Raw genomic sequence first — 126,602 nt, 5'->3', positions numbered from 1 at the left:
CGAATTATACTCGTGTCGAGAGCCGAGGAGTCGGACGAGTTCGTATAACCCGCATTTTTCGTACCTCCGATGAACTTCGAATCGAATTATTGTTACGGTCCACCCGGAAATCTCGCTGCGAACGACGCTCACCAGCGCGCTACACTGTGGTCGGGCGTTCAGGAGGAAAGAGAAACGAAAAGAGGGAGGAAAATCGCTATAGATTGAAAGCGCTCGATAACGTCGAAAAGGCGATGCGAAGATCCGACGTTGGGACTTCTTCTTTGTGCCCGAGGAAATGTACGTACAAGGGTATCCCTCGGCCGGGAGATCTGATATCGACGGGGTTCCGACGAATCGAGGGAAATAAGAATCCTTGTCGCGATTATCGTTGTACGCCGTGTACGTACGTATGTAGTACTACATATGTCGCGGCTCGGCGCAGGGTCACCGTTACAAAGACACGTCGCGTTGCACCGGCGAGCGCTAACTTTTCATTATTCGCCATTACCGATTTTAATGCACAAAGAATTTTTTTTTAATCTCCGTTTCTTTTTTTTTTTTTTCCTCTCTTTCTCGTTACATTTATGCGCGAGGTGCTAACAATCGACGTGTACCCACGTTGCAAAATGCTTTGTACGAAGTTTTATCGTTCTCTATCGCGTTAAACTATACATACCCGTGCATCAGCGTATACGCTCATAAGGTATATAGTAATATAAATTGCAAACTAATTTTCCACCTGCGGCGTTCGATTATATTACGTTGTCTAATATACGCGCAGAGTCGGAGTGCATAATTTGCTCATTAAGTTTACGCGTGAACGATGAATAACCGTAAATGGATTTAAGTGTCATGTCCATATACGACGTTTTACTATGCTTCACTTTTCCGCCTAAATCAACGATTCAAATGATCCGCTTCGGAAAAAGGTAGAAGAAAGAAAAAAAAAAAACAACGATCAAGCCGGTTTGTAAAATCCGCATCGCGGATCCGATTCGCGGTCGGAGTTGCGAAAAAAGTTTCACTCGAAAAACTCGCGGATTTTAGAACGTAAGAAAGAAATTTTATTATCTTGTTTTTTGCGCGCGTTAAACTGCACGCTGCAACCGCTTGATTTCGTGGCGTTAGATTTTTCCTTTGTGTACGGCGACGAAACGAAAACGGTAGCTATACTGCAGAAACGCGGTTCATTAAGTGAAAAATTTGAATAGCATTTGAATACCGGTTCACAGTCCTTTTTTATACGTTCCTATACTTCGTCGTCCATGTGGTACGTACATAACGTATGTAACAAGACGCATCTTACGTAAGTATATATATATATATATCTGTACAGACTCGCTAAACTCCAAGACGAACCGCGGGCGCGAGAAATTTGCTGCACGAATAATTAGAGATTCCCAAATCGAAGCTCGCGTCCGATGATATTGAACGTATATCGCGTTTCCGGACGTTGCGAGGAACCAGATGAACGAGGGTTAATAAAAGTGCCGCGAAAAAAATCGACCCGTATATTACAGTAAACTTGGACGGAAGCTAGAGAAAAGAGAATGAATGAATAGAGTAAATAAAAAATGTAAAAGAAAAAAGACGAGTCGCGGGGGTGATGCGGACGAGAGGAGGACGCGGAAAAAGAAAGTGATGAAAAAAAAACAAAAAACAAAAAAAAAGAAGCAGACAAAACGGAATAGGAGGAGAAAACTTTTCGCAAATTAGCGACGAGGGTGAAAAAAGTGAAAGGAATACAAGGACGCTGCGAGGGATATTCCGTGCGAACTGTATAAATTTTTCATAGCCGCATGCACACATACTCGCAATCGGAGAGGAGAAAAAAAAAAAATGGAAAAAAAAAATAAATAGGAACAAAAAAACTTTTTCTATATTGCGCAGCGAGGAGATAATTTGCTTTTACCCGTCACATTTCACTCGGGTGTTATTAGTGTCAGGATTATTATTGTTATTTATTTATTTTTTTCTTTTTCGCTCCGCTTCGAGTCGATAGTAAGATGTCCGAGTTTATGTAAATTATTCAACGAAAATGATTTATACGCGGATAAAAAGTTAATGGACGTTGTAATCGAATGATTTCAATTGTAATAACGTATGATAATCGTCAAAGCGGTATGATTAGTCATTTAATTTTTCTAATTACTTATTCATTCATTCATTCATTCATTTATTTATTTATTAATTTATGTATCCGTTCGCGAGTGCATCGCGACGCGAGGGTATATATGTATAAATAAACTCGCGATATTCCCATCCATTCGAAGTTCACCGCTAACTCAATGCCAAAAAGTCATGGTAACACGATGTCATTCTAACGAAAATATACAAGCGTGTTCTGCCATTTGGACGACGACCAATCGCTTGACATTTAAATTTCTAGGCGAAACGAACGACCGAAAACAGAAAAAAAAAAACAAAAAAAAAAAAAGTATCATAAATCGAAACCCTCGCACAGGAAAGACCGCGGGGTTCGGCTCATCGTGCGTGCAAAAACTGTCCGATCGTCCGCCGAAATCAATCATTTACCCTGGTAAAATGCAGCCATTTTTTCCGAGACGATCGAATTCCTCGTGGCGCACAGGCGGGCCCTGTAAAAATCCTTGAAGAATTTTCGGGATCGCGCCCGCCGCTTTATCCGTACCTTTCGAAAAACCGTCGCCAACCCACCGGTCGCGGGGGCGAACCGGTATCGGAACTGATAAAATACTCGCGGCGCGGTGCGCATCGAACGTCGGAGTAAATTTCTACCCTACAGAGAGGATGGAGATCCGCCGTCGCCGCCGCCGCCGCGCGCGTGTTCGTAACCAAAAATAACTTCGATAACGGCGCATCGACTGCAGCGGCTCCATAACCGCCGAAAAATCGAGAGACGGTGCCAAACATTCCTCTCGACTATGAAACACGCGGTGCACATGCTGATCCAGAATTCATCGTTCGTTTCTCAACGTTTCTCCGTCGATTATCTTTGTCTCATCGAAGGATACGATGATGTTCGTCTCTCGAGTGTTTCGTGCAATTTATGTACATATATGTGTGTATGTATCGTAAAATTTCCCGTTCACGAGAAATAGAAATATCGAGAGAAAAACGTGCGCCGTTCGAACAGCTGTTTGCAGCCGGTGCAGACCGAATGATTATCATCCGCGCGATATAATATACGGATAGGAGATGGAATAATTTCTGTAGCTCCGTACGGAGACAAGAAATTAACAATTTCAATTCTCTTAGTCCGATCCATTTGTTCTAATAATACATTTATGCCGTCACACCAACGCGGAAATTTATCCGATCGGATTAATTTGCCGGTATAATAATGAGCCGCCGTCTGCGTACACACACACATTCGGATCACGAACGCCGCGGTGATGTGTTTATCTTGCTTTCGATAGCCAAAACAAATTATAAGACGAATCTCCCCCTCCCCTCTTCGCCCCGCGAACGGTGTAGACGAGAAAATAAAAGCTCGAAACTCGGGCGTGCAAATCGCGTAACTTTGAGAACTTGAAAATCGATGCAACTCCATCGAAACACGCTTCGTTTGAACTCGTCATCGCGGAAAATCTACTCCAACGTCCGCCCGAAGAAATCGGTTGACTGTATTTTATTCGGGGTAGCGTTTTCGTTCCATTTTTTACGACGGATGTGTAAGAGGTGCACGAAGAAATTTGATTTCGGTCAAACTTCGTCGAGAAGTCATGCGACGTACGATGATTTGAATTTTTTTTTTTTTTTTTTTTTCTTTTTCTTTCTCTTCAGACAAATGTCGTTGACACTATATGACCGTTGATTCGTTTCGCGGTTCGAATGGGTATATATTATTCGGTAAGTTTATATCACGCGACATTGAGAACGTCCAGTTTCGGCATCAATAAAGCCACGTGAGGTAGATACAAGGAGCGTGTACACTGGACAAATATTGTACAATCGCGGTGTAATAAAAATTATCTCACGGAATCGCGGCGCAAGATTCCGCGTATCCTCAGGTTATATATATATATATATATATGCGTACGTAGGGGTATAATGTACCTGTGCAACTGTGATCGTTGCACTTGTAACTTGAGTAAAGTTCAAGTGTTGACGTTCGCGTTTCTCAATAATACCTCTCCTCTCTCTGTACGCGAGCGCGGACAGAGCGTTGATTTCAAAGAATTCTCAATGATGATGGTCGGTTATAAGCGTACGTCCGTTGCCCCTAATTACACCTGTATCCATATACGAAATAACAATTAACTCCCAAGGACCTTCTGGAAATCACTGGAAGATGAAAATTATGGAAAATAAAAAGAGGACTGGCGAATAAAGAAAAGTGACGGTAGTAACAATGGCATGAAATTACGTATCCAGTAAGAAGATTATACGTGTAGAGAGAGAGAGATAGAGAGAGATAGATATACTGTAATTGACTCACCAGAGTTCCGAGCAATTGAAAAATTGAATATACAATCTTCTCCGCGGGAGAACTCTCCGTAGTTTCGCAAAGTTTCGGAAGGACGTCCCGAACCGTTTGGTCGTCCAGTCAACGTTGTTGGGTCAGGTGGTTTTCCGTGTCGGTAGTTTGACCAAGTAGATAAGAACGCCCGTCGGTGGTGGTGTGGTCGTACTTCACCTTGTTCAAAGTAGAAGTTCGTCCGGTTCGTCAGATAGTCACTTGTCTAGTTTTGTTTAAATTTACGCTCCCGCTTCTCCTACTCCCTCCGCTTCTGCATTCGCTTATTCGCTACGATCGTTTCAAACATCAACAGGGGGAAGAATATCTTTCCGCGCACAAATGCACCTGTGTCCACACGAATTTCAACCAAAAAAACAAAAAAAGAAAATTTTTTCTCCGATTTTCTCATCCGCGCGACGGAGTTCGACGAAAAAGGAAAAGTATCTAATCGGCGACCGATCGGCGTCTCGGCATCCTCCTCCTCCTCTTCCTCCTCCTCGTTGGAAAATGACGACCGGTTTTTCGCTCGCTTCTCCTCTTCGATGAAGAAAATCTTCAACTCTCGTGAACCCGCGAGCGCTACTCACCGCGAACGATTATCTTGGTACGCGTCTCCTCCGAATGAAGCGAGAGGATTAACACCGGTCTAAAGATCGACTCGCACTAACCAATATCGTGCGGTATTCCCGTGTTATACGGTTATACCGGACGATCTAGTATCTGGCAGTGGACAACGTCGCGCGCCGCTGCCGATTTATTTAAAAACGACCATCAACCGACCGACCGACCGACCGACCGACCGACCGACTCAACGCGGCACGTTTGACCAGCCGGATAGTAGGTAACATGCGAAACATGTGACCGTTGCAAGGCCTCTTCCTCTCCGTTGCACACGTGTTTCGAACAATGATTAATACCATTCGTTCGTTTATTCGCTTGTATGAGCCGATTTAAATGCCAATCGCGTAAATTCCGACTCGACCGTCTCCTTTCTAACCGCGATTTTCAACGCACGCATTTCTTCTCCGTTTCATTTCTCATATAATAGTCGCCGGTTAATTTCCACGCGGGGGGTTTATTTATACGCCGATCGTTAGACCGGAGAGTGCAGGTACTCGAATCGGGTGGTGGGTTCACACGGGTCACTCCGCCACGTGCCCGGTGTTTTTCCATAACTCGAAATGTACCGACCCGAGCTATTTCGGTACTTGTATCGTAGATAGTGTGCGGTTTCGAGTAAATATTCCATTGATGTGAAGCGAAAGGTGACGCGTTTCTTGTTGTTTCGAATGTAATTATAATCAACTTAAGAAAAACAGATCGTATTCGCGGAATTCGAATTATTCAAGTGTAACGCACTGCGAGAACACAGGAATCTTTGTTATTTCATTAACGGAGATTATACGAATCGCGAACTCGTCAAATATCAATGTACAATGAATCCGAATCCGATGTCTGGGGATCGGGAGAAGGAGACGCTCCGCGTCGCGCGATTCTATTCGGCACCCGAGGTGACCCGGTCGATCGGAAATCCCTCGATTTCCAAAATCTCACACGTTTCGCCGTATTTCAGCCGTACAGTTCAACGACTGTGATCACGTATGTAACTACGCAGAGGAATTTGAATTATGTCGAGTACGATTTACCTAATGATTCGACATTCTTTGGGTTCGCCGATTGTGAGTGAAAACGAAAAATATTTGCACTCGACGTACGGGTAACCGGGAGCTGTAGCCGCGTCATGCGCGCACAAAAAAAAAAAGGATGAAAAAAAAAAAATCATTCAGAAGCGCGTATATACATATACGTAAACAAACAAATTTGTACGTATATATTTCAGTTGGCGCGTTGCAGCTTCCCGGGTGAAAAACAAATTTCATGGCCAAACGGGTATTTTAATTTGAAATCACGAGACTCGAGAGCAAACAATAGTTCGTGTAGAATTCTTCTTCCTTTTTTTTTTTCTTCCCCCGTATTAATTTTTCCCTTTTCTGTCTTCTTTCTATTTTCGTTTTCAAAATATGTTGATACAGAACGTAATTCGCCCTAATCTTTCTCGTCTCTCGTTTCCCCCTGTTATTCGCATCTCGAATTCGGTCCCGTACAAAGAAGAGAGAAAAAAAAAGAAGAAAAATAGGCGTTTTTGTCTTCTTTTTATATCTCGCAGAATCTATAGCAAGATCGATAACGAGCGTGACGCACGCCTCGGGTGAGGTGACTCGTGAAAAATTAACACATCATAAATCAGCTTTGTTACGAGAATACACTAGTCCGCCTTGCGGTGCAAATGCATCCCGCAATTGCGTATTTAGAATTAGCGAAAAGATCCGCAGCATTTGCACACGCAATTCGCGTTTGCACGCAGGCGGTCGACGAATCATTCAGACATCGATGTACAATGTACCCCGAGACTCGCGGTGCGCAAAAATTTCCTCGCAATAATCAAAACGGCTTTTTTTCTCATCGATCGAATACGACATCGCTCGTACGATCGTGGGAAGATTTTTTTTAACCCCTCGATTTTGAAACAAATAATTCACCGCGGGATGCACCAATTTCAGTTGGTGAATTTTGTACTAGCGCCGCGGGAGGAAATACGAGATCGAAGGGAGAGAAAAATTGCTACCTCGTTTCAATGCGGTTACGGTACAATTAGATGTAGAGTATACACGTTAACAATGCGGATCCCGCGAATTTAATCCGCGAATATCCATTCCGGTTCTCCCAGTTGGCTATAATGATCTATCTTTTATATAAAATGTACCTACATAAACATAATGGATTAAAATTTCTCCTCTTACGACACAGAAGGAATTACAAATCGCCTCTTAACCGTCGAGAGAAGCGCGGGGCGGGCTCCGCGGTTTATATCGTTGTAAGATAGAGCAGCCCCTTAATTTTCTTCATAAAAACCATTCGCGGTTAAAGACAGTCTTATGTCCACGGATGGCGTGCAGAGAGTACCTTAACTACTGTACAGTAATAGAGCTGTATATATAAATAAGGAGTTATAATTCTGATATCTCTTTTATCTGAGCTTTTTATTCATCTTCTTCTTTTTACCGCCTCTCCTTTCTCTCTCTCTTTCTCTCCACTTGAACGGCTAATTTGCGAGTCACTTTCCACGAGTGAAATTCTCTCGGGAAAATTTCATCCCTTGACGACGATAATTTCTTCTTCTTCTTCTTGTTTTTTTTTTTGTTTTTGTTTTCTTTTCTTTCTTCTTTTGCTCACCGAACGATAAATTTCTAGAAAAATTCAATGAAAATTGAGCGGGGGAAAAAAAAAAAAATTGGTAAGAATTATAATTAATGTTTCGTACACCGAGTATACGAGTGGCCTCGCATCGAGTACCTGCACCGTAGGATCCGAGAGCTTTGTATATATATATATATATTTATAAATCGATCGAACGAGAACAGAGACTGGCCAATGGCCAAAACCGCCCTCTGCTTTATTTCCGTACGTACGTTACAGTTTCGAGTCCTCGATTCTTCGTGATCCGTACAATTACACGGTATCCCAGTCGATACGTCGAACGTCTATAACAGACGCCGATGCTTTTGAATTTTTAAGCTATACAAGGTATTTCAAGGGCGCAAGGGATTCGCGATGAGACTTTATGGTTGTACAGAGCTCCGCGCGCGTCTCTACGGTTTCGGAGGGAGAGAAAACGGGTGCGAAGGTCGAACGAAGGGGGTTAAAATTGAGCCGGGCCCGACAGGAAAGAGAATGGGGATGGATGAGCCGCGAACCGGAGGCGTCGAGACCGACGAGAGTTCCGATCAACGTTGACATCGAGCTTCTCTTTCTTCTTTTTTTTTTCACTCTTTTCACTTTTCATTCATTTACTGTCTACTCGTTTATTCGAGTTTGTTTTTTTTTTTCTTTCTTTTGCTTTATTCTTTCTCACACGTCGTACGTGAAACGTTTGCTTTTCACAAGCTGTATATATGTATATATGTATTTAGAATTTTCGTAAGACCATTACCGAGCCAGGTGTAATTGTAACGGTGTCCGAACACCGGTAAACCGACTTCACACGTGCTTCGCTTTTTTTTTCCATTTTTCATTATTTTATTTACTCAATTTCAAATTCGTCTTATTTCTCGTCTCGCTACATTTTTCTCCGCCGACCTTCCGGCCGATGCACTTTGCTTTTTTGATTCACTCGCCGCTCCCAACCGGTTTTTCAGCTGACACAGTACGACGCGTTCGGAAGACCTCAGCTATTACAATACGTGTACGCGTTCGATTTCATACACCGCGTATATTATGTCCAATCGAATTTCAAACATAATTTTTCACCTCTCCCGACGCGACGTGCGAAATTATTTTCCGCTCTTCGATTCGAAGAACCTTCTCCTCCTCCATTTTTTTTTTTTTTTTTTTTTTTTCTCTTATTTTCTTTCTCCTCCAAAGTATAAGTTTCTCCTAATTTTGAAACGCCATTTAATTAATCCGGGAGTATAGTTATCCGCTGTTGAAACTTCTGAATACATAAAATTAAATGTCGTATAGCTAGGGGCTTTGAATCTACGCCACGTTGGTGGGTATCAATTTTTTTTTTCTCTCTTTCTCTCTTTTTCTATCCTTCTCGACGATCACCGCGTTCAACCGCGTCTTCGTCCTGCGCTAACTGCGGCGTACGCGTCGAGTTTCGAGCGGGCGCAGTTTTTTTCACAAGTTCGATTCAAACTTTCCTACCATAGAAATGTACGTACGTTTGCAAAACTTTGTCCGCGAACGACATCGGGAATTTCTACACCTACGCGTCACTTGATTTTTTGTCAGTATTTTTGATATTTTCTGTACAGTTCGGAAATGAAAGGCGATCCTCGAGTTTTTTCGTTTCTTTTTTTTCTTTTTTCGAATTTTCGAATAGAAGAAAGAAACGAAAATCGCATTTTTCTATCGCGATTATATCATCGCGAGATTAGCCACGTCTGACGAAATCGTATACGATCGGGATCGACTGTGGAGCGTGCATAATAATTCGATCGATCGATGATTCCGACGGCTGTAATAAAAATTTTAACGGCGTTCAAAATCTCGTCTGGAATATATGCCGAATATATAATAATGCGTGTGTAACTTCGTCGGCGACACCTTCAGACATTTTCTATATACCTATACACGTAAGTAGATTTCGACGGATTGAGAAAATGTTGAGAGCAATATAGTCTGGATATAAAAATTTCGTTACATTGAGGTGTATATATTTAGTCGCCTCTCATTACCAAGACCGGTTACTCCCAGGGCAGTCCTGACGTCACGGTATTTATGCATATACATATACATATGTATCCGTATACATATACCCACGTATGTACATCGCGTTGATTTATATTATATTCTTATCCTCTAATCGCACCTATCGGGGATCGAGTTACGTACTCGTGTGTACATATAACGAATATAGGTGTGTGTTCACCTGTGTGGAGTTTTTCGAGTTCCGATGCCGGTGCACCTGAGGGGCGTGGTCCTTCAGCAGCCATCTTGATCCGACGTGTGCTCTAAGATATCCTCTAATAAAGATTGATATAAATTGGAATTATAATTATAACAGTTGAGCTACGGGTGTGCAGGAAACGCTGGGAATCCTAATACGCTTCCTGTTTCGTGCACATTATATATGTGAGGAGTGAGGACAGCGACTCCGCTCTTGCGGCATCCGCTATATATATATACACATACATACGTAGACGCGATCGCGAGTATAATTTGCATTTTGAGAATCCACCCGGCATTGTAATATGCATAACTCGATTAAAATTATAAACGGTATACATGTCGCGTTGCGGCTGCACTCTTACACGTTTACGTCGTCGCCGCTACTCCCCCTCCTCCTCCGCCCCGTTTCGGGAGCCATCCTCTAATCACCAGTCATTTCGCAAATGAACCGACGGCTTACAACGTCATTAATACAGGTATATACAACACGAGGAGTCGATGTACCGAACGCCTCGTATTTCGGCCTCGCCTCCCTAACTTCCGACGCCGCGTGCTCGAGGCGTTCCGCGCGAGGACCTCAAGACGTTTTTCCCGTATAAAGGATTCCGATTCCTTCCTTTGTCTTATAGTTCCTTTTTCCTCTTTCCCCGCGAACCCGATTGCAAATCCCTGCAGGGCTAACAACGTCGGCCCGTATATACACCGGCGGCAGAAGCTCTTGAGAAAATCCGTTTCCCTCTCGCCTGAAAACGAAGAACTCGAGGAGAAAACCATCGGCCGCCGCTTTTTCTGCGAAGAAGCTTCCGATCTCACGGACATTTGTTTACCACATAGATTACTTATACGTATATACCTACGTGCTCCCGGCCTATGTAAACCCGCGCACGTCGAACTACTCGGCGAACCGACTGCACCGCGATACACCACGCGTCGACGTATCCATTGTTTCGCGAAGACGCGAGAAACGCTCGTTTCGGAAAAAAAAACCGTTGAAATTTGATCAACCTCTAACGAATGAGGATCAGCGTCGCAATTTGAAAAAAACAGCATAGAAAAACCGGTTTCGAATAATTCCATTTAACGGATCGCAGCGTATCGACGGTGGACGGCAAAAATTGAACGCCTACCAAAATGCTCGCGATATTTTGACCCCTCGACGGTGTGCTTTTAAAAATGTAACGTGTTTTCTCATTTTGCGATCGTTTTTTTTTTTCGTTTTTTTTTTTCGCTCGTCCGTTTTAATACCGAGCGCGGGGTATACGTGGGATAAATATAGGAATATTGAACATTGGCTGATGGCTTAAATCTGCAGCGTTAAATCTCGATTTCAATACAGGAGGAGTAAATTTGATTTCGCGCGTAACTCTGGCGCGCGCGCCTCCGTGGAAAAAATCGTGATTTTTTCAAACTTTCGATCCCGCTGCCCGAAGGAAATAAACCCACACGGTTCGTAAACGCAATTTAAGGTACAATTACCCTCTCCGTTAGAAATTACCATGGCAAAGTCGGTGCACGGCAGCCGTTTAAATATATGTGCGATTGTCATGTCGTTGTGTGAGTACCGTGGCCAACTGTTGAATATTCATCACACAACTTTGAGAGGGTGAAGTAAGTCGATATTGTGAAATTTGGACGCCACCACGTCGAGATGATCGCGCGAGTAGAACTGATATTTTATTACTCGCCGCGCGCTTTTTTTTTCCTTTCTTTTTTCTTCTGCGTGAATTTACGCCTTTCGCCGCCGACGAATTTCTCACATTTTTATTCAAAGGCGTTGCAGTAGCGTTACATTATCACCGTCTAGAATTTCCATACCTGGATCTCGCAGATTATTACCAATTAATTATCCGATCACTCGATTATCTGATTTACTTATTTCTTACTCTTCGTCATGTTATTCCACAATATTTTCGTGAAGGAGATCCAATTTTGAAAGAATCGTGAAAATTATTTTCCTTACCAAAAAGTAGTTTTACACGAAGTCTCAAAATCGCGAGAGCTCATCGGTGTCCCGAGTTGCGCGCTCGCAGGCGTTCGCGTCATCGGATCCTCGCGACGACGCTTCGGATCTCGAATCCTCGAGGCTGAAATTATTCTCGATTCGATTCGCCCCGAAACCGGCGACGAAAAAAAAAAATTCTCCAAAGGATCCCGCTCACGTTGGGCGACCGATCGAAATTTCGAAACGTTCTTCTGGATTAATTTTTGACGGTGGAAAAAAAATGGCTGCCGCGACGAACGATCCATCCCCCTTGGTTCGGGCGAGAAATCTCGCAGATGCTTCGACGCACGACGATTCGAGCTCGGCTGAGAAAACCGCAGCTATAAGCTGCGATACCTGTGTACAGAGGCGCGCGGCGAAGTTGGTATACAACGGGGGTGGTATCTTACGTAGTACGTACTACCAATATATCTATGGTACGTACGTACCCAGAGGTATTGTACGCGACTATAGCGTACGTAAGATAATCGTTTATTGCGGATAGCGAAGTAGATCGCTTCCGTAGGCGCGCTCACGGTGGTGAGAGATTCACCGTAATCGCAAAGCACACGACTAGCTATCGCCGAGGCGTGTATCGGGTCATATTTTATTCCACACGCGATGCACGGTACTCACCTATGCCGCTTTATATTTCAACTAGAATTGTTAACCCCCCGCCTGGGGTTCCCACGGAATTTCAGACGCGGGTATTAATAACGTCCCAGCGATTCAACGTCCGCGTCAATCGATCGTTAATTCACACTCGCGTCAATTGAGCTTTACTCCACTCGGCGGAGTTTACGATCGCGGACCGTGGAAAATTTTTCAAAATTATTTTCTCGCCTATCCTTGCCGGGTCTCGAGGATCGTTTCGGAAAATCATCCCCCGCAGCGTCCCCCGCGATTTTCTAATAAAATATTTATTTCACCGCGCGGCGTGTAAAACTCCGTCAATTTTTCACAGCCGTAAATTATTTTTCGCCCGGTAAAATTTGCCGGTGAGAAAAAAAAAAAAAAATTACGAAAAAGCGGAGAAAAATCGGGGCGCCAAATAACGCCCCCCCCCAAAATTTTCATCGTTCGTTCTTAAAAATTCAAGAAACGAAGACTCGTCATGCATCTCGCGGCGTGGTAAGAACGTATAGAATTAGATATAACGTGTGTAAACTTCTTAATTTTGAACACCGGGGAGAATCCTTTTGGCCGCGCGCGCTTTGTTACACGGGAATGAATTAACCAGCTGTTACCCCGCTAATTGCACCGAAATGGCGCCAAATATATATATCAGATATCGCTCCGGTAGTTACGGTTCACCCCCAGCCCCGTTCTCCCGTGAACAAAAATTTGGGAAAAGGGGGTCAGCCCTCCGCTGCGGTGTTCGCATCTCGATTTTTCCTGTATTTAGAGCGCATTTCTGAAGGGCTGTTTAATTTTCTTTTCTTTCTTTTTTCGTTTGCACGTAATAACGTTAACCACCGCGATGAAGAAAAATTGGCAAAAATTGTGCGCACGTTTGAACACACGTATATAAATATATATATATAGGATTGCTCCGCGCGGTATTTATCGCTAAAAGTTTCGTCGGCAGGTAAGCTGCAGTGGAAAAAGGGTCAGGGGGGGGGGGGGGGGGAAGGTTGCGGAAAATGCAGGGCAGGTGCAGATGTGTTTAGTAAGAATTTAGCCGCGGTCGGAGCCGCGCTGGAACGATCAAGCCGGCGAAGACTTGAAGCTTCGGAACGCGCCGCGTGGAACGTAATTTACAACCCTTCAGATCTGCGAGGGAGAGGGGCAGAGGGGGTAGAAGAGGAACGTCAGTCCCTCGCGATCTTCACCTGTTTCTGCTGCACCTCGGGGAAAAGGGGCGAAAAGGGGTGTCTAGGAAAACCATACTCGTAAATCTCAAATCTCGGCTGCACATAAACCCCTACAAATTGGATTTAATAGCGCACACGTGTACATCTCCTCTTTACCTGTGTGCAGAAATAAAGAAGCAAAAAAAAAAAAAAGGTTCAAACCGAGCCGCTCCGGAGGCCTGGATTTCGAAAGGTCAAACCTAAGCTGCGTTACCACAGGTTTAATCAGCCCTGAATTTTAACGCGCGAAACGAGTAAATCATTTTAATTTTTTTTTTGTCGCATTAATTTTGCTCTTCTTTTCAGTTTTTCTTTTTTTTTGGTTTTTTTTTTTTCTCTCACCGAGGAGTCGTCGCAGATATTTCGATATATCGGCGGTGGGGATACCGTTTTACCTCATTGTTGCCCGCAACGTTAAATGGACGCGTCGTTCTATATTTTGGTCCAAAAATATCCGATCATCAGATGTGAATTATTAATAGCCCGTGCGGGAGGGTCGCGGAGTCAACGAACTCCGCGAAGGAGAGGGTACAACACCTCGGAAACATCTCGAGCGCGTCGAAAGATGCGTTTCTATCGTTGTGAAACTCCGTACATCAGGTTCTGTGGCGGACGTGGTCTCAATTCCAACGACCTTGACGATACGATTAAACGCAGCATTCCACGTATCGAAGTCGTACGAAGTTCGCAAGGAAACGCGATTGACACGGCGGAGCGACGACGGTCATTTTCGAATCTTTCGATCGGGCGAATGAAACAGCGTAAAATTCATCCACACCGTCGCAAAAAATAAAATAGAAAGACACCGGGATTCCTCGAGATACGACGCTTCGAAATTTTGGGGTGGGAAACCGAAGGTCGTACGGAGTGAAACGAGGCGGTTTAGAATTCCGTGTTATCCGGCATCGTACATCTGCTCTTCGCGAAGTACACGGTAATTTGGATGTAGCTGGGTTTTAGACTCGGCGTGGGAAAATCGTGCGCGAAATCACGCCGCATGCACCCGCGACGTTTACGGTAGATATACAGTACAGGTATTAGGTACGCCGAGATCCCAGTTCGAGTCCGGAGACCCGTTGAGCCCGGGGGCAACGACGTCGTTTGAAATCAGGAGCGAATCCGAGCGAGCTGAGGTGCTCGCGGTCGGGGGCAACAACTTCGAACTGGATAGAAATCTTTCGCACAATCGCCCGCCCTCCGCTAACACGTATACTGTACCGAATATCCGTCCATCCGTCCGTCCATCCATCCGACCAACCATCCATCCCCGCACATGTGCCGCCGTTTGATGATTATTACGTCACCGTTGACCTCCGCGTCGCTCGATCGATGGGGTCAGATGCGATAATGCAACCGAGAAGAATGGAGCCTCGCTTTTGACGAACGTTGATTTGATTGCGCCGCGAGGACGGAACGAGCGCGTTCCGTGGGGGAGAGGGGTTGAAAAAAAGAAAAAAAGAAATAAGAAAACGAGGAAAAGAAATTGCGAAGAAAATTGGCGCGGGTTTAAGGGCGTAACCGCGATGTACGCCGGCAGCTGGACACACGTTATAACGGACTTTTAATTAACTCGCTTCGACGCTCCCAAGATAATTGATATCGTTTTCTGGTCTAGATTTTACAGGCGGCGTACACCACCCGAATGGTTAACGAACGGACGTAGAGAAATTACGTGCGTCGAACGCTGAAAACGGAATAAAAAGGGGCGCGTTCATTTTTTTTCGCTCGAGGACCACAAAGAGTTCGTGCTACGATGCAAAATGTGAAACGATATTGTAAACGATGAATTAATTGATTCAATTATTGGTACGAAAAAGAGAGAAAGAAAGAAAGAAAGAAAAAAATAACACCGTTCGGGAAGGGCAAAAGGCATTCGTGAATTCTCGACGACGTTTAAACGCTGATAAAAAAGTGGTAAGCAATCGGCGCGTCTTCGAGAAATTCAATAATTTTTTATCTCCTCATTCGAACTGTTTAAAATTAGGAGGAGGGTCGAGAAAGAGAAGAAAAGAGAAAAAAAAAAAACATTCGCGATAAAATGTCCTTATTTATCAGCATTAGACTCCGCGGGTTACAAGCAATTCGAATCACGTTCTCACTCAACGAAAACTTGACTTCAATTTTCAATGAGACTCCTGATTTTCGGTCACGCCGGGCGGGCAAAAGACCCGCAAAGATTCTTTCGCCAGACGTATCTACTCAACGACACGCGACACGCCATTTTGAATATCTCACATTTTATTTATTTATTTTTTTTTCCCTCCGCTTCTTTTTTCTTCAACGTCAGTCATTTTGCCGCCGGTGTGGTGCGTTTCTATTTTTCCTTCCGATGATCTTTTTATTTTCATTCTCAGCCGATGCCACCCATATATACGAGACGTTGTTTCGAAGCTACGCGCGTGTCCTCCCCCCCACGCGTTGGAAAATCTCCTCGGAGGAAGCGAGGGGTAATCGAAGTTCGCTGCAAGAAAGCGAAGGTGGCTGCAGGTTGATAAAGGAATCAGGGAACAAAACTCCGCGGGAGTTTTATTGAAAGAATCTCTGGCCTTTCCTCGCCACGCTCTCCGCACTTTCGAGTGTTAACCGTCGAGAGGTGCGCGCGGCCCATCCCCCTCATATTATAGTCGAACGCCTTCAGAATTCTCCCGCCGGTAATTTATACCTTGGAAAGGCGTTTGTTCTTGAGTTTAAACTTGCTCAGAATTATACTCCGTAATAAGATCCACGCTCGGTGGTTTTAGCCCCTGCGTATATGGGGTGGTTCGTACGTAGGTATATAAATATATTTTACCCGGCGGAAAGGGGCAGGGGGGTACGGGGCTTGGGAATCCAGTCGCGCACGCACGGCACGCAACTTGAATAAACGACATATTCCGTGACTCGCTCGAATTAACGAATTATATTTGCCTTGACAGATGTAAAAAAATTGATTCGGGACAGAGGACAAAAAAAAGTGAAATAAACCAGAGAGCCGCTATTGCCGACGGATTCTAATCCGAGCGACGTTGGGGTTCGTTGCAGCGAAATGATCCGATGCGATCTCGCCGCGGCGTTAGGAATAAATTTTCCTTCACACCGGTTCGCAAAAGTTGCGAGTAATTCTTCTCCGATTATCACCGCCAATTAACGAGCGTATGAAAAATCTCGCCCCGTTACAAGTGAGACAAATCGCCTCGAAATACCACCTCTCCGTCTCGTCAGCATCCGAGTGCTGGTGGTGACTCGAAAAAACCCCGAAGATCACGGGCGTCTCTATGGCGAGTCTTCCGCCGAATCGTCCGGGTGCAGATCGGTCAGTTACGAAACCCCGGCGATAAAAAGCGCGAATTTCAAAACAGCTCCGCGCCCACCCCTCCGAACGCCGCGACTTTTCGAGCAAATCGGGCGAGCTAACGGTCGCCGTAAAAGCGTTCGACGCGTCGTCCCGCAATTCGAACCCCATCGGGATAATTCGGCGGCGTGTAACAATGAGCGCCCGTGTCTAAGTATTTTATCGGGTGATGAAAACTACCCCCTCACCCCCCCCTCGCCCCCTCCGGTGAAAATCGCGCACGCACGAGCGAACGAAACGCACGTTCGAAGACGACAGCGTCGACACGAATGCAGGTCGCGGTGGCGTGCGGCACGATCAATTACCGCGGTTAAAGCGAAGTCACGGTGATTCCCATCGGCGAAATAGTTCTACGAATGGCCAGGGTAACCCCTATTGTCCTAATAAACGGATAACAGCCCAGGGGAGACACTCGGCCGAGTGTATATATATATATCCGGCGGCGGTATTCGCCGGGGGGGGGGCAACGTGTGAAATAAGGCGAAGCTGAGACGCCCGCGTAAGAGATTCGATATACATATACAGTGGCCATGTTCCGCATCACCGCTCTACCCGGGTTATCCACCCTCAACCGGTCTTAACCGTCGCTTACTCGCCGCCGCCGCCGCCGCTACCTCGGCCTCTCGAAGCTCGTCGATGCTCTTTATAACGGTGATAATCTCGCTTATATACCTCCCCTATTATTACACCAGTTTCCCTCGCGTCGTCCCAGCTCGCTTTCGGCTCAACGAATTTCAAATTCAACCGACGCGACGTTTCGCTGTAAACGGGTGCTGAGGTCACCCGCTTATGGCTACCGTAGATGGAGGATCCCCGGCACATTCTCCCGCTACCTCTGGCACAGGACATTCCGCGGTCGGCATATTTGACCCGGAACTCGAATCGCGCCATTTTAACAAGCTCTCGGATTTTTTTCTCGAAGCTAGCGACTCGCCCGCCCGTAGGTGGTGGGGGGGTGCCGAGGAAAAATAATAACGACGAGGATAATTTGAACGTCGTTTGTTTCCACCCCCCCCCCCCCCCCCCCCCCCGGGGCCGCTTTCGAAACGATAACTCGGTTTCCGGTGCAACTGGTTGCCGCCAACGGCTACGTCACCCGCACTACCGTACCGTACCGTACCGTACCGTACGTTTCGAGGTGGTTACGGCATAGCGGTCCGGAAGATCTTCTTTCAAAAGACCCAATTCCCGGAGCTTCTGCATCGTTGGTAACCGCGCTTCAAAAACTAGGACGCGCCACTGTCTGCCGTAACGTTGTCCGCGCGACGACCCAGTTACCTACCGGGTACTTTGCCCGCCGATGACGACAGCGGCTGAACTTTTGGATTCTCCGAATCCGCCGCAGACGTAACTGCTCTTTTTCTACGTCGCGGTGACGCATCGACGAACTCTCGTTTGCCGCCCTACGCTCCCTGCGCGGTCCGCGACGCCCCACGGTCCGGTTCGCAATTTACCTCGCCGTGGCGGGCGAAAAAAAAAAAAAACAAAAAAAAACGAGGGAATCGGTCGAACGGACGTTCTCCCAAGACAACGTCGACGGAATCGGACGCGAAGGATTTCGAAGACCGCACGCGAGGATCAGGGACGTTACAACGCGTGTTTGTTTTCCCCCTTTCTGTTTTGTTTTTTGTTTTTTCTTTGCGTCCAATTAGAGCGACTGCAACTGAAAAGCGGCGATAAGACTTTTTGCACGGGAGGTGGAAATCGAGACTCCGGAGAGCGGCAATTATCACGGCCGATTCTCTTAAAAGAAAGCTCTTTCCAATAAAGTGACTTTGAGCACTGCCCGACCTTAGAGCTTTGTCAGTGGGGTGCATCGATAACCTTTTTATTGAACTAATGCAGGCCGTGGGTCAATTAGTGTCCCCTATTAGTTTTCCCTTTTTTTTTTTTTTTCCCCACGCCCCTTTTTACCGTCCTCGGTCCTCGCGGCGGCCATAGTGTTTGATTTCCAGGACGACGTGATTTTTTTTTGTTGTGATAAGGATTTGTGGTAATTCCTGTTGACCGTTCTCAGGGCAACCAGCTGACATAAAAGCGTGCCTGCCTACCTATGACGCTTTTTCCCCGAACCTCCAGCCCGGCGAAGCAGACCCAGCATCCGTGACGTCACTCCTGCCTTTTCCCTTCCCCCCTCCCCCCTCCTCCCGCCCCCTCGTTCCTCCCGAAAGCCGATAGCATTGCGCGTCCCGTTAGGGTCGATATATTCCTCCCCCCTCTCCCCCGTTTTTCAGCCACCCCTAACCTCCCTCGTCCTGCTCTCGTCATCCCCCCGTAGCACCCACACCCCCCTTGTGCACACGCGCACTGCAAGAGGTGTATTATAACTGTAGAAGAAGGGGGTAGCGAAGCGAGGGGGTGCTTCGGTCAGTGACGTCACCAGGGCGGGGCCCTCCTCGTCGCTTTTAGAAAGTATTTATACGATGAACCCCAGCAACACGTGGAAAGACCGGAAGGTAAAGTCATCGAGGCCGTATCTCGCCCCGGATTTATGAAAATCAAGCCCTGATAAGGGCTCGGAAAAAAAAAGAGAGCCGTGATCCGAAGGGATGATTTTTAGTTCCCTAAAATTTTCGAAATCCTTGCGGTTCGTCCGATTCTTTTCAATCGTACCTCGTCTCTCAGGTATAACAGGTAGCTTCCGGGGCGCGTTATCTCCCTATTTCCGGTCGTTCGTCAAATTTTCTTCGCAATGGGAAGGAATCGTTGGGCGACTTTTTTCGCGAAATTAAAGCTGCCGCGTTATACGCGCGTTTCTCAAAAAGGCAATGAACTCGCGCGGAGCAAAGCAATTAATAGCGGCCCTCGGGTCCCTCGGACCTATAAAACCCTTAGCCCTTCGCTTTTAGTCCTTTAGCTCGGACCGTTTCCTTCGCACTGAGATTCCCTCAGCCGGCTACTCTCGACAGTTTCACGAGTTTCTAGACCCTCCGGTAAATGTGTGCATGAAAAGCTCGGGAATGTTCCGGGAAAATTTAAAAGTTGTGCGGTTATTTCTGCTTTTTACCTCCCCGCGCCCCTTTCTTTTTTCTTTTTTTTTTTTGCTCCAACGCTGGAAATTAACCGCACACATTCTCGCAGGGTGTGCACGTAAGCAGAGATTTAATGAATACTCGTTTAACGACACCGCTCGCTCACAAATCGACCTGGGTGCGTTTGAGGTAGTGAAAGGCGAATAACTCTCACGTGAACATCCGTGGAGTAGTAGTCGAGGTGGGTGACGGTTTTGTTTTTTTTTTTATTTACATTTATTTCGTCTATTCGAGCGTTTGTTTTCGCAGCGGGGATACGAAGGAGTTGAGTGAAGTGAAAGAAATAAATGTAGGATAGAAAGAAAGGAAGAAAGAAACTCGCGAGCCAACCCCAAGTCTGTTTCGAGTTCCATTAAACTCAGCGTATACCGTACCGGCAGCTGTTTCTAAAGAGCTACAGAAATTTGAGGCTTGTTTCCCCCCCCCCCCCCCTGCCCCCCCCCCCCCCGACGTTTCCCCCGTTGCGGGAAATAAGTCAATGAAAACTACCCGTCCACCTTGCGCTACCTCCACTTTCCGCCCCGCTTACAGTTGCTTCGCTCAGCTAAAGTTTCTCAAGGTATACAAACCGAACGAACTGTGTAACACACCTGTCCATTCCAACGTCACGTGCACCACGCGAATACGAACGTCGCTCTATTCACGTATTGTACACGTAACTCTTTTCACAATTAGTCCACATAGATTTCCGTGCACGCGTAGATAAAAACGAGGGGGGGTCTCGCGCCCTCGAAACCGCCCCTCATATTCCAATTTTTTTTTTTTCACCCTCCGCCGCGCGTTGCAGTGGACGTGTGCGCGCGTCCGGAGAGGGAAGTGATACCTTGTAAAACGTGAGTTGGAAAAGAGCTGGTGGACTTTTATTTCTTATTCTTTTTCCGTTACTTAGTTCTCTTCGTTTTCTTGTGTTCCGTTTCTTTTTTTTCTTCTTATTCTTCTTCTTCTTCTTCTCCTTCTTCGTTTTTTTTTTCGTCAACTTTTTTTTCCTCATACTTCTGCTCACGCTTCTACTTTGCTCCGAAGAAAAGTAACATCAAAGCGTCGGCCAATTATCATGATCCCAGCTCCACCGAGCTCTATACCCGAAATGTTGGATGTATAATGCAAAGACACGAAAGCTGCCATACCCGCCTTTGATGGATTTTAATCTTCTTTATATCGAAGAAATTCTCTCCCTCTCTCTTTTGCTCCTCTCTTTTTTACTTTCAATTTTTATTTTTGTTTCGAAAGCTCTCGACACCCAGCTGCCGCGGGTTTCACTGGATTTTCACGTGTAGCCGCGCCGGGTACTTTTACCCCACCATTAGGCGTGGGTGGGTTAAACGTATGTGTTATAGTCCCGCCTGTCTTCGCAACAATTTTGCACGCGATAAAGCGAATCATAGAGAAAAATTGCTCAGCTTAAGTCACGTCGTGTGTGTGTGTGTGTGTTGTACGTATCACCCCAACCGTATCAGGTGGAAAGCTACAGGCGCAAAAAAGAAAAGCGGGACAAATGGAACGGCGAATTGCTCAACATTTCTCGTAGATCAGAAAAAAATTTACCTGAACCCGCGATGCCGAAAAAAAAAAAACAAATTTACACCCCTTTGCGTTCGTTATCATTTTTCTATTCGGACACGTCTTTCAAATTTTGCAAATGAAATAGTCCGGATCACGCGGATGACCGGGCAGGGTTCGAATATCCTTTTTTTCCATTTTTTGAAAATTCTTCCACCGTCGCATTCCTGAGTATTTTTTTTTTTTTTTTTTTTTGTTTTTTGTGAGTTACAGTTTTTTGGTTCCGAAGACCGACTTGAAAAATCATGGAAAATATCGTAACGTCAACGACGAGCTTTTATGAATCGGCCAGACGTTCGTACGTACCTATTGTACATACACATATACACGCCTCGACCCTTTTCCTTCGTTTTCATGAAAAAAAATGTTGAACAATTTATTATCAGGTGGGAAAGCCTCGAGTTTGAATTACCGCAGTGCGAAATGATGGATCGTTGACAGTTTGAGTTTTGTATGCGAACGACGTATACTATAATCACGAGATCCTTCCCAACGCAACGTCGCGGTGTATAGGGTGATCCAGACAATTTTCTTAAGATGCATTCGCGACTGGACGTTACCGCTAAAAAATTGCGGTATAGACGCTGCCCGCTCCTCGCGCTATTACTAGCCAGAACGATAAATATCGGGCAACCTTTCTCGACGACCTTCAAGAGAATATCGTGCCTAGACAGGGTGCGAAACGTATTTGTCTCGCTCCGTTCATTTCGCTTGTATTCTCCATGTCGTATTAGTTCGTCTATTCGTTCGTTTGTTCATTCGTTTATTTATTCGTTATCGAGTGATCTCGGTGATTTACGCGTGACCGAGGAGATCCTGCGAATCAGATCGCTCTTGTCGCGATTGAAAAGATCTCGCTTTTCAGACGAAACGATTCGAAATATGACAAATTAGACCGCTGTAGATCACACAGTCGCTGCTCACGACGAGCGATCGTATTCGTGGCTTGTGAGACAAGGAGTGAAAAATGTTAACAACAACGATATCACGGATTATTCAAATCGGAGCGATCGGACGTGGAAGGGATGTGTTTCGGGAATGAGATGAACGAATATCGCGAACCGGCGCGTCACTCTTCGCATTGTGTAGGTCGAACGATCGAGTACTCGGAAAAAAAAAAATGTGGCATCGAACGCAAGTGAAAAAGCGCGCAATAATTCACACGTGGCTGCGGTTCATCGGACGCGCAAATATATTCCTTTGTATCGAGGACGAGCGTCGCGGGGGGGGTCGAATTTCACGCGGATTTCTCGAGAGATGAACCTCCTCTAAATACGAAGAGAAACAAAATTGTCGAGGACCGGGAAGAAGCCGTCCGTTCTTATTGAAACGAAAGAGAATTTCTTCCGGTTGTTCTTTTTATTTTTCATTTTTTTACTTTTTTTCATCCGAATTTCGTTTCAGTCGGATTGGAGCGGTTTATGAATTTTGCGGAAAGAAAACGACGTGTGCCGCGCACCAGATTCTGGCTTAGGATGTATAATATATTCGAACTTCCGGTAAAATGAAATTCTCCGTCGGACGGGGAAGGGTAGTGAGGGTGTACGTGTTCCTCGCGCGTATAGGTATACACCTCGGTATGTGGCTGCGGACTGTATTGTGTTTCCCAATACCTTCAGCAAGCCACCGGCACACGTACGAATATACGTCCCGCCGCGTATCCCAACCCCCCCCCCCCCCCCCCCCCGTACATTTATACATCGGAATGTTATGCAGACAAGTGAACACGGTTTTCACGTCAAACTGTGTTGTTTCCTTCTTGTATGCCACTTTTCAATTCAATTTCAGGGAATATCTGAATACGGAATATCGAATGTTAATGCGTGTCGGCTACCCGACCGAAAAGGAGGAGCGATATTCCCGTTCGAAAAAAATCGGAGACCGATCGAAACTCGAAATACCGGATGAAACGCGACGAGCTTCGTGTTTCTGAATTCGTGCTGCGAAATGAACGTATGTCTTGTGGTTTGCCGAGTGAGTGAATGCCGATGACATTTTGTTCGTTCGCTGATCGGCCGAAGGGTCAATATTTCATTTTTAAAATATGTCTACGGTTTTTCGATTGAATCGAAAATTATTGAGCCAAAAAAGCGAAGCTTACGGATCGAGTTGTCGGCAATTTATCGCTCCGAAATGTGAAAAATCAAGAATATCTCGACTGGGGAAAAATTCGTAAATCGACAGAAAAAAAAAAAAAAAAAAAACACTCTCAATATACGCGTGTGAAATATAATGAGAAATAGAAGAAGAAATTACGGGTCGAAAAATTGTAACGACACGAATGAAATGAAATATTTCGTAGAGAAGAAGATAAGAGAGAAAAATAACAATTTAGATATTCTTATCTCTCTACTTAGCGTGAGTAGAAAAAAAGGCAGGATAAAATAAAAGCCATGAGAACGTGTCCTCCGCATTTGCATGTCGGTGCAGAGGGGGTTAGTGTAGGGTATATCGAACGCAGTGTCCGTGATGTACGCCGCAGTAGGTAGGTACTCCGTATAAGTATACTGTATTGAAATGCGATGAGTACTTCTTGCATTCACGGGCACCGACGATAAGAACTTTTCTCTCGCTCTACAAGTTTTCACTCCGAATATGGCCAAGTTGGCTGGCTCGCCAGCTAGCTAGCTTGTGAATCGGAGAATCGCAATAACGTTATAGGTATACCCCCCCACCCAGTCTCTGGGTATATACATATATTTATTCGCCTGAGATATAATACGTTCATCGTTACTAATGTACCCACCGAGGGGTCGCCGATATTTCAACCCCCGAATCTATTTTTCGACTACGAATCGCATGGCCCCAAAAATAAATCCCTAACGAGTGGAAACCGTAAAAAGCACAGAATTTCGATCTCGTTGACATCGTCATTTTTCTCATCGAAAGTCTAACGAAACTCCATTTCGGTGGGTGAAGAACTCCTTTGATTTTTGGTACGGGGTGGGAAAAACCCGTGTTCGAATCGACATCCTCGCTTCCTAGAGCATCGAAACGATTCTCTCTAGCCTCGTCTCATCGCTCAGGCGTTCTCTCGCGAGAATAAGAATAAGTGGAAGTGGAAGAAGAAGAAGAAGAAGAAGAAGTAGGCGAAGTAGGCGAAGTAGTGGAAGCGGTTGCGGTGATGACCCATGGTGCGAAGGGGCGCTCCGCGTGTTCGGGCGTAGAAAGTGTATAGCGGGGGAAACCGTTCCCTGGTGACCCGAAGTGAACGTCGGATAGTTTGACGTTAGCGCGTTTGTTTGGGCCCAGGCACCTCTACCCCTGACCCTGATAGCGAAAGGGGGCGGAAGGCCGTTCGGAGGGGAGCGAGAAGAAAGACCCCCGGGGCGAGAGGGATCTCCGCAATGTTTGGCACGTCGTTTCCCCACCCTCCGCACATCGCCGGTTCGCCACTTGTGCATCACCCCTACGGGATACCCCGCATCCGGGGGCGGCGGGGGGGGGGGAGCCGAGGGGGGAGCCGAGGGGGGGGGGCTGGAAGACCCCGACGCGAAGAAGTTGGTAACTAGTTCTCGGGAGCCGGTGTTGTCCTACGACTATAGATACCCCGTAGTAGAATAGTGCAGGAAGCGACGTCGGAGGTGGTGGTGTAACGGTAACGGGCGTGGAGAGCGAGGCGGCGACGTAGTCGTGGCGCGGGATGGAGGCGCACGCGAATGGCGGTGCCGGTGGCCTGCAGCGAACACCGTTTCTCTACCAAGTATGCGGAGATATCCCGAACTCCGTTCAAACTTCGGGGCCAAAACCTCCGTTCAAAGGACGCGGCGGGGGGCTGGGAGGGGGAGAGGGGGAGAGGGGGAGAGGGGGAGGAATGCGGGCCCAGGGCGTTGACGAAACCGGAGGGTTTATCTGCGTGAAACACGCTCGTGTTTCATACAGAGGCGAAAGAGGTCCGTCCTCACCCCTCGCCTCGCCCTTCTTTGCATCCCCGTACCTTCCACCTTCCGCCTTCCGCTACCCCTTTTCCATAGAGGAGACGAGAAGAGCGCGGAGAAGCGAAGTGAAGAGAAATAGAGGACGGTCGATTCGCCGGAAACCCGGGGCGCCACTTTGACTCTCCTTGATGCGTGTCGTCGTTGTGCCCCGATTAAGACTCTGCCTCAAGGCGGCCTACCTACCACCTTCTACGTCTAGTGGTACCCCGCGTTCGTACGTCGGATCAAAGGAAGAAAAGAAATGGGCGGATAATGCGCCGATGATCTCGCGTCACTTTGAAAAGTTTTTAAAAAATTGACGATCCGGCCGAGAGCTCGTCGACCGTCGTTGCTGGGGGGGGGGGGAAAACCTGCCCGCCTCCTGGTCGCAGGGGTGAGATGAAATACGTGTAATATATTATGCATATTACAGACGCACGAAGAGCGCATCCCCCTGCCGACTTACTTTTATCTTATTTTTTCCGTTTCGCCGTCATTTTTTTTTTCCCTCTTTCTCACTCAAGTTCCTTTTATTTTCATTTATTCGCCGCCTATTACGAGGCAATCGAGCGTAAGAATTACGAGAAGCGACGTTAACTTGAATTTATAATCGCGCACCTGCTTTGTCCGTCTGTTCCTGGGAATGAAGATCTCTTTTTTAGCTCCCCGCCTCCGTATTCCCATCTTCTTGTTCTTATAAACCTCGGCTATGATAAAACCCCCGAGAACAATGAACGAAGAAAAAACATTGAAGCAACCCCCGAAAAATGAGGAGAAACAAAAATAATTCCAATCATCATAATAGTAATAACAATATTCTAATAGACGGGACAGAAACGTCCCTCGGAAGATCCTCGTGATTTTGTAATCTCCGTAGGAGTTGAAAAAAAAAAAATATAATGAAAAATAACAAAAAGAAAATGACGAAAAGATCGCCCGGCGGGAACGGGTTGGACCTACGAAAATATTAAACACGATACAGTGATGTTATTTAATTAAACATGAAGCGGTGTACTTCTCCTTCAAATGCGGAACTTCTCTTTCCGACCGCAGAAGGGGAAAAACAATTTAATCTAAGAATAACATTTTAATATAAAAAAAAAAAAAAAGAAACGCACAGTTTCAGCTGCGATGTCACGACCGCGTCGAAGCTCGAGACTATAATGCGATTCGCGGAGGAGGACAAAAAAAAAAAGGAAAAAATGGAAAGAAGAAAAAATGGAAAAAAAAAGAAGGAAACCGAAGAAACAAATAAAAAGGCAAGGACGTCGCCCGGCGGTCGATAATCTTTCGTTATCTCACCATTTTCATCAGGAGAATTCTTCGAACGAGGAAACTTATCTATATCTTACTTTATACGCCCGTAGAGTAGCGTTAGGAATTAAGTAAAGAGCTGCGCGCTGCACCGGGAAGCGAACTAAGGAAGAAGAAGAGCACGCCGAAGATGAATAGGTAAGGATCAGGTGGACAGCGGGCGTCGAGATCGGTGGGTGAGAAAAACCTTATTCTTCTCTCGGATAGAAAATGGCGAGAGGAAGGAGAATCGCGTCATTGTTGCTCAATGGCGATATTATTCTCGATGAATCCCCGTGCGACGATGGCGTCATATTTCCAGGATTACACTTCGAGAAACCCCTTAAGCCTTTTCATCCCTATCGCTTCCGATGGAAACAAAAATGAACAAAAGTCAATCGAAGTCGCGGGGCATTTCCATCCCTCCGTTAAAATTTACAAAATTAAAAGAAGCACCGAAGGAGCCTTTTTCGGGTGGAAAAAAATCCCGGACTTTCGAATCCGCTGTTCGAAAAATGAAAAAAATCTATCTCAATCGTTGGAATTTTCGCCCAGGGTTGACTCCGCGGACGCGTCCTATTCTCAGGGTTCGTACCGACCCCGTAGCGGTTTCGTCGACCCGCGTTATGCACATAGGACTTTGTCAGCTGTTACACGAAGAGGATGGTGCGGAGCCACGACGCGTGCGCCCGTAGAGTCCGACTCCGTCAGACGGCGCCCCGTTGCTGGTACCGTCAGACGATCTCGCCTGGCAGCCTCTCCAGTAGGCCAATTCACACCTTGCGTGTTTGACCGACGGTTCTAGAGCCCGAAGAGCGGCTTACATGTAGAATAAAGATATAATAGAGAACAAAATTCATACGAGATAACGAACGAAACGAGCTGTAAAAATTTGAACAAAAATATATATATATATTATAATATTTAATCCAACCAGAAACTGCAAACGAACAAAACCAAAGAAAAGCAAAAAAAAAACCGTCTGTCGTGTGTATCGTGTCTTGTACAAAAAAAAAAAAAACACCCCATACACCTACCCCCGCATCGACACACGACGATTTATTGATATAATTGAAACGATTATTATTATTATTATTATTATTATTGTCATTATTATCATTATTACCGTTATTACTGTTATCATCGATACTGTTAATTTTATCATTATTCATGTGATATCGTCATCATTGTAATTATTATTGGTACTCTTAATGTTATTATTATCATCGTCATAATTCACGACACAAGTCACGTAACTAATATTCGTCGTAAGTGCGGCGTGGAAGCGAAGAGAGAATCAGAAATCTGTATTTCCGCACATCTTCATCCCTTATTTTACTGTCCTATCGAATGGAGTAACGTGCAGAAATTATAATGAATAAAATATTGAGAAAATAGAAAAACTGAGTGTCTTCGGAGTTGTTATCTGTATTCGATTCGAGAAAAGTTGTGGTAATCGAGTATCGTTCTAGCCCGGATCTTTTTCTCGTTACTCTATATTTGGAGGGCATCAATTTTTCACTCACGGTAATTTTCGAGCAACGAAATTTCCGTGGCGTTTCAAAGTTACGCCGAAACGATCGTAGAAACTCACCTTTCTTTTCTTGGTTTTTTTCTTCTTCTTTTTTTTTTTTTTTTTTTCAATTTTATATAATCCGTGAGCGGATGTGAAACAACTGCTGCTAACCCACGTGATACGACAGTGACAACACCGTGTGTATAAATATGTATATATATACGGCGCGAGGAGACGAATAAAATAAACGATAATATCGAACGGCGGTGCGACGATTTTTTTCGGATCCTACGTCGCGTCCTGTCTCTCTAAGGGAAATTTCATTCGCTCCCCGAATTCGAGTGGCTCGGAGCTCGGAAAATTGCTACGAGCCGTACGTAAAATAACGATCAAGTGCGGTGTGAAGTAACGAACGTAAGTGATCAGTGCAGGTGAAATAAAGATTGTTCCGGTAACGCGGAGTAGATATCTATAGAGATCCTTTTCAGTTAATCGTACGGTTCACGAAACGCCATGGCGAACGGTGGAACGAAGCCGAATGACGAGTTCAGCGATTATTCGGTGACGATGACGACGACGATGACGACGGTGCCGGTGGTGGAATAGTAAATTTTCCGATCGAGATATACCCCTGTAAATATCCATAGACTAGATCCTTACGGGTGTAGAGTAACCGATGTACCCGAGTGCACGTTGCCGCTGGTTGAAGAGATTCGATATAATCAATCGACGGAGCAATCCCATTCGCTGGCTGCTCGCGCTCTATGGGGATAGTAGGAGGATGTGAATCGAAATTCTCTCGGTGATTCGGATATAAATTGAAACGATCTTCTCCCGGAGGATCATATCATCTCTCGAATAGACGAAAGGGAAGAAAATAAGAGCGAGGTATAGCGATATATCCGACAGACGGAGAAACGGAGCAGCGAATAGAGCGCTACGGTTCTATCTTAAATTTTAACGTGGTACACACCTTGAAAAAGTAGAAAGGAATACGGTGGAAAAATAAATGGACAGTCAAAGGGGGCGATAAACTTTTCAGATAAAAATCACGCAACGTCCCCCGCTGTTGGTTCAGGAAGCACTAACGAATAAAATAGGAAATTACACGTCCTCGCAGCAGGATATAAGGCGCGATCGACGCTCCGAATAAACTAAATTAACGTTTCACATGAAGTGCAACGCGTGTGAAATTTAATGAAACGAACTAAAAAACTGGAAGGCCACTAATTAGATTGAAGCAACGAAAAAATTAAAAAGTGCTAAACGGTACGCGTAGGATGTGGATGTTTTCGGGATATTCTCAGTGTCTTTAAGTCGATAGAAAGTTTTCAAGGACATACGAAGAGAAAATCGAGCTCGCGGTGTTCGTGGATTTTCGTGCGACAAAAGGAAAGAAAAAAAACACACCCCCCCCCACACACACACATCACACACACGTTCGTTCGCAAGCTTGCGGCGTTGCTCTTGGTTTATTTTTTTTTCTTCTCTTCCTACGGGTCGTCGCCGACGAGTATCGGGACCTTGATTTGCGGTGCAGAGGAGGCCACCACTCTACACAATATTCCTCGCATCCGAGAGCAGAGGCGGCAGCAGGGTGAAATCGCGTCAGAGGTGCCTGTCTGTGCCAGGCGAGTCCCGACCGCGTAGATCTTCGCGTGTTTCCTCGGTCAAGGTCTTTCGGGGTGGCGGGAAAGGGGAGGAAAAGGGGCGGGGGGCGGGCGGGCTTAAAATTTTCACCTCAAGTTTTGCATCGCTGAGGAGAGCTTTAGATTCAGCCCAACGTCGCCGGTATCTCGGAATTACCTCGAAATTGTGCGAGAGGAGTGAAAAAATATTGTTCCTTTTTTTTTTTGTCTCTTCAGTTTTCGATTAATCATCGACGAAACGGTCGTCGCAGGCGTATACGGGTGTCCCGTACACCTGGACGTTATCACGTTTTCCGAATAATATGAGCTTTTATTTTGAAATTATAAAAGCCGAGGGCAAAAACTGCGACGAGGTCGTCGCAAGCACTAGGTAGCATGAAGGAGCTTTTGGATTCGTTAACGGAAACGGACCGCGGCCCATAGGTCCCAGCCCTGTAGGTGCTCGAAAAGTACCCCCAGGGAAACCGGATCTCACCTTCGCGGGATTTTGGAAAAATAAGAGGAAAAATTCACCCGGAGCATCGAAGAATCCGTTCGCCATTGGAGAGCTCTTTGCGAGGGGCGAGTGAAACGAGGAGAATAGGATACGGTAGTAAAAGAGAAAAACAACGGTAAAACAAAAAAGGCGCAAAAAAAATCGTTACTCACGTCCAAAAGTTAAAAAGATACAATCGAAGCTGAAGCATACAAATAAGAGAGAGGGACCTTCTTCGGCAAACATCCTGCCCGCCTCCAGAAGGCCTCCTAAGTAAAAATAAAAAGACGCCGCAGGGGCCACTAGAAAAAGAAAGAGGAAATAAAGGAAAAAATAAAGAAGAAGAATAAGAACACGAGAAGTAAAAAGCTGCAGCAATTCAGAAACGACGCGCGCGGGGCGCTCTATTCCGAGCATAGATAAAGGACGAGCAGTGTGGCGTAAATATTTCACTTATATTTTACACGGAAAATTCACGAATCGTCGAAATCATTTTCCAATTTACTCGACATCTGCTCTCCCTTCCCAAAAATATCGTTAAAATAATAACGATAATAATATAGGGATCAAAATATTCCGTACAAATATTAAAAAAAAAAAGGAAAAAAAAAAATTCACTCTCGCATCTCCATTCACGGTATAAATATACCGATCGCCAATTACCAACGGATCAAAAACGAAAGATACCTCTATCTGTTTTTTAAATTCATCGATTTTCGCCGAAGAATACTCCCGTTCGGCGAACGTATAGGTATATATCTATATAATCCGAATCGCGTGGCGTCACCCTCATCGGAGCAGCGTCCCTTTAAGGCGGGAAAAAGAGGACCGACCCAGAACGGGGTTGTTCCCTCAAAATAATATCCGCAGCATATCCCACGAGCGCAAAAAAAAAAAGAAGAAGAAGAAGAAGAAAAAAAAAACTCTAAGAAGAAGAAGCGAAATAAGAATAAGAAGAAGGAATAGAAGACTAAAAATAAAAAAAAAATAAAATAATAAAAAAAGAAAAGAATTAAGAGAAGCGAAAAAAAACAAAACTAAAAAGTAATATCACGGTAGAGAATAAGATACAGCTCCAGATTCCGACGTTACCCTCCACCCCCGTGACTCCTCCCCCTCCCCCTCGCCCCCAGACTTATTATACCCAGGTTCTTCTGTACGACTTGAAGGTATAAACGCGAACGGAAGAAAAAAAAAAAAAAGGAATTTTCAAAGAAACTGAGACGTTTGGCGACTAAAATAGGGAAAAAAGCACAAACCGAAGCCGCGTGAAAAAGATTCAAAAAAAGGAGAGAAAAAATATCAAATCATCCCGATTATGGTGAACTGCGAAATGGACATTAAACGTGCGAACTATCGTCAATTCGATACGCGAGTGTGGTTGAACAGAAAATAATGAAAACGGGTTGAAATCGTAACACTACTACTGCTACTACAGCTACTACAGCTACTACTACTACTACTACTACTACTGCTATTACTACTACTACTATTACTCCTACTACTACCACCACTACTACTACTACTAATAACCATAATAATAACAATAACAATAGTAATAATAACAACAAATCGTACGACTGTGCGATGTCCCTATTATCGTCGTATATCAAATAAGACCCTTCGTACGGTTCAATATATTGAAGTATTTTGAATTTCAAATTTGACAGAATGACGTCCCACCTTAAGATTACCATAGAACGTTATTCTCGTTGTGCAGTGATGGAAAAAATACATCCCATGCTTTAATACATCTCAATCGGGTCACGTGATCACCCTTGTAAAAGAATTATTGATATACATCCGCGGACGTGTATTAGGGCACACGAATAATCTGACTGACGGCGGAAAAATATATTCAAGAACAATAGCAAAAAGTTGTAACCAAAGAGCGATAAAAACAAGTGGACATAAAGTAACGCAACGGTGGCGGTTCCGGAGTAAAAGATAAACCGAGTGATCGAGATGTGAAAAAGCTACGAGTGACGATTCGACTAATTTATGTAAATAGTTGTATATACGATTAAGCTATACATATATACACAAATTAATGGTTAATTATAGGAAAGATATATATAAATAGATTTTGGTAATGGCAACACATAGTTACTCAAATCGTTGAACAAACGATTGACAACTATATAATATATATACGTAGATATATGCCATACATAGATAGACATCTATACGTTATATATATATAACATGACAATTAAATCGATCCGATAATTGGCCTTAGTTAGCAAACAATTACTCGGATTATTGGTATTTTCCCGTTGCAGTTCGCTATATATATATCGGTATACCTATTTCACTTTCCATCTACATATACTGAACACATTATTAAGTATATTAAATAATTAATCAATTATTGGTACAACCTGTATTATATTTTGTACATCGGTATAAATAATAATTCACGTCAGTAATTAAGAATAGAAAAAAAAAAAAAAATTAATAATTCCAAATAAAATACAATAATAGTTTCCGAACAACCGAAGATTACTAACGATATAGTATACAATATTACATTCAACTAATCCTGTACATAAATCAACGTATGTACAGATCTATCCATGTATTTGAATGAACGAAGAAAAGGTGTATTCAATTTCCCCGTAGACACAATACTAATTGGTAGAGTCGTTAGAGATAAAATTGTTTTTAGAAGTCGTCGTGAACTCTTTGAAAATTGAACATATGATAACGATATTATTATTAATAATAATAAAAAAATAATAAAAAAATTTACAACCAATCGAAGGTTACAAAAAAATACTCTATATTTGAAAGAAATAAAGCGCAGGTCGGAACAGTACGGGTATCCAATCAAGGCTTTAGACAATTTTTCCCACCCGCCTGGTCTAGCTGGGCTCATTAGCGAGAGGCGTTGTACGAGACGTGTATACGTGTATATGATGATTTAATTGATCTACCTACTAAAATTAGTTGAGAGTTAAAATTTAAAACTTTCGGGAGTTTCTGTATTACGGTAGCTCTACACCTGCAGAGCGATAAGGAGAGAAAGAGGAAAAGAGTGGGTGGAAAATGGACGTCAACGCCGCGTAGGTTACATTAAATTAGACGTTATATTAAAGAGAAGTTAGAGTAGAGATCGGATTAAATTCAAGTCAAAGTTAATGCGTAATAAACCCTTGTATACACATACCTTATACCCTTATTTAATATTATAACTGTGTGTCTTAAAGTACTTAATCTATACATATAACATATATATATACATATATATATATATATATATTACGATATACCTTATATATACACAATTACGTGTTAAAAACATAAAAGAAAAACATCAAAAATATTATTATTATTACTATTATTATAGTTAGGCTAGAGAACCGGGACCAATTTTTCACTTTCTGTCCAATAAAACTATTATTATATTACCTATCTGATACTGCTTAGAGAGAAAGAGGCAAAAGAGAAAAAAAAAAAACGAAAAAAGAAAGAACAGGAAACAAGAAGAAGGTATTCGCGTATGCTGCAAATTGATAAAACGTACAGCAACAAGAAAAAAAGAAGAAAAAAGAAGAAAAGAAAATACGAGAGACGGAGAAAGGAAAGAACAAACTTTCGTTAATTGTATATCGTATTAGATTTTGTTTTTTTTTCATTCTCTGCGACATTACGACTATAGAATAGTCCGATATCGATGTTAAAATTATAACGAAGACAATTCGAGTAATAATAGTATAAATTATTGTATAGTCAAAAACCGAACGATGACACATGAGCAATAAATAATTCTATATACATATATACATACCTATTATAACTATGTACAGTGAAAAAAGAATAAATATTATCTAAACAGCATTGGAAATTATAAGAACTAAACAAGAGGAAAGAGGGAAAATAAAATAATATAGAAAAACCGAAAAAAGTACGATGATATATAATCAGAGAGAAATAAAGTAATGCAAACCGACACAACAGAGCGTGAACAAACATACAGATTCTAAAATTTTGGTCCAATTCATAAAGCCGTTTTATTAACTGATAATAATAATAATAATAACAAATAATAACAATAACAACAATAATAATTATAATAAAGATAATAATAGTTTTAACAACAAGAGTAAAATAATAAATCTATACACATGCAACAGCGTATATAATACCATTGTGCAGCGAAGCCCAGGAATTTTATTTAAATTAAACGACAAAAAAGTAAGGGATATCGAAACAGAAATGATAAAGGGTTGGTAAATACCATGTGCCCTTGTGCAACGTGCGAATGGAATCTAGATAAAGATTGAAATATTGAAATAAAAGAGAAATATATCGAAAAAGAAGAGCCAGAAAAAAAAAAGAGAAATAAAAAAAAAAAAGATCGAAACCAATATGTCAAGGTGATGAGAGAAGAAAAATAGGAAAAAGAAATAGAAGAAATTTTCTCGGAACATGAGAACACCTTGCAACGAAATCTGACGTAATATACCACGTAGATATATAAAAAATAAGAAAAAGAATAAGAAGAAGAGTATAGGTGGAAAAGGGATCAGCTATCCTCTCCCGATGCACCTCAAAGACTATTTCCCGGATATCGCGAGAGGTATTTTATTTGTAGAGTGAAAGGCGTCGACAGTGATGCGAAGGAATCGTCTTCCCATAGGAGACGGGGGTGCGCGTCGCGTCGATTAAGATTAATAAAACGAGGAGGAACGGATTCTACGTCGTTCGAGTTGTCGTAGACAAAAGGGGTACGGATAATCGTAAAATTCAATTAGGATTTCAAAGACAAAATGTCGACCTCTCGCAACGAGGAGGAGTACAACAGCGGCATGGGTACGGACGCCATAATATCGGAGGAGAACATGACTTGGGGTGGCGGCGGGGTAAGCGGGGGTAGCGGGGGTAGCGGAAGTAGTGCCGATTTACTGTTCGGATTCGAATCGATTCAAGACGCCGCGGGTTCGTTCAACGCTTCTTTAAACGACAGTTACGCCTGGAACGCTAGTCTGTACAACGACACCGTTTTCATATTCAGCGGCATGTATCCGTCGGGATACAGCTTACCCCACATAGTGCTAGCGTCCATAGTGATAACCTTCCTAATGATCGTAATAGTGGTCGGCAATATGCTGGTAATAATAGCGATAGCTACCGAGAAATCGTTGAAAAACATTCAAAATTGGTTCATCGCCAGCCTGGCGGTAGCCGATTTTTTTCTCGGACTCATTATAATGCCCTTCTCCCTGGCCAACGAAATAATGGGATATTGGATATTCGGTTACTGGTGGTGCGACATTTACTCGGCAATGGACGTGCTTCTGTGTACCGCGAGTATTATGAACTTGTGCCTAATCAGTCTCGACCGATTTTGGAGTATCACGCAGGCCGTTGACTACCTCAAAAAAAGAACACCGGCCCGAGCCGCTCTCATGATCGCACTCGTCTGGCTACTCTCGGCTCTGGTTTGCATACCCCCCTTACTCGGATGGAAGAGACCGACGCCGGAAGAAGAATTCCCAAAGTGCAAGGTAAGAGCATTTTTTTCACGATTTGTTTTGCCCTCTCTCTCTTTATTTTCCTACACTAAAAAATCGATGACGCAGCGAGGTGCGTCCTGCAGCGGTCGACCTGCACACACCGAACAGTTCTTTCGGGGTACGGGAATAATAACGAGGGCTACTTACAGTCGGATCACGTTTCGATCGCGACCCTCTTACTTTTAGCGATCGTCAAAGCTTTTCGTTTTAGAGCTTTAATGGATCACATACGTCACCGAAAACTACTTTGCTCTGTACAACGCCGGTTGCGATATACATAGGTATATACCGTTACGACGACATTTTTCAAAGACGTTCTCCGCCATTCCTCGCACGAATCATCATCGCGGTTGATGTCGTCATTGAACTCGCGCTCGAAATATCCTATGGGAATCGGGGTGAATTTCGACAACGTGTTGCTCTCGGAAATATTTTCCGAGCTACCCCAGAGAAGAGACGAGAGACGAAAAAAAATTTGTCTCCCGAAGTCGAACTTTCGCGGATAAGTCTGCACTCTCCTGCGGAGGGGTGTAAGGGCTCGTATAACGCGCGAACGACGATGCATCTTGTCCCGGTGAATCCGAGTTCTTGCGCGAACCGCAACCGCGCACCAATTGTACGACTGTGGAACTCGCGTTCACCCTCAATTTACCCGCGTTGCAGCGTCGCGGCAGAAGTTTAGTCTCCGGACGAGAGAAAGCTTTTGAAAAATTTAAGTCGCGCACAGAGATCGGCTGTGCCTACGTTGCTTTTGAAAAGACCACGTCTTAGCCGTGGCGACGCGACAGCCGACGTTCACCGCGTTAAACTCCTTGCGAGCCGTAAGATGCAACTCGTCTCGTACAGATGTGTGTGTTCGCATTAAAATTATTCCGGTGCTGGTACACCTTCTATTTCGTCTTTGAGAGACGCCCGGACTCGTACGTCTTTCCTCACCGAATCTGATTCTCATTTCAGTTGTTCGGTTATTTTTCTTCTTTTTTTTTTTTTCTATTCCAACAATTTTCACACTACTTTATACCAGAATGCGGTTATTAAGGGTATGAAAATAAAAAACCAGCATGCGGAATATTTTTTCGTACACGTTGTTCGTTACAGCGTGGGAAAATGGATTCATTAGCTCAAAGGATGATAGGACCAACAACAATTTATCGCGATTCGTTTCGTCGGAGAAACAAGATCGCTCGTCGAGTGGGTGTACGTTCGTAATTTTTTTTTTTTTTTTTTTTGCGTTCGCTTATAGATTTCGGTGGGAGAGACGGGTCGAGGGGTTATAGCTTTCATTGATATCGAGTAATCAGTTGTATCATATACTTGACCAATTTGCGAGGAGCAACAAAATATATCAGGATTCCTTTGCCGAACGTGATGCCGAGAGATAGGGGGGGGGTATAATACATACCCATACACCGGGTAGAAAAAAGGAAAAGCTTGAGCACGAAGATCAGATACGTAATATGCCATTCGATCGAATGGATATTAAACCGAAATTCTTTTTTTTTTAAAAAGAGTCTAAATATTGTTTTTTCGTTTTTTTTTTCTCACGCAGAGCTTTCGCGAAAATAGAAAAAGTCCTGTTCTAGAAACTTCGAGAATTCCGGAATAAACGCGGTTCGGCGAGAAAATCCGAAGGAGCACAATTCGTAAGAAGATTTATAAATCAGATCAGAAAATGTTGAGGGTCGATTTGGCGTGGAACGCCTCATATATAATGTAGTATCCGTATTACCGAGTATACCCGCACATCCGTGCGGGGAGAATCGTTCGAATCGCGTTGAGATTGAAGCTCTGAGAATTCCGTTCGTCGGTCGCGGTTGTATACGTACATTCATATGTATATAATATATATTCATGGGCGTGTACACACAACGGCAGATACTCGTACGTACGGTAAGTTTTTTGTTTTTTTTTTTCTAAAAAAGTCGCAAGCTCGCCTAGCGTAGAAACCTCTTTTCCTCTATCGCGGGAACGGATATATGTTATTCGATGTTATTGGAATTGGAACGTGAAACGTCATACGACACGGACGTTGGCAGGTAACAAAGTTTCATCGTGTACGGGTATGGATTACCCTACACGTGTACGTACGTTGCACCGCGGTGGCTTATTTACCTCCCCGTCTATGGCGCATAAATATTTAGATGCACGTACAGCATCCCGCGCGTACCCGCGAAACTATAGGGAGCAAACGGTGATCACGGTCGACGGTTTTGCGGCTCGAAACGCAACGGTTTCAACAACGGCTCCCTCGATTTTCCACCTACCGATGACGGAAATTTGATATCAATGAATGTCGTTGACGAGATAATGCGACGCAGCTTCGTTTTCAACGTACCACGTCAAACGTAGGTACGAACGCTGTTTTCATTGGCCAAACTTCGTAGGAAAACAAGGGTGGACGATACAGATATATATTTGTTAACGGCGTGCAAAAATAATCTTCCAAAATTTCAGCCGAATCATCGACTGATCGGCGTCGACTGGCGAATCGCCGAACGATATTCGTGAAAGAGGAAGTAAAAATTGAATTCAAAAAAAGAAAAAAAAAACAAATAGCTCCGATGGATTTACGCGTGCAGAGTGGGCAATTTTCAGCTCATAGCTCGAATTCGCGGGGTCTAAGGTTTTCTCTCATATAATATCACGTTATTAAATAGCAAGAACAGCGACAGCGGCAGCGGCAGCGGCAGAAACTTGACTACCGTAATAATTAGAGACCCCCTTTAGCAATAATATGCAACCATGTATCCGTCTGTCGGGCGCAGTTTGATACTAATTCTAACTATACCCTTTCGGAAGAAGTTTCTGCCGGGTGCGGGGGTGCGGGGGTTAGGCAGGGGCAGGGGGATGGGGATGGGGGGGGGCACGGCCCTCCAGCAAGCTTATCTAGTTTCAGTTATATTCGACTAAACTGAACTTCTCGGCTCACGTACGAACGAAAGACCAAACACAGAGGAACCACCGACATTTATACCGGTGCCAATCTCTCGGAATGATTCTCAATTGGTTCATCTGTATCCGACGTTATAACTCGGGTACTCCGATGTACACCCGACGTCTCACCAAATCAAGTTGAAAAGGAACGCTTTTGATAAGAATATAAATTGGCTGAAAGATTCTCGAACTACGTATACACACGCGGGTACATACGATATCACATGCTTATTTTCACGTCCGCGTACACGTGTATATATATATATATATATATATACATATTTACTCGTACACGTACACGTGGAAGGGAACGCAAGCTCGATCAAAGCAGGTGTGTTCCACTTCGTTTCGTGCTTACGTACCGTTCCACTTGAAGCAACCGTCGTTGCAAAATGGCATTCGGTTTCTTCCTCCCTCGTGTGTGTGTGTGTATACGTAACTTGTGTACACACCGTATGTATACACGACTACGGGTACGTGCGGCCGGGCTACGTGTGAGTTTTCATTTTTATCGCTCAAGGAATTTCCACGTTTTATACATAGGAGGTACAGGTATACGTACATACCGCATCGCGTATCTAGCGTTCGCCGGCTTAAACGTCAGCTCGGTACAGGGTGTTCGATTTCAAATACAACGGGGATGATCACCGGGCAAAAATGGCCGATTTATTTATCTCGAGCGATACGATGAGAAGGCTGCTTCGATATCGCGATACGAAAAACTGAGCATACCGCGCGGCGGTCGTCCGCGGTCATCGGCACCCCCTGGACCTTTTTTTGGAGAAAAATATTCCTCGCTCGAGTTTCCACAGTCCTTTTCGTCGCGAAGATTTATTATCTCCTTTATATCACGTACCTTTCGATATCCGCGAAAATCCGTCGATACATATATTTGAATTGGGAAGGAATTCATTAGTTCACGTATCCGAAGGTTATTAGGCTCAATCGTTCTTGAAAATTGCTTGCACTGGTTACGCGCACACGTAGAAAAGAATAGACACACACGTACGTGTGTGTAGGTATAGTGCGCTCGTAGACGTGTACCGTGAAACGTTAACGCTTTCGAAACGGTCGGGTAAAGAGGGTGAAAGGGGTACGAGGACGTCTCCTCTCGATCAATGCGAGTTTCCATATACTGGGTGAAAACATTATACTTCCGCACGTGCGCGCGTATTACACACGTACCCTACGTTTCGAACGAGCGGTAGTACCGCGCGAGCACGCATCGCGATCCAACCCAACCCGACCCGACCCCAGCTTTAACCCGAAATTGCGGAAAAGCGCGTGGAAATAAACGGGGCGAATGATTATGTACGTTATGTGATAATTGTGCTGATCGACGATTTTCATTTATTCATCTTCTTTCTGCCTCCCTCCTCCGAAGTCGTTGGCGAAAGTCCGATGGGATTCCGTAAGCGATTCGCCCGACGCTTCGCTTTTTTCTCAAATTTATTTATCATCGTCGTCGTCATCGACGCGATCGTCGTTATTTGTATATATATATTTTTTTAATTCATTTATTGCGCCTACCTCCGCAGTACCGGCTCCGTATATAAATGATTAAGACTAGGGCACCCGAAATCCGTATAAGGTCGTCCGAGAGCCGCTACCTCCGCCGCCGTGACGCGCGACTCGGGGTATAAATTTGCGGGTCGGTTCGTGAGATTACCAGGTTACGTTTCCCTGGGGTACGGGAGGGAGAGAATTCGCTTCCACCGTGTAGGGGAGTTTTCGCGAATACCTATGTACGGAAGCGCGTCCGTGTGAGCGCGCGCGTATATATATATATACACGTATACATACACGTTTAAACGTTACGTGTACGTACACACGGGTAACGCGTAGCTCGGTAGGGCTGCATCGGACCCCGGCATAACCCGAAAGGGTGCGGGTCAATCTTTTCAACCTTCGCAAGGATCTGGCGCACCGGCGTTCGCTTCGAAACCCCCCCCCCCCCCCCCCCCCTGAAAGCTAATTTGCCGAACGTTTCGTATTATGCCGGCTAGCCGCCGCCTGATACTTTCGACGTACGCGAGCACCACCCCGCTCACCACCGTCGCAAAATGCAGAGCGAATCGTTCTTCGAAGTCGGAAAAATGTTGGAAGAAAACAAAAAAAGAAACAAAAAAAAATCGATGAGCCAAATATATGGGAAAACAAATTCGAGGAGCGGGAGAACTTTGGAAAAAAAACACCTGATCATCTTTCGTTTGGGAAAATTTTTGTACTCCGCTTTGATAATGTGTACCGTGTGTGTCGCGACAAACGGAAATATTTCACATCTCTAACCGTCGACGGGAACTCGTTCGCATTTTTTTTTTGTTTTTTTTCAACCCGCTCGTCTCGAGGAGAAGTCAAGATTGAAGATATTTGAATACGCCATTAAGCGTATAATACATAAATAGTACATCACGTCTATGTATTGTTTTCTCCGTCGACGCGTCTTATCCCCTTTTTACCTCGGTTTCGCGATATTCCCTGGCCTTACCCCGAGGGCTGCAGCTCGAGCTCCCGTTCATCGCGAAGGTCGGGATCGAGAGTGGCGAGGGGTAAAAGAAATTCGCCCGGATTCTTGATCTCTCCGGGAGAGTTCTTCGCTTTTTTCCCCCGCAACTCGCAGCACACGTCTTCGAGGAGTTCTTTTCCCCTTTTTTCCGCCCCCTCCCCCCTCCTCCCCTCCTCGGGGGCCCTGGCTCCTCGCCCTCGTCCTCGCGGAGCTGCGGAGGGTGGAAATCAATTCTTTCGGCAAATATAGAAAAAAAAGGAAGAAAGTTTATCGCACCGGTCATATTGTCTGTGAAGGGTCGTACGTGAAATACGACTTTTACGTGCGGTACGCGCGGTGGCGGGGGGGGAGGGCGCTTCGGGGTGCCCCGGGATCGAAGCCACTGAGAAAAAAATGTTCTAGTGTAACGCCTTAAATTCCGCTACCGGTTGCTCTTTAGATTCGCATCTGCTACTCCGACTCGAAATTCGCCGGATAGCCTCGAGGCTCCCTACACCGAATTCTCCCGAAACTGGAAACAACACTTAAGACAAATCCGTTCTCCCTCGTAGCACTGAACGTCCAACGGGAGAAAAGAAAAAAAAGGGGCCCGCTATTCCGTGAATTTCGAAAAAAATTCCGTCGATCGCTCTTCCGACACACAACTCGAGACTATCATCTCATCGGTCTCGGTAAAAGGTACGAGAGTACACCGCTAATCCCTGGTAGATTTTCGCTTTTCCGAAAGCGAGGCACTCGAGGATCAAACCCCGGATCCTCCGCACGTCTTGGGGTTCTCCGCGATACAGATTCGGCCGTACGTATAGGTATACACGGTTGATTGGGATCGCGAATTTATATACAGGTTCGAGCGAACGGTCCGCCGATACGCTCGGGGTTTTTTTCGATCTCGGATGGATCATTACCGCCGATTCGACCGAGTCGCCCTACCCCTTTCCGGGCGGAGGGAAGAAATATTTATCGGGGGACGCGCGTATCAATCGGCCATACGTTACCCACAACTCGTATATAACTATAGTATATATATATATATATATATATGTATATAGATATATATTTTTCGTCGTCGGGTATCACAACTCGTCGCTATAATTAATTACATATATACCCTTTTGATGGGTGGGTAATAGATTGTTCGGATAAAACGCGCCCCGTCGAATCTCCGCTCACGTGTACGACGCGCGTACACGCGCGCGTACAGATTCCAAGGATAAATGGTACCTAAGGGATTCTTCGGGTTCAGCTTTGCCGACTGAACGAATCAACGAAATAACCGAGCTAAGCATTTCCGAAGGCAAACCCCGATCCCAACCTTCGATCGCCACCCTCAGGACGTTTCGGATAGGTTTTGTTACACACGCCAATATTGCATGCCGCATCAGCTCGCGAGATTAGCTTCATTACGATCCCTCTATATTATATACCTATGTACGGGCCCGTCTCTCTACCCATGTATATTCGTATACGCGGGGCGCTGTAATAGACGTTAATTTACGCGTGATGATGATCTATATACCCACGCTACGCGAGCTTGATTGTGATCCCCTTGCCCCATACGTTCCACGTGTGGTCGATGGGGGGTAGCGACTGAACCCGTCCCTCCCACAACCTACGCCAAGGGTGGGTGGGTTACGCGTCGCGTACGCGTTACCCCCCGTCCGCCGAAAATCCCCCAAATTGAAGAGGTATTAATCGCCGATCAACGCGATTTTTTTCCAAATTAACTTACAACCGAATGAAAATTAGAAAATAAACGGTTTTTTTTTTTTTTGTTTTTTTTTATTTTTTAACTCTCACCGTAACCGCGCGAGCGATAAATTCTTCTCTTTTTTTTTTCATCCATTCGCCGACGATTTTTTAATTAATTTTTTTCGTTTTTTTCGTTTTTCTTTCCACCTCGCTCGGTAATTTACTTTCACTTTTCCCTCCAAAAATTTCACACGCGCGTTGTGTTTTCTTTTTTTTTTTTTTTTTTCGTATTTCGCGCGAATTTTGAGAGAACAACCGATAAATCAACTTAACAGTCCTATATACTTCTGCAGTAGAAGCTTGGGGTTCGGGTATGTATGTATATAGGTGAATGTACATATAGACGTATATATATATCTGAAAGCTCTCTCTAACGGGGCCACTATTGTTCTCACACACTTGACTCCCTGTTGCGGACACCTGCCACAACCGCCCATTGCGTAACCCTCCTCCTGTACCAACACTATAACAATAACTTATCATCGTCGTCGTCGTCGTCGTCATCATCGTCATCGTAGTCGTAGTTATTATCATTATTATCGTCAATACAATGGAAGTTGACGCGCCACGGCATGGAACGTTCGCGTTATATTTCCACCTGTCACAGCTCCGGTCCGAGAAATTTTTGTCGGGTCCGCAGCGGATCATCGAGGGACACTGCAATTCCGCTCTCGGTGATAAATTATAAATTTCCAAGACCTGCCTCAAGCTCACGAGTGGCAAAAATAGTATTCCAATTACGAATAGCCCCGGAATGCGGGGGTGATTCGTAATATTTCGAGGTAATTTAGGACGGTGGTTTACACACGTTTTATTTGTACACGCGGTTAAAGGTGAATCTTGTCCGACGCTGAGGGTAAATTTGATCAAAAGTTCCAAAGGTATTGTGTCCTAACCGACCTAACTGCGCGATGTATACACATACCGACAACGTTGCGTAAACCCGAAGTTGGCGGAAGGGGTCCGTAAGGCAAGGGCAACAATGAAACACCCTGGAACGGTTACGACAAAATGAAACAGGTAGCGGTTGGTTAGCGAATTTGATTCATCGCTGAGCTGCTTACCTCGCTGGCCAACAGACGCGACGTCGAGTGTTTTGGAATCCAAAGGAACGAGTAGCTCGTCAGACGGAACGCCAAAGCCGCCCGTTGGTCAAAGCTTAAAAATTAGGAGAATTAGGAAAATTGCGTCGCGATTACCCCTCTTCGATGATTTCGGCGTCACGTGATTCCGAGTAGTTGAATTACCGCGTCGCGCGCGTTACGGTATCATCGGAAATGCGGCCAATAAGAGCGACTAACTTTCAGAAATCTGGTTAGCCTCGTTTTGACGTGGTGCTTGAAAACGGCAGAAGTTCCAATTGAATTTTCATCGTACTCGAGTCTCTCCGGGATATCTGTCCCGGAAGTGACGTCGACCGGAATCGCGACACTCTTCGGGAAAAAAAATGACGACGAAGAAACGAATCGCGCGTTCGTTCGTCCGCTTTTTTTTTTTCTTCTTTCTTCTTCTTTTGCATCACGAGATCGGCGCGAAACGATCAACGATCCGGACGCCTGCCAACGTGCGGCAATTATGGCGATAATCCACCCCCGTTGGTCGATGACGAGAGTTTGAGCAAATTTGTTGAGCGCAACGTAGCGTCAAGTTTTCACGTTATTCCGTATGATTTATCGGTTAACGTATGCACGACGGTACAGTGGGGGCTTCTGTACATACATATACATTGTGTATAATAATCCATAACTCATCGCTCTTCCGAATAATAATAATAAAGCGCTCTTTGCATCGTACTACAACGACGTTGCCAAATTGATTTTCACAATAGACCGAGTGAGTACCGGGTGATCAATGATCGACATTTTTCTTACCGTCCCTTATATTTCGAGAGGAGACACAATATCGCCCCGGACACTTCGAGCTCGCGTCGAAGCGGATTATTATTCTTCAATCCGAACGGGCGTCGGAATTTCAGCGGGTATGACGTGGGGGACCGTGTCCGGCGAGTTTCGGGGCGCGTGAGGGTCGCGCGGACCAAAGTTACGTCGCCGAGGAGCGTTCATAATTCGTTTCCATCCTCGGAAATGAGAATTCTGAAGAGCGTTTCACGCGGTGACCTTCCTCCACATTTTCCGCACGTATATATATGTACAATGTGTATATATATATATATATATATCGCCGTTTCGAATCGGTCGAAAGCTAGAGAAAAGCTCGCCTCGTTACGATCGGCGATGCCTACGCAAGCCAAGAAAGTTACGGACGAAAAACGGTCTCCGAATCCCTCCCCAAAGTTCAAGGAGCAGTTACCGTCGTTATACCGTCATCTTTATCGATGCCAAAAATTAACCCCGCCTTAAAGACTGACCCCAGGCGACGACGTTGCGTGTAACGCCTTTCGTTTTACATAGGTCTGCACGTGGAGACATACAATGTACATAGAAAGTTTATCGTCGCGAGCGAAGAGGGAGAAGCAATATAGAGGCAAGAGCAACAGCTTACCGCCCTTTTTTTTAAGTCCTCGCCAACCCCGGTGTACGGATCAGTTCCCGGAGCAATAGTACGTATTCCGGATAGCCACGTCAATATGTCGACGGTTCGGCTCCGTCTCGGTCTAATTCCCTCCGAAGGGCGGACAACTATTGAATGGAACGGGGCTGTGTAACGATTGATACAACCGACGATGAACATGCGCGCTATGCGTTAAACGTTAGCGAATACCGTTTGCGTTGGTGGAAAAAAAAACTCTTCGCGAAACGAAGGATCATTGCGGGTATGAAAAAAACGGCTCCGAAGTCCGCCTCTTCCGACTCGTTATTGACGAAATAACTACGGGGGTCGCGCCACCAGTGCCACGCTACCACCTTCAACGTCGATATTTTTACGGGGCTATTAGCCCTTCGGAGTGCTCGATGTGGTGAAACGGAATGGATTTCATTCCTTGAAAGCTCAGGTGAACGGTAGGAAAAATGGCGATGTGACATCCTCGATCGTCGATTGGTCGAAGAGTAGTTCTAGGTGAGGCTGTGATTTTTCCGGGGCGTCCTTCCGACTCTGAGATGTTTTTGAAATTTTTTTTTCTGAGTCGCAAATTTTTCGAGTTCTTTTCACTTACAGCTGGAATACAACGAGGCGTGTTTTTCGAAGCGGGTCACCCTGCACGCGTACCTGTGAAGTTGAATATTTCGGTTCAGCCCTAAATTTCAACCGCCGAGCGAAGGTCTCACGGCTAAGACCCACGCCGGCGAGCTTTACTCCGCGGGAGAGAAGTGTCACAGCGGACGGAATTGGTAGACCGCCGAATTAAAAGTTTTGGTAATTAATGTCCAACGTTGCCGAGGCAACCATTTGCCAATTACGAACTGGGAAACATCTCACCCTTTTCCTTTAGACCTTACGGGTCTAAAGGACGCGCCTTTAGGACACTAAATTTCACGTATTCAAAGGAACGCGGGCATAGAACCTCGGGGATATAAGCTCGTCGACTGGTTCGAAGGAAGCGTCAAAAATTTCACCAAGATTTCACTCGCGATTATCGAACCTGCCGATTATTATTTAGCGGATGCTCGGTTATACCGAGAGATGAAAATTTTCGATGCCAATAATCAGGGGGCTATTCAGGACGACGGTAAACCGAAAACCTAATTTATCACTCGTACGATTCAAAATAACGTGATGTAGCAGTAACGGCGAATGGGGTCTTCTCTTTTTTTGGTCAAGTATAACGGCGCCAAACGACCTTTAAGATTTTCGATTCAACGCCCGCGCTCTTTATTCTCGCGAGATTATCCATCGATCTTCCGTACCAACCCCCCTCCCCCCCCCCCCTCCCCCCGAGAAAAAAAGGTGAGGAAACCTTTGTCTGTGCGGTCGTCGAGCGGTGTCCCGTCGATGAATTCAAATCCCCGAAATCAATCAATTTTTTATCGCCGACGCACAATTTTCGCCCGCGCTCCGAATACTATTTTGCCAAAAATTAACGATCGAGTTCGATTCGCGCGCAAATTTACGCAGCAAAAATCTGGGGAAATCGAAAGGTTTCCCCGCCGACAAAAGTTCCTATTCCCCCGGAGGGTGAATATCGGAGGACAAAAAAGAGCGAGGCAGAAAGGAATATCCAGGCGTCGCGCGCCCCCGGCTCGGCTAAACGAGTCTAATCGCGTAAAAATTGAAGAGTTCGAATCGAACGACAATAAACAAAAGGTAGTACTCGAGGCCCACAGCGGCAGGCCGGGTGCACCTGATGAATTAATTGGGTACTTCGCGCTCCGGCAATTGGCTCGTAGTCTCCGGGAGATACCGCAACAAGCGCGCGGGGGGGAACACTCGGTAGGTACCCCGACGTCGGAACGTTTGCTTTTCCTCTCCCTTAATATCGCTTTTCCTCTCCATCTTTCTCGGCGAATTGCAATCAGCCGGTGAACAACATTGCCTTCTATTTTCTATCGCAATATCTCCGGGCGGTTGATTCGCCTCCGCGGCAGCAGCTCCTTTAGAAATAATTTGGCACACTGCCTGGATGCTGTCTGCCATTATCGTGCGCATACTTCACCCGTACACACGCGGGGGAAAACCTTAGGAGAACTCGACAACAATGCAGAAGCTGATATCGGAAGGGAAAAAAAACTACACGTTTATCATTGTTCTCCGGAAAACGATACGAATAATTATTCTTCGCCGTTCGAGTGCGATTGCATCGGGGGAAACTTGGTCGTCGAATCTCAGTCAGTTTCAGGGAGGCGACGGCGAGAAATTCGTTTGTCGATTTTCTTCTTTTCTTTGTATATAGTATATATATTTTTTTATCGTCCCAAGAAAATAGTACAAGTGCGAAAGCTTTCGAAACGAAAAGTATATCCCTTGGGGGGTGGGTGTAGAATTACAAAAATAATAACCGATTCGGGGAGACGCGACGGGTGTGTGAAACATTATTTCATTGTTGAAAAAACGAAAAAACTGAATAAGAAACGAAACAACTTCGGCTATACGCGAGCCACGCTGACTCCCGGTTCGGAACTCGACCGGATTAAACGTACGGGGGTGAGGGGAAAAAAGATACAAATGAATATAACTGGGTCGAACTTCGTTCGGCGAGAGACTGAGCTCAAATAATTGTTGAGAAGTTCGTTCCGAGAACTTGAATTACCAATTATCCATCCGAAGACGAAATACATCCTCACGCGAAATTTCACGTTATTAATGAAGAAAAGTTACCTTCCGTATAACGGGTAAGGTGTACTTTATTTCGGAAAAATCACATGTACAATTCGTAGGTGCGATTCAATTTTCAACACCGTCCCTATAATGGTATAGTTGGTATCGTTTTGCGAATGAAGATGGTAAACAAAAAAAAGAGAGAGCGAGGGACGAAGACCAAGCCCTCGTTATATCCTGGAAGCGTATAGTTGGGTTTGACGAACGGTTGGTTTCAGATAAATTGACGGTACAGCTTTAAAACCCAGTGCTGCAGGGATAAGGGTATTGCGTCCCAATGAGTAAAACACGGCATCTATAATTTCACGGTATAAATCGAATAAATTTTATTCTCAGAGAGCACAAACTCCGCCGGGTTATCTATTATATTTATTGCAAGAATTCTTAATTTCCTGGCGGGGCTGTAACCTGATTGTGAGTGAAATTATCTTTTTTCCTCTTCATTTCCCTCTTTTCTTCTTATTCCTTATCCTTATCCGCGCATGTCTTGCGAGCGGAGAGGAAATTTCCGTTGATAAATTACACGAGACTTTTATAATCCGAATTCAGCGATACCCTCGGTGAGATATACCTACCCTCGGTCGAAGTACAAGAAAGCGTACACCTATGTACATTTGCAGGGTAATAATCGTTGGGAATAATCGATACTCTGGGTAGGTGAGGTTCGACGCGGTATCGGCGTTGCTCGTATCAAGCCGCTACAGACCTCGGAGATGATTAGGAGCGGACGACAAGGTGTCGATCGTCAACCCCTAATGACCACCGGAGGGTGTAACGACGTATAGTCGCCGCTAATCAAAAGCGAGTACCCGCAGGTTTGACCCGGAGCTGTCCTCGTATGATATCGCGTGTACGTTATACGGCGGTAGCTACTTTTCTTAATCCCACGAGCGGTGCCGGGTGACAATGGAGCTCCTCTCGGCGGTATCCGTTTCGTCCTTAATTAGCAATTATGAAGGACCGAGCTGTATCGCTCCACACGAGCGAGAGGAAAAGTAGCGGAGTTGGCGAGAGGGTGGTGGGCGGTGGGTGGATGTCAAGGGATGTGGAATTCGAACGAGGAGGAGAAAAAAAAAAGAAGAATAAAAAAAGAAGGGAAAACACAGAACGAGAGAAACGATTTCAAAGTCGAAGAAAAAAATCGCGAACGAATGAATCCTCGTCGAAGCGCGGTAGTGCGGAGGGTTGACGCTCGAACCCCAAGGACTATAAATCATGAGGATATGGAGATCATCGTCTCGAGTTGGAAACAGGATGTGGAGAGGATATGGAAAAAAAGTGAGTAAAAAGTAATCCCGTCGAGGTATCCTTGATTTTTCACATTTCGGAGCGATAAATTGGCGATCACTCGATCAGTTTTATAGGTAGATCAATTTGACTTTCAGATTTGGATTCTTGAGATCAAAATACATGGAAATACCATAGAAATGCCAATTGAAAAAAATGTTGATTTTCGGCCTCAAAATCGAAAAAACTCCAAGGGGTACCCCTTGGAAAATTTCCGATTTTGGGTCAAAAAAAAAATATTTCATTTTATATGCTATTCTTATGTATTTTGATCTCCGGAATCCGAATCTGAAAGCCAAATTGCTCCATCTATCAAATTGACCGAGTTATCCCCATTTTTTCGCATTTTTTGGTACAAATTTGAGGATATCTCGAAGGGAAAAAATCGTAGCTCAATTTGACCGACGGATTCGTGTTCCTGAGGTCAAAATACATAAGAAAAGTGCCATACGATCAATTTTAAAAAATGAAAATTTTTGGTCAAAATTTGAGATTTTTCCAAGGGGTACCCCTTACGATTTTTTCAAAATTTGACCAAAATTTTTTATTTTTTAAAATTGATCAAAGGACACTTTTCTTACGTATTTTGACCTCAGGAACACGAATCCGTTGTCCAAATTGAGCTACGATTTTTTACCTCCGAGTTATCGCCATTTTTATGCTAAAAAATGCGAAAAAATGGGGATAACTCGGTCATTTTTGCAGATAGATCAATTTTTCCTTTGGATTCGGATTTCTGAGCTCAAATTACACGAAGCTAGATTGAAAAATCAATTTTTTATTTTTGACCCCAAAAAGCTGAAAATCGGCGATAACTCGGTCAATTTTAGAGATAGACCAATTTAGCTTCCAGATTCGGATTCCTGAGATCGAAATACGTAGGAAAAGCATTCACAATAAACTATTTTTCTCTGATCGCAAAATCGAAAAAAATCCCAGGGGTACTACTTTGGATCTTCTCGATTTTTAGGCCAAAATTATTTTGGGTAAAGTCGCCCGTTCGACGTGAAATGCCCCTCATATAGATCTTTGGAAATTTATCATGGATCCCTGCGGATTCAATGCGTAATGTCCTCAGGAGCGATCTTTGTCCGCCTAAAAGCCGGAAGTCTTTTTCGTCATAATTCGCGTTTATAAACTGAAAACTTCATAAATTCTAATGAATAAGAAAATCAAATTTCCGCACACTCAGTCCCCGTGTGCCGTAGAGACGGCTTGAAGTGATCTCCATTTAATCCGGAGAGCGTTTCGGAATATTATATATCCGGTTGTAGGGTGAACTTTTCTGCAATGGATTCATTCGGAAAATTTTCTATGCCGACTGTTTTCGTTCGGGAAAAAGCCCTCGGATAGGTGAGCTGTTCCTCGGAAAACTTTAGGGGGTTTCTTCCTCCTCTTATACTCCGCGAGATGAAGGAAGATTCCGTCGCTAATTTTCTGCCTCCGTAGTCGGGAGTTCAGCTCTTCTTCTTCTCTCTCATTTTAAGTTTCCCGTAACTCTCGCCATCTCATTTAAATTCTCCTACCTCTCTCTCTCTCGTCACAGTTTTATCCTCCCTCCTCTCCTCTCCTTCTCCTCCTTCTTCTTCCTCCTTCTCCCTCCTCCTCTTTTTCTCCTTCATCTTCTTCTTTCCACCGGATATGTAATCCCCGTCCAAATCTCTCTGAGTTATGTTCTTAGGCGTGTCCGTGAATCCGTCCGAATTCCTGCGGTCGCGTCGTTAGCGGTACTACACCTTTCGCACACCCGAAGTAAGAAAAAAAACCAAGCCGAGAGTAGGGAAAAAGCGAAAGAATCGAAGAAGGACACTCGAGCAGTACGCCGAGGATGATTTAAATCCTTCGGCTCTCGCAGGTCCCGAGTGGCGTATACGCGGCGTACGCGCGGTCCGCAACAGCCCCTCGGCGGGAATCACATCGCGTCAACCGCCTGCCGAGGTCCTCATCTCGCGCGACCCTTAGACGGCACACTCCGCGCCCGGAAGTGAATCCGATACGACGCGCCGTCTCTCTCGACCGGGTTAATTCCGTATCCCTCTTCCCGGGGAGTCCTTAAAGCGCGAGGTCAGGTTAACTCGAAAATAGGGCCGACCACCGAATTACCGGTCACAGCCGGGCACCCCGTGTCCATTCTGTTATACGACCGAACGCATACCGTACACGCGCTACAGAGCTACGCGCGGAGATGTAACGGCGCTCATCCCGCAGGTGGAGAGAACCTGCAGTCGAGTGGCGCAAATGCCGTCCCAACGTACGAAGACTCGCGTCGGGTTTGGGGTAGGTACGGTTGTTATCCTTCGTTACGCGTTAGCGTGAACCGCCGTAACGTCGCGTCTTTTATATCACGGCGGTAACAAGGGCGAGATACCCACCTCGAATCGAAACGTTACACGATACGCTTTGGCAACCCCTGAGATTTCGCAACGTCGAGTCAACCCTTACCGCCCGCGCTCCCCCCCCCCCCCCCCCCCCCCCCCCCCCCCTCCCCCCTCCCCCTCACCCCTTCCCCCTCCCTCTCCGCGACCTGCCCCGAAAATCTACCCTCCCTCGATCCGCGCGCTCAGTTTATACCCCCACCGATCGCTGTCCATATAAAAGTTGAGCCGCGTTATTTATGACTATCCACCACCTCGTGCAGAATGCACGGAGATTTATGGGGAAAGATTGACGTATATTCACTATGTCCGCTTTTGTACCGCTCGCTACACGGTTAGGTATACAGCACCGACGGATTATACAACTGAACGATGTTTTTTTTATTTTTTTTTTTTGCATACCGCGATTCGTGGGCAGGATTTTTAAAGTAGGTACGCCCGAATAACGTACCCTCGGAGTCGTTTGGAAAATTTCCTTCTTTTTTTTTTTTTTTTTCTTTCTTTCCTTTCAAAAAATAGATAAACAAATAAATACGCGAGTGAAAAGGCGGAATAGAAGCACAGTATGTTACGTAAGGCTCGTGGATTTTCGAAAAATGAAAAATGGACGAAAAATGTACGCGCTTGTGTATCAGTTTCAAAAAATAGTTACGTGAGCGGAATTTCGTACCAGTTCGAAAAGTCTGCGGTACGGTACGTAGTAGCCGCGAAGTACGGTGCACGTTACGTACACTTTTTGCCGGAAGTATGCGACCGGAAATTCCTTCGGCTTAGTTGTCAGCTGCATTCGCAACATGCTCTTCTTGTATTCCGATACGTCGGATAGCCGACATTATATACCGGCACGGTGCTCGCTACCTTTCGTAAAAACGGAAAAGAGACGCTGCGGTTTAAAGAGTATATCGCGAATATCAGCGTTCGCTGCGCTCCCAGCGATGTCACTTTATTAAAAAAAATTTCAAACAAAAGGCATGCGGTCGGCGCGACGACCGTTTCAAACGCTTCCCCCTACCGTCTTCCGATTTTTCCAACGTCGCCAACGGATCCTATAGAATTCGAAATACCGAAATTGATATTCTTACCGCCAAATCTTCGATATTGTTTCACCTTGAAAAAAAAACAAAAAACAGAGAAGAAGAAAATATTTGCGAAGAGATGCTTTCGGTTTTGGTTTCGTTCGTCGTTCGCCGTTCCTTGTTTTCGGGTACTCGGTATCGTCCGGTTTTTCGATTTCGTGGGAAAAATTTGAGTTTCCCCTCCGTATTGAAAAAATTTAATTAATTTTTCGTTCCGTTCCGTCGACGCGCGTCCGCGAATCCTTCTATTTGCTTTCCATCCCCGATGATTATACTGTACACAGTAAGTTTCCATCGATTGGCCACTTCCGTTTGATAATACATATATATATAACCACTGTTTACGTAGTCCGCGGCGTGGTTCTTACAGAAATGTCCAATTAATCATAGTACCGTTGAAATCTATAGCGAAATTTGCCGTGGGATTAATAAAATTTTAACGCTTTAATAAAGCGCTACTCTCCGAACTCATCGCGGTCGATTTTCGTTGGTTCCTCGTAAAGAGAATACTTTGGTAAACCATTAACGTTAATCCAAGGAACTGCAACGAGCGTGATCTTTAGAGTGGCGAAAGACGCTGGAAACGCCTGAGGGTTTCGATAGAGGGAATAATAAACTTGCGGCTTACATAATTCAGGCTATATACACAGCTCTGTGGTTACATTAAAAACTTACACAGCATCGGGGTGTTCGGATATAACCGATTTTCCTTACCTTGTCAAATAAAACCGAGTACGTAACGATCGAAAATAAAGAAACCGAACGATTTGAGGGGTACCGTGCGACACGTACCGCACCGTAAAACCCGATCGTATTATCCCTACGAAGAAACTCCAAATCGATTTCAAGTACCTTGTAAAATGGCGATAATGATGTCCGGTCAATTTTAAACCGCGTCGTCCGACGACGAAGAGAACAAAAAAAAAATAAAAAAATAAAAAAATAAAATAAAATAAAATAAGAAACCGGGAGAAATAGGGCCGGCGCCGGCACACCGTCTACCGTTCGCCAAGAAAAGGAGAACGGCGACGACGACGTTGGTTCCGAACGACGCGACTCCTACCCGCAAGAATTTTCAGCGTTCCGCGTATAGAAAAGTCGGGTGGTAATGGTCGCGGACGGTGAGGACGACTGGAAAACCGTAAAGTTCCCGTTCGCACAAGAAACTGCGGACTACCGGTCGACGAATGTCTCGCGGGTAGAACGCTAGAATATAGTCGACGTAGCACGGGTCCTCATCCGCGGCAGCCCGTCCCACATCCCATTTTATCCTACCGCCGTCCCCGTCCCGTAGCGGAGGAGAGCCAGGAGAGAGCTCGTGACGTCGGTAGCGCTCGACGAAACGGGGCGGTTGAGAGGGCAGTAGCGGCGACATCGCCGCACGGTTGAAAGATTAGAGCGCATACCGGGTCACAGAGGTTTAGTATCCTAGGTCAAATTCCGCTCCCCTTAAAATTACCCCCCTTCCTTATTCTCAGCCGCGCAACTCCCCCTCCCCGTCGCCCATTTTTCCATCGCGGTGACCTCTTTCCTCCCCTTCCCCCCCCCCCCCCCGTCTACACCTTCTTCACGGATCCATCGCGCACGCACTCTCCGCTCTCCTTTTTATTTTCTATTATCCTTTTATTTATTTCTCTCTTACGCGACGCAGTCTCTTACGCGACGTTGTATATTCCTCCTCATCGGGATCGGAACGTCGTCGTCCCGTTGCCTCCCCCCCGTTGCGGGAGCCGCCGCTTTTTAACACCGGCAGAATTGTCCAATCAATGTTCGCAAGGCGATTATTGGATTTCGCTTAGCTACCCTATACCCGGGGCAAATGCCGCTTCTGCTTCTGCTGCCCGGTTTCGATCGCCTCAAACCACGAGCGCAACAGCATCAGCCTCGGGCGGCGCGGCGCGGCTCGGTCTTCGGGTAATTCGCTTGTTCTCGAATTTTAATTCCCGCTATTCGAAACGCTCCCTCCTTCGTCCGTAGCGTCGCTCGCCCCGCGCGCTCGACGATTTTCAACGGAATAGTTTTGCCGCGAGTAGCGAGACCGCGGCATTTGTTCAAAACAAACCGAATTAATTAAGACTACCCCTGTCGGCGGGAAAACCGCCAACGGTCGTCGTAGCGAACTACTTTACAGGAATGTACACGGTGGATGCCTCCTGGTATTTTGCCAAAAATTACCTCCGATGCATTCCTATTATACGTAGATACATCAGGTGAGATCGTACGAATCCGCTGGGCGGGTCATCTTCGTTATATTTATAATTAACCGCGCGAAGGTGATAATCGTGGGAAAACTTTGGCGATCCTGGGAAACCCTTGAGGTGATCCCTCAGCCTTTTCTCCAGCTAGAAAGGGGCTTCAATCAGCCTTTCCATTAATCGTGGAGACAACGACATCTGGTCTTATTTCTCTTGGCAGCTTTGCGGATCCCGCCTCTAATCTTGGGAGATCAAAGAACCCGGGGAACGCGAGTCCCGCGCCCGTTCCTCCGGGATCCCCCCCTCCCCCTCTCCATCCCCCTCGTATTATTTATCGCGGCGTTTATTCGCTCATTCGTATTACAACGGCACGCCGTTGTGTGTATACACTGTGTATACGTATACGTATATACGTGGGTGGTGTACTTTATACAGGAAATGAATCGTACGTATCCAAACGTAACGATAGCGATAAATTTAACGATCCCTCATCGCCGGAACGGACGCAATTAATTCACCGGGGCGTACGCGCTCGCTTCTGCCGACTTATAACTAAATAAGAAATAAGCGCGTATCGAATCGAATAGAAGAAACGGAGAAGTGGAAAGCAAAGAAAAAAAAATAAAAAAACGAAGAGTGCAGGCGAGTAAAATAGAGAGCGGAAGACTATCCGCCCCGTGTATACCCCCACCGGCGGCGTAACTATAGTTCTCGTTCGAAAGGCAGGTGTCACGGTGCGCCGAGTTAATCCCGTTGACCCTTATCAAAGCGGCGATACAATTCCTAGGCCGGCGTTATCTCCGCGGATCCAGGCAACGTAGAAACGCCTGACGTAAACTCCGCGGTGGTACTATAAGGGGACGCGTAGTCGCGTTCGCGTAGGACCCCCCCGAAACACCGTCGTCGTTCGGTCAGTAATGAACTCCTCCACGCGTAATACATCAACCCCGTCTATGACGTACGTACAACCCCCGATATGGGCGCACCCGGTGTCTTTATATACATATATATATATATATATGTATGTATGTCTATATATCCGAATCAACGACGAGGTACATATGTGCGCAAATACATACATATATATATAACAATCGCCTGTAAGCACATGGAACGCTCACGTATACGTACCTATGTACCTGTACCTCCTGTGTACGCACACCCCGCAACCCGACGTCGTCGTCGACGTTGAACATCAATCTATGCCAGAGACGGAAGGCGGTCGGTGGGCCCCCCCGAAACTGGGGGGGGGGGGGAAGGATCTCTAGCCCAGGTGTCGTCGAAGCGAAGCTCGCCGCCGCAACGTGTAGGCTTAACCGTGGTAATTGGATCCAACTTATCGGCGGCCTCTCGACGTCAACGTCGCTCCGTCGCGTCTTCGGAAGGGACGTGGTCCTTCGAAAAACGCGCACGCGATCCCGTCGAAGCGCTCGGCGAAAGAATCCTTCTGGAAAATGGCGGTGTAGTTGTAAAATTTTTATTCCTCGGGCAACAGCTTCGCCGGATTTGCGAGGAGACGGAGGCGAGTGGGGGGTGGGGGTGGGGGAGGGTGGGTAGGTAGGGATGTAGTTGGTCTGGGGTGTTCGATTAAAACCGTGATCATTATTATCTCGTTAATAGGGGGTTATACCGTGGCATTGTTCTTGGCGACGCTAGTATACGACGTGATTCAAGGTAAAATTTAACTCCGACGGTTCGGGACGCCTATGCTTATATTCGGTCCCGCGTTCGTTCGTTCTTCTCGAGCGTCGCGAACCTCCGGCGATGAGAAGAAGAGAAGAGGTGAGAGAAACCGGAGTTATACGAGCGGTCGTATCGTTTCGTTATACAATCCCTCCCCCCCTTCCCCCCTTCCGTAGCTACCACCCTTTAACGGGCCTCTGAAAATTCCTTTGAACGAAACGTCACTCGACGGCTATATGTATACGTTATACGTTTTCAAATAACACACTAACGATAATTAACGCACACGCTCCGATAGGCAAAACAACCGACGCCGCGCGGATATAGGTATATACACCTAACGCTAAACTGCTGAAATGGCTGAAACCGGAAGTAAAACTTGGCGTAGCTACACCAACTACACGCGGCTGACGTCCTCGTCGTTTAAGCAACGGATATATCTCGCTTATTACCGCGGGCGCCGGTAATTCCGTTTAAATATCACCGTTGTCATAACTGTACGTTACACCTCGACGGGGATGAGTATAGATTTCGAGCTCGCGATCGGTTTCTACCGAACGGAATCGGTCCGTCTGTTCTCTGGTCGCTCGCACTTGTTGTCCCCGAGATTTGTTTCTTTTTTTTTCTGTTTTTCTTTTTTTTTTTCGTTTTTTGTTTTAGCGCGCGCGTAACGGTAATGAGCTTCTTCGTTCGACGGTCGCGAGGGCGGATATTTCTCTGGGTTTCAGTCTAGCAGATATCGAGGGTTGCGCGAGGTGGTTCGGCTGACATCGCGGTGACAACCGGCTCGATATTGGATGGAATATAACATTGTTTTGTCTGACGTTATAACAGGTTTACGTGTAGCCGGCTTTCCGGTACCCCGTGTGTACGCGCGCGCCCGCGCGTGTGCGCGTCTACGGTTGACGCGAACGTGTGCGGTGGCAGAAAAGCTGTGTTATAGCGCGTTATACGTACGTGGAAAGCTGCTCCGGGGGTCGAAGATACAACCAGTTTCCATGCATAATGCATCGTAACATCCGTCGCGTAGGAGTCAACCGGTATGACACAGGGACAAAACCCAGCTGCAGCTTGATCCGGAATTGGAGATGATATGTACGGGGGGAGGGGGAGGGGGGGGATCGTCCTGACACAGCGAAGATCGTCGAGCTACCGAGCGACAACTGCACGATCTGTACCCCTCTCTCCCTTACAAGCGTCTTCCAAATTTATTCTATACATAATACCGGAGAAATATTTCCGATCCCGGTGCCGAGAACCGGCGTTCCGAATAACGTACGGAGCGCGAAACAAACCGAAGAAAAAAGGGGATGACCAATTTTTTGGAAACCACCCCCCGTCGACCCCGGAAGTTTTTCTTCCTTTTCGTTTCATTTTGCGTTTGTCCGAGCAGCGTGAATATCCTTTGACGCGCGTGTGCGTGTATATTTATATCGTAGGCGACGCGTGCCTAAGTTGTATATCGCGGTGGGGGAGCCGGAAGTTGAACTCTCGTTTTTCTCGTCGAAGTATCGCGGAAGTGGGAACCCCCCGCGGTTTCGGTGGGGGGTGATGGTGGTGGCCGGTGCGCCGGCGAGTACGAGAGACCGAGAAAAGAAAAAGGAGGAAAGGGCGGGGGGGGGGGGGGTCGGGGGTTTAGTTCGGCGCGTTTTGGAAATAGAGACGAAGATAAATAGGGCTAAATTCGGAAGAGGGCCGCCTGCCAGAAGTGAGGCGGAAAATGGAGAACCCCCGAAAACTCTCGGCGCGTATTTCTCTCCCTCTCTCCTCTCTCTCTGCACATACCTATATTATACAGGCGTTCGAAGCTTTCTCTCGTCCTGCTCTCGTATACTATGGCGTATACCGCGGGTATACATATACATATACGTGCCATACTCTTCTCTCCTCTGCTCTTTCCGAGTTTGCGGTATTGCTCTGGAGCTGCTCAGCGCGGGTCGATCCGCCGCAGCTGTCCTATATCCTTCCTCTCTGCGCCCCTTCGCTCCACCGCCACCACCGCCACCACCGCCACCCCCCCCCCCCCCCCGAAACTCCCCACCCCCGCGGTCTTTCACTCCTTCCCTCATTCCGCTGCACACACCCACCCCCCTCCCCCCTCCCCCCCTTTCGTCCTCGTTGTGTGTCGGGCGAACACACAGGGGTGAGTAAATCGGGTGATAAGGGAGGGCGGCGGACGTTCTCCGAAGGGGGCGGGAAGGGGGATGAAAAGTGGTGGAAAGGAGGCGAGGCCCGGCGGGGGGGGGGGGGGGAGGAAGAAAATCGCGCTGCAGGGGGTTTTGTGCGAAAGTGGCGTAGACACTGGAGAGGAATATATTACACCTGCGGGGAAGTGAAAACGGCCTGTGTGCAGGAGCTTTACCGATGGGGTGTGGGGGTAGGCGGTAAAAGGGGAGGGGGAGGGAGGGGGTGAAGGGGGAGGGGGATCGTAACGTCGGTGGAGGCGAGGAGGCGAGGAGGCTCGAGAACCGGAGGCCTTGCGTACGGATTCCAAAGTGGCGCAAAATTGGCAAATGGACGGAAAAGCCGCTTTTGCCGCGCACTCTGCTCAGCTTCGTGCCTCGCGTAGTAGAAAAGAGAGGAAGAATAAGGAGATAAAGAAGACGGAGGAGAAGAGCCGGAGAGCCGGAGAGCCGGAGGAATGAGAATCGGAGATGGAGAGAGATGAGTGAAAAGGCAGCGGTAGTATCCCGCAACCTACCCCGTTTCTGCGCGTGACGTGCGAGCTATCTGGATCAAGTATTATACATACAGTAATTGTGGGAAAAAAGACCGGGGAGAGTACGACGCCCGTAGTGAGCTGTAAAAGTGAATGTCTGAAACGTGCGTCGACGAGACCCGACGCCTAGCTGTAATACTTGGACCTCGCGGGGCACCGAGAGCCTCCTCCGAAATCGATGAGGCTAATCCGGACGGATGCGAGCCTCCGAGAAACCACCTCGCAGGTAACCCTTACTCTCCTTTTTTTCCCTTTTTCTCTTCTCACGTATATTTTCGTTTTTTTTTTTTTCTTCAACGATCTCAATTTACGGTACAGTCCGGATTAACAAACACCGGTGCACGGTTGTCGGCCACTCGCTCTGCCGTGTACGATTATTAACCAGATGTGAAAAATTTGTGTTCAAAGTTCCTACGAATTCGGGCGATCGGACATCGATCGACGTCCCACGTACGTAAAAAGCGTTGAATGTCAAACGGACCCTTCGCAAAAAAAATTCTTACCCATCTACGGTGTTCGGAAATTTTTTTTTAAACGCTTGTAACTATCCGAGCCAGAAACTTCTCTACTTTAGACCACTGCGGATAAAGCTATCCGCCATTCCATCGTAAATATTTATGAGAAACATTTAACTTTGGCAGTTATTGGTTCAAAAGTGGTCATTGTCGATGGCTATTAGATGCCCGTTAGCGGTCAACGGTGGCGTTATTATACCGAAGTTAAAAGCTCGAAAGTTTTTTGGAAAACCACGTCGCAGTATATGAACCGACTATCCGTCCACTTTGAAATTACAACTTTCAAGCAAACTACGCGCGTACAACCGTCCGGGAATTTAACGAGTGATATATCTCATCCCGTGTTGGGTATAAAATCACCGTTAGAAATTCGCGATATTTCGAAGCTTTCGAATTGAGGGATAATCGGAAAAAATGATGAAACCGGATAACGGGGATGCTAACGTTTGTTTGGCATCAGAAACGAAAGCTCCTTTTGTCCGTCCGTCTACTCTCTTTATACAATACGTAGCATACGTATACATATAAGATATCTCAGGGAAAACCTACAAAGCGAGGCGTATGAAATATTACTCGAATACCGGCCACTCCCACGCCGTTTACGGCCACCCAAAAACTGTTTCAATTTCCTTCGGGAACCACCGAGCGACGGTTCCGCCAGATGTACATTCGTCGCCCGAGTTGACGGATAGATATATCTCTCTCTTTTCCCCTGCCGATTCTCACCGCCGGCTACCCCCTCCGTCACTTTTTCTTTCGCTTTTTTCGCGACACGTATTATTTTTCTATTCTTTCGCCTCCAAAGGAGTTCCTGATCCCGGCTCAGCGTTGCTCTCCCCGTTATGACCTCCCCTCGCTTTTGACTCGCTCGTATTTTTTTGCTCTCCTCCAATTCCGCGTATCTCTATGAGGGATTTTCGCGGTAACGGCCGACGGAAGAGTTGGATCGGACGATGATCCGATTTCTGCAGTTTCGCCGGAGCTAAGAGAGAAAGAAGAAGAAGAAGAAAAAAAAAGACGAAACGAAACGAGGCGCGAACGGCGACGTCGAACACGCGAGATCGAAAAAAAGCTTCGCCCTTTCTTTATTCAACGGTCACGTTCGAAACGTGTAGTCGTACGTATATGTACACGTAATAGTTGTAAATCGGAAGTCGCTAGTTACCACGTTACATCGTCCAAATTGGGATAGGTCTTGGCCAAAACTTCTTGAACTAGGTATTCGAATCTACAGTGTTACCGAAGCTCGCCAAAAGCCACAGGTGGACCGACTCCGTTGCCAGGTTCACTTTTCGCGCTGGTGTAGGTAGATAGGTAGGTGTGTACGTATGTTGGTTTATAGACGTAGGTATACATGTGCGAAGAAACCTCGGGATTCGGTTCCTCTTCGAGCATTCGCTTCTTTATCGCGTTTGTTTATCAAAAGGTGAAATTGCTGCTGTTCGAGGATTCGCAAGTGTTGCGGCGGGCGAGGGGGGTGGGCGAGAAAAAAAAAAAAAAAAAAGGTCGAGAGAATTTTCATCACCGAACCCCGGTGTAGGGCCGAGGATTCGTCGAAAGTGAAGGAGAGAAAAAAATTTCTCCATATATATATGTATATACAGCTATATATACACACGTGCGGCAAAGAGACGATCTGCGAGGATACATCAATTTCCCTAAAAATCCTTTGAGATTCGGGCCGGGCTGCAGGAAAGAAAGAAATAAGTGGCGGTGGAGGGGACGGGGGGGGGGGGGAGAAAAAACGGGAAAGGGAGAGCCGACGCGAAGCCGCAAGCTTGAAGCCGGGACGTCTGAAGACTGGAAGCTTAAAGCCCTGAATCTGGAAGCTTGGCTTTCGCGAGGGCAAAGAATATAAGGAGCTATACGTAACGTCGGGGGGTTTCCGAGCGACCCTGCAGTATTAAAGATCGAATTAGGATAGCGAGTGTGATAGGATGACGTTCTTTTCGTTGATCCCAAACTTCGGCGTCACTGGGTCCGGAGATCTCCGCCCGCTTTCCCACACCTATATACCGAGGGCACCGCGCCTCCGCTAAATCTCCAAAGTTAAAGGGAGAAAAGAAATATTTATACACGGGAATCTTGTGCTATAACCGTATACGTGCACACGCTACCCATACATACATCGCTACCGAGGAAAAAAATCCTCGTCCGCCGAATGCGATATTAATGTCTCTGGCGTACCCTTATAGCATCGGGAATCGCACGCCGCGTGACTCCCAAAGAGGAAAGAGCGAGGATACGCGATACGCGAGATCGAAGGAGGAAGAAGAAAAAAAAAACGGGGGTGACACCCGTCGGGGAAACTCTTGTCAACGAAACCGGGAACGGTCCGCGGGACGCGTGTCGTCTTCCTTCCACTTCCCTTTTGGCCTTTTGGTCCGCGCAGAGCGGTTGATTGGCAGCTCGGAGGTTTTCTCGACCCGAAGAGATATCGGTAAAAGCCGGCCATTGAACCGCGCCTCTTGTTTGCTACACACGTAGCGATGTGGTAGTTACGAGCTTATTTCCTACCCTTGAGTATGAAATATTACATAATGTACAGGGTGTATGTATATGTATATGTATATATGTATATATGTGTATATATATTCCGATGGAACGTCGATATATTTACCGTACTTATACAACAGTTTGACCTCTTTAGCCCTCGAGAGATAGAGTCGAGTGCCGCGACGAGATTCCGTCGGTCTCGTCGTCGTGCACGAGGTTTCCCGATTACATCAATATCGCGAAATGTCAAACTGCCGCGGTAAAATTTACCCCTAAGAAATCCGATACTCTTGGTAAATAATATATATCGTACGCCGCGGACACGATACGCTCGGCATTGGTTACACGGATCGCGCAAGCGGACGGGGAGATGAGCCGACGGTAAAATTAAGGGGTCCGGATGCTTCCGCCAGAGAGTTAGCGGAAAAGAGGAGCAAAAAGTGCAAAAAGAGAAAAAGCCGAGGGAACGGAGGAGGAGGAGGAGGAGGAGGAGGAGGTAGTAGCTTAGGAAGGATTGAGTGAGAGAATGAGGATGCAGACGGGGGATGCGGAGGCCTAGGCGACGTCGAGAAGTTGAGGGGGGGCAGGGGGGCAGGGGGGAAAGCTCCGGTATTTTAATATCGGGCATTCCTTAGCGACTCGCCGCCCGTCCGTCCCGCCGTACGACCGACCGACTCGAGTCTATACTCCACTCGGGCGCTTTACTACAACGCGCCCCTAACCGCCACCCCCCTTCGCCGCGTCCCCCATTTTTTTGGCGAGTTATTCTTCCTTTTTCTTCCTCGCTCCTCGCTTTATTTTGTTTCTCATTTTTTCGTTTTTTTTTTTTTCTTATACCTTCTAACCCGGTATACCCGTCAGTAATTATAAAACATTACATCTGTAGAAAGTGCGGGGTAAAAAGGGTTTGCTCGGGTTGAAATAAATTTACAGGGTAGTTGAAAAAAAATAAAAATAAATAAATAAACGACACACCACCGAATGTACAACGATAATGCTCAATTTCATCGACGAACTTTTATTTTTTCAACGACCGCTGAAATAATCGTAAAACTTGTCGCTGTAGGAATTGAAAGGATTTTTTCACGCTCGACTTTCGAATTTTTTTTAAAAATAATTTTCGTCTCTCACTCCGTTCGTTCGACGTTCGGTTTTTTTACTTACAGCTACCCGGTATCGGTGCGAGGGAGGACCTTTGTGGCGCGAATCCTTCTCATTTGTCTACCGTGTACTCTTTCTAACTCTCCGGAGTTATCTCCGCGTACGCGGGGGAAGTTTTGCGAACGGAGAAATGGATTCCCCCTCACCCTTTTATTCAACCCGGCAACTTTCCTCTCCTTGTTCTCCACTGTCTCTCTCTCTCTCTCTCTCTCTCTCTCCTTTTCTTCACCGTTTATTACACGGTATAGATACACGGCGGGGCGGAGGGGGTGGTGGTATATCTACATGACGTAACCTGCTCACGGAGCAGCGAAAACTTCGGGGGACTGTTGGATTAATATTTAATGATCGCGGTTACCGTACTTGACTTTATATATATACCAGCTACCGCTGCTTCTCCGTAGACGTATATGCTCTTCTATGACTCTTCAGAGCTGCGGTAAACTTCGGGGTCAAACTTGTGGTAAATTCAACCTGCTGCTGCTGCTGCTACTGCCGCCGACGCCGCTACTGTTGCTCCTCTCGCACGTTTATACGTTATTATATTTCCGTATCGTACGCACGAATTGTACACCCGGGAGATTCTCGTTGCAACAATGGATGGAGAGAGAGAGAGAGAGAGAGAGCGAGAGAGAAAAAAAAAAAAGAAGAAAAATAACCAAATTGAATGTGAAAAAAAAAAGGGAGGAAAAAAAATTCAATTAAAATTTCAGTTTTCCTTTACTCGCTAAATTAACACCGTGGTATATAGAAACGTCCCTTTGAATTATAATTATGTGAATTAATGTGAATGAGGAGAGAGAGAGAGAGAGAGAGAAAAAAGGAAGGGACAAAAAAAAAAGAAAGTTAAATTGCGAAATCTGTGGCCATTCTGTCGTATTATAATGTAATATGTTCAGATTACACGAGGCACTTTATTCAATGCTGAAGTTGAAAGGTTTTTTTTTCTCCCTCCCGTTTTTTTTTTTTTTTTTCTTTCCTCACTCTCTACTTTCTTATTATAAGTGTAAAAGTCTTTAGTTTGTGATCTGTAAGACATTGTGAAAGGTACGTCGACATTAAACCACGGTGTCGTAGACACGCGTATTAAAGCCTCTAATTGCTAGCATTCGCTGCTGCTGCTGCTGCTGCTGCCGCCAGTTATGAGCACGCTAAGTAGCGAGCCTTTTCCTAATTAATGGGATTAGCTCAAAGGATGACGCGTGTCCTTGAGATTAATGAAAGACGAAGAAGTTTCTCGTCGTCTAGGAGCGTAATTGTGTGTACCACCTTCATCTACCGGAACTAGCGAGAAATTATCCCACAGGAATAATTATTGTACTTGCGAGTCCCTTTCGTTTTTCGTTGCTTTAAGAAATCCGAATGATTTTCGAATCCGTTTTTTTTTTTTGTCCGAGATCTTATCGTATTTTATTTCGATTCATTCAGTTCTCCCAGTTTATCCGTTTTTCTTTTAATCTCGCGGGGTAAAATGAGAAGGAGATGGAAAATTGGAGGAGAAATAAGAAAGTAGGGGAGAAGAGGAGCGATGTGTCTCTTTTACCGACTAATCGGTTCAATTTATCTCCGTAGAGACCTTTTGGACGTTGACGTCTCGGGACTGCCTGAAGCTAGAAGGCAGAGCTCCCCGTCGTACCCGCGGCCCTGTATTCTCTTCCCCCCCGGCTCTCGTCACCTTCCTCAACGTCATATCCGTCCGGGAAGATTTACGTCAATTTATCGAACACCCCCAGACGCCCGTCTCCACCTATCCCGGGCAATCGGTTCACTTCGTATGAAAAACGCTTGCGTTCGAATATTTGATGAGTTGCACCTCGGAGCGGATAACCTTGACGCTCGACCTCCGTCCCTCGCTCGCGTACACAGCCCTCGTCTCCGTTCGTTCTCCGCTTCGTTTCGGAGTTGACCGATCGCGCGCCGTTTCTGCGTAACTGGAGTTTGTTTTTTTTTCGTTTTTGTTTTTTGTTTTTTCTTTCGGTCTCTCCCTCCCTCTCGTGGAGCTTGGAAATGGGATGGAAAACGTTTCCGCAGCCCACTTGTCGGCGGGCTGTTTTAGCACGCGACTCCATTCATTGAGAACTTATCATCTGAAACAGATCCGGTTTCGGTTCGTTTGTCTCCCGGTGGGATCCTCGAAAACGGGAGCGACAAAATAGCTTCACCAACACGGCGACGTCGAAGCTCGTTCGTTCGTGTGAATAAACAAAAGCGGCGCCGCGTAATCTACTTCGAATTCCGGGCCTCGTCCGGGGGGCGCGTTGTTTGCAAAGTGAAAGCGCCACGGTGAAACTAAAGTTGAAGGTAGGGGAAAAGGGGACGACGTTATTAGCCCTTACGTGCGGGTCAAGGATCGCGTGTTTCTCGACGATCCGAAACAACCCCTTCATTTTCCCATTTCGTTCGCGTATCAATCCAAAGTACACGCTGTTTAACTCGCGCCGCGGAATTCGTCCGAAAATTTTCATCGCCTTGTTCTGCTCGTCCGATTTTAAAAGGGAGAAGAATTTTACCGATCGAGCCCTAGAGCGAGATTTAGATGATACGTTTTCGGACGAAAGTAATACTTGGAACTAATTATCGTCCGGTTACTACACGGGAATCCATTTCAATATTCGATTCGTCGAAACGTAGCTATTACACCGGAGTATCCTATTTACGATCACAGGCGTTCCGTTATCGCCTGATTGGTTCAAAATCGAAGAGCCCCGAATTTCGCAATAGTTTCGAGTTTCTCGTTTTCCGAACCGAAATCCCCGACTTTTCTCCAATCGACCCACATCTCGGTAAAGAGCATTCGAGTCACCCGACGGATCGAAAGAAGAAGAAGAAGAAGAAGACGCTGCGTCGAATTTCGCGAGGTCGACGCCCCTCGCGGTCCGTCCAATAAAATCGGACGCCCCGCTACGTGTCCGGGACAGTTCTAATTCGGCGTATTAGATTTCACCCGGTGCAGTTGGGTATAGGTCGGAAAGCCGCTCTATACGGAGGAGCTTTTGAGACTGACGTACTACGCGAATGCAAAGTGATCACGGATTACCGCGGCGCTCCGCGCTCCCAACGGTGCAAGCCGGCTGACCGGGGGCTGCATTTGTGTATTTCCATGCACGAAGGAGCCCGCGTATATTAATATACATACGCAGCTATATATGTATGTATACATGTATGTATACGTATACATGTATACGGATCACGCGCTCAGATACATGGGAAACACACGCGACTGTTTGAGACCTGCCGCAAGCATGATCTATACGCGCGCACGCAAAAGGTGGCGTGTACGGTAATTCCTGCACCGTGAATTAGCTGCAATTTCAGCCGGGGAGTTAGTAGCCGGTAGCCAGGAATAGAACGTTGCGTTATAATCTGCGACGTGTAGTACGCACGTATATGTATCTACGTACGTACGTACGTATGTATGTATAGAGAGAGAGAGAGAGAGCGTATAGGTACGATTGTTCTGGCAGGTTGAGAGATCAAATTTAATACATCATCTCGGTAATCGAAATTTGAGCTGGCGTTAAATTCGTAAACGGATTCTACCGGTATCGCTATCCGTCACGGGGATATTGTATATATATTTGTACTGTACGCGCAACTCTATACAATATACCATATCCGCTGTACGGGTCCCCGCGTCCTTTGCAAAACTGCGGCACACGCGTACAGAAAAATCTCGTCCCGAATATAGGGGGGGGGGGGCGGGGGGAGGGAGGTCGACTTTTTCGCCGGATCGATCATTCCCGCGTATGATAACACCTCTTTGTTTTTTTTTTCCTCTCTTTATTTCCTCCGAACCCCCCGTCTGGCCGACTTCGATTTTCCCTGGAAAACGAACTGCAACCCGGACATCATTTTTCATATCATTTATTACATGCTATGTACGCGCGTCGCTCGCCCGATCGGTCATCGGTAAAAAAGTTTAATTTATTCCGCACGTCGTATGTAATCAATTCCGTTCGCGCGAAATGTAGCAACTTTAATGGAAACGAAACGTGGGGGCGGGGGGGGGGGAAGAAATGATTAATCAATTTTTTTCGACGGGGGTGAAAGTTTGTGCAACGGTTCGATGTATTTTTCGAAAATTATTATCCGTTGAATTCGCACCGTTTCAATTAACGAAGTAACGTTGCGATCATCCTCGGCACGTACAGATGTAATAAATATTGCATCGTTCGCTCTTGGGTTCGGGCGCCAAATAAATGTGTAATTTGACTAACCAGTCGTTCGACGTGTGCGATCCTTTGAAGTCCCGCTGCAGGTTCGTGTAATTATGTAAGTTCATTAACTACACGTGTGCGGAAGGCGAAAAAACGAGAAAAAAAAAGAAAAAAAAAAGAACACCCCTTTTCAAAAAAATTACAAAAACGCTTTCGTAATTTATAGACGCTCACACAAACGCGGTCTCGGGACACGGGACATACGTTCGTGCGTCTTCTCATTTGCTCGTCTCCTTTTTTTTTTGTTTTTGGTCATTTTTTTTATTTTTTATTTTTATTTTCATCATTTCTTCTTCACGGAACACCCTCGCGAAACTGGAGATCAGCTTATAAATATAAACGTACGTACGGAGTCAAAGTCATGCATACTTTATGCGACGTGTACCACCTATCTTCCTAATTATGTGGTTGCATATTCACGTGTAGAGATACGCTTCGGGCGCTCATGTTATAACCGAGAGGCATACCAATGAGTAGCGAAAAGGGGGCGGAAAATTGTTGATGGCTGAATATCGCTCGTGTAATACCCGCCCTTATATACCGCGGGGTGTACGTATATTATATACATAATGTACGCATAGTTGTACCTATATACCGACAACTTGTACAGTCGATGCTCGAACCACGTCATGATTACTCGCGATAAAGGGACCGGAGGGTGTGAGGGGGTCATTTCTACAATTATCATCCAAAGTGCACGGTTGTTATCATTATTATTATTACGATTATTAGTCGAGCATTAATTAAAGACTAACTAATTTATGCCACGTCTTTGCAATCCAACGAGAAAAGTAACTCGATTATACGTGTATAGTACGTTGTAGGTGCAGGGGGTGATTTTATCAATAGAATTTTCGAAATTTTTTATCTCGTAGTTTTTTTGATTTATAATTCACGTGCACATATTTTCACTGAGGCGACAAAGTGGGGGGATGAATAATTAATCGGAAAATTTATACAAATTCAGCTCGACTCTTTTTTTTTTTTTTTTTTTCTTATTATTAGGGTGACACGCAAACGCCTCGTGCGGTTATATGGAAAAATTGAAGAGTCTAATGAGGCTCGAAGAATTGCGTCGGTTTTTTTTCTTTTTTTGAAAAAAAAAATAAAAAAAAAGACCCACATACAGTACGGGACGATGAATCATTGCAGTAGTTTGTTATATTTGTCTGATTAAAATCGGGGGATGATTAATGAAATATTTAAACAGCCAGGAAACAAAGGAGGAATTAATGAATCACGTCCATCCCTTGACAGTTGAAATTCGGTAACGCAGCGGGATTGAGTGGCGAAAATTTGTAATCGGGATCGCTTTTTCAGATTTTCACATCGAATCGACAATTTTTTTGCGTTTCACGTATTCGAAAAAAGGTATCTAATTTCCCCTCACTCGTTACTATCCCGTGAAAAGTATGTCGAAAATGGGTGAAACGAGTTCCAACAAAAAAAAAAAAAATGAAAAATGAAAAACAACAAAAAAAAAACAGAAACACGAATCGTCTCGCGATGTATATCGTACGGTGACCACTGTTCTTTGGAATTGGGCAGTGGCAAGAAAGTTTTTATTAAAAAGTTTCGGGCGCCATGTGAGGGCGACTCGTGGCGAGGTCGGTCGGCGGCGTCGTCGGCGGGGGTTGCAGAGGACGCGAGTGTTTCGTCGGACGTGCCGAAAATGGCGAAAAGGGAGGATTGTGCGAAACGTGCGGGCGAAGAGAAGGGAAGGTCGCGTTTCAGGCGGAGGGGTGAGCATCGTACGGAGGGACCGGGGGCGGCGGGGGCCAAAGAGGGAAGGGTCATGCCTGGGAGTCGTTCGATACACAGCCGAGCATCCAGCGGCAGCGCTGTTGCCAAACCCAAAACAATACCCAACCTCCGCTCTTCTCCGTTTCTCCCCAACTTCGGGTACCTTCGTTTTAAATACCAATCCGCCCCCCGCCCCCCTCCCCGCCCCCGTTTCCCTGCCTCTTCTCCCCCTCGCCCTTTGTACCCCCTTAATGAAACGTAAACTATGGGACCGTTTGTTGCGCGCCTAATTTCCAATTCGAACGCCAAATTTTGATATTTTTCGAAAAATCTCTCCCTCGTTCGTTCACCTATTTAATTTTGAGTTTCGGGTGCGGAGGGTGCTTCGTGGATAGCGATTATAGAGACGTTGAATTATTGCGGTGGGGGGAGGGGGGGGAGGGGGGATGAGAAGAATTTCGGTAGAGACTCGGATACGTTCTGGAGAAGTAGTTAAACATTAGACAACATCCTCTGAGAATGATATGGAAAAGTTTGGGGTATATTCGAGGTAGCTACCGTAGGCGGAACAATAAGAATAAAGTGATGAGATAATTTTAGGGAAAATTTAGAACCCTCGACGAGGAATAATATGAGAGCCGGAATATGAGGGCTGAAAAGAATGGAACCTCCCGCGTAATGTGTCTTAAAGTGGGTAACTTCTAAAACATCGTTGCTTCTGGTATATGTATGTATGTGTACCGCGAGTACACAGGGGTAATTTTAAAGTCGTCAGACAACTTCCGCGGCGCACAACCTTTATAATCTTGAACTTTGACGCTTTTCGGTATAACCGCGTATAATAGACTACCGTGTACGGACGATTCCCGACACCGCCCGCTCTCTAATTCCATTCCCATTCCCATTCTCGCCGTTGGATTTCCTTCGACGAACGAACTCGCCTTTTCTCCCGCAACAAAAAAAAAAAATAATATCTCCACTCTGAATTTTATCTTCGCCCGCTCCTACCTCTCCCCCCGCATTCCAACCGTTCGCTTTATTCGCCAATCGGACAATTTCGAAACAAGGTATTCGCGCGGAGCTCCTATATATACCCCCGGGGCGATTTTCCCCTCGTCACGCGATACGACGTCGGTTCCGATCCGCCGGATATTCTAGAGATCTGGAGTATAACTCGCACCGGTTAGTCCCGAAGGCTTGACATGCCTCGGCGACATCGCCAGGCAGAGAGAGAGAGTGAGGATCGGGACCACTCCCGTTTCAGCGTCCCCCCGTTTCCCTCCCCCCCTCAGCGCTGAGAACAACCAATTCGGTCAAGGCAATGTAGATCAGACATACCCCCGAATTCCAGAACTGTTTATCGGCTCCTCAACATTCTACAGGTACCTCCTACGGCCCTGCGATGCTGCTCCCGGAAACTCCCGCGGGAGAATCGTCCTCGCGATTCGTCACGGAATCGAAAGCGACTCGGACGATCGTCGAGGAAAAATGAAGTGCAATTGAGAATTTTTAAAAACGCCTCGTGATTCGGATCCGTAACGGATTCTCGAATAACGGGTACGAAAGAAAAAAATAGGGTACAATTCGTATCGAGGAGTGTTCGTCTAATTATATTGTTGGCAATTGGGGTAGTTTCGGCATAAATAATACCCACATTTGCCGGCGAACGGTATACATATAGGTAGTACGCGTGTATTGTATAAGGGTCTAAAATTGTAGCGAGCCGGCTGCGCCTGACGTTAAAGAGTTAAAGACCTTATTGTAGTCGTTAGTTTTCTCACGAAACTGAATTACAGGAGTTTGGCGGGGGCTCGAAACTCTTCGCGCCGCTGTATCGAGTTAAAACTATTATACCTTTATTGCCGAGGCTGAAACTTTACCCCCCCCCCCTCCGACCCCGCGTCTAGACTGCTCCTGCTTTTCCTACAGAAGCTTTTTCCGAATATAAGCGCATTGTTCGGAGAATGATATTTAATTATTCTTCAACTGGTACGCGAATCGCCCGTACGAACGAATTGACGAAGTTCGTCCACGTTACACGGGTACATCGGGTACACGTTTCCGGAATATACATAAAGTACGCTGGCGAACTAGATAAATTCTGGATACGTGGGGGGAAAAAACTAATTTTTTTTTTTTTTTTTTCGTTTTTTTCATAAACAATCTGATCCGATAACGATTGAAATTCCATTACGGAGAAATGTATTATTCGGGAATAGAGTATTCGTTCGATATTTTGTTGATTTATTATCAATCGTAATTTGAGAGCGATCGTTCGCGCGATCATTCGAACGGTTCGCTTGTAATATTTCCGTTGAGTAAGACGATGTAAAATAGGATTTAATGAAATTTCATCACCGGATTGTCGGAGTTTTCTACCCGCACTATTAAATTTTCTCGCGATTCAATACAGCCGGTACCTGAGTTTTAATCATTTTACAAAAGTTTTTAAATCAAATCCCAAGGTTCGCGTTAATAATTTCCTCGTTCGGTTACACAAACTCCTCCCGGATAGATTCGTTGAAGAGGAAAAAAAAAAAACATCCGAAAATAATGTGAAAAACGGAAAAACGAATATAAATGGAGAAAAAGTAAGCGAGAATCTGGAGATAATGAATCAAATTATGACCCACTCAAATTAGCTCATAATTCCGCTTAATTAAATTCTTCTGATTGGCCGAGGGGCTTTCGCTACTGAAAAATTAAGTCCTCACCATCCTCGACGTTTCGTTTGATTCACATCTCTGTAAAATTCATACGCGTACCGCCTATAAAACATCGTTCGCGGGGTAAAAGGAAAGAAAACAAAAAAAATCAAGAAAAAAACTCCACGTTTACACATAAACTGCGATTTGTCCAATTTACTCTCGGCTGTAAAAATCCGCGCCAACCAAATTCCCCGCAGTAGCGGTACCCACTGTACTACGAGTAAACAATTCAAATACATGTGACCCCGTTCGCACTGATATCGTTCGTCACGCCTGTGCACTATTTTATTTCATTTCGTTGGAATTTTTCTTTTTCATTTTTTTCATTTTTTTTGGCAGCGCCCCGCGATGACCATTTCATTCAGTCGTATCTCTCTGCCCTGTTTCGAAAACAAAAGTAATGACGATAATAACGAGATAAAAATGAGAAAACAAATGAACGAAGGGCACCGCATCGCACCAGATAACACCATTAGCGTGCCGCTGCTCTCGCCACTGTACTCTAACTGCAGCAATAATTATGAAAAATGTAGCGAGAGAAAAAAGAAACGTGGAAGAAGGAAAATGAGAAAAATGTAAAAATAAAATGCATCTCACGACCGCAACCTTAGCGCTAACACCGTAATGATATCCGAGGATTTGAGTTCAAAGTATACGGAGCTCGCGTAATTACCATATAATACAGCCATTTTTTATACCCACTATATTGTCGCACCACTCAGCCCGGACTGGGAAATTTTTCAAACGTCAGATGTGATTCATTTGCTGCTGCTGCTGCGTCGTCGTCGTCGTAGTAGTCGACCTTTTTTTTTTTTTTTTTTTTTCGTCCTCCTACAATTTTTCTTCTCCTCCATCATCTGCTCCGTATATATTTTATCCGTAGATGTACGCGTGAAGTACGGCTACCCGCGATTCTTCTCTTTTCTCTCTCTATTCGCCAGATTCTATTCGTATTATACGCCGAAAGAATAATTGCGGAAGAAAGAGAAACGCGGGTAGTAAAAAACAAAGTGCATAGCGAACAGGTGTAAAAAGTGGCTTCGGAGTTCTTCGGATCGGCGTAATCGGCGTTAACCTTAACGCGAAACGTAGTCATTATCGTAAATCAGCGAGATTCCCATAATCTTGATAAATCGGGGGATCGGGGGAACGTCGAGTACGAATGACGAAAAGTGCTTGGCTCGCCTCTTTTTTTTCGATCTGATCGAAAATCATCCTTTTCTCTTCCTCGTTCGTTCGTTTGTTCCTTCGGATCAAGGATAACGGGGATGATTCGCGTACGCGAGTTAACGCGACGTTCTTCGCACCGTAGGTATAATAATATGTATATGTATATAAGGTGTGCGGTGGAATATAGGCGTACGTAAATACATAAAGTAGGTATACATATACATAAAGGGAGGGATTATTGGATTTGATTATCTCCGCATACCGATCCCGCATAGCGTTGCATAGCTTATGGGGAAGCAATTCCAATTAGCGACCCACCCGACGTATGTGAAGGTAGCCCCGCTAACCGGTATCTATAGTCTACGAGAGTATTCGATACATAGGATACGTACGTACGTACGTATCTATCCGTGTAATCGTGAGGCTCGAAAAAATCCCCCGACGATAAGAGTCGATGATGAGCGGCGATAATTGTTTCCGATCCAACGCTGAGAAAAAAATCTCCTCAATTCCGTTCGTTCTCGATCCAGCTGATCGACGTATGGTCGAATTTTTAAACGAATATCGCGCTCGAGCGACCACAGTAGGTGGAAAGGTCATCGAGGGATGCGCGAATCGATCGAGAGCGCGGTTCTTCGACGTTATCAACGAAACTATGTTCGCGTTTCCCATTCACCCTTTTTCAACGAATCGAGGCGTACACGTCGTACAATCGCTCCCCGAAAGTCGGTCTCCTCGCTCGCGTCGCTGCGGAAAATAGGAGGGACGACGAGGAGACGCGGGGCGGGGGAGGGGGTGGAGGTATGGTTTGATAGGGGGTTGGTTGAACGGCTAACCGTGTGATTAATTTCTCACAAATTCGGCATAAAAATCAATCGTCAGATATGAAATATGAAATATGAAATACGCGAGCGAGTTCTCCGAGCTTATATATATATTCTATCGTACATACATATGTATTCGCAAGTATGTACAGATTGTATATATTTATTTTACGTGCAGTCGCGGAGGAACGAGGGCAGGGGGGAGAAAGGAGGCCGAAATACAATCACCACCAAATTCATACCACGGTGGATCGATCGGTCAGAAAAATAAATTGCAACGTCGATGAGCGAAAAAAATTAAAAAAACCGTATACGAAAAGGAACAGGAGATCCAAAAAAGCGAAGGATATTCCTGCATCCAAGCTTACGAAATTCCTCCGCAAAGACGTTGTTAAATTTTTCGGATTATCTACGTACACATGGGTACATAAGTGGAGAATATCTATGGTGGAGATGAGAGAATAAGAAACTAGTATCTCGTGGACCGCGAGACATAAATCCCGGTTTTTTTTTTTTCGTATAATCCCGCAAGAGAAGCTGTATTCGGAAAAACAAGGGACGAAAAAAAGGCAACTCGAAACGCGGTACGCTGCAAGAGATAAGAACGGTTTCTTATCATCGAAGAGCGAGGTCTTAGATCAATTCGCGCGGTTCTCGAGAAATTCAGCTTCTGTTTTTTTTTTTCTTCTGTTTTTTGTTATCGATCTCCGTTTTTTCTCATTCCTTTCCCTTCTTATTTTTCGCCTGAAAAGTTAGCAGTTGGAAATCTTGTTGAGATTTGAAAGAACGGCCATTCCTACACCCGTATATAAAATATCTAGGCGATGGTAGGTATACACGTAGGCGAAAAAGGTGCGGGGCGATTTTGGAAAAAAATAAGGTATGGGAAGGTAAGGGAAGAGCAAAAAGAATAAAAAAAAATCGAAAAAAGGGTGGTGGGGGTTAACGGATTACACTTTTATCGCGATTGGAGAGCGATTCGGCTTTAAAAGACAGACGATCTCCTCCAAAAGTATACAAAAGATGTACGTGAATATTTTTTTCATAGATATTCATACAGCGTAGCTTATCGGCGGCTCTTTTGACGAACGAAAATTTGCGAATCGCGGGGACGTCGCAGTCGTTTCGAAAAATGAATTCGATTAAAATTTGTCGATTTCCCTTTGAGATGAGAGGAGATGCAGCGATTTCGGGAGCGGCGCAGAGTGAGATGTGTAAGAGGAAGCGCAGCGAGGAGCTTACGGTCTCCGAAGGACGGAGAAGGTCATTTCTACATAAATATCACATACGTAGACGTTTATCGCGTGGGCTATGGGGGGGGGGGGGGGGATCCAATGAAATCCAATGTTTGGAACAACCTCGATTTATCACATCGACGTTAAAACGAAGTTATGCAGAACAGAGCCAACACCTCAAGAATGCACGGGACCGAAATAAATTCAATCAGAGAGACAGGCACCGCGATGCTTGTAACGGCGGTATACCACACCTATATCCCCCTGTAACTTTTACACCACCCCGCGAATTTACTCGCTGTACGTGTATCCATGTACACATCACGCGCGTATTCGATGGCCGATATTATTATGGTAAATGGTGAAAGGAATTTTGTTTACTCCGTGTACACATGCAGGGAGTTTATTATTCGTAAGGAAAATTCAATCACCCGCCAGTCTCCCTTGCGCAAACTTCACCCACCCAGCTACAAGTGCACCGCGGTAAATACATTTCATCCTTTAACATATGACTTTTCTTTCTTTTCTATTTTTTTTTTTTTTTTTTTTCTTTTCTTCTATTTTTCATTCCAACTTTTCCCTCGCTTTTTTCCTCCACTGGATTCCCTTTTCCTCGCACGTTTATATCGGTATTCCGTGCATATTCGTTTTACTCGTCCGAGCGAAGCTCCTCCTAAAATCCTTCAGAAATCGTCGCTGTATAGCTGTAACGCGTATACACGTACGCGACGAAACGGGGAGTGTGTTTGTACACAGGTATGCGTGCGCGCATGACTGCATCGAACATCGTGTTCACACGACCTCTCTCGTTCGATGCACATCGCAAAACCTTGAGGATACAGCCCGACGACGCTCGAAACGACGTCGCTGCGCTGTTCGGATGTTTTCGAGAAAGGAAAAAGAAAAGAAAAAAAAAAACGATTCCGGTGTAACTTACTTCCATCCGCATCGAATCTCGAAAAAAGGACCGTCGAGTCTTCGAAAATTTTGCAATCTCCGGAGATCCGTGAATCGATTTTTCGGAATCGACGAAACCCGAAGGACGAAGCGATCCCCCCCCCCCCCGGTTTTCGTCGGTCCGTACAAGGGATGAAAAAAATGAAACACGTACATTTCCGGTAATGTTATCGCTGAGCGTAGAGCGAAGTGAGTTCGCCACCCGAACGTTAGGGAGATGAAAATATTCAAATGACGTCTGCGGAGCATCCGCAGCTAAAACCTAGGATGTAAGCGATGTCACGGCTCACCCGTTGTTTCAATTACCCTGAGCTCTTTAATCCGCCGTATCCCAAAAGGTAATTCAGGACCTTTATGTACCCCACCGCCGCCGTCATAATTCCCCTACTACCCCACGTCACCCGCTCGCTCTTGCACTCGCCCGATTCCTACACACCGCCGAAAAAAAAAAAAAAAACCAGGAGCTCGTCTCTCCCGCAGCGTCAAGAGTATATTTTCGTTCGGCTGGATATCCGTACCGAAAGTTGTTCTTTTCGGTTTTATTCGATCCACTCGAAATCGCGTCGGTTAAAACTTTTTCAAGTCGGTGGGCATTTATCGAACAAGGGCGACGATACGCCGCGAACTTTCACAACTATGTTACCCCCCCCCCGTATATCCGAAGCGTATGCAATTTGTGGTTTACGGCCGCGCCACACATCCATCCATATTTAATGCGCATACATAGTGGTGCATTACCCGCCGAACAAATGTACTTTTGTACGTACAGCGAGAGAAAAAAAGTTATTGCACCGGGTTCGCCTCGAGAGTTGAAAAATGTCGGCCTGTATCAAGCGGTAGCTCGGGATCACCGCGCTTACGTTATTTCACGCACGTTACAATCGGCCCCTTGTACGTATATGTGTACAATTCGAATCTACCCAACGAGCCGGAGGATCCCTGAGGGTGTTTTTGGGACCGATCGCAACACGATTAGGCACGTGCCGTAATCCGAGCTGAGACCGAAAATTCACTAAATTTATGCACGCCGAATGAATCAGATTAAATCTTTGGTTACGGGTACCCAAAAACGCCGTCGTGTACGTACGATACTCTCGGTGTTCGCTTTCTTCTAACTTTCGAACGCGATGGGAAAAGAAATGAAAAATTTGAATTTTGGATGGAAAAAATACGCGAAATTTGCCGTTCGAAAGATCGGACGTTACGCAAACGCGGACGGCTTTGGCAGAAAAGGAGTTTAGCCATGGTCGTCGTCTTCGTGGCCCAAAGTACCCATTAGTGGATCGAACCAAGTGGCAGAACGAGCGGCGGTGCTTCGCTCAAAGTTCACGAGCTTCGCCCGTTTCGCCGGTTCGGGCCACGCGCGGTGCGCTTAAATAACGCAACATCGACCACCCCCCCCGGGGGTGTTTTTACACACTGATTCGCACCCCTCCCCCCCCTCCCCCAGCGCGTTCTCTGACCTTTGTTTACTCTTAGCGTTGCCCGGGTCGCGTGATTTTTTTTTATTTACTTTTAGGTTTCGTCTTTTATTTTCTTACGAAGAAACTCGCTCGTTCGTCAAACCGCCGACCCGTGGGAGGCTAACCAGATGACGGAAAAAAAAAGGAAGGGGTTTTGTTGTCGCGCGGCGCGAAAAAATAAAAATTCACACAGTCAGCCGGTCGCTCGGCGAAAGTTGACAATTTTTTCATCATCGAGAGAGCGGAGCTTTCAAAAAGCTCCGAGACGTTATCGATATTTCCGAGGCAATCTTTTCGCGGGATTTCGTCGCTGTAATCGAAGTCATTTCGGGTGTGTTGTGTCGGTTATTCAGGTTTTCCGAGATCGCGACTTTCTTCGATTTGTACACGGGGGAAGGGGGTGCGACGATTGTACGGCGGGTCAACTTGGCGGGGGGGGGGGAGACGACGTCGGGGTCAGCGGGCGATTTGTTGCTTCTTCGAAGTGCCGTTAAGATATACGGTTGCCACTTTTCGAGTCTGCGCGAGGACGCGATTCCCTAACAACAAAAAGGACCGACGCCGGATCGGGGGGGAGGGTCGGAAGGGGGGTCGAAAGGGGGGTCGAAAGGGGGGACCGTGGCGAGCGAACGAACGAGGAGCTTCGGAGTGGTCGCGGTTCACTGTTTTCAATTCCACGAAGTAGATTTTTGCACTTTCGCGTTTCGCCCGAGATATCACGTTGCCGCGGGGACGTTACAAAGGGGATTTGAAAGAAGAGTTTATTTACTCGGAATTAACGGAATATTTTCGCTGAAATAGAAGCGCGTATTTTCTCGTTTTATCTCACGACGGTCGCGGTGTGACTTAAATTATTTTTTCTTTTTTTTTTTTTTCTCTCTCTCCACGTTCTTCTTTTCCCCCCTTTCTCTTTTCGTTGAAACTCCGAAGCGCGCATCGAATACCGCTGAATGGAGTTTTTGCCAAGTTGGCTAATTATATGCTTTCAATATTTTTGTTCGCCAGCGGTTTCTCGCTGTCTTCGTATATAAATTATCCCAGCCCGGTAAAAGCCGGATTTTTTTCACTTGCATTTGCGGACTAATGAAAAATTCTTCGATATAAAGGGGAAGAAGAACTAGAGGAATTTTGTTAACTTGTCAGGCTGACAACTACCGCCTAATTAAATATTGTATGCGCGTCGAGTGTTCTAGGCGTATCGTAGGGTAAAGCTGCATGAATATATTATAGGCGGAATATATACGATCATCGGCTTTTCATTTTGTTATAGATTACATTATATTATAATAATGGTAATGGGTATAATACGCCTTATGGCGACAGGTGGATGAAAGTTATAGCTGTTTGCGAGAATATTAAGAAAGTTTCAAGCTTTCCTGGGGATAATAAAATTCGCTAAATAATTAGGGTCGCGTCCTTTCAACCCCGTCCTCGTTCCCATTCCCATTCCCATTCCCGTTCCCGTTCCCGTTCCCATTCGCCCTATTCCCATTCTCGTTTCCCGTTTTCATACCGCCCTCCGCCTTTATTTCTACACTACCAGTTCCCACCGCGTGTCGTTTGTATTCCCGTATTGTAACTGCCTCGCTGCCTGCAACAGGAACAGCTCTCTCCTTGTTCTCGACTCCCACTCGCCAGCTTTCCCTCTATACGCGTACCCCCCCGTATCCCTGATTCTGAAAGAAGGAACCAAATGGCTGTTCCAAAATACGCACGAAAAAGCATTCTTCACCCCCCTCCCCTGCTTCCCCGTTCCGATCCCATCGTCAACTTTCTCTTTTTTCCTCATATCTTAGAACAGAAAAATGTACATCGGGCTCGTGTCGTTCGAGATCGGGAATCAGCAATTTTGATGAAATTTTCTTTCGTTTCGTTACGTTATTTCTGCTTCGGTTTTTCACTTTTTTCCATTTTTCTTCGGTCAACGACGAGCGCCAGCCGTACGCGATGTGAGAAGGTATGCGATGTGTGTATAAATAAAAAATGAGGTTCACCGATATATCGATAACACATTATCGGCATATTTAATCGCGAGAAAATTCCGATGGCCATGCACCGCGTTTCTTCGCGTGGAAAGGAAGTTTTTGACACTTTGCTAACTTCAACTTTTACTCGAGATTTTTATCCGAGGTAAACCAAGCTCCGCAGTGGATATTTCAATTCCTTTTTTCCCTCTCTCCCCCCCCTCTCTCTCCCTCTATTTCTTCTCTTCTTTGTAGGTACAATCTATTTTACATGTGCCAAACACACTTCTTTTTGATCCGAAAAGAAAAGAGCGCAGCGTCGGTACGTAGGTATACATACATACGTATACCGTACACGTATTTATCGGGGAAAAAAGTTTACTTTTACATAAAGTATATACGCGTGTTATAAGCTGCGGCAGACGCGTTACAATTGAGTGTCGTCAAATTTCACGGGTATATAAAAATCGAGCGGCGTCGTTCGGATAAATTTTTTTCCCTTTTGGTTTTAACACTTCTCATCCGTTTGTTCGAAAACCAAAAAAATAAAAATAAAAAAAAACTCCCAAACAATAATTGATGACAATGGAAAGAGGAAGAGGAAAAAGTGACGCGATACACGGACAGCGGCGCGATCTTTTTTATACCGGAAATTTCAGGGTGCCGAAAAATTGGAAAATTCGGAACGGTGTCGGAGCGATTTTATCGCAGAAGAATATATCGCGACTATCGGACTCGAAGACGGCATGAAATCGGGAGTTCTAATACAAATAAAGGAATATATATATATATATATATCTACGTTTGCGGGGATACCCGTCGAATAGCCGGGGCTAAGGGCGACGACGAGGAGACGAGCCCTTCGTGCGATAACTTGAAGGGGCGATCGGATCGATGTGATCAGTTCTACCAATCTTACCGCGAGTAACCAATCACAGACCATCAATAGCCTTATGGCCTCTCATCTATACTATTGCCTACGTAGGGTACATCCCGCGGATCACCTCTGCTCACGAACGGAAACCGTTTCTCTTTCTTTTTTACTTCGCTTCTCTCGCTTTCTCCTCCTCCTCCTACTCCTCCTCCTTCCCGGACCGCTCTTTTTTTTATTTTTTTTTTTTCAAAATCTGATTACATGGCCCGCAATTTTTTCCAGAAGCTTCGCCTTTCTCGGTATACAGCTGCGCAGATTTTAGGGGGGGGAGGGGGGAGGGGGTGAAACGAAGGAGAAGAAAAAAATCAAACCGAATTTCGCGTTGCATAAGCCTTTGGGCAAACGAACTCCGAATTCAGTCGGACAATGGACCCGGTAAAGTAGACCCCGTGATCAATGCGATGTGTACGAAAGTTCAAAATTAACTCTCGCCGCGGGCCATTCTGCGAAGGATGTTACGTTTCTTTTTGTTGTTTTTTTTGTTGTTTTTGTTCGTCTTTATATTTTCTTGTTTTCCGTTGCTTCGGCCAGTCGCGGGGGGGTCGGAATGAAGAAGAAGAGGAAGAGGAGAAAGAAAAAAAAAAAAAAAAAGGAATTGAAAGGCTGAGAGAAAAGCTTGCAATAATGGCCCCAAGAAACTGGTCGGACACAAAAGTGGGACGTGACGTCAAGAGAAATAGGGAGAAGGGTGGGTGCCGAAAGGTCGAATTGTCTTGGACAGGCGAGACGTCGAGGCAGTTTTACTTTTACCGCTGTATACGGAGTACGTACAGCTGAAATTCCTCCAACCTACGTGGACCGGAAGGATAATGCTAAACTCGAAGACAAGGGAATAGCCAATAATCCCAATCTTGCGTTCCTCCCGATATCGACCGCGTTTCGAGCACGCTGTTTATTTTTTACTCGTTTTTCCTTTTTTTTTTTTTTCCCATCGCAAAGAACCGATTTCCTAGCTCTGCATCCATTTTTCCATACGACGGATCTGTACGATCCGAAAACCGTACCCCCGGCGAAAAAATTTCGGTGGTGTTTGTCCTTCACAGTGATATAATCCCATTAAAAAAAAAAAACAAGAAAAAAAAAAAATATATAAAAAGCGGGACTTTCCAGTTATCATGAAAAAAGCTCATCGCCGATTCTCTTTGAGAGCTTTAAATTATACCCGATGAAGTTATGCCGTGTATCACATGAAGTATTTACGGGCATAATAGTCCAAAGGGACCGTGTTGCCCGCGGGCATTTTTTTTTTTTTTCCATTCCTTCTTATTTTCAGTCTACAAAACTAGTCCGTTCTTTTTGTACTCGTCTAATTAACCATATCTAACGGATGTGCGAGCAAGGGTAGTTTTTTTTTTTTTTCTCCGCCCTCTCAGTTTTATTTTATTCTTGTTTTCGTTTGGAATTTTTCTCTTAAAATTTTGCACAGCTTGTTAGTTACGACATGCGACATCGCCGTATACACGTAACGTCACGAGCAACTGTTTTTTTCCGATTTTTCCAATTCGTATGCGAAAAAATCGACAAATTCATACGGTTATTACCATCGCGATGTACGATCTAATAACGGATAGAGGATCGTGGACATGTATTTTTTTTTTTCTTCGTTTTTTATTTGTTTTTTACCCTTTTCAGCCAACAACGTTAATAATCATATTCGGTTCCTAGCCCTACTACAACCGGTACACACGTGTACCGTTCTGTAACCAACTTCGTTCGGAGTTTATATTTACGCTTTATAGAAAATTTCCACATACATTCATGTTTTGTTGAATTAGTATTGTTACGTGAGTTTCCGGCGCTAACCACTATGTGGCATAATAATGTTAGCGTATTTGCCCTGGGCGGTCTTTGTGACCAAGGATAATGAGAGTAACCTCGTCATATTTCGGTCTCTCTCCCTCTCTCTCTCTCTCTCTCTTTCTCGCGTTTACAAACCGCCGCGCAGCTCGGGGGTTGGGAGCGTTACGTGGGGTACGGTAAAGAATATTAGTCAAGTTTACTTTACTCCGTACAATTTTATCGCCAACAATAAGCGATATTGACGCAATACGTTTCCCCCCCCCCCCCCCCCCCCTGATAAATAATCGAAATATCGAACAGCCTTTTTGCGGTCGATGTTTTTTATTTTTTTTTCGTTTTTTTTTTCTTCAATTTTTTCATCCCGTTTCGTTCTCCTCTCCGTTGCGACGTAAGTCGAGACGTCGAAGAGTCGCGATATTAGCGTACGCCGAATCACCCCCCGCAGACGCATGACGTTCGATACGTAATTCACAATACCTAGCGATCCCCGATCGGATCATATCGCGTTACCTACACGGATGGCGTACCGTTGGCTCGGGCACCCTTAACGGTCGTAAATTTTAACCCGTATTTCGCGTACAATACGCTTAAGTGCCATGGAGCCCTGGATGACATAAACCATAACCTGACGTAACATGACCCGACCCGACTTTGCACCACCTCGAAATAATTCCGAAACGCATCCGCGCGGAAGTTGTAAGCAGGTCAGCACGCGTATTTAGAGTGCGGCCAATTTATGTCCACGTTTTGTCCCGCGTATAATTATTATGCAAGCTCAACGTGTATGCGTATGCGTATGTGTGTGTACGTTTGCCACGCGAAAACTTGTTCGCAAACAATAGCCAAAACGTAATACGTGTATTTCCGTGTAAAACGTGAATGTAAAATTTGAAAATTATACCGCCCAACTTGATTTCGAGTTATACGTGTATACGTGTACGTATACCGATGTGCATATTGCGTTGACAGAATTCAACGAGCTCATTATGTTTTTTTTTTTTCATCCCTTTTTTATTACCGCGTACCCAACCACCCTCACCGCCCGCGCGAATCGCGGTACACCCGGTACAACGGATAATTGAAAATAATATTTCGTAACCGTACCGTTTCGATCATCGCATGTCCAGTTATCGGAAATAATCTTATAAATCATACTGCAAATGACAATTATACGATACGGATCTGCGCATTAACGAGCCGCGGAGTGCATATGATGTAATATGATGTTCGTTGGAGCTTTCGAATTTTTTCTCTCTCATCATTGTTATTTCTATTCCACACTTTTTATTTCGTCTATTCATTTTTTCACCCTCTCCCCGCGTCACCCCCTGACCCAAAATACTTTCATGACCCCCTCGCCGAACACGCGGGACACGAACCATGATTAGAATCAAGACAGAGGACTGCCTCGGGTGAGGGAGGGAGGGGAAAATAGGTAAAAAAAAAGTCGCTAGCAATGAAAAAGATTTCAGGGATCGGGCCGCACGAGGGGAAAGATTTTCCTCTCGAGACATTCGAAATTTCTACAAGTCGCGATCGCCGCCAATTTCTTTCTTATTCAAAACGTGCGTTTCGTCCGAACCTCAGGGAAACCCCCCTGCCGAACAACGTAGCCTAGGTCAACCACGTTACGTTGTAAGGTAGGAAGCAACCCCCCCTCCCCCTCCCCGCCGAGCGATCTCGAGTCACGCCAACCTGTAGGACTCGCGTTACAAACGCGGGCTTACAGGTATGCTGCAGGTACGACACGCGTAGCGATGACCCGTATACGTGTGCGTTTCCACTCCTTTCCGCAGTCAATGAAAAATTCATAATACGTAACGGCTGCGTAGGTACGATTGCCCGTACATCGGTTGTATATTATTTCGACACACCGCGGGGATTCGGGCGCAACGTTATTCCCGAGTCGCGTAAAATCACAGACATAAACTAACGTTGTTGAAGTAACACTTTTGTTAGTTCGCGCTAAGAGTCGGTCTTTCCGCTTCTTTTTAATTGTTCTTATTTCTCTCTCTTTGTTTCCTTTTTCCCCTTTCAACCTCGTTAAACCGGCTGAGGAAACTTATGTACACGTGACGTATATCGTAGGTGCATGAACACCGAGAGCTGGGGGTCGGTAAGCTCGGGTCAAGTTAGGTCACGTTATCCACCTGCAGCGGTGGCAAGCGGAAGAAGAAAAAGAATAGAGAGAGAGAGGAGGGCAAGAATATCTTGTGACGTGAGAGTTTAGCTCGGGTTACGTTGAGTCAGGTTAAGACACGTCAGGTTAGATCGGGTCCGGGTGGAGTTGGCTTTTCTAAACAAGGTGGCGGAAAAGAGGGGGGTGAGTGGGGTGAGGGGGGGGGAGAGAAAGAAGCAAAGGGAACGAACGTTTCGCGATATCGGAGGCGAGGTCGGGCTGGAAGCCAGGGGTTATTGGAGGGCGAAGAAGGAGCGGGTGAAACGGAAAGAAAAAATATGCAACAACCCCCGCACACTACGGGGGTCCCAACGACACAGCGCGGATCGCGTGCGTGTCGCCCTCGCGAAAACGTCGACCCCTTGTTACGAACGAATGGGGTGGTGTATCGGAAGAGAATAGGTGAAAGTTGGGAGGGAGAGGGAAAAGGGAGAAGGGAAAAGAAAAAGGAGAGGAGAGAGAATGGAGGGAAGTAGCTATAAAAGAACGAGCCACCCCTCAGGTTACGTTTGCATATGCAAAGTTAGGATAGCCGTAATTCTAAATTTTCCCTTGGCACCGTGGAGCACACCTATACGACTATACCGCGGTGCTCGCCCAGGGTAGAAAACTTAACGGACAGGCAGAAGATAAGGTCTTGACTTTCCTCCTTTATGCAGGTATGGGGGGGTCGTGTTCGACACCGACAACCGGGGTTGGTTGGTCTTTCTTCCGAGCGTGCCACAAACACTGACGGGGATAAAGGTTGAAGCAAAAAATGAAAATAGAAGAAGAGAAAAAAAAAAAAAAACCGAAGAAGCGGAGGAGAGGAAAAAAACAATGTAAGAAAATATCACGGTGAGACGTGTATAAAAGTGTGTAACTCACATCCGGGTCAGATAAGTAAATGTGGAGGAAAAAAGCGCTTCTCTTTTTTACCTCTTCTCTCTTTTCCTCCTAGTTTTTTTTCTTCTTCTTCTTCTTCTATTTTTTTTTTCCACGGTCCAAGAGGAGGAGAAAAGTCCGAAAGATTTTCTAGGTGAGATTGAATTTATGGGAAACAACTCTGGCCCGGATATCCGCAAACAATTGCCCTGGAAATTGGTAGAATTTGCATCTTGAGACCCCAACTTTTGCGCCAATGAAATCCGACCTCCTATGTTTTCAGTCGCGCTAATTTTTCCCACTCCGTATCGCGAGATTCACCCTTATTTTCCGTTGCGAAAAATTCCGCCGCCGGGCTAACAAACGGGGGCGAGTTTTTTTTTCGATATCGGAGGTGATCGCGCGACGTTCCAACCTCCCCGAGAGGAACCGAAATTCAAATCTTATGGGTCTACATCTCGATTCCAAACTGCGACCTTGCGGTTACGGTCACATTCAACAAATTTATTGGCCTCCTATAGCCCCGGCTGAATTTATTCTCAGCCACCTGCCAAGAAAATATAGAGGTATGTACCACACGAGTGTGACGATTTATTTGCATTTACGTATAAATAGATAAATCGCCGATGTATATATACAATATCCGCATACCTACCCCCGCTACCGCACATTTAATGGAAAACGGAAATTGTTCGTGCATTAAAACGATAAATATCAAGACTGCAGCTACGGGGATTTTCAAAGGTGATAGTCGCGGAGAAAATAGGAAAAACAGAGGCCGAGTCTTCGTGGCGACGAGGAGGACGACGAGGACGTGGAGGATGACCGTTGACGAAGAAATAGCAGAAATTCCGGTGATCGCGAACGGTAATATAGGGCGGGTTATTGGTAGGTGGTTACGCGGTATAACGTGAGATTGTCGTGAGCAGTGCGCATATTAAAGGCGGAAACAGTAACCGGAAACGGATGCGGAAGTATAGCAGACCGGAAGTAGACCGTAACATGACCGTCCTGCAGTACATTGTACGTTACGTACGTACGAGCACACATCCGCGTGTACGAGGTAAAGGCAATCCCGTGTGTTCCGTAATCGTTCGCTTATAGGTACAGCCTTGCGGAAATTTCGCGATTGATTTTTCGACCTTGGAAATAAAATGAAAAAAAAAAAAAAAAAAAAACGAAAAAAATTCACGCGAAGACGGTGACCGTATACAGGCGACTGTCGTCGCAACTGCGGTGAGAAAATTAAAACCTCGTACGTCAATTTTTCTTTCCTTTTTTTTTTTTTTATTCCCCCCCCCTATAACCTTATACTTTTATACCTCAAAGTAGTCGGAGTGTACGAGGGCTTTAAGCGCGCGGCATGTGTCGGGATTAATATCGATATTTTATATCACTTCTAACGGCTCGGTGGGTGGTGGGTCGCGGAGAGAGGTGAGAAAATGGCGGCGGTGAAAGAAAGAAGGAATCATGGGGCGAAAAAACGAGGAGGAGGGAGAGGAAGAGAAAAAAGGAAGGAGGAAAGTAAGGTGAAGAAAAAAAGGGTGTAGGTAACGATGAAAGAAGCTGGGAGCTGGCTGGTTCAGGGTTGGAGAAGGAAAAGGAAAAGGGCACTCAAACTCTCTGTCGTAAACCCACTCTGTGCGATCGCACTTTGGAAAAACTTTTTCTCCGGCTGAACCCGAAAATAATTTTTTCCCTTTTTTTCTTCGCACTTTTCTTCTTCTTTCATCCCCCCCCCCTCCTTTCTCCTTCCCCCTCTTTCGCCGTACCCACCGGCACGCCACCCCCCGAAAGAGTAACGGCGACGGTGCCGAAGACTTCGAGGAACTTCGGCGTATGATATTCACGACCGGAATATCCACGCGGACTGAAAATATCCGCGATTGTTTTAATATTTTCATTCCGACTTAACGTAGCGCTGAGCCAGAACTACGGGGCACTCGATGTTTGTTCGCATATCAGAATTGCACGGTTATCCTGCAGCGTATCTCGGCGTTTCGCCGTTCTCGAGGAATATTCAACGGGAATATTCCGTATAAGTGAGGGAATTAGAGAAGGAGGGGGCGCGGTCTGTGTAACTCGTGACAAACGCAATGTACAAATATAACGTGTACACGTACTATTTATACACACGTCACATGGTCCTCCAGTTATTGCAACACGATTTGAACAAGGAGTAAGCGAACTCTGACGCTAGTGGAAGGGGGAGGGGGGGGGGGGCATGTTTGCCTACGTACTACGCCCTGACAATAGACAAAAGCGAACTTTGCTTATACCAACAGTGGGATTCCACGAGCCACGGTTCTACCGGTAAATCTATACGACGTACACACACACACACACACACACACACACCTAACCCCCGGAATCCAAAACCACCCCCTACGCAGAAACATACCTGCATTATTTAACAGGTAAATCAAATAGAGGGCCTGAAATATTCATACCTCGAATCGGTGTAGCGTACAAATATACGTAAGTCGCTAATTTCTCATTCGTTTATATTATACTCCGTCATTTTTCGTCGATGCAGCGAGCGTTGAAATTAACGGGGTCCAAATTCCGTTGGCTTTTGATGAAAAAGTGGCGGAGAAGAAACGCGGAAAGAACAAAGTTACGAACGACCTCGATTTGACTAAGTAAGTAATACGTCTTTGTACGTAAGTGAGATAATGAAATCAGGTTGATCTCCTTATACCGTATCCTCGAGTTAGAAACTGGAGTTTACTTCTTACTACACGTATACGGAGGGAGTACCTATCCTACAAGTTCCTAGAAATGTTTACGATCTATTCAAAAGTTATAAAACTGTACAGCCGACAGCTAGAGTGTCTCGGATAAAATCTGCACAAACCTTTCTCGAGTGGGGGGGGCGGAGTCGAGGATATAAGAAGAGAATTTTTACCCGGCGGAATTATATGTATATTCGCCGAGAGAAGAACGGTAAAACGTAAATGAGAATAATATGCAGCACTAGGGTGAAAAAGTGAGTTAAATCCGTGACGTACAAATTGGAGGATAACTCCCTCGCTAAGACACAACTCCGAACGGTCAATTAGTCGAGCTTGATTATCGTTATCGCATTCCGTGTACGGTCGAGGTGGAACGGCGAGACGAAGAAAGACGAAAGAAAAAAAAAAGAAAAAAAAAGGGGGATACCGGAGATAAAAGAGAAAACGCAGGAGTGTTCAATGTTGTATCTAATGCTACCGAGATTTCCCTCTGATCTAATCCACTCTCGTATACCGACGTATCATACGCTATAGGTCTACCTCTAAGACAAATTCCAACCGGATGAGTAGCAACTCCCGGGAATTCCCGCCGCCGAGGAAACCCTGCCCCCTCGCGTTATCCCCGTATAGCTCCCGTATATGTATAAGAGTTATTTATTTTTCTGGATACCTCTCTCAAAGCTGCGAGAGAAAAACGCGATCCTGATCCAGGATTTTTTTCCTTTGCTCTTCATTGATTTTTTATTTCATTTTTTTTTTCTCCATTTTTTTTTGTCTTATTATTTTCTTTGAGGGGAAAGAAAAAAGAGGAGAGAAGAGCAGAAATAAGAAATACATCCGAAATCCGAGAAAGGCGAATGGGGAAAAAAAAAAAAAAAAATGGAAGGAAGTAAGGAAGGAAGGAAGGAAAGGAAGTTATAGAGGCAGCGCCTCTCGCTTTTCCATCAAGGAGAATTCAAACGTAAATATCTCCCTCAAATCGGGTTGAATTGCCGAGGAGTCGGGAGAGGGAGGAGGGGGGGAGAGAGATCGCTGCAGAGACACTCGGGACACGAGAATTTGATGAAATTTAGTAGGTCGACTTAATTCGTTTCCAGGTTGCTTGAAACACTCTTGAATATCAGGTCGCTGTATAGATAACGTACGTAGACATTTCGCGTCACCGACATCGGTGCGCGAAACCTGGAATTTCTCTCTGTTTAGGAAATTGAAATTCATTCACCTTGTGAAGCGAATTTTCAGACCGGGTTCGGTCACTTTGAATTTTATTTCACTGCACTTGCAACAGAGTTGGGGTCGAAAAATATATCTATGCATAAATACGAATTATTAAGTCGTAACGGGATCGTATAATGCGTCCGTTAAATTCTTTGATGGTCATTTTTCACCGACGAGAATAAAAGATAGGTAAAGGAAAAAGTCATTTGAATCGCAGAGAGATGCTCATTCTCACCTTCTCGAATCAACTCGAGAACCCCGGGGAGTATGAATATCCCTCTTCTATATAAATAATTTATCGAAGCGGAGTCGGCGTTGAAAATTTTACTGAAAACAGAGTGAAAAGAGTTTTTTCCTTAAAAATGATACACGCGGATAAAAGAGAGATTCTTTTTTTAGTAGCTTTTTATCGGCTACCCGTTGTACGATAGAGCGATCGCGAGCCGGGCTTGTAGTAAAACGGGCGTTGCGGGGCAAGTAGATGCGAGGAAAACTTTTCGAATATACCATTACCTGCGCCATTATCCTTGGCGAATTACGAAGTAATCACATGTACGGAATTGACTCTAACTCGGCGTTCGCCGTTGTATAATTTGGCGCGAAGAATGCGCGAATGTTTGCAAAGGGGCGTACAAGCTCGGCGATATCGCCCAACTTTAAAATATCATCTCATATTCCCGCCACCGACGCTCTCCACATCCCATAACTGGAACGAGTCAAGGTCGTTTGACCTTCCGTCGCATTAGACGCACCCTGCCCTCCCCCCCCCCCTCCACCCCGACGTCGAAATTTAGCCCGCCTAATATTTTTCCTCGACTATTCGTTCCGGTCATCGGGTTTCCACGTATATACGTAGTACGTTACCCTTCTTTCTTCGCTGCCGAAAATTTTTACCTTCCTCCGGGATGAGAAAAAGCAAATTTTTTCTTTCTCGGGTCTGAGCGACGCGTGTGCGTAGCTGTTATATACGATATACCTGCGACTGCGGTACGTCAGCTGATACAATATTGGCTGATTTTTTTTACATCTCGCCAATTTATTCCGCCGATCGTTCCGAAGTACGGTGGAGGTTTTACACGAGTGTTCGGTAGACACTTTTTTGGACGATGGGTAGTTGAATTTAGTTTTTTTTTTTCACACTTTTCAACTTACGTCCGTGAATCGCGGCTCACGTAAATTTTTGGCCAAGTTTCAAAGGCAATTGCCTGCAGTTCCTATACGTAGTCTGCCAAGTGGGAACTGTTCCCTGTCCCCTGCCCGACTTTATATCATCCGGGCCGGGACTATGCGGCAAGAATTCCTACAGGTTCAATTATCTCGAATAGAACCGTGTATGTGTAGGTAAATTTAAGTACGGTGCACTGCAGCAATTGAATATAAAAAATTCATTACACGATAACAGTCGGTATCGTCGTTATCGCGTCTCGTTTCCGGGACTTTAAAGTGCGCCTGAGGGATGCGGTTTTATTTCACGTACGAGGTTCTCTTACCCTTTTCGGTGGTTCGTTAATAATCGAGGGAATCAATTTCGCCGTTTATTTATAGCGATCGATTCCGAGGGATGCGTTAAGGTTCGCTCTCTGTACGTGTATATATATATATATGTATATATCGGGGTAAAAGGTAAGCGAGTTTTTGGAGAATATAAAAAAGGAAGAAAATAAAAATGAACGGATACGAGGTAAAAGTAACGTTTGAAAAGGAATATTGGTAGCGATCATTCGTTTCATTTCCCTTTTCATTTGTAACTCCGCAGCGGATCGTCGTTATCGCCGTCGTAACGGGATTAAATCGTTATCCGATTCAATCGGGGGTATCAGGTGCGAGTGCCGTCGATGATTGAAAGGGTTTTATTTGAGAAATATGAGAATTCGGGAGGCGCGATATACGCGGTTACGTCGTTATCCGACATCGGCCGATCGCTTACCGGGATCGGGAGGTTGCGATAAAAAAATAAATAAAAGTAGAAAAGGAAAAAGAAAAAGAGAAAAAAGAAAAAAAAGAAGTCAACCGGAAAGAAAATCAGCTCCGATATCCCTAAGAGCAGCTGCAGCGGCATCGGTCGCCGAATCACCGGTAACTCAAATCAGGGGAATCAAATATCGAATAGAAAACTTTCTCAATCGTAGAAGAAAACGCGGTTATAAACTTCGTTCCCGTAAACTGAAAAGAATGAAAATTACGATATCAAATTTTCACCGCTGGCTTTGCCTTATGATCGAACGAATCATAGAAATTTAAAAGCGATTCGCCAAATAATTTCATTTCTGATCCACATCTCTGAACACGGAACGATCGTTATAGGTGTTCTCGTGGTTTCGTTTAAACCTCGCGATACTTTGTATAAATCAAAATCGATTAGCCCGACCGAGATTACAATTTTCCGAGGGTGGGGTAGCTGACGAGGTGCGTTTAATATGGGGGGAAAAAAAAAAAAACAAATAAACTTTCGCTACGCAGCGGGCTTGCGGTGAATTTTTTTTTGTTTTTTTTTGCCCCGACGCTGCACCAACATCGGTTTTTCCCGTATCTTCGTACACGCGAGCACCGGCTGAGGGAAAAAAATGAATAAAATAAAGTTTATACAGTTTTAGTCACCGTGAAAAAAAACTTTCTCCTCTTCCGCCCTCTCTCTGATTTTTTTTTTTTTTTTTTCTCTTTCTTTCTTTCTTTGAATTTATTTTTATTTTTATCCGACGGTTTCTCGTTTACGTGCAGATGAGGGTAAAATCTTGTACACGGAAACGAATCGGATTAACCGTTCGTTTTAAAGTTGAAACTGTTTTTTCTGCCCTTTTTTTTCTTCTCTTCGGTTTTTTCTTCGCTCCTCATGTATACGCCATATTTTTCGGGGCAAATTTTTCACAACAACGACGCGCTGGACGGAAACGAAATCTTTTCGTTCCCTGCTCTGATCAACGAGTCACCGAACACTCTTATCCGATTGTAAAATTTCTTGAAAAAGAAGTGAAGCGATGGTAAAAAATATCGCTTCCTTCGTCGTGGATAATATCAAATGGGAACGGGGTGAAATTGTGAAAAAACCGAACAAGCGGCTATCTTCGAGTGAAACAAAAAATGAATATTGAATCTTCGGAAATCTTCTTCCCTAAGCTCCCGCCAATTTTGATTAATTTTTTTTTGGGATTCTTCGGAAATTTTTTTTCGTTTTGTTTTCGTTGTTTTTTTTTTCATCGTCGTCTCCTCTCGTCCGGAGTGCGCCCACGCCGGTCGCACGGGGGTGGTCTCGGTGTAAAAACTGTTTGTTAGCGGTGCGAAGAAGAAGACCGCTGAGGGTGGTTCGTTCTACAAACAACAACTACTTTGCCAAATTGCTGCACGACCACAAGGACGCGCGCGGCCTCGTCGCCGTTATGTAACCCCCGGTACATGCCTATGTGCGCATACGTATAGAGGGCGGTTTTTTACTCATGGAACGATGAACGCGCGACGTGAACCTCGTTTGCTTTCTTTTTTCTCTTTTCATTTCATTTTTTTTTTTTTTTTTTTCTTTTAATTACATTCGTCGTTTTTTTTTTTACTTTAGATTATGATAATAAACTCTTGTAGCAAAATACGGCGGCGGCGGCAACAACAACCCTCTCACGAAGCACCTGAGTATTATAGAGCGTAACTTGCGGTTAGTTAAAATCGTAACGCGTCATGAAAAATTTATGAAATCATGCGATACAGGTGTGGCGCTCTGCAGCGACAAGTGCAGCGGAAACGAGCTGGAGAGAATATAGAAAAAATTGGCAATTTCAAGCCTCGACAATCGCGCGTCGAGCATATAAGATGATTTTACCGTTCGCGGCGCGGTAGATGGGGATGGGGAAAAAACTCAACTTCGGGTTGTAAAAGGGCGAACCGTGGCGGAGGGCTGGGCTTGAAATTGGCTATTTATGGCGCTTATTTATCTCGTTATTCATCACCGTAGAACACACCGGCCGTAACCCAGATAACATACGTACATACATGTATATAACCCGCGAGAAAATTGACCGACGAATGGGAAATTTTTCTCTCACAGCTAAACACAACGGTCGCCGTTTTTTACATCATTTAATACTTATTTCCACGTCGAATCTCACCGGACGCGACCCACGCTCGTCAACCGAACCCCACGGATCATTTCGATATCCTTGAAAAACTTGGCAAAATTTCGAAGGAGAAAGGTAAAGTTGCGACGCCGCCTTTTCCCTACATTCGGAGCAGCGGTGTACAACGCCGGTTACCTTTTTTTTGAAACATTTTTTCGCGACCGATTCTCACGACACACGTAATTCGATGGTCGTACGTACGTACAGATACACGAAAATCGCTCGTATCTATATACTTATACGTGTACATACGTAACTTACTTTCGCCGACGTTATGTGAGATTCTCATATCACTACCTATGTGCATTTACAGGGCTGTGTATGGGAAGGAGGAGTCGCGCGTACGGGTGGAGTTCACGCGCTATTATATACATTTTCTCGTATACGGATCCTGAAAAAGGGCGGCTGCACGGCCGCCGTATTCTCAACAATAAGCCGACCATTTTTTACTCGTAAGCCTTGAGCCTGGTAAATAATTGACCGTACCGTGGGGGGTTTTTTTACCATCTCCCACGGGGGTGCCCCAGACAATATTTCACCTGTCAAGACGGTCCGCCGGATCTCACCCTGCCACGACGCTTATGTACTCCGCCGTTACCAGTAGCAGCAGCTTTATGGTACATACGCGCTGCGTATATATGTGCCGCATTTTTTAAGTCCGTACGAACAAACGTTACACCCGTGTATTGACGCTTTTCATTTTTACGCGTACAGGTGAAAAACCGCGTGGTCGTTTAATTTTTGTCTAGAAAAATTTCACGCGAAATTTCGCGAATCGGAGGGATCATTTTTCTACGCTCGTTAAAACGAACTCGCTTCGGATATTTCCGCGCGAAGGTCCGTAGCTACGTTTCGTCGGAGATTCGACGATATTTCGCCCGCGGGGATTTCACCCCCCGGGGGTTGTTTTTTTTTTTTTTCTTTTTTTTTTTACAGGACACGCGAAGATCCGCGTAACTTTGTAAAGATTTCGTACGATTAGGGTCCGACCTCCGCGAAGGTTGCACGGGGGGGGGGGGATCCCGTCGAACTCGGTAAGACCGACCTTATGGGATTTCACGGCCGTGCTCCGCGCTAACTTCACGTGGAATTACGCGTTACGAGTTCGAAGCTTTTCCGAGCTTTCTCACAGATTTCAAATGATTTCGCGAGACTTCGACTAGGTCCGGAAAAACTTGCCCGCGCATATTCCGGAGTTTTCCCAAGATTTTTCGCATCGGTCTGTAAAATTTGCCGTCCGTCGTCCGTCGTCCCTCGAAGTCAAAAATAGAATCGTCGCGAGAATTCACCGCGAAGATCGGGTGCGTCCGATTCGCAGGTCGGACGGAGGTCGGGTGCCAGAGGTTGAACGGAAATGAGAATGAAAAAAAGACGAAGGTAAAAAGGGGCGAGTCTCCTCGGCAGGTGGAATTGTTGCGGGCAACTAGTTCGCGTCTTCGCGCAACCCGCGCTGCAGGGCAAACCGTATACCGCGTGTATAAGGTCTCCCTGCAATTACCTTATACGGCATGTATTGTATATATATATATATGCATTTCGTACATACGTAGGGAAGTTCGTTATTTCAAGTGTCTCGTTGCAACAAAAACCTGACGACTGAGAGCGCCAATTTGCGAAACGAAATTGCAACTTCAGTACGTGTGTAATTATTCCGCGAAGACACGCGCCAGTTTCGTCGTAACGTACCGAATCCACGTGTCGGTACCGTTCCGCGATCGTTGCAGCCGTTGTTGCGCGGTGCTAAATTTTTCGAAAACAAAAAGAAACCCTTATATTTCGCCGCCGCCGACGGTCGATCGCGAGTTCGGAAGAGGGGGGGGGGAAACAATAAAATCGCTGATAACGATTCGGAGTTGCGGGGGAGTTGAGATTTTAGTTGGTCTTCCGTCATCCGATTCTCGAAGTAATCGCTCGCCGCGAGTGCTGGAATATTAAATACTGCTTACCGATTCGGTACGGTTATGAAAGTGGTATAACGGTGGCGCGGTGCGGGAATTACACCGAGCGGGAATTGCTCGCTCTAAGCCACATTCATTATGCAACCGGGTAGCTACCCTGCCCACCGCCTCCTTCGCGACGCGACGTCGCGGCAAACCTCATAACGAACCGCTTCCCAACCTTCTCGAATGATTCCGAAAAGAAGACCGGGCGTCGCGCGCGCGTTACGTCGTCGTCTAAAAACGCCTTTTCCCTCTACTCGACGAACTTTTACCCGCGGAATTGAAAAGCAACATTTTTAATAAACGGATGATATCGCGTCCGAGGAGACGGAAAGAACTCGGATAATCCGAACGCCCCTCGCTCTACCGTATTAAAAACTTCGCACGTTTTCACAAACGACGTTGCATAGAATCGCACATCCTGCGGGAATATTATCCGGTTCACTTGCCGACTACTCGACCGACGAGTACGACAAAAAAACAAAACGGACGGACGAGAAAAGCCGACAAGAATAGCGAGAGCGCGAACACCCTTCGTACCGATCGAATAAAAAAAAAAAATGTCAAAGTATATTATAAAATACGAGTCGCCGAACCGTGAAAAGTTTGAAAAATTCGCGAGTCCCGGTTACGCATCGCGTGACGCGTCGGTCGCGTTTCTCCGCAAATTTGAATACCGTGCAACCGCAGGTGTAAATTTTCAATGCAACGCCCCGGTGTGGATCACCGAATCGCCATCGGCGGGGACCGGATGCGCCCCAAAGATTTTGGGAAGTGGAAATCGACTTGGAAGATGCGCGTGTACGCGGTGCCGCCGTGTTCTACGTGTATTAGGATATACACGGGGGAGAGGGAGGGGCGTGTACAGCTCTTGATGTTTGTCGGGAAACAACGTAAAGTATTTGTCCACGGAAAACATCCCTCGCCACATCGTACGGTAGACGGGTATAGTTATATCGCGCATTTCTATGTATGCGTACGATTATACGTACGAACTGTTTTCATTGTGTGTAAACCGAGCGCAGGTACGTCTATGGCAAATACGCGACGCGCGTACCCATCGTCCATCTGAATTCTCTCGATACATCCGCCGCAATTGCAACGCACGCGAGTCCCTTCGGCATTCCCGACGATCGCCGCTAATTTGTCGCGAGAAAATGAAAATTAAAAAAAAGGCGGTTGAATAAACCCAACCGGAATTCGGATTTTCTTTCATTTTTTTTTTGTCGATCCCACGTTTCACTTTTTTTAAGGAGAAAAAAAGAATATTTTCGAAAATTCTTGTACAGTTTTGAAATTTTTTTGGTTCGTTTTCGCCCACCGCGCACAATTTTGCATAAATTGTTGCAATGTATATCGTACATTTTTTATTTTACGTATTTAAATAAAAATTTATGAACTCTGCCTCCCTTCTTTTCTTCTTTTCCTCGACGGCCCCCCCCAGGCGGACAACGCGGCTTTCCAGGCTACCGTAGCTGCAAGCTTTTCGTTTAAGCTTTCCGTCTATTTACCGTACAGTATATACAAATGCATATACATGTAGACGTGATATTACATAAGCTTCGGCGCTGAAATAATATGCATTGAAAAACTTACTCGTATTCGGGGTGCTTATACCCATCGAGTCGAAAATAGAAAGAGAACCATCGACAAAAAAAATGGAGGAAAAAAAATACATATCGCATGTATCAGACCGCGAGCGTTTCCGTAATTAACTTCCGGCTTCAACTCGAGTGTATATAGCACACACACACACACACACACACACCTATATACGTATACATACATATAGAATATACCACGGGGCAGAGAATAGAAAGCTTTCCTCGGGGAAATTCAACGGTTTTTTTTCCCCCCTTACTTTTTGCTCTCGTTTCTGTCTTGTAAAAAGTTTTCAGCTTATACGAACGGGTCTTCCGCCGGTGAAAATTCTTGTCAAGTTTTAACCGCTTATAATAACACGACACGGAGGTGTGTAGATTAAAAACGTGTGCAGAGGATAACGCGTTATTCGAAAAATTTCCGTCGTAAATTTTTCCCCTCTCCTTCGTTTTTGTTTCTCGCTACATCGCGCGATCCGACCGATTCGTCCGGCGAACCGTGAACCCTGAGTGAAGCCATTATCATCAATATACGGTCGTCGAAAAAGGTGTTCCTTTTATTATTTTTTTTCGGTGAAACTTTGGCCGGTCTGTCGGTAACTATTACTACCTACCCCCACTAGTCAAGTTACTGCAACCGACTCTGAGAAATGACCGTTGGACCCGAAAGTTTCTGTTTGCGAAAATCGAAATTTACCGAGCACCTTTTATACCCCCGTGTACGCCGGCATGACCCATCTGCAACGTATACCCCACCTATATAATACATACGTATATATATACACACACACACACACCTATATACCCGGTTTTCGTTTCAGCCGAAGGACGCGCGGGAGTCTCAGGGTTCAGAGTTCGGGGTTCACGGTTCACCGATTTTAATCTCGGAACGAATCATTATTCTCAATCGAGTTCTCCTTTCTCAGGACCTCCGCGCCGCACCGTAGGTACGGGCTGCCTTCCTTTCATACCTCTTCTTCCTTTTTTTGCCAGCTATACCCGTTACTCTCTTTTTCTTTCTCTATATATTTCCCGATATCCCCGTCCCTCTATCCTCATTTTTACCTTTCTCCAAAGCAGATCGCTAATGTGCCCACGTTGTGCCCTTTAAGGCTATACACATTGTTCCTGTATCTCTATTTCATACCTATCGCGAAAAATTGCTACGAACAGAGGGTTGCGTACGCTCGAATCCCTAGATTATATTGAAAATCGATGCTCGATGAGAGAAATAGATGAGAGAAAAAAAAAAGGAATTGATAAATAAAACAATGTTAAAATAAGAAAATGTGAAAACACAGCGTCGCTCGCTGAAGTACCGCAAAAAAACTTTACAACTTTCTTTACTACCCCCGATCGTTATAGCATGTACGCGATACCGCTGCTCCATAGGTTGTGTGTATATATGTATGTACATAATGTATGCATGTACGCGTTTAGAAAATAACCATAAACAGGGTGAGGAAAAAGGACATTTTTATTTCGTTTTCATTTTTTTTCTCGATTTCCTTTAAAAAAAAAACAAAAAGAAAAAGGAATAGAAAGAAAAGGAAAAACTAATAAAAAAAAAAAAAAAAAAAAAAAAAGAAGAAATAGAAGTAGAATAAATAAAAGAGAAAGGTGCAGCGGGAGGTAGCGAAACAACAAGGGTATACTCTCCGTCGGAAGAAGGGAGGTAAAAATAATCGAACGACCGACGGTTGTTCGTGACCTGTAAAGATTGCTTAGCTATTTTCATACGTATACACATACCTACCTATATATATTCTTCCGCATATGGCTCGCACATAGGTGTACGTACATATATTAGGTACATACGTATACGCGCGAACACTGCACACACACACATATGTATATTTATGTATTTACAGACACACACGTATATGTGTGTAAGGACGATAGACTCGTATACCATATAAAGTGAGGGAAGTTTTTTCTGAAAATGAGAGTAAAACAAAAAAAAAAAGGTAAAAACGTAAAAAAGGAAAAAATCGTTTCAAAGCGATTGTCGAGCGGTGGTGAAAAACTATACGTATGTATGTACACGGTACATGTACAGGATACGTCTGTATATATATAGTTGCGTTCATGTAGACACCCGCGCATATGTAACCATAGAAAAGTGTCGACGACGTTCTACTTTTCCTTTCTAAATGGTCCGCGCAGGCGGTATTATAACTACGGTCGCGGAATAGCTCCGCGGAAAAGTCTGAAAACTGGGGAGAAATTTTTTCACCATTCACTCAGAGCCAATGGAACCGGAATTAAAAATGGCCGCGCTAATGGCCCGGGACGTTCGCGTACAGATTTTCTGTGTACGGTTGCATCCATCCCTCTGTGCAAGCCACATCGCGTATATCGCAACTGGCTAATTATCGCCGATGAAGAAAAAGGAACGAAAATTCCGCGGCAAAAAAATTGAAAACCGAAAATGATAGGTCTCTTTCTCCCTCGTCGAGGGTCTTGTCGATTTTTTTCATGGCGCGAGATCATGTTTGAGCTATACTTTGCGAAGAACCGTTTTCGTACGCGTATGTATATTACGTCTATATTATATATAAGCACATAGGTATGTTGGTAGGTACATATTTACCATATAACCATGCACCTACACCTGGCACTCCCGGTGTATACCCCATTTTCTGTATAGACACATGTATACGGGCATATTTGGAAAGCCAAGAATGTCAAACACCACCTACGACATTAATCATCAACCGTTTGTCAGAAGTTTACTGCAAATACGAGGGCGGGAAATGCATATAGCATATATATATACAGGCACGCGTTTGTACATACATGCGTCGTATACAAACGTACTCATGTATGTGACGTTCGAATAATATAAATATAAACTTTCCATATCGCATAGGGTATTTATTCAAACGGCTGTGAAAGAGCTTTTTTCTTCTATTCTTCGAAACGATCGATATTTTCAAAATGGTTTCGGGATAATGAAATACAAAAATAGCCCGATTCAAAATAATTATTCGTTGTAGAAATGATTCGATTTTTTTTTTTTTGCACTTTGCACAAATATTTTCTTAATTTTTTTTTTTTTTTCCAAAGCAAGCAATTTACAAGATTATAAAATTAAAGATGCGAAGGTGAAGAATTAAAATACATTTTTTCTTTTACACTCTGAATCAGGAGAAACATAAGATATTCCGAGCTAATATAAACCGAGTAAAAGGAGTATATACACTCGAGTTTAATTCACGTGTATATATATACATATATAAAGAACGCATGTATAATGTGAACGAAAAAGCTCTGTGAAAATTGTTAAAATTAAGAGGCCCTAAAACAGCCAACGTTATACGGCAGCCGTTGGGAGTTATTTAATCAGAGCTATTGTACATGGAAATAATAAATATATGTTCCTCGGGTACTTAAACTGTCGCTAGAAAATAACGTTCCCGTATTATATCATGTTTAAAGTTAACTCTTGTTTTATGAGTGAGTAGAAATTAGATACACTCGAGATATAAATAACGCGATGATGTACGCTCGTAGTGTACCACTTTCCGCCGCAGAATCCGATAGTTAATATTCCGGTGAAATAACGTCCACCCGAACTCCGGGTGACCCGCGACAGAAGCCGGGGCATTGCCACCTCCGATTCGCGTTCGTCATCGCGGTCGTTGTACCTTCGTTACTTTCTTCGTCGTCATCGTCGTCATCCGAAACCTCAGACTAAGATGGCGGCCGTACCATCCCCCCCCGCCCGATACATCGGCTGTCGAAGGCACTCGCCAAATTCATTAATGGGTCATGAATAATTATCGGGGTTGAAAATCCCGTTCGTCGTACATACATATACAATGCGCACATAGTACATACCTTATACCGGCGGAGTAATAGGCTATAATGTAAACGTACGCAGAGATACATATATGTTTATGTATGTGTGTGTATATATATACCTCGCACACCGCTACGATGTTCGCTGTATCAAATCCCTCGCAATGAATAGTGATAAACGAAGTCCTGCGCATATTACGTATACATAAAAGATTGGAAAATGAAGCTTAAGAAGTCCTTGATACTTATTGTACTGTAATGTACGTTATATACGTATAAATAGCTGGTACGAGTAGGTATGCATATTGGACGCGGAGTACCCATTCTTTGTTTCTTGCGAGAGAAATAATTCCCGATCAATTTTCACTCGATTTTCTTCAACGTACCGAGTGTCCGATTTCGAACGAACATATCGATGATCGACGTACGTTCGCGGAGGCGTTCGGGCTAATTTTTATCGAATCTGATGGATTTTTGAATCAATTAGCCGAAAAATTGATGAATTATTTAATTTTATTTCGTTTAAAAACAGGTTTATATTTCGCTCGGTGTATAATTACAATGGCAAATTTTCCGAGTGCCAATCTCGCGTACCCGCTGCGCGTAATTCGATCGAACGGTTGCCAAGGAATATCGAGTGAAAAGAAGGAAAAAGAAAAAAGGCAAAAATTTCGAGTTCTACTTTCGAAGATCGAAATTTTCAGAGTCGAATAATATGAGAGCACCCTTTACGTATCGTAAGGGTGGTCTACCTCTTCCTCACCCTCGAAAATGGAATTATTCAGTTTTAGCCGGCGCTCAGGAGTTTCTTTTGTTTGTATTATTACATTTTTCCTACCACGCCGAAGGTAACCAGAGTCAGAGGAAGAAGGATAACGAGAGGGAGAAGAAAGCTGTGTATTATAAAGCTCTGGGATAAAATAAGCTCCGTGATATTCATGATTAATTTCTGTTTCCAACTGTATATATATATATACCACGGAACTCTCTCAGAAACGAGTTGTTATTGCTTCAGCTGCTGCTGGGTGGTGCACAGGAAGAGAAAATGGTGGAAAACTGGAATGCGGGAACAATTCAAAATTGTAATGTTAGTTTTACAACTTAATATTCTCGGGAGCAGCGTTCCATTTTCTCTACAAGTTTATTATACGATACGTAAATATATAGTATATCGCCTGACCGCAAACGCAGTTATACCTTCGGATCGTATATTCGTATGCATGCGCACACGCATATATATTCCTCATGTGTTTCAGCGTACGGATGAATACATAAACCCCGGAAAATCTTCCCTGTTTCGATCCTCCCCCTTTCTTTACTCCCTGAGCTACCCGGCGAAATACAATGGAATTCCTCCTCTCCGTTCCAGGGTGGATAAAAATTAAGTAGGAACTTTATCGTTAACCCGAATTCGCTATAGAATTCTTGTACGAGCTGCAGTAATAGAGGAACCGGAGTAGAAAATTGAAATTTTTGATACCTTGTCGCGGAAATTGAAAATCATTCGAACGTGATCTGTTTCAACTGTTTCTCGTCGTACATATTGTCTCGAATTTTTCAATCGTCCGAACGTGGCCGAAAATTAGGCGGAGAGAGAACGAAGGAAGAAAAACCTCGACCTCCGCCAATTTATTCCGTTCCCATTTTTTCGTTCATTTTTTTTCGTTTTTTCATTTTTTTCGGTCATATTCTTTGTTTTTTATTCGGTTACGTCAGACAGTGAAATTTTCGGACGTACATAGGTACAATGGGTACATAAATTATATTTGCAGGACGTAATATAAATGGTCCACCTTTCATCCCGCGCGCTGCTAAGGACCTACATAGCTACCCTAACCTTCGCTCTTTGTACTTATAATATTCTATTCCCGTCTGACCTTTTCTAGAATATTCTTCAGCTTAGTTCAATTATTACGCCGAAAAACCTTAGCGAGCTACGCACAAAAGCTCTATTTACAAAATTCACTGCTCCTGTAGGACCTCAATTTTGAACTTTTCGAAAAAAAAGGAGAAGGCTAAAAATTTTTAAACAATTCATGGAATAGGCATCGTTTTCATCGGCGAGATAAAAAAAATATCTCGGCAATCAAATGTCGGGCATCCTTTTCATTTTTTTTTCCCCATTCGATTCACAGTAAAAACTAGAAATTTCACTGGCCCAAATCTTTTCATCGTTTCTCTTTTTTGATTTCTATCGTAGATATTCGGTCGGAATAAAAAAAATGGAAAATACAAGAGAATTTTCGAAGCTTTGTGGAGTTAGAAAACTGTCGTATGATTTTTTCAGATGAATTTGTATCATGAGCATACCCGGGTACTCGAAAAATCAATTAGCCGCAGGTAGAATCGGTTTGTAAATTCTTAACTCGCTTAATAACCCGTACAGGTCCATTTCCCCCAGGTGTTGGAAGATCCTCAATTATTAATCGGAGGAAAATGCCCGGGGGATAACTTCAAAGGGTTTCGGAATAAGTGATCCCGGGCGAAAACTGGAACGAACGGGGGTGGTTCGGGTTGCAAGGGGGAAATACGTAACTTCTGACCGTACGCCGTTGAAAACGGACATGATTCAAGACGCGGTCAAAATTATGGAGTAAATTGGGTCGGGACACGATACAGGTGTAATAACAATACGTCCCCGATTCGAATTGTCGGTATTTTCATCCGCCCGAACGCGTCGGAATTTATTTTCAAATTAATCTTCTCAAATCCGTGTTTCGGTTTCCCATTCGAACCGGTACGGATCGTCACCTTTTTGCGATCGTTTCTACGGGTGGATTATCGTCGTTCGACGATTTTCTCCGGGGTGTTCTTTTCGCGTCTTCGGGGGTCGACGGGGAATCGGGGAATGGGGCGAGGGACGAGCCAACTTCCCCCACATCTGATCCGTCTCCCCGCTGGTCCGTCTGCGTCGCATTAGAATGCAAATCGAACGGTTTTTGTCAGAGTTAACAAAACGTCCCCTTGATTTTCCTGCCGTCCCTTCTCCTCCCCCGATAACCCTGCGGACGCTCGCGATTTTCTTCCCAATCTTCGCGGCTGTACACGTAGAACAGGGTGTTTCGAGACCGCGTGTAGAACACATATACGGATATTCGGGCCGACTCGACAAATAGCGGAATCGCGCAATCTGCGATTTATTTTTTTTTTTTCTCCTTCTTCTTCTTCTTCGCCGCTATTACCTCCCCTCGAGTGTCGTACGTTATTTTAATTCCGCGATGTATGAACGGGTACGAACTTCAAAAATGCTGGAATATCGTGACTGTATAATACGCGTACCCTGTGCCTGATGTTCCTGTATACCGGTGTAGTCGTAGTTGTTACAACTGCTGAAACTTGGAAGGTTTATGCTTCGAACCCGTGAGAATATAACTTCTACCTCAACTATTTTATAGCAGGTTAGAAAAATAAAAGCTTCAATAACCGACCCCAAACAGATATATATACATACGTATAGGTGGTATGTACGGACGACCTCGAAAACTTTTCACCCGCATACCCCGCGTGCACACACTTCGTACGGGGGTTTCTTGAAATTTGACAAAAAAACAAAAAATCGGCGATAATCCGGAGGAGAGATTAAAATTTTTACATCCACGTTTGAAGCTCGCTTTTTCACACCGGAATTTTTTTCGCTCTCTATTGAACACTCCGTGAAAATTTTGCGGACTTCGATTATTTGTCAGAACTAATTTTCCGAACAAAAGAGAAAACAAAAGGACCGTCATTACTCTCGGGTATTTTTTTGATTAAAAAAATAAACTAAAACGAACAAATGAAAGAATAATATGACCGACGCAAAAAAGTTGTTTTTTTTTTTTTTTTTTTTTTGTTCCATAACGCTGCACGTATGAGGAGCGAAAAAACAAGAATAGTTATTATTCTTTCCATTGAACGTTGCCGCGGTTCGATCAAATGAAAATAAAATAAGGAATTATTCAACAGATCAGCATAATATGATTCGGTAAATTTTTTTTTTCCACACATATTTTTACTTTTATACGATATTCACGTTGGGTAGATTCCGCTTCTCCCTCAGCTCGTCATGCAGATTCTTCTTTCATTGATTTTTTTCTCTTTTTTCTCTCTTTTTTTAATAATTTTATTTTGTTCTCTACTTTTTGTTCATTCCCACGCGCTCGTTTTCTCGTTCGACGCTTTTCCCCTGGGGCCGAGTCCATCGGCACAAGTAAAACACAATCACCTATTTTCATCTATATATATCTATGACTATAATTGTACGCATATTTTCGAGTTCATACGAAGGCCGAATTTCGTTAATTTCAAATTCGAGGATTTCAAAGGCCGCATTTTCGAATTCCAGACATATTTCCGCTTCATTTTTCTCCTATCGCGTTTCTTTTCCGGCGTCACAGTTTTTCCGGCGGTATGTATTCTATTTTATTTATTTTCCTCGCTAATTATAAGACCTTATTCCACCATATATCCTCGTTCCTTTTTCTTCCATATTTTATCCTCGTTCCGTGCTCATTTCGCCCCTCCTTTTTCCCATTTTCCTTCCCTTCCCGCATAGTTTCGTTCTATTTTTCCATTTGCTGTCCCACTTCTGTTTAATTCGCGCACTTTTTATCCCGTCCCAGTTTCGCATTATCCCTGTCCTCTCCTCGTCTCATTCGTCGTCCTTAATTTCCTCTCCAAATTTTTGTCCCATACGATTAACAAGATTTCCTTTAGATTTTCATGATATTTCGTTGCGATCGCGTTGCCCTTTTTTCCTACCTAAGGGACTCGGTTATCGGGGATGTGAGTTTCGAGCGAACCCCGCGTTGTTTTTTTTTTTTAGGACGGGACAGCCGGACCGGCGTGTGGGGTGCGCGAGCTTAAGCAAATATTTTAATGAGTTTCTTTTTCAACCCCCATTTCTGCTTTGTTTCCCTTCTGTTCGCGGGCGCCTCTTTTTCTTCTTCCTCTTTTTCACTTTTTTAACGTCTCCTATGAGATTTGCTCAATTTGCTCAATTGCATGTACGTGTATAATCTACCGTGTGTAACGATATAAGTATATAATTCATGTATTTCGAGGTACCTGAGTAATTATTATTCAGGTGTACACGTGAACAGTATCCGCGTAAAGTACTCTCCATTCGTTCGACGAAAAAAATGAAAAAAAATAAATAAAATTTCACGAAAAAACGAACGAGAATAACATCGTACATCCGAAGACGGGTACGTACATACGTATGTAGATCTCTGGCGAGTAAATGGCGCTGCAGCATCTGCAGAATTTTCAATCGTAGTTCGGTGGCTGCCGAGAGAAATTTTTTTCTCTCTACTTTTCTGGTTCGTTTGCCCGTCATAATTTTTTTTTTGGTTTTCTTTTTCTCTCTCTTGTCGCGTCGCGGCACCGGGCATGGGGGGGGGGAGGTCGTGGTACCGCAGCGGCGGAGTTACGATTTCTTTACGGTCAGACGACTTTACTTACCGAGTCCGAAACCCCGCACGTTAGGTGGGGTGGACCTACGACGTTACCTACACGTATGCGCCCCCTTATACTTGGCACTCGAGGCGGACGTCGGACGTCGACGTAAAAGGCACGATGATTGAGCGTCGCGACGCTATATTACGCCGGTTATCGAGGCAGCTCCCATCGTGCGAGACGACGATATAGGTACGCACGTCATTTACAGCACGTGTAGTACGTACGTACGTACGTACCTATACATAACGCGCACGTATGGGTCATTCGCTCGAAAAACGAACCCAAGGATATTTTTTTTAAATCCCTGTGAATTTCGCGAAGGGCGCAATATTTTTTTGCCCTTATCGCCTTTTCGAATAACAATTGAACGAAACCTTCGCGTTTTTTGGTAATATGAGAGCGAGAACATCCGCGACGTAATTTCCCTCCACACTGCGCGTTGACACCTGAATATTCGAACGAACGAATTTGTCAACTTTATTAACGAAGTGTCGAGCTTTCGCCCGAAGTTCGATCGCTTTTCTTCCGTCGAACTATTCGACGATGTAAACTTGGGCAGCTATCGCGTGCGAATTGTTTATAAATTAAGCGTTTTGTCAGCCGCCGATTCGCGTGATCCAAATTTTGAATAATAATATATATATAAAAACCGATCGGGACTATCAATCAACGGATAATCTAGCCGTGCGTATACCGCTCGTAGAAATCCATTAGCGGCAGCGGTTACATTCGTATGTGTTATAACGCAGGTACGTACGTAGGATCATAAAATTGGCGTCTGATCGGATCTGTCATGATTCGCACTCCACGTCCCTCACGGAAGTACAAATAAAATAGGTCGTTTATCGCAATAAATATGAATAAATAAATTTCAAAAGGAGAGTGGCGCGACGGGGGAATCGGGGAGCGGGAGGGGGCGGGATGAAGAGGCAAATTAATATTTCCTTTTGCTTTGAATTTCTCCTGCGCTTTGACCGCGCTTTTGAAAAAGAACACGTTAAAATTAATAAGAGAAAAAAACGAACTCTAATTTCTTCCATTTTTTTTCTTTCTTTTTTTTTTTGGTTTTATTATCTTCATTTTAACTCAGTGAAAAATTTGTTTGGACGGAAAACACCTATAGCTATACCCATACCGTATACACACACGTGCCGCAACGTATAGAACCGCCAGGAGGACGATCCGCGAAATTTTAAGCGATATTTTTACACGGAAATTGAATTTTCGTTTAAAAACGGTAACCGCCGGTTTATACGGTATAATCATAGCTGTGTACCAGGGACGTCGTTTCGATGCGAATGAAATTCGAATCAATGGAATCAATCGCGCAGATATCAGGTGGGGACTACGGGATCAGATATGGGAACGAAAATTCGGATATCCCGGTAGAAATTGATTAATCTGAGAAACGGTCGTGGTCGTCGTCGTCGATTCGATCTCATCGATCGCAATCGGTCGCAAGGAATAATAATAATTAGGTAGCGAATCGCCGATATTTTCCGATTCCGTATCGTCGCGCGTGTATCTCCACATCCGGTATCCACCCCGATTCATTATTCATCCTTCACCGCGTTTCATCGTTCACCGGGGTATAGATACGTCATCGTCAAAAAGTCCGAGCTGGACGTTGTAATAATTCCGAGCGGCACGCGTTACACGCGTATACCTCACAGGCGTGTAACAAGCACGTGAGTGCACGACGCGGTACATTATATCGTCGCTCGAAATACGTGACAGCCCCCGGACGATATCCTTTCTCCGCAAAACGGGGGGGATTTACGATTAAGTTAATGGTTGTAATCGAGCGATTCGCGCGAGATACGCAAGTCGTGCAGGGTGAATAATTTCGATCGATAGGATAACAGCGAGACGAAGGAAATGAAAAAGGAGGGATTCGACGAGGATGGATGGAAAAAAAAATGGGGGAACAGAGCGAATAAGATCGCGGTGTTGAAAGTGTAACGCCTTGCAAGTTATCATTGTATGAGGGGCAATTTAACGAACGGCATGAATTTTTATTTGTTCCAGTTATCGGAGGACATCGGTTACGTGCTTTACTCGGCACTCGGCAGCTTCTACATTCCATCCTGCATAATGGTGTTCGTCTACATCCGGATATATTTCGCGGCGAAAGCCAGAGCGAGAAGAGGCATTAGAAAAAAGCCGGTGGCGAGAGCTGCGGTCCCGGAATCACCGGATATAAGACAAACGAGTTTCACTCAAAGTACGCCGGCGACCGGTACGCGAAAAATGCAAGCTTGTAATTCGACAATGGAAAATGTTGCCACTATAGAAAATCAACCTATTCAAATTCCGATAGTAACGTGTGACTTCGCCAGCGACATAAGCACATCGGAGGCGGAACCGGGGGGAGGGAGTAACCCCCAGCTCGAGGAAAAGGACACTCTGAAGGTAATCTATGCCATGAGTAGCTACGCTACGCTCGGGGGGCGACCGCCGCGAATCGCAGAAATTTTTGCAATTTTATTAAAATTAGGTATTCACGGGTTATCCACCCGCGATCGAACTTTTTCACGTACACACACGCGAACGCGCGCACACACGCGCACACCTATCGCCCACGTATAGTTAAGGTGTAAAAGTTAAAATGAACTCTCTCAGGAGGGAGGGGGCCGACTGAAGTGTACCGGTAATTAAATTCCTATCCTCTGCAGCGCGGCACTGAATACTACCGTAAACTCGCGGCAGCAGAAATTAACGAATATCTGTGCGATGTGTATATGCGCCTATATACGTGCATCTGTACATACCTGTATATATATATATATGTATACATCTACGTATATAGTATCTATGTACGGTACATATCTGATCTATATATATATATCTATCGACTGTACAGGGAACGCGCGGGAGGGGCGTCAAAATTACCGAGCGTAGTCTTGAATTTTTTTTTTTTCAAATATCGATATAATCGAAAACCAAAAGCCGAAAAACATTTTTCCCCGATCGACCGAGATTGCCGAATCCACGCACTCAAGGGTATGTACCGAACGGTACATAACGTCGTCAAAGACGAAGTAAATAATACAAAGGATTCCGTACAACTTGATCGGACGGATGAACGAAGACCTAGAAAAATATGTCCAATAAGATTGAGGGATGATAATAAATATAAGGTACGATTAATTGATCCTACGATATCCACAGTTGTGATAGAACGTACGTAGCATACTTCTGATCTTTCATGTCGTGTCTCATTTTTTCCGAAATATCGTCAAATCAATTATTTTTTTTTTTTTCTTTGAACGACGTTGTCTCAGGATCAGTCTTCGGGACACACCCATTTTGGAATTACGGTAAAAATGAATACGAAGGAAAAAGAAATAAAGTACGGAATGGAATTGAATAAAAAATAGGAAGTAGAAAAATTGCGGTGCGCTGGTCAAAAAAGGTGAGAACAATTATTTTCGGAATCGTTTTCGCGAATCAAAAACACAATTATTATTCGCGTTGATCGGAGCAAGTGCGCTCCTGAGAGTGCTCTCGAGTGGAATGACCCAATAAACACCTACCCCCGAAAAACGTAGAATGAAAAATGAAAAAACGACCCGAACCGCGCGCGGACTCAAAAACAAAAAAAAAAAGAGGCAATCGACCTTTTGATCTCTTTTTTTTTTCAAAGCTGTCCATTTCGTTGACCTTGCCAAATTATAACGTCACACACTTATACGTATTTCATTATTATACGCAATTGCTTTATTTTTCATCCCTTTTTCTGGTTTTTCTTCTTTTTTTTTTTTTGTCGTTTTTCATCTCGGTACGGTATGCGTCGATAATAGGATACAGAAGTGAGGAAAATTTTCTATGCATTATCAAGAGATCCTCCGCAAGGTAGGTGCAGGGGGTAGCAAAAACGCCGGACGTAATTACGAAGTTGAAAACTGTAGAAGAACAGAAGTAAAAAAAAAAATAAAAAAATAAAATAGACGAACAACGAGAGGCGAGACGAAGGACATTCCGTCCTGATATATTATATCAGGTATACCGGTATATGTTTCAACTCTAATACTTATCTACCTATCGACTCCTGCCGCAGCAGCTCATTTGCGCGATTTTTAAGCCGATCTACGAGGAGACCCTTCAAAAACTTCGGTTCTCCGTAATTAGTCGTTACTAACGACGAGTGTTCGATAATGAAGTGAATTGAATAAAACTTTTGCAAGGTCGGAGACCCCGTTCAAAGGATTTCCAAAAAATTACCCCTTCGCGAACGGTGGACCGAATGGGATTTCGAATTTATGATAAATAATTTGCGACGGTTCGCCGCACTATTTCACTCTCATTTTTGATATTTATTTTATTTTTTTGTTTTTTCTCTACGGCCGGTACGGTTTAGTTCATATTCGAAAATCGAAAAGCCGGGGACGTACCAATCCGTTTATGATTTAACATCGATTACACAACCACCACAATCGAGAGCTTTATCTCGACCACCCTCATCATTCAATTTTGAATCAATCCCACGTTATCGCGAATTAGAATCCTGCAGGCTAACGAGTTAATGTACCTACCCTCGGTGCGCGCGAAGCTCGACTCCGCAAAATTTAAAGCCCATCGGAAAATTTCGAACGAAACGCCAACCAAAAATCCCACCAATCGAAAAAGGTAACCAACGGACGTTGAGCGCACACCGCACACATCGTACGGCTAGTTTCACGATTCTCTGTTATTATTTTCAATTTTTTTTCTACTCAAACTCCGTTTTCGAACGACCGCCAAAAAGATAAAAAAAATCTGTCCAGATGGGGGGTATATTTTAAGCGATCTTGGGATCGCATCCAACTTTTCGACGTCTAGAAAATTATACTTCAACAGTGTACGTGTGTGTATATGGATCTGAAGAGTAGTGTTACTTCTTTGACGGGGGGTGTATATTCCCGCTGTCATTTTCTTTTCGTAGTTTCTCTGATTTCTTTCTTTTTTTTTTCTTTTCTCCTTTTTCTTTTTGCCCATGTACGTACGTACTTGGCGACTCGCCATTAAGCGGAGATTCAGTTCAACGCGCATTTTCTACGTCACCGTATTATACACGTGTATACAGCATACATCCAGTCGCCATTTGCAAAACCATTTACCGAGATGGTAATTTTCCTTTTTTTTTTCCCCCCCTTTCTTCCGCGCTTCTTCTTCGCCGTCTTGTTATTCCGTTTGTTACCCCTATTTTAGTTTGATACATATTTTACTTCACCTATTTGTTCACCGCAAGAATATTACCATGTACATACATACACCGCGTACACTTTGTAACATCAACGGTATATATATATATATACGTATACGCGCGGCGGACCCGAAAACAGCGTCTTGTTATCTCGTCTAATTTACATATCGGCGTCGTTAGGCGAGTAAGAAAAAAAAAAAACAATTGTGTTTTTTTTTTTTTGTTTTTTTTTCACTTCACTTGCATCATTTACTCCCGAAAAAGTTCCCCGTACACGCCGAGCTCAATTAATATCTTTTTTCTCTCGCTTAAAACATTCATAATTCACAAACTTGAGAGACGAAAAAAACAACATTCATAAATCTCAAAATCTTCAAATTTTTCGTTCAAAATTTTTTTCACGCTCTCCTCGTAGCCAGAAACTCGGAGATTTTTAACTCGTTCGAAACGAGCGTACAGACCTTCGCGTAAAACGATAACTTATTAATGATCTTCCGAGTATAATGTACACGCGGGTCTATATTTGCTCGTAATACCCCTAAGAAGATTCGAACGAGCGAAACTCATCACGGTTTCTACCAGCACAGCTACCGCGATACCGGTAGCGCGTACAGTACAGCCAGAGCTATACCACCCCAGCTATTTCACTTCGGACTATTTCCTGAAATCCAAATGTTTGTACTGCAGCAATCACCCCGTACTATAGAGTAGTCGGGGAGTGGGGGTACGGTCCGGTCCACCGTTGTACAAAACTCCGAAACTCTATTATATACATAGATCCTAGATAGAGCATGTATCGAGATCCGGGGCAACGAATCGCCGCCAAGTATATCCCAAGAGATGCGGAAACCGCAGACAGAATGAACTATACGTATGCGCATACAAACCCCTAAATTGAAGACCCTTCGCCCGTCCTATTATCGCTTATGAACGTCTACCCACACAACGTTTCCATACGGGTATGCCATAATACGTATCTACGTAACGCGTCTACGTGTTCGCGGGAGGTGAGAAAATTTGTTACGGTACACACAGCGATCCGATATACATACATATATATATATATATACGGATGTCCGTGAAATTATTCATCGAATTATTCAGATTTATCGTTACGGTAATCGGAAATTGGCCGACAGTCGTCGAACTATAGGGACAATGCCGCGCGTTTGTACGTACGTACGTACGTGCGTGATTACGGGGTGGGTTCCGTATAGCGTGAACGCGAACCGATCGAAAGATCGATAATTTTCAACGACTGGATTTCGCCGTGGCTAAAATCCCCCGTATATATTTGTGTTTCAGGTGAGCGTTCCACTCCAGATCCAAAAGACGACGTTGAAAGCGTCGTTGTCCGTTAACGGGGAGGGTACTACGACGCAGACAATACCGTTGCGGTGCAGGGCGCCGAGCGTCGGAATAGACGTCGACATGGTATCCGAATTCGATCCATCGTCCTCCGACAGCGGTGTAGTGTCCCGATGTGCGGTAGTTAAACCATTAAAATTGAGGCTTTGTCAGCCGATATTCGGACGAAAGACGACGAACAAATTAAAGAGGGAACAAATCGACGTAGGTAAGGTGAACAAGGATCAGTGTCCGGTGATAGAAATAAAGCCTCCGAAACCACGGGATCCCGAAAGGGAGAAGCGACGTTTGGCGAGGAAAAAAGAGAAGCGGGCCACCCTTATCCTCGGTCTGATTATGGGGAGTTTCATCGCCTGTTGGCTGCCCTTCTTCTTTCTCTACATCGTCAAGCCCCTTTTCCCGAATCTCCCCATACCGGGGCAAGCACTTGTGATCGTATTTTGGCTAGGTTACATGAACTCCGCGTTGAACCCCGTGATATACACGGTCTTCAACAAGGACTTCCGACGAGCGTTCAGACGGATATTGTTTAAATAGTTGCCGAGAACGCTTAGAGGTAGAAATTCCCTTCAAAATGACCGGGGTAGGTAGCAGGAGGAGCGCGATCGTCACCGCGGTCGTACCTCCCTCTGGTCATGCGTTCGCGGAAAAGATGAGTGAATTAACGGTGATATTTCATTCGTAGATTGTTAATGATTTTCCATTGACGAAGGCGAATCGAACCTCGGCGTTCCGAACCCTTTAACGAAACACTGAATAATTATTATTATACCATACATATATATATCTGTATATATACATTGTATGTATATGAACTTAGTTAAACGAATTGGTATATACATAGTATGTATGCTAATATCAAAATGGCGACAATTCTATTCGAATAAAATTGAAAACAAAAAAAGCGCACCATCATCCCGATGAAATCCTTTTTTCTCTGTTTTGCTCAGTTATTTATTAATGTTTTTTTAGTTCTTTTTATTCCCAATTGTTTCGCTATAATTACCAGACAGGATTCATTCGAAACTTTTGCATGCGAAACGATCACCTTTTTTGTTTTTCGATTTCATTAACTTTCCATTCATTTATTCATTTTTCATTTTATTTTATTCTACTTTTTTTCCCCGTTCAGCTCGTCGCGTTTTCTGAGTGAAAAGTTCAAAGATCCTTCGAACGTAATTAGGAAATTCTTTTGAAATGGAGGAAGAAGGGCTGTAGCGAAAAAAAAAAATATATATACATACATAAGTGAACGTTAACCAATTGGAATTTTATTCGCACTTTGACGTTAAACGAGGCGAATTCAAAAAAAAAAAAAAAAGGACGAAAAATCACCTCACCAAATGTATTTTTATTTTTTGGTGTTTACAAATTTCGGTATCCGTTTTAAATATAATTTTTCGAATGAAATAGATTTTTTTATTGTTTTATACAATTGTGATTCAAGAATTTCGTATCGCTTCTAGCATTCGCAACATTTCAAAGAGATTGATAATGAATATTGAAAATAATAATAACGACAACAATTACGGTAACGAAACCAAATTTGAGACAACGGGAATTAGGATGGTGAAGAAAAAATATTATTAGTTAATGAAAAATCAATTCCACAAATTACATTACATACTATAATGAAAATGTGGTTATAAATAAAATGTAAATAAATATATAATGCTATGACGCATATCAGAGCGCATCTTATAATTTATTTCAAATTTTAAATCAAATTTCTATATCTATATAATATACTATAAAACATAAAATTCCTACAGATCAAAATGCAATATCAAAAAAAAAGAAATAAATAAATAAATAAAATAAAATAAAAAAGAAAAGCCTTAGAATTATCATAACGGAGTAATTTCTCTCAACTATTGAACGAAGAACAATTACAATAATCATCAAAAATAATAATCATCGTAGAAATATTAATTATTGAAGGAAGAAAAAAAAAAATTCACCAAACCAACAAAATCAATCACATTTTACGAAATACTCACGATAAATTTTTGTAAAATAATATTAATAATAATAATAATGATAATGATAATAATCAAAGCAAATATAAATGTTTGAAATATAAAAGTATAACCTACGGATGAATGAACGATGTTTACGAATATTATAATAGCTACATTGAATAAATTAAACAATCTAAGTACAGCAGATACTCAAAGCTTAGCCTTTTTATGACAGACCAAAAATTGGGGGAAAAAAACCGGAGAAACTAATCGATGAAAATTAAACTCTTCTCACCGCAAACTGATGCAGCGTAGATGAAACATTTTGTTAGATTTCCAATCGAATTATACCAACTATAATTAAATGGCAGTCACGTGTCCAATAGCGTAGGAAAATTGAATGAAAAGAAAAAAAAAAATCAAAATACAATCAACGATTAATTGGAGTAACCGAATGCAATAATATAATCTACACGCGACTGCAGTAGCTGTATATTTGTATTATTTGAGAAATAAAAAAGATTCCTTTTTTTTTTCAATGAAACAAAGCAAAAGAAAAACGAGAATTTTCCGACAAATAAAAAGTCACTTCAACTTTCATCTTACATATAATACGATTCTACAATAACCTTCGACTCCATTATACATGAAAATTACAATTCCACATGATACGACAATCTGATCCCGTCAAAGTAAATTTATATATGTATTTTGAGTTTCACACGTACAAATAATGGATTAATAATATATGAAATACAAAGGAATAACTTGGAAGAAAAATAAGATAAAGATTAAAGGCAGTATCTGATAATCATTGACAAATAACACGAGCAAGAGTTTCCTACTAAATGCATAGGGTTTTACAAATATAATACATTATACATATATTAGATTGAGAGAAATAATTGAAAATATATGGCTATCGTCGATATTCATGTAACGATCGCATATATGCGTCCCAACATTTAATCGTTGATGTACGTGTTACGTAAAAGAGAAAAAGATAAATAAAACTAAATGATTATTGAATGAATAAATAAATTAATAATAATAATAAAAATCCATCAGACAATTACGGGGATGCACACCGCATTAATAATCGTGATGGTATTACATGGTATGTATTGGTATACACATGAAAATGGTTTATCGAAAAAATTATCATTATTCTTATTATCATTATTAATATTGCCACCGCGATTATAACCACTGTCATTATTATTCTGATTATTGTCATTTTTAATATTATTCTCATTGTAGTACTTAAATTGCGATCCAAACTTTTTGCGTTCGATGCCTACGATAGTAACTAACAATGAGAGGAAAATTATACACTTCCGACAAACGTTGTCGATTCTAATGAAGTGAAGATTTGAAATTTTCAGGAAATCTTTGGTTGTAATTATTACTTGGATTTCATGATCCTTAGTTCTGTTTTTATTCGTTGTATTCTTATCGACTTCGCATGTCCCATTCTCCAACACTTTACCAGATCGTTCAACTAGTTTTCTTTGAAAATTTTCACATCTATCTTTTTTCTCATGAATTTTGACGACCCTCACCTCATATCCACGTTACAGGATTATACTTTTGATTATGTATAAAAAAACAATATGTAAGAACTGATATAGTTTATGTAATCCGAACCCTGAAAATCCTATATACCTAATCGACGTACGCATATGAAAACTGGGAAGAAAAAAAGAATTTTTACGTCTCAAAATTCACAACCAAAAAATGCAGAATTTTCAGGATACGGATATATCAAATGTGGAAGAAAATGATTGTCAACGATAATAATAATAGTAATAATAATAATGATGATGATGGCGATGACGACGACGATGAATGGGGATGATTATGTTGATGCGATGATGATGATGATGATAATAATAGTAATAATAATCTATTGATAATATTGGAGCAATGAAATCACTGTGATATCACTAAAACGCTTTCAAGGTGTGTTGGGGTTGACAAAAGCAACATGACCGGTAAAAAAAAATATAAGAGTAAACCGAAAATAAAGAGAAAAAAACAAAAAAAAATATATATATAAACGAAAGAAAAACTGCAGACAAAAAAAAAAAAAGAAAAGATTATTAGTTCGTCATATTATAATTGAATGAAATGAAATATACGAGTGGAAACCAAAAAAAAAAAAAAATCATCCAACAAAAACGAAAAAAAAAAAATAAAAGAAAAAGAAAACGATAACTTTAAAGAAAACTTATTAATTGTTATATACTTATCCCACGTATGTATACATATATTATACCTATACATTTGTAGGTTTGTCTGTTATAAAAATTCTGTGAATATTTCTATATGGGGTAGTGAAAGATGGGGCAAAAATTGTTTAGAAAATAGATTTGTAAATTCGAAATTCCTTATATATCCTTCCCGATTCTCAGTTGAAATTTTCGTGATGAGAAAAAAACTAAGAAATATCATCGTAGTTAAAGATGTGCGGGGAGAAAAAGTTGTGGAATAAATAAAAATCATCGTTGCAGCGTATTCCTGCTTTACGTGTATATACGCATATACAATACATATATATTATGTTTCGATATCATTAAGGATTCAATATACATGTAAGATATTCTGACTAATTAAAAAATTCAAAAAAGATTCTAATTCTGATCCGTATAAGTATAAATATTTATACAATTACAAAATAGATGAATGTTTATTATTATGTTGTATAGGTTGAGTATATTATTGAGAAATATATAACATAATCGCATAATTGTTGACCACGCGAAGATCAGCTACTATACATGTATAATAATTGTAACAATAATAATAATATTAAGGAGAAGAAGGAAGAAAAGAAGAATTATAGTAAATTAATTTGAAAAAATCAATTGTACGTATATTATTATTTAAGGAACTTTAAAATATATATATATATATAGATATGGTTATATTATATCGAATAACGAATAATGATCTATTTGTAATCTGTAAATATAGTATATAATTATAAATATTTGTAATTTTTAACAGCTTTAAAAAATGCGTGCATGCATGAGTTCGAGGTATAATATAACATAATCGGAAACTCGTAGAACTTAACCCAACCAGAAAACGATTGAGTCTTAGAATATGAAATTAATAATGATAATTATATGCAACATTGCAATTTGAATGTTACATATACTATATAAATATATATATATATATGAAGTAAAATATAGATGATCGCTGCGCAGTCGTCTTCGTTTTCTATATGACGTCAAGTTTAATATATAAAAGTCTTCCATTTCTTCCTTATTGACGTGTAATATTTAATTGAATCCAGTGCATACGATTTATATAGTTATTCTAAACTCACTAACGTTTCGTAATTCAATTATCTATTGAAAGAAAAAAATTATTATTAATTAAATGATGAAACGACGGCGTTATATGTTTAAAAGAAAAAACAACACTACATATAAATACCTACGTAACTATACCTAATATAAAATGCCCAAATTCCCATATACCTAGTATATACGTATAACATACATAAATAATAATCCAAAGCATAACTTATTCGAATATCGTTCTCTCTAAAATTAACGGAACAATGAATTACCATTTTTCTATGTAAAGTAACGAACTTTTCATTCCAGAAATTAACCCCCGGGCAAAACGCGCACACGGCGCGAGCCCCGCCGTTCGAACGTTTCGCCCGAATATGAACAGTTTCTCTTTTTTCTTAAACTACATTTCCTACCGGTTGATATCCGACTTTTTTTGTTCCCTTTTTTTTCCATCCCTCGCGATAATTTGTTTGAAAATTTATATTTTTCATCCTCCGATTCAGCTTGGATTCGAAACTCGGAAATCAATATCATTTATCACATTCAATTACGCTTCTATGCGAGTTATATACGTGTACAATACCTATCTACTTATAATTCGTGTAATAAATAAAATTTATTATTGATCGTCGCAAAATTTATTAATAAATTATAAACTCGGTTAAATAATGTATATTAGATATATAAATATATATATATAATTTATTCAAGGCTAAATCATAAGCCGAAAATTTAGAGTCGTTATATATATAAAATATTAATATATATATATATATAATACTATGTAGATAATCTGTAATAGCGATAATAATTTTTTATATTACAAAAAAGGAAAAGAGAAAGACAGAAAAATTAATTCAAAACCTAATACCATGATAACGACAAGAACAATTCAAGTTTAAAATTTAACGTTCAACAAATGAATTAAAATATATATACATAGATATATATATCTACATGAGTATATAAATGAATGTATATATATATAATTATATATATCGTATAACGTAGTAAAACGAGAAATAATGTAATTTTAACGACTATAAAAATAATAATTAATCATATTTAATTGATCGATAAGGTACGTTATGTGAGTACCGATATAACGATAGTAATGATGATAATAATGATATGAATAAAAGAAACTAGACAAACCAAAAGACGTTATCATTATCATTATCATTATAATTATTTCGAATTACGACTTCTGACGCGCGACTTCCACATACCTACGTGTGTGTATATGTATATAAAAACATGACGTTCCACATACATATTATATCCATATATACACATTAACGACGTCATGCGTGTGCAAAAGTAAATGAAAAAGAAAAAGCAGGCTGCAGATGAAAAACCAAAGAAAGCGATGTGAAGATGGAACAAAAGAATTGAGAGAGAGAGAGAGAGAGAGAGAGAGAGCGTACAAGAGAAAATGACTAAACATTTATATTGTTGCGTGCAGGTATAAATAATAAAGCAGAGATACTACGAGGTGGTGCACGATATAGGATTATAATATATAAGGTGCATATATATATTTAATGTGTATCGCGAAATGATGCGATGTGTAGAAAAAAAAAAGAAACAAAAAAGGGGAAGAATAATACGATGACATTAAGAGAACAATTATTATAAAAAAAATAATAATAATAATAATAACGATAAATGAAGGGGGGAAAGAATACTATATGACATGTATACAGACATTAAACTATATTAAAACATTAAAACTCTGTTTTCTAAAAAAAAAAAAAAAAAATTGTTTCATTTCACATTCTCATTACGTGTGAAAACCTTCCATATTTCAGGTATTCCGTAACCGAAAATAACGTACACCCGTCCGGGCAACGTTCCGGGCAGAAACAGACGAAGGATCATGATCTTGAAAATTAATTGAATATTCCAAAAGACGATAATACGTCTAATATATGTAGGTTGGTATATGGTAGTTTTTCACTGCAAAGCTCGAACCCTCCAGCGATTACTTTTCACCCGATGGAAAGGCTTTGAATTTAAGTTTTCTTCGGCAGCTCTTTCGTCCGTGGTGATTCGTTCGTATTTTTCTCGCCGTTTTTCTTACTCTCTTCGATCGTTAAAAGTTGATCCATCGTTTCTGCTAGAATTAGAGCTTTTAGGGGCCAAATTTCCCCCGAAGCGCATCGGAGTAATTCACGTATTTGGTTTACTTTTTGGTTGTCTCCTTTTTTCCTTTCTTCCTTCGAATTCTGGAAAGTTAAACGTAATCCATACGGTAGTCTCATTGTTCGGTAGTAATTGTTTAATGAACCGTATCGGAAAGGATCAGATGCAAGTTTCGCAGTTTTCTCCGAAAGTGGTTTTTGCGGTTGAACCAGCGGGCATCGCCGGCACCGGCAAGAGGCGAAACGGAAATCGGAATTGAATCGAACTAACGGAATAGCGAGTTTCAGGGTTCAGCTGGAAAATAGAGAGCTGATGAAATAGAAGCGTACACGTATATAGGTATATATGTATACGTGCCTACACAGCGTGTGTATATAGTGCGATAACCTCTCGGAGAACTTATTCGATGAATTTTTTAATCGATTAAACCGCAAGACTAGGTTCGCGGACGGGCTATGTATATATACCTATACCCATATGTACCGTACATATGTACGCGTATTGTACGTGTTTATATATGCATTGCGGGATGGAGAGCCAAATCAAACTCGCCTACGTACATATATGTATGTACATCAGTTTGATTCAACCATTCACTCACAGAAGCTCCGCAGAACTGATATAAACTTGAATACAACGGAAAGTGGGAATTGTGGATATCCGTGTACGTACGGTATACACGTATACACCCGCAACTCCACCGGGGTACGGGTATAAACCAAAATGGTGGCAGTCAACCGCATCCCAACTTGTCGAATCCAAAATAAGCAACGATGGTCTCATCTGCGCAAGTAAACCTCCAAGTAACAAATTACTGACGTTTATAACTTATGTACACCTGCATTTATACCCACGTTTCGCCATATATACATCCTCTACATCCCATCGGTAATCAGCTACCGGATTTCATTCCATTTCATCGACTCACCCCCGAAACCGCACAATTCATCCGAAACAGTTATAACTGCGGTGTATATACAGTGTATACCGTTGGCGCGATCGGTGGGAATTATGCACTCGCTTTGAAATTCGTCTATTTTGGTGAATTGCTATCATTTTTGAGGGGTAGGCCGTCGCGTGCCCCGTTATCGATGGAATCATTCGTCATCCCGCGGGACAAGGGTCGCCATATTTTATGATTTTTTCGTTGCGAATAATGAAGCGAAAAAGTAAAATTAACTCGCGCACCATGACTAATCATGGCTGCCGGGAGTTTCTTAGTTTCGCGAACGGGGAACTCCAAGTTCTCATAAAAGGGATCGTAGAGTGACAGGATTAGGATCCGTACGTAAAGCTACCCAGCTACCTACAAACAACTATACCTCGTAATGACAAGGGATAACATTCGCATTGCCGGCTCATAATTCAAGGAACAAACTCAGCCCCGAATCAGCCCCACGCCATTTTGGAAACTACGTTGAAATTCATTCGGGAAATATAACCGCGGAATTTCGAGTTTTTCCTATTGGGCTGGAACGGAGGGAAAACGGGGAGACCGGCGGGGGGGGGGGGTGAACCTCCCCCCGGAATTACCCACTCATGCACTTCAACTGATGAAAATAAATCACGGTGGGATCATCGACAAAGGAAATGCAAATTTGGACAGCCCATAAATATTCCACTAAACTCCGCGAGAGCGAATGGGGAAAAAAAAAAAATAAATAAATAAAAGACGAACAAGATGGCGTGGCGATTTATTTACATGAGCCAGGTAGAGAAGAAGGAACTGGATTATATGATCCTAGATCTACTTAATCGCTGTTTTCATGTTGGACGGAAACTGCAGCGGAAATGGAGTGGAATTATTCTTCTAATTTTTACTCCCCTTCTAGCGACGATTAATCGGAAGAATTTTTCAACACGGACGCGATGTTGGGTGACATCTTTGAAATCACGCCTCCGCTAGTCACGCGTCTTTTTTTTTTTCAAAAAATTCCGTCTTCCCAAAGGCGCGAAACATTTATTCGAATAACGTTGGAACAGCTCGTTTTACGAATAACACGACGCTGAACATATCGGGATAAATCCTAACCTGGGTAAAAGTTTTGTTAGAATTCGAACGCAAACTGTGCCATACCGCATACACGCGTACGTGTGACGTAGTGTAAAAGCAGGCGAAGTCAGCCCTGCCTCCAGATATAAATATATTATTATGCAGTTCGCAAAACTTCTGGCTCACGCAACATAAAAGCTGCAGCTTTTCTATCCGCGTACGTACGTACAACACACTATGCCTATGTATGTGCATAACGTGAAATGCGGGATACGAAAATAGGGGCGTGTAGTCCACTGCGGATATTTCCACGCTCCTTCGAGAGCATGGAGGGGTAGAAAAAAAAAAAAAAAAAAAACAACAAATATACACAGACGAGCGGGAAGAATCATTTTAATTTATGGACGAGACGAGACGCGACCACCGAGACGCAATTGTACGAGCCAAAAATTCAAAAATTTCACCTACACATATATTTCTGCAGGGTGTGCAGCCGCGGTGGAACTTCCGTCTGTACGCAGTTCTCTCCGCGTGCAAATCGTTATCTAGGTATAGAAAAAATGAATTGGATAGGAGAAGAGAAGGAAAAATTGGAATAATCTGCAGGATGAAAAAAGTACGATTGAGACGAGACGAAGTATCGCGTTTAAATTGAAGCGGGTTTCATATTTAGGGCTAACGAGTTCTAGCTGCATGTACATTAAATGTACAGCGGTGGTTTTGATAAATTGGTCTAATGAACTGACCGCTATTCCGTACGATATTACGGTTTACCATAATGGCCTCGAATAAAACCTCTTGCGCCGTACCGAACGTACGATCGATTTTGCAACCCGCAAATGTCACGAATTTATGCACAATTTATGTAACCCCGGAGTTTGCAAATTTTCGAAAGTGCACCAAGATTTTAGTGTAATTAATTAATTTCGTCGCTTTCAATCTTGTCTGTATGTATACATATGTACAGGGAGAAGCTCGCGCGTTTTCGCCGTTCGTTTCTATGTACGTTATTGTCTTTTTCAATTTTCCCCCGTTGTTATATTATATACGCTGATAATTTATCATATTTTATTTATTTTATGTTTCACATATTAATCCGGCGCTTTATTCAGTATTTAACGTTCCCTTCAATTATCTTTTATTAAATTCTTATCCGTGATTAAAATGGATGAGTCAGTTTGCTTTGCTCCGATATATACATAGGTATACATACACATGTATAGAGTACATTATACCTACGCAGTCTATCCATCATACGGCTGTACATAGGTACGCGTACGAATAACGATTTTCATCCGCACTGCAGACTTTCAAAGGGTTTTTTTTTTTTGGGTAGCGAAAGATTATGATGCTAATTTTCGACGAAGCGTATTTAATAAATTCAGCTGCACACACCACGTTATTCAAATTTTTTTTTTTTCATCTCGCTATTCTCTCACTGCAGCTTTGGAAAATTTTCAAAAATCGTTTCACGGCTAACTCACCGTAATCACCAACACGTTATCTGGATCTCCAAACGCCTCGACGAAGGGACGAGAAGGATACCCAAACTTTGGAAATCACCGGGTGAGTTTTTAAAAAAAAAAAAATTACATTGGACCATCGAGGTAATTTTAATTGTTCCATCGAATTTCCGTGAGAACGTTGCACGGATGTAATAACGACAACGAACTCTGATCGTTAAACCAATTCGAACATGGGCAGACATATTCGCATGGATGATTTCGCGATCTACGATTTCGAAAATTCAAGGCTAATCGCGGGTATACGTATGTACGCGTGTGTATAATATCTATCTATATATATATATATATATATATATATATATATATATATATATAGAAGTCTGTAGAGAGAGAAACGGTTTTTAGTAATGGATTCTAGACCGTAAAGCAAAGCTCTCTGTTTGCCGCCGAATTTCGTTAGAATTGCTTAAACCGCGCGGAAGTAATCTGGTAAATTTATACGTACGCCGTAGGTAGTTACCAGCGTAGCCCGCACCTTTCTCTTTTCGTTTCCCTCCCCCTTCTCGTCCCTTATCGTACCTTCCCTCGGTTAAAAGTCCGTAACCGAGAAGACGCCGCTCTCCTGGTATCCCATGACTCTAAGTAGGTGTAACCCGGTATGAGGAAAATCTTGCCCCATCATCGTGGAAACGAAAATAGGAAGTCTTGCGAGCATGTGAAACTTATTGGTTGCGAAAATCATCCCTCATATTTTCCATATAAATAGCTTGTCTCTCTTCGTCTCCCTCTTTCTTTTCTCTTTTCTTTGGCTCTCTTCTATTCCCTCTCCGCGGTTACTTTTTATTTATTTTCTTTCCCGCACATTTTCCATTCCTCCGATCTCTTACACGATAATTCTCATATCTCGAGGTGAAAAGAAACGCGGTTTCTTTTTTCTTTTTTTTCTTTCGTTTTATTCCAACTTCCGACTTCGCGGTCTTCCAAATAATTCATACGTCCAACGCGACGCTCTGAAACGTCCGAATTCCCGCCGACTATAATCATAATTATAATCACAGATGATTAGAGACCGAAAATTTTAATTGGAGTTGCAGCGAACTATTGCAATTATATATCGTTGTAGTTCGCCACTACCCCACTATATCGCGTATACACGTCGTGTTTCTGATGTTAACTAATTCGCGAATTCGTTCGTATAACGTATAATTGCACAAGGTTAGCTTACAATTCTAATTTCTATAAGCTCGCGTACTCCGCCGCGATATACAATACGTACGTACGTACGTACGTTACCCACTTGCACCCGAGGTACCTACTTGTAACCCCGGAATTCCAGGCGACGTATGACGTCCGCAGTGCATGAGAGTCGCGTGGCGTATAACGCGAATTCGCAAACATCAAACGTTATGAAAAGTAATGTCTCGTTATAAATCAACCCCTAAATACGTGCCTCCGTTAAGACGCGAATAATACCGAAATGGCTGTACAGCTAACTTGCCGCTAACCGCAGGATACGTTTCCGCGCATACCTGTGTGTGTGCGTACGTCTATGTATTTGTACGTACAGGTGCGAAGCTATGTATACGTTAATAAATATACACCCATTCAACACGTACGTCCGCATAAACGTTTCTCAGCTCGAAGAGCTTTGTCAATTCTTTGACAGTTCAATTTCGCGCTAAAAACAAAATTACGACAACGATAACAATTCGGACCGGTGGAAATAAAAAAAAATCATCCAAATCATCACATCGCGTGAACAATATATCTATCTGTAAAACGAAAGAGATCTGATCATCGAAGTTGGGACAGAGGGCTCGATTTTTCGGAGATTTTTTTTTTATCAATTTGTAAAAATTATAAAAAATTTCGAAACCACCCCTACCGGTGGGCCACCCCGATCTATGCGCTGCGCGCCAGTGGACGCCACGGGTTTACGAAGCCATCATTTATGATATTTAACTCGAGGGATGACAGTGAAATGAACGATGAGTATCGACGTATATTGTAAAATAAGAAATTATTACGGTATACGGCTCGCTGGAATATTAGCATAAATCTATAAATTTTGCCGAAATATGTATGATGCATGCGTTCGTATGTGCTTATAAGCCGATGCGCGTCGTATATATACCGTGCATGATATTGAGAAAAGAAAAAAAAACGCCATTATACATACACGCATCGTCGGGGTTGAGTATTCAGAATTTGATGTAATAATTTATAATGTATTCGGATGAATTAATCATGCCCCAAGCTTGTTATATTACATATGTACGTACACGCTGCATGTACGATACATGACGCGTGGGCGTGTATATATGTATATAATATACACGGTATTCGATACTCCGCCATCTCCACC

General features: G+C 43.9%; 1 protein-coding gene across 2 annotated transcripts; it reads left to right on the top strand.

The window, feature by feature from the left end:
* Nucleotides 1-30,095: 30,095 nt before the first annotated feature.
* LOC105685707 (alpha-2A adrenergic receptor) lies at nucleotides 30,096-117,828 on the top strand. Of its 2 annotated transcripts, XM_048649218.1 has the most exons (4): nucleotides 30,096-35,994; nucleotides 108,837-109,047; nucleotides 109,129-109,220; nucleotides 113,299-117,828. In XM_048649218.1, exons 1-4 carry the CDS (start codon nucleotides 35,257-35,259, stop codon nucleotides 113,896-113,898), a joined length of 1,641 nt encoding a protein of 546 aa, XP_048505175.1. In that variant the 5' UTR covers nucleotides 30,096-35,256; the 3' UTR covers nucleotides 113,899-117,828. The 2 variants fall into 2 exon arrangements, with proteins under 2 accessions (XP_048505175.1, XP_012255484.3); XM_012400061.3 differs by having other exon boundaries at nucleotides 108,837-109,220.
* The last annotated feature ends 8,774 nt before the right edge of the window (nucleotides 117,829-126,602 follow it).

This window comes from Athalia rosae, chromosome 2 (assembly GCF_917208135.1).
Source record: "Athalia rosae chromosome 2, iyAthRosa1.1, whole genome shotgun sequence".
Lineage (NCBI taxonomy): Eukaryota > Metazoa > Arthropoda > Insecta > Hymenoptera > Athaliidae > Athalia > Athalia rosae.
The sequence above is the reverse complement of the archived record's forward strand: the minus strand, read 5'-3'. Positions and strand labels throughout refer to the sequence as shown.

Bases quoted from the DNA above. Each gene is read 5' to 3' on its own strand.
- LOC105685707 (XM_012400061.3), top strand. From the start codon at position 35,257: ATGTCGACCTCTCGCAACGAGGAGGAGTACAACAGCGGCATGGGTACG. The intron at 35,995-108,836 runs GTAAGAGCATTT...TATTTGTTCCAG, and splicing joins AAGAATTCCCAAAGTGCAAG to TTATCGGAGGACATCGGTTA. The intron at 109,221-113,298 runs GTAATCTATGCC...TTTGTGTTTCAG, and splicing joins AGGAAAAGGACACTCTGAAG to GTGAGCGTTCCACTCCAGAT.